Source organism: Vitis vinifera, chromosome 19 (assembly GCF_030704535.1).
Source record: "Vitis vinifera cultivar Pinot Noir 40024 chromosome 19, ASM3070453v1".
NCBI lineage: Eukaryota > Viridiplantae > Streptophyta > Magnoliopsida > Vitales > Vitaceae > Vitis > Vitis vinifera.
The window spans coordinates 5972739-6091775 of NC_081823.1; the positions used below are offsets into that span (position 1 = coordinate 5972739).

At 34.2% G+C, this 119037-nt stretch overlaps 11 protein-coding genes and 1 non-coding gene across 14 annotated transcripts; 9 read left to right on the forward strand and 3 right to left on the reverse strand.

Annotated features, from left to right (window-relative positions):
• Nucleotides 1-874: 874 nt before the first annotated feature.
• THI1-1 (thiamine thiazole synthase 1, chloroplastic-like) lies at nucleotides 875-2771 on the forward strand. Its single transcript, NM_001397821.1, has 2 exons — nucleotides 875-1970; nucleotides 2317-2771. The coding sequence occupies exons 1-2, from the start codon at nucleotides 1074-1076 to the stop codon at nucleotides 2479-2481; spliced, it is 1062 nt and encodes a 353-aa protein (NP_001384750.1). The 5' UTR covers nucleotides 875-1073; the 3' UTR covers nucleotides 2482-2771.
• Nucleotides 2772-4727: 1956 nt separating this feature from the next.
• On the forward strand, nucleotides 4728-9576 carry LOC100255424 (DDRGK domain-containing protein 1). 3 transcript variants are annotated; one of them, XM_059735418.1, is made up of 10 exons: nucleotides 4728-4983; nucleotides 5064-5104; nucleotides 5651-5800; nucleotides 6013-6118; nucleotides 7025-7128; nucleotides 7392-7493; nucleotides 7578-7739; nucleotides 8107-8163; nucleotides 8424-8460; nucleotides 9158-9576. In XM_059735418.1, the coding sequence occupies exons 3-10, from the start codon at nucleotides 5681-5683 to the stop codon at nucleotides 9361-9363; spliced, it is 894 nt and encodes a 297-aa protein (XP_059591401.1). In that variant the 5' UTR covers nucleotides 4728-4983; nucleotides 5064-5104; nucleotides 5651-5680; the 3' UTR covers nucleotides 9364-9576. The 3 variants fall into 3 exon arrangements, with proteins under 3 accessions (XP_059591401.1, XP_003634707.1, XP_010644409.1); XM_003634659.4 differs by lacking the exon at nucleotides 5064-5104 and having other exon boundaries at nucleotides 4828-4983; XM_010646107.3 differs by lacking the exon at nucleotides 4728-4983 and having other exon boundaries at nucleotides 5003-5104.
• Nucleotides 9577-9872: 296 nt separating this feature from the next.
• Nucleotides 9873-12714, forward strand: LOC100243454 (COBRA-like protein 10). Its single transcript, XM_002279014.3, has 2 exons — nucleotides 9873-10926; nucleotides 11139-12714. Exons 1-2 carry the CDS (start codon nucleotides 10347-10349, stop codon nucleotides 12542-12544), a joined length of 1986 nt encoding a protein of 661 aa, XP_002279050.2. The 5' UTR covers nucleotides 9873-10346; the 3' UTR covers nucleotides 12545-12714.
• Nucleotides 12715-13441: 727 nt separating this feature from the next.
• LOC100250247 (rab GTPase-activating protein 22) lies at nucleotides 13442-28998 on the reverse strand. The gene is made up of 11 exons (XM_002281667.5): nucleotides 28474-28998; nucleotides 26252-26347; nucleotides 24075-24178; nucleotides 21826-22112; nucleotides 19557-19679; nucleotides 19221-19309; nucleotides 17906-18011; nucleotides 17160-17257; nucleotides 15567-15827; nucleotides 14871-14954; nucleotides 13442-13825 (listed from the first exon to the last, which is right to left on the reverse strand). The coding sequence occupies exons 1-11, from the start codon at nucleotides 28561-28563 to the stop codon at nucleotides 13811-13813; spliced, it is 1353 nt and encodes a 450-aa protein (XP_002281703.1). The 5' UTR covers nucleotides 28564-28998; the 3' UTR covers nucleotides 13442-13810.
• Nucleotides 28999-50102: 21104 nt separating this feature from the next.
• LOC100253691 (early nodulin-like protein 9) lies at nucleotides 50103-51308 on the forward strand. The gene is made up of 2 exons (XM_002278984.4): nucleotides 50103-50463; nucleotides 50570-51308. The coding sequence occupies exons 1-2, from the start codon at nucleotides 50259-50261 to the stop codon at nucleotides 51034-51036; spliced, it is 672 nt and encodes a 223-aa protein (XP_002279020.1). The 5' UTR covers nucleotides 50103-50258; the 3' UTR covers nucleotides 51037-51308.
• Nucleotides 51309-52917: 1609 nt separating this feature from the next.
• Nucleotides 52918-67804, reverse strand: LOC100265937 (protein disulfide isomerase-like 5-4). The gene is made up of 15 exons (XM_002281613.4): nucleotides 67464-67804; nucleotides 65837-65927; nucleotides 65357-65451; nucleotides 60486-60543; nucleotides 59351-59535; nucleotides 59156-59213; nucleotides 57913-57953; nucleotides 57696-57770; nucleotides 56405-56461; nucleotides 55562-55628; nucleotides 55264-55410; nucleotides 54660-54884; nucleotides 53448-53600; nucleotides 53276-53353; nucleotides 52918-53193 (listed from the first exon to the last, which is right to left on the reverse strand). The coding sequence occupies exons 1-15, from the start codon at nucleotides 67502-67504 to the stop codon at nucleotides 53116-53118; spliced, it is 1449 nt and encodes a 482-aa protein (XP_002281649.1). The 5' UTR covers nucleotides 67505-67804; the 3' UTR covers nucleotides 52918-53115.
• A 3832-nt stretch (nucleotides 67805-71636) lies between these two features.
• Nucleotides 71637-77681, forward strand: LOC100243622 (electron transfer flavoprotein subunit alpha, mitochondrial). Its single transcript, XM_002281601.4, has 8 exons — nucleotides 71637-71883; nucleotides 72776-72958; nucleotides 73492-73703; nucleotides 75008-75171; nucleotides 75566-75724; nucleotides 75970-76022; nucleotides 76607-76747; nucleotides 77404-77681. The coding sequence occupies exons 1-8, from the start codon at nucleotides 71788-71790 to the stop codon at nucleotides 77479-77481; spliced, it is 1086 nt and encodes a 361-aa protein (XP_002281637.1). The 5' UTR covers nucleotides 71637-71787; the 3' UTR covers nucleotides 77482-77681.
• Nucleotides 77682-78128: 447 nt separating this feature from the next.
• Nucleotides 78129-78199, forward strand: TRNAG-CCC (transfer RNA glycine (anticodon CCC)). The gene has a single exon. It is a non-coding gene; the product is annotated as a tRNA-Gly (tRNA).
• Nucleotides 78200-79127: 928 nt separating this feature from the next.
• Nucleotides 79128-80289, reverse strand: LOC100258838 (vascular-related unknown protein 4). Its single transcript, XM_002278967.5, has 3 exons — nucleotides 79641-80289; nucleotides 79450-79509; nucleotides 79128-79333 (listed from the first exon to the last, which is right to left on the reverse strand). Exons 1-3 carry the CDS (start codon nucleotides 80160-80162, stop codon nucleotides 79193-79195), a joined length of 723 nt encoding a protein of 240 aa, XP_002279003.2. The 5' UTR covers nucleotides 80163-80289; the 3' UTR covers nucleotides 79128-79192.
• Nucleotides 80290-91792: 11503 nt separating this feature from the next.
• LOC104877581 (homeobox-leucine zipper protein HDG2) lies at nucleotides 91793-102984 on the forward strand. The gene is made up of 11 exons (XM_002278935.5): nucleotides 91793-92058; nucleotides 92264-92472; nucleotides 92599-92665; nucleotides 93075-93596; nucleotides 93692-93793; nucleotides 94318-94518; nucleotides 94602-94770; nucleotides 94887-95155; nucleotides 101930-102025; nucleotides 102122-102518; nucleotides 102802-102984. Exons 2-10 carry the CDS (start codon nucleotides 92270-92272, stop codon nucleotides 102470-102472), a joined length of 1980 nt encoding a protein of 659 aa, XP_002278971.2. The 5' UTR covers nucleotides 91793-92058; nucleotides 92264-92269; the 3' UTR covers nucleotides 102473-102518; nucleotides 102802-102984.
• A 3509-nt stretch (nucleotides 102985-106493) lies between these two features.
• Nucleotides 106494-108757, forward strand: LOC132253476 (homeobox-leucine zipper protein ROC2-like). Its single transcript, XM_059735640.1, has 4 exons — nucleotides 106494-107033; nucleotides 107148-107223; nucleotides 107614-108147; nucleotides 108241-108757. Exons 1-4 carry the CDS (start codon nucleotides 106867-106869, stop codon nucleotides 108394-108396), a joined length of 933 nt encoding a protein of 310 aa, XP_059591623.1. The 5' UTR covers nucleotides 106494-106866; the 3' UTR covers nucleotides 108397-108757.
• A 103-nt stretch (nucleotides 108758-108860) lies between these two features.
• LOC132252569 (homeobox-leucine zipper protein HDG2-like) lies at nucleotides 108861-112054 on the forward strand. Its single transcript, XM_059735641.1, has 6 exons — nucleotides 108861-109076; nucleotides 109187-109355; nucleotides 109489-109757; nucleotides 110602-110697; nucleotides 110823-111204; nucleotides 111787-112054. The coding sequence occupies exons 1-5, from the start codon at nucleotides 108876-108878 to the stop codon at nucleotides 111171-111173; spliced, it is 1086 nt and encodes a 361-aa protein (XP_059591624.1). The 5' UTR covers nucleotides 108861-108875; the 3' UTR covers nucleotides 111174-111204; nucleotides 111787-112054.
• Nucleotides 112055-119037: the final 6983 nt, after the last annotated feature.

Below are 119037 nucleotides of genomic sequence, written 5' to 3' on the forward strand. Positions count from 1 at the left end.
TCTTTAAAAACAGAAATATTATAAGAAATTTGAAAAAAAAAAATCAAAATTTAGAGGTTAAAAGTGAAATTGTTAATTAAATGATATATGAATTATAAATATTTTATAATAAAAGTATTAATAGGGTGATTTAAAAAAAAAAAAATTTTATAGCGTTATTGTATATTAATAGTAAAGGGTATATTCCGAGAATACCAATTTGGCATATTCTTCAAAGATATAAAGGTTATAAAAAATTTGAAGAAAAAAAATTCAAACGTAAAACTAATATGAGAATCATAAAAAACACTGAACAATAACTCCTCAAATAAAATTTCATTGAAATTGCGAAAATTAATTTACAAAAGCTTCCAAATCCTCTTAAAAAACACAAAAGGTACAAGAAATTTGAAAAGTTTTTAGAGATTAAAGATGATATATTAATCATAAATATTTTATAATATTAATTAATATTAATAGGATAATTTTAAAAATAATAAAATATATAATATTAATAGGTTTTGTAACTTAATAATAAACAAATTATAAAATGGTATATTGAAATTAAAAAGTTAACATGTGGAATATTTTTTATATGAAAAAATTCTTATGCCTCCGAAATCCTACAAATGACCTCAAAACACAATATTGCTATTTATTAAATTATATTTCCACAAATATTTTCTATATATGCCCATACAACTTTAAAACAATATTTGTCAGAAAACATAACAAAATGGGAATGAAAATTAATTTTTTTTTAAAAAAAAATTAGAACAATTCATAAATTTAATAAAAAGATATTTTGAATATTTGGTATCATCATCAATAACTAGGAGCCACAAAGAAAAATACAAATTACATGACAGGAGATCACATGAAAAAGCCAGACGGACGAAGGGAAGATCAGTCCAACGATGACACGTGTCCATCTCAACTATTCTACACCCTTCATATCCTATCTTCTTCGCACGTGTACTCCCTCACTTTTTCTGATATTTTCTTTCATTTCTTCTTAAATATTCACTCCACGACTCACTTCTATCTCTCACAGAAAATCCTAGAAGAAAACGGCGTCGTTTCAGTTTCCGGCTATGGCAACCCTCACCTCCTCCATCTGCTCCAAGCCTAAAGCCTCCGTTTTCGATCCACACAAGTCCTCTTTCCATGGCGTCCCTATCGCCACCCAGGCCCGCCTGAGCCCGGTGAAATCCACGCCGGTGAATCTCGCCGTTACAGCCGCAGCGATGCCCTACGACCTCCGGTCGTTCAAGTTCGAACCCATCAAGGAGTCGATCGTCTCTCGCGAGATGACCCGCCGGTACATGATGGACATGATCACCTACGCGGACACTGACGTCGTTGTCGTCGGCGCCGGCTCTGCTGGGCTGTCCTGCGCCTACGAGCTCAGCAAGAACCCCTCCGTACAGGTGGCGATCATTGAGCAATCCGTCAGCCCCGGCGGCGGCGCGTGGCTCGGGGGCCAGCTCTTCTCCTCCATGGTGGTCCGCAAGCCAGCACACCGCTTTCTCGATGAGCTTGGCCTAGAGTACGACGAGCAAGACAACTACGTGGTGATAAAGCACGCGGCTCTCTTCACATCCACCATCATGAGCAAGCTCTTGGCGAGGCCCAACGTGAAGCTCTTCAACGCGGTGGCAGCCGAGGATCTGATTATAAAGGAAGGGAAAGTCGGCGGGGTGGTGACCAACTGGGCTCTGGTGTCGATGAACCACGACACACAGTCGTGTATGGACCCGAACGTGATGGAGGCGAAGGTGGTGGTGAGCTCATGTGGACACGACGGGCCGTTCGGAGCCACTGGAGTGAAGAGGCTGAGGAGCGTTGGAATGATAGACAGCGTTCCGGGAATGAAGGCGCTAGACATGAACACGGCAGAGGATGAGATCGTGAGGCTCACCAGGGAGGTGGTGCCGGGAATGATCGTCACCGGAATGGAAGTTGCAGAGATTGATGGCTCCCCAAGGATGGTAATTTTCTTCTTTCTCACTACTTGTTTTTAGTACTTTTTGTTTCTTGAAAAAAATTGTTTGGACAAAAGATCATTAGATATATTTGAAAATTTAAAATTTTACTTTTGAAAAAAAATTTAGTTTTTTTTTGATGATTTAATAGTTTGTTTTAAATTCAAGATCTTTAAGAAAAATGGAAAACTTTTCCATTTAAACAAATGATGGGCTTTTTGATCCGAATTTAAGGCCCTGTTTGGAGTTTGTTTATTGATAAAAAGAAGTTTTAATTTTGGTATGAGATGTAAAACATTAAACCCATAAAAGCGAATAACATTTTCTCCATATATGGCGATTGGTAATGCAGGGACCGACATTCGGAGCGATGATGATATCAGGGCAGAAGGCAGCTCACTTGGCCTTGAAGTCTCTGGGGCTGCCCAACGCTCTGGACGGCACATACATCGGAAACCTCCATCCCGAGCTGGTCTTGGCCGCTGCCGCCGATGCTGCTGAGATTGCTGAGGCTTAATGGAAGCAGCAAACCAAAACAAAAAAACCCTGAAAATAATAGTCCTTTCAATGGGGAAGAATTCCATGGGGATTTTGTGATTAGGTAGGTGTTTGTTTTTTAATAACTTTCTCCTTAGGGTGTGTATTTCTCCCTTTTTCTTGCTTGAGGATTTGGTCGGAGCTTGGAACTTAGAACTTGGAAATTGGAGTGAAAATGGTAGTGGCATTTGGCTGTTGTGACTAGTGATTTTTTTCTACTTTGAGATATCCTACTTTAATTATCGTGCTTTTGCTGTGCTGTCACGGGTACCTTTCAGATATGGCCTAGTAGTTAATATATATATATATATATATATATATATATAGATAGATACACTTTCTACTACCCTCTCTGTGCTGTCACGGGTACCTTTCATATATGGCCTAGTAGTTAATATATATATATATATATATATATATATATATATATAGAAACACTTTCTACACCCTCTCTTAAATAGGTAAATGATTGTTTTATTTACTTATCAATAGAAATTTTGAAAAAACAATGAAGATTATTAAAATCGGTTAAAAATATATTAAAATTATGATGAAATTTTAAAAATTGTGAAATATATATATATATATATATATATATATGAAATTGTAAAAGTAAAAAAATTATAACAAAATGAATCTTTTTTGTTATTAAAAAAGAATTGCTTCATTTCTTTTTTAATTTTATTTTTTACAAATTTAATAAATTAAAATTAAAATTAAAATGATTTTTTTTCATTTTTCTTGAGCCCATTAGTTTAATTTTAACTCTCAGGACTCCAATATCTAGAAATAATTATTAATGCTTAATTCAATGACATCAACTCCCTGGATGTTATGATATTTAATGTTAAACATATTTTGTCGTAATAGAAAAACTTAATCCTTTGATCAATGAATGAATCATGTATGGTCTCAATATGGCAATATAATCCTCCATAGAAAGCCAAAATATTCCACAAACCCTTTGTTTAAACCTTCATTAACCTCCATATATTCTGCATTTGTTGTGGATAAGTTACAACTTCTCATACAAATTGAGTTGGTAACTTGGGTTTGTAGTGGGCTTGAACTTACCAAAATTATGAAACATTAAACTTGTTCAACCAAACTTGAACTCTAATTCTAATTACTCAGGACAAGTCCAACTAATCTTACTTTTTCCAAACTTGAATCGGTTATATTAGATTTGGAGGGTGTTTGTTTTTTTTAGCTTTTTATTGAAAGTAATTTATTTTCAAATTTTAGGTTGTTTATTTGTTTTTGTTTTATGATTTATTATAAACTTTTTATTGAAAAAAAAAATCAAAATATTTGGTTTTTTTCTAAATGAAAAAAGTAATATATTGATTTTTTTTTAACTTTTTAATACTTAATAGAAATAAAATATTACAAAAACAAATAATCTAATACTTAATACTATTAAACATTAAAGTTCTATTTAGAGTTAAGTAAAAAAAAACAAACACCATCTTAGATTGATCAAATTGTATGGGCTAAAATTGGGTTAGGTAACCCGACCACAATTTTTTTAAAAAAAAAACTTTTTTTTATATGTATTTATGTGAAAATTTAAATAGTAAATGAAATTATATTTTAAGATAATATTAAAAATGTAAAGAAATAATAATAAATTTATCTACCTTAAAAATGAAAAGCATTTGTATAATTATAATTGCATTTTTCTTAAAAGTAACAAAAAAAAATCATTAGAAAAGATAATAAAATGAATATTACCATACAAGAAAATAAAATTATAAATTTTATGGAAATTTTAAGTCAAGTTTTGGTTAATTTTTGATTGCCTAAACCTTTGTTTGAGCTTAATTTGAATTATGATCAAATTGAAAACCCTCAACCTAACTTCAATCTAATTATTAAAATAATTATTCAAGCCCACCTAACTATCCGATGAGGTTTGGTTTCAATCAATTTGCTCAAACTTAATCCTTAGTAATGCGACTATATTTTATAACACTGATATCCAACTAATGACTCTACCAATAAAAATACTAATGACTCTATCAAATAACCTTAATATATGTTCATTCTATATCAAACAAAATTTCTCAATCACGAGTAATTATAAGATATTTAAGAATTTATTTTATAACATTTAATATTGTTATCAAGAGTCATCATATACTTGTCCATGATATTTATGACGCGAAAGTAAAACATTTTTTCAATTTATAAATTACACAACAATTGACATATCATCGATATATAAATAAATGGAATAATAATTTTACAATTATATAATTATGAAACATAATTCAAATTTGAGTATTGTATATTAGCTTCTTTAAAGCAACAAAATCTTTACCTAATTTTCTCGTAGTATTGGGGACAAATAATATGACAAAATGACAAACTAGACAAACCAATGCCAACGACGTCGTTTTACGAGGGTAAGCCATGAGTTTATGTTCGTCCTGTGTCCGAAGATTTTGCCATTTTCCTCGTTGACATCACCCGCGCAAAGGTACGCTTCCAAACCCACCTGCAACGCAACACAAAAATTCTGCATAAAATCACAAAACCCTAATTTCCGTTTGTTTCCAGAGAATCTGCAGGAAAAGAGAAGAGAAGGAAAAAAAAAAATTGTAATGTTGCACCAATTGCCACTCCAACGCTCAATCCTTTTTAGATTCCAAATTGTTATTTATTTTTTATTTTTTATTTTTTTCCATCTTTTCTTGGCACTCAAACAGAATTTATTGGTGCAGTCCAACCCTCTACGGAGGCAGATTGAATAGGACATCTGAATCCCTGGCTTCACTTTTGAGATTTTGTCATAAACCCTAACCCTAGTGCCGTGCATGTGCTGTTTTTGTTTTGAAATTTGATTTATTGATTGGACAACTGCTTAATTTAGGAGAGATGAACATAATAGTTACACTAAACTGGTATAAGGGTTATTGATTCAATCAAAATTTGGTTTTGATATGAAATTTGACTTTATTGTTTGTTTGGTGTGTTAGAATTCAATCAGAAATATATTTGCTATTCAATGAGAAAATGGGTGTGATTTGTTAGGAATGATTCTGTCACTTGATTGAACTGGCGATCAAGTTGGATTTAAATTCTAAAAACAATCTCTATGCTCCCTTGTGTCTTTCTGCATATAATGAATTTTGTATTCATTGTAGGATTGTGGGCGGTGGCCTAAGATTGAAACAATGGAAGATCTTTTTGTGTTTATACTTTCTATGCTTCTTGTCATTGCATTAATTCCGCTATACTTATGGAAGAGGCGTCAGGATTCTCGATCATCTGATGAACATGAGGAAGAACATCAGGTGTGATTCTCTGTTTTCTTTTCTTTATTTCCCTTTTTAATAGAATTATTTTAAGTATTAGGTTCCTCATTCTTGCTGAAGATTTATTTTTTTTTACACGTGTTTCAATTTTTCGGATTTCTCTATTGGATTTTAAGATTTTGATTATTGAATAATTTAGAAGGTAGGATCTTTGTATTTCTCATTTATCCTCTTGTTGGAATTAATTTTAGGTTCAACAAAGGGAAACTGTTGTACGGGCAACTGGTGCTCGTCGGATGCGTCGACGACCAGCCTCTGGTGCAAGCACATCATCGGCCCCGACAGCAACTGTAGAAGGTTAGTGGTGTGTAACTTGCTTTCTTTCTTTATTTTCGCCCTCATATTTATCCTATGTAGTAATTTGCTCTTTTATTTTGGTCTTGATACCTGTTTATGTGAAACCTTTGTTCCTCCTAAGTTTCCATTGGTCTCAACGGTAGGTTAATAGTTCTTGAAAATTTATCTAGATAGGTATCTTATGGGTGAAGCTTGGGGAAAATATATGATATCTCTTCGGTTAAGTCAGGAAAAGTTATCTTGTTGCACCTTTGGAGTGCATCGGAGATATACTATTGTCATGCTGGATTGCTCGAAGAATAGGGTTTTGTGGGAGTTATTGTTTACTCTTTTTGGGGTGACTTGGGTTCTTTCATTCTCGGTTAGAGAGACTCTACTTGGTTGACATGGGTCCTTCATGGGGAAGAAGCATAAAAAGGCTCGGATGCTAGCTCCTATATCTTTTTTGGGCAGTGTGGAAGAAAAGAAATAGGATAGCTTTCGACGATGAAGAGCTTTCAATTCATAGGTGAAGAATTCTTTTGTGTGTAGTTTTTGGTCTTGGACTAAGTTGTATATGGATGATGAACCTTTACTTTTAATCAACTTTTTTGATTGGTTGGGTTCTAGGTGAGGCAATATGTATTTTTGTTGTTATATGGAATTTAACCTGGAGCCTTCCCATCCCTGCCCCAACCTCTCCTCCACAATCCCTTGTCACTAGCCTTAAGGGCATCTACATTCTCTTACAGTAGTAAAAGAATGTGAATTGGCTGTATATTAGACCCCACTATTGCTCCATCCTCCTTATCTGTGCACAATTTGGGTGCATTAAGGTTAGACGGTTTTACTGTTTTTACCAGTTCAAAGATATATCTTTCTGTCTACTGCCATAGCAAGTGAAGTGACTATCTGAAAGTGTGACAGAAATTGTTGATGAAAGTGATGAGGATGTTGCTGTTGATGAGTATGAAGCTAAACATTCAAAGAAAAGAGAGAGGAAACGCCAAGAGCGGGAAGCACAGCGACAGGTTTCTTCTTTTTGTTTTTCCTTTCATTTTCAATTAGTTTCAATTATGCTTTCACCATATTTCTAAGTGTAATGAGGTTCTGAATGTCAGCAACTGCATGTCTGTGAAACAATTTTTTTAACCAAACCCCAGTTCTCTTGCAATACATGCTTCTAAAACCTCTAGTTTTCCTACATGATCCTTGTGATTTTTGTTCTTATTCTTTTCCTTGTTTTGAAGCTTTAGTAATTTGCAACTCTAAGTTCTGATTTGTAATCTTGAAGGCCGACGAAGCTGCACGTGAGTCAAGGCTAACAAAACAAGACAGATATGCAGAAACGAGGAGGAGGAAGGATGAGGAGCGCGAAGCAAAGGAGCGCCAGCTTGTGAGTTTGTCTTCTTTGCTTTTCTGGTTCAGGAATATACTTTCTTGTGTTCCCTTCCTAAGAATTTCAACATGGTTTATTCAGGAAGAAGAAGCTAAAGCTCAAAAGGCCAAGGAGGATGAAGCAGCTGCATTGGAGTTTGAGAAGTGGAAAGGAGAATTTTCTGTTGATGCAGAAGGTACAACAGAAAATGAAATGCAAGATGGAAATCAGGGGTTGCTTGTGGATTTTGTGGAATACATAAAGGTGGTATTTTTGTCCCTGTGCTACTTAGATTCTTTTTGTAGGGTTCTTTCTTATATTTCATAACATTGGAAAATTGGATGCACATTGAAACCAATTACAGGAGTCGTCTTTAGTCATTCAATATATTTTTTTTAACAGTAAAGTTTAATCTTCTAGTCTGAGTGATTGGACATTAATTTCGAAGTTTGAGGAATTGAACATGAATTTTGAAGCTTGAGTAATTCAAAATTTTTGTCTAAATTTTTTTTTTGAGTGCATCTGCTAGCTTATGCAAAAAATTATACGGACACTGGCCAATGGGTATGTCTCTAGAGGATAATTAGAGTAAAGGCTGTAATGGTGCTGATATTTTTATGCGATCATGCAGAAACAGAAATGCGTGCCCTTGGAAGATCTTGCTGCAGAATTTAAGTTGCGAACTCAGGTATTCCCTGCACCTACTCTTTGTAACACATACACATACTCTCACATATACATACACATGGTGGTGCAGTAATAGGTGAGGTGATTGACAATAAATATATAAAATAAACATGTTATGCTCAATCATCTGAGCCTAGTTTAACTGTAATCTAGGAGATGGGGATTGGTTATGTCGGTTTAGGATAGTATCACATTATTTGGTTTTATGTATGACATATTTATGTTGCTTCTTAATCAATGTCTACCCCTGCTTTTATGCAGGACTGTATTAATCGGATAACCTCCCTGGAAAATATGGGTATGTACCATCTTTTGACATTCTTTGTATAGAATAGAACCTATTCTTTCAATCACTCAACATTGCATTCTTCCAAATTTTCTGGGTTGACATCCCAACATACACCACAATTTCTGCTTGCTAAGCAATTTATCAGTAAAAAAAATTCAACTTTAAATTCTTCAATGTCCTCATTAGTTATATCTGTCCCTTCTGTCCCTTCTGCCACATTCCACTTGCATGGCTCTTTGCCCATGCCCATTATTGATTGTTTCCTCTGAACACAACCTAGCTGTGTAAACCAATGCTTTATTGTCTTATTATTTGCTTCTGATAAATCCTGGTTTTTAGTGGGGTGGTCCTGGTTCTAATCTTTTATCTTTTGTAGTGTTGCCATTCATCTTGTTAAGTTTCTTTTCTAGTATTGCATCACATATAGTGGTCGTATGTCACTCTGAAAATGCAGCTCTAGTTCCAACATCCAGTTTGAATCCCATTGGAAATGTGATCATTGCTTTACCTTGATCAATGTAAAGTTAGTGTATTCTGCTATTCTTCTCTGGTTTTCCTTGATTTACAGTTCTTAGAAGCTCTGTGGTTTGTCCTTCCAACACTTAACATGAATTTGAATTATGCATCTAATCTAGTCAAGAATTTAACATCTAGATATGCAATGCTTAGTCTTGGGAAGTAACTATGGATTTGTTCTCTGCATTAGGTCGACTCTCTGGTGTCATGGATGATAGAGGAAAATTCATATACATCTCACAAGAAGAAATGCATGCTGTTGCTGACTATATCAAGCGTCAGGGGCGGGTTAGCATCTCACACCTAGCTAGTAAGTCCAACCAGTTCATTGATTTGGAGCCAAAAGCACAGGTTGTTGATGATATCAGTGGTGTAGAGGAGATGGCTGTCACTTGACTCGGTATAGAACCCTAGTTTTATGTTGTAATACATACAGAAACAATATGCCAAGTGCATGATGTTGAATAGGAGCAGAATTTGAATCAATTTTGTATAGATGGATTCACATGATAAGCTTTAGAAAAAGGTGTGAAGCTGTCACACATTTGCAGGCAATGGAATTTTGTAGGTTGGGCATTTAAGCATATACGAGGAAATGTTTTTCTACCAGACTTTAATTTGGATTGGACAAGTTCTTCTTCATTGCATATCCACCAAATGGATTAGTTGACACTTCTGTCAAGGAAATCCAACTGCAGATCTTTAGGCGTTGGGAAAAGAAATGGTTCCAGGCTCCTAGTTTTATTGTGCACTTTATTTTTGAAATTTAATTAAATAACAACGGTATAAGACATGATTATTTTAATTTGTTTTTCATAATTTAACATTCTTTTATTATTATTATTATTATTATTATCTATTTATTTATTTTTTAAAAATTTTAATTTAAAATTTTTGAAATTTAATTAAATCACAACTATATAAGACATATACTGAAAATTTCTTCTATACTTATTCCTATTCTCATTGTGTCCCCATTCTTCTGTCCTTTTATCAAATGCAAACCCTAACGTTGAACATTTGGCTCGTCTTAGATAATTTTAGTTCCCATTTTGCCACGAAGAAAGGGCAACAACAGCCAGCTATCCAAACCCAGTAAAGAGTGGTCTTATAAAATTCCAAACAACATCGTTTTAAAACCCTACCAACTTTCATAACAGCACGTAACGCCCTTCTAAATATCAACTAGTCTCTTGACTCTCCACTGTCCCTCCGAAGCCGCCGCTAAAACCAGAGGTAGAGGATCCTCATAAACCAGCATGCATTGTCTCTTATAACCCAGTCTATATGTCAGCTCAATTGGGATTTTCCTAATACCACTCCACTTTTCTCCTCCCACTTCTCATCTCTCCCAAGGTTTAGACAGAAAAATCTGGAGTATGAAAACAAAAACATGCATGAAGATACCATGGAATATTGTACTATTCTCTTGTGTATTACTCTTCTATATTTCTCCTAAGGTTCAAGTCTGTCGAGGACAAGACGAAGATATCGACGCGCCACCACCTCTGCCACTGGAAGAAGAAGAATGCAACGGAATATTCCTGTCCTACACTTTCATATCGCGACAGAAGGCATTCCCACGACTGAAGAATGCATCAGCGCAGGCTTGGGCTTTTAAGTCCACCGCCACGGTGATGAATACAGGGTTAGATGAGTTGAAGGCATGGAAGATATTTATAGGGTTTCAGCATGAGGAGATATTGGTGAGTGCAGATGGGGCTGTTATAGCAGATGGGGATGATTTTCCGGCGGCGGTCGGGAACGGGACCTACTTGTCGGGGTATCCGCAGGCGGATTTAAAGACCTCTGTTGAGACTGCAAGTGATTTGAATCAGATGCAGGTGCAGATTCCGATGACTGGGACGCAGTTCGGGTTGAAGCCTCCGGCAGTTCCTATGCCAAGGACTATAAGGCTTGAAAATGATGGATATAAATGCCCTAATCCTACTCGTCGTGGTAAGTTTTGCTTGTTTTTCTTGCAGTGATTATCTAGCTAACACCATTGCTGCCAAAGTTGTCCTAACATGGTGGTCATATGAAGTTCAATTCTTATAGCCAACAATTAATGGAAAAAAGGAAAAACTATGGAGGATTTTTTGAGCTTTCATGCATGATTTGGTAAGCTAAATTGGCTTACTGAACTTGGTTTCATCTATTTTCTCTGACAGGGAGCTCAATGCATGTATGCTGTGCAAAGGATCCAAAATACAAGGCCAGAGAGGAAAAATCAACGAAGTTCTCGCCTCGACGGAACGGTGATCTCTCCTTCTCTTACGATGTCCTCCAAGCCTCGGACAGCAACTATCTTGCCCAAGTAACCATTGATAACAAAAACCCTATTGGCCGTCTGGACCATTGGAACTTAACTTGGGAGTGGATGAGAGGAGAGTTCATATACAACATGAGAGGAGCCTTCACTCGTAAAAAGGACAGCTCAGAATGCATATACGGGGAAGCCGGACAGTACTACAAAACCTTTGATTTCTCTGCTGTCATGAACTGCGAGAAAAGACCAGTCATTGTAGACCTGCCTGCTGATAGAGCAAAGGATGAGAAAGTTGGGAACTTACCATATTGCTGTAGAAATGGCAGTCTTCTACCGAGCACCATGGACGTGAGCAGATCAAGATCCGTTTTCCAATTACAAGTTTACAAGCTTCCACCTGACCTGAATCGAACCGCTCTTTTCCCACCCCAGAACTGGGAAGTTGACGGCGTTCTTAATCCACATTACAAGTGTGGCCCTCCTATTAGAGTAGACCCAACAGAATTTCCAGAACCGAGCGGCCTTCAGTCTACCGTTATAGCCGTGGCAAGTTGGCAAGTGGTCTGCAACATCACTCGCCCTCGAGCCAAGCATTCCAGATGTTGCGTTTCCTTTTCCGCCTTCTACAATGATTCCGTTGTGCCCTGCAACACCTGCGCTTGCGGCTGTGAGGAATCAGACACTTGCAGTGCCGACGCCAACCCTTTGCTCCTCCCTTCGGAGGCTCTGCTTGTGCCCTTTGACAATAGAACAGCCAGAGCAAAAGCTTGGGCTAAAGTTAAACACTATCCTGTTCCAGATCCATTGCCTTGTCCGGACAATTGTAGGGTTAGCATTAATTGGCACATCTATACTGATTACAGGACTGGATGGACCGCCCGGATTTCAATCTTCAATTGGGATGATGTGATTTTTGAGGACTGGTTTGGAGCAATTGTGATGGAGAAAACTTATCCTGGTTATGAAAATGTGTACTCATTCAATGGGACCAAGCTGCCACAGCTCAACAATACCATCTTCTTTGAAGGCTTACCAGGTCTGAACTACTTAATGGGAGAGACAAATGGGACTAACCCGAAACGTGATCCAAGAGTACCTGGAAAGCAGCAGTCAATAATTTCATTTACCAAGAAACAGACGCCGGGGATCAATTTAGCTAGAGGGGATGGATTTCCTTCACGGGTGTTCTTCAATGGGGAAGAATGCTCTCTTCCTGCACAGCTTCCCTTGAGAGGAGGGCAAAGTCGAACTCATGTCAGCTTCTTGCCAGTGGTTTTCCTCACAGTGGTAATTTGGGGTCTCCATTGAGAATCATTTGGGGCCTCCCATTGATTCTGTAAAGCCTGGGTTTAGTATTAGTAAATTTTGAAATGCAGAAAAAGGAAATTGTAACATATTCAAACAGATGTTATATTTATGTATAATTTCTAAGTATGCTGTAATATCTTATTCAGATTGAATCGATTTTCTAATTAAAATTGAATGATTCTCCATTGATCTTTCTATTTCCTAGTAGGCTTTGGCCTTGCTTAGGATGTCTCAGTTTGCAGCTTTTGCGCATCTTCTGTGGTTTGTCAGTTTGTAAGTATGCCTACTTAGAAAAAAGATGGTTTCAACTTGTGACATTCAAGTAATGAATCCTATGCTGAAGACTATTTCAAGTGAAAGGGCCTCTATCATTTCTCATACCGGAGTGATTTCTCTAATGATTCAGCAATTAACATCTTAGCCTTTTCATGTATCCATATCATGCTGCCCAGCTGGTTTAATGCTTTTCTGATCCTTTTCTGACCAAACCCCAATTTTAGGATTGCTCAAATGGTTGCTAAACTTTATCCCTCGTTACTCGCACATTGCAGGTCATGTCAAGAAAATATTATGGAAGGATAGCAAGGGTTTGATGGAAACCATTACAATTATATCAGCAGCATGCTTGCCGTTTGGTGGCCAAGGAAACTGAGGAAGGAAAGTATCCAATCAACAGCTGATTGATATGCAGTTTGGTGACCGAGAAAACTGGGGAAAGGAGAGTACCCAATCAACTGCAGCATCATTTGTTGTTTGGTGGCCCAGAAAGCTGGGGAAAGGAGAATAGCCAATCAACAGCAGTATGCATTGTATTGTATGATAGATCCCACCATTCACAGCTATGTTTCCACAAAAAATAAAAAATAAAATAGAGGAAAGGAAATGCAGAGACAGTACTTCCACAAAAATTTATGAAGATTTTTATTGATATTAAACCATGAAAAAGATAATCCTTCTTTGTATTTCATGTTTAACTGTTACAATCCACAAAAATTGGTAGTACAACATATGAAAGTCTTACAAAGAATGTTTTGGATATACAAATAATGAACTCATACAACAATTGCTTCCTCTGGAACATTTTCTGGTTGGAGCAGGAGCAAAATAATTCCTGTCTTTGAACTCCAAGTCAAGATTTAAGCGGAAGTATATTATCATCTTGCTAATCAAGTCACAGCATGCAAACCTAACAACCTCTGATTATTTTGTGACGATCCAAAAAATCATTTATTTTCATCTGAAGCTCATGTATAAATTCCAATCTTTCTATACCTTCTTGGCCTGCAGTTACATCATATGAGCAGTGAGTTGTGGGCAAAGACAAGTTCTCTTCAGAAGTGAAAATGAAACATGGGGAAAGTGAAAAAGAAAGAAGCATTATCAAATAGTACACTCTTGTCAAGTTAGTGGCAGAGATGTCCATACAACCTCATCCATGAAATGATCATGTAGCTAATTGATTGATTGGCCACTTCAAAGGCGAGAAAAGTTTATGCATGAGGGTATCAAAACTACTGTTGATTTAATTTTATTTTTCTTTTCTTGCTAAAATATGAAACTTGTGTTACGTGAACGCATAATGTATGTGAAGTACTTGTGCAAGGCATGATATAGAAAGGGTATAGATATGGATATGTGCAACATGTTTATTGGTGGCATATTTAACCCAACAGGTGACCAGTTCCTAGTTCATTTTCAATAAACTTATATATATTTTAGCTATATACTTCAATTTATTCACTGGGATTGAAAGAGAAAGAATGCAAATCAGGATATATAACTGTGTGTCCTCATGGCCTAAGATCTATCAACTAAACAAATCTGGCATTTAAACAAACACCAACATCCAACATTTGTACCTGAATCCATGTGACATGAATATGAAACATACTAGATTGAAAAATGTCTAGATAATTTGTTTCAAAACGAGGATCTATATGCAAATTAATCATGATGAGCCAATGAGCCAATTGACATATAGGCCTGTTGTCTGGACAAATATCTAGCCACCTCTGCAAAAGGATTTTCCTGATACTTAGAATTTCCATTGTCCTGTGAAACTTGTCCAAGAGCATTTGTACACACAATAATAGGATTAACAGCAGAGAGTCAAGTAAACTAGGGAGCATTGAATGCTTGAACAAATTTTGATGTTGTTTTTAGTTTCTCCTGAATTTGTAACTCATTAAGCCTTCATTAATATGTCAACTAAGTTTAATATGCCAGCTTTTTCATATTTTGCTGTCCATTTTTTTTCTAACATCTAGGAGATTCAAAATGTAACGTTCAGTATAATCCACCACAACAATCGAAGGAAATTAAGTACCTTTTTTAGATATTTCCTGTGAAGTTTCATTGCCCCGGTGCAAGCCTTTTTGGCATCCAGATTCCCAGTTATGTCATTCAATATCTGAAAAGGATTTTCAAGAAGGGAAGGAAACTGAATGAGGTGAGTACCAAAGTAAAGTTGCAGAACTGAAGCTTAAAATTTTCTGAGTTGAAGCAAAGCTACTAGGAAGATTGGATTGTTTTACCAAAATAAAATGAACAAAAAATGCTTTATAATTATCCAACTAATTGGAACTTTGTGCTCTAATATTTTTCTCCAGGATTGAAATTTTTTATTGGGAATACATTAGTAATATTAAAAAAATAAAAAATAAAAGCCTCAAACCATGTGATGATGAAAATAATAACTTCAAATCCAAAGTTTCTAATGAAAATAGGGACAAGTAGAATAACTTGGCAACACATTTTCTGAAGCAATAACCGCAATAAAGGAACACACCAAACCAAGTTTTAACCGAAAAAGGGGAAAACTTTGTAACAAATACGCAAAAAAAAAAAAAAAAAAAAATAAACACAAAAAGACAAAAAAAAAAAGAAAAAACAAAAACAAAAATGAATACATAAATAAATAAATAAAAATATCTAAGGTTAGTAACTGATTTTTACCATCAGCCTAAAAAATGATTTACAAACTGAAGATTTCTAAAGCTTTGCAAGTAATTATCAAGCTGACCTTAACAACATCATCCAATCCCCGAGCTTCTGTAAGTAGCTTTGAGCTCTTCTCTTTCAAGACACTGGCAACGAGGAAAACAGAAATGGGGAGGGGAGCTTCTCCATTTTTTATTTTATTTTTCATATTTTCCCTCTCAAACTTTCCATACTGGTGCATCGACTTTGGTTTTCCTTTAGATCCCTCAGCTTTTTCATTAGCTGAGTCAGTCTCTTCATACATGGAGAAGAAATCTGGATCATACTCCAAAGCCCACATCATCTGTTAAAAGCTCAACATTCATACATACAAAAGGATCAGAGGAAAGAAGAAATTTCATGTTCAACAATCAGAGTTCTGGAAAATTGGACCAATTGGGTCAGTCATCTATGGTCAGGATTGCTTTTTTTCCCATTCCTTTAGGCCATACTTATCAACCTTACAAACAGACACAACCCTAGTAAAAACCAATACTCTAATTGAAACTCCTTTCAAATAAAGGAACCAAAATATAAAAACAATATTTTTAAAAATGCTCCAGTAGAATTTGACCAACACAAGATTTTAGGAATTTTCAAGATGAATTTCACATATTTGATCAGGTGTTAATTAGGCACAGCACTGCAGTGTTAGTCCACCACTGGATCTTAACTTAAAGTGTATACCTGTTGGTACTATACGAGATAGAAATGGTAACTCCAGCAATTTCTTTGTCATCAATACCTCCTAATTTCCCCAAATTGGTTGTTTCAATACTTTTCAATGGTTATATAGGTATCCAAAGTATGAAATGATTCAAAAATATTTAGTTAAGATGTGACTGAATTTTATGGTTACACGGAATCATAGAATTCTCTGATATTTCAGCTAATTTCAAGTATTTTATTTCTATTAGAAATTTTAATATCTTGTTTACGTGTATCTTTTGTAGATATAGCTAACTGTATATTTATATTGTTTTTATAGGCAAATAAGAATATACATAGATATGATATAACTATATATCTATGTTATACTCTAGGTGTTGTTCTCCTGTGCTTAATTTGCAAAAAAATTGTTGTCTAATTGGATTTAAAAAATTTCTCTCACCCTATTAAAATGTAGGATGTTTCTTCTATAAAAGAATAACCTCGAAAATTTTAAAAAGTAGCAAGAGAAATATGGCTCCTGGATTCACAGGTAAAAGTAGATGCTGACCAAGGACAATGCAAAAGAAAGAAAAAGAAAGTTTTGTTGTCTAGTAGTATACATGTGCATGGACTTCCATTGAAATCCTCTTTATTCTTAATAAATGGTCATATCCCTGGTTGACTAAATTTGCATTAAGTAATAGTAAATATACTAAGTATGAAAAAATTGTGCCTTAATTGCTTGAACAAAATTTATCCTGCATGTAAACCGACACTTCTCAATTTTCAGATTTGACAAGACCAAGTCCTTCCATCAGAAATATATATGTATATATATATATATATATATATATAAATGGAAAAAAAATTGAGATTATCAGAGTCTGGTGTTTCAAGGAATAAAATCAAGCAATCCAGAACAAGGCTCTCCTTTCAATAAGCTAATTTTGAATATTGGAAAGGTCAAACAGAGGCTAAATCCTACCTCCCAAAGATACAATGAGTCACCAAAAGAAAATTCTCTGCGAAACAAAACCATAAGCATTCGGAAAGCAAATAGATAGTCACCTCCACCTAGTGTCTCTGTACAATAAGATCAAAATATGAACTTTTTATATGATGAGTATAGAATTATATCAAAAGGTAAATGAGAAAAAATAAAAAATAAAGAACTCATAACAACTTACATAGAATAAATTTAACGATATAGGATAAAGAAATGGGAAATAAAAATATTCTTAAACAGTTAAAACTGAAGTTGGCTATACCTAGGATGCATCCCAGTGATCTAAACTTATTTATGCTAATTCTGGGGAAGAAATCATTCTGGGCTAATCCTAATCATAGGTGTAGGAATAAGAAGGGCATGGATTAGCAACTAAACTAACCAAATAAAGTGCTAAGATTTTCTAGGACTGGAAGGCATAAGAAGGTTTCCATTAATCAGTCCATCTAGTAAACTTGTTCTTGAATTTTCTTTTTGGAATGTTAAGAGGCCAGATGTGCGTATGGGTGGGTGTGAGAGTTCTTCCTCAATTGAGTCATATACAAATTCCAAGTGACATGCTTGTAACATAAATTTCAAGGGACCATCATATGATGGAGCAAGCAGAAACAAAAGTCAGACTGATGCCCAAGTCACAGGCCTAAAATGACATGAACATTTCAGGATAAAACATAGATAATAAACTAAAATATAAGGAGTAAAAAGGCATGAATTAAAGACAATACCTAAGTGCTGATGAAGTTTTGGATCAATAACTTGAGTAATTAAAGCTAAATTACTAAGCTGTGTCTCCACTCCAACAGAGCTGTCGGTGCATCTGAAATTCCCTCGCTTCAAAATTTCAAATAACAACACAGATCATGAGCAACTTGGAATTAAATTAAAAAGGAAAAAAAGATTTGATGAAATCACAAACTAATATAATTCATTGAGTACAATGTTTAACATATCATATAGTCAGAAACATAGCAAGACTACTTCTCAATGAAGCAGGAAGATTTTACAGATAACATGGAGAGGAAGATTTCACAAGCCTCAGTATCATGTGGATGGACAAATTGTGCATAGCCAGACAACTTAACACTGAAAACCAATAAAATAGGATAGGTTTCCTACCCATCAGCTGGTATCATCCAAGGTTAAGACAGGCCCCTCTTCTACCCCCAGTGCCTCCAACGAATTTGGCAATAGTTCATAAAAAGTTAATTTCAGGTTTGGGACTGGTAGTAAAATAATCTCAAACCTTGATGAATCGTGCTCCAATCAAGGTTGATGGATCATACTTCAACAAAGTAATTTGGAAAAAGGAATATTGACATAACTAAGGCATATGTTCCTTGGGAGAGTTTGAAATATTGCCATGTTGCGATAACTCAATTTCAAATTCTAATAGGCTGAAGGAGGAATCTGGAGGAGAAAATTTAAGATGAATTAAAGCCATCTAACATCACCAGGCCTTTGAGGTAGTGATCTGATTCTATCTTACAAAGAGCAAGGACAAGACTTCCATGACAATGTCAAAGCCAATGTGTTCACCGTGCAATAGGCAAACAAGAGCAGAACAGGGACAAAAGTGTTGCTTTCCCAAAAATAGGTCAAACTAATAAATCCATGAAAAAATTCATTGGAAAAAAGAAAAGAAAAGAAACCCTCAAGGAAGAGATGAGACAACATCCTGCAATCCATGCAGAAGAGGAAAGGAGACTGAAGGCATAAGAGGCCAAGAGGACACAACTAGTAGCTGTAGATAACAGTGTGCACATTGTTCTACATCAATTCTGAAGAAACACATTCAGAGACTGGAGAAGAGAGAAACAAATTTAACAGAATAGATCTAACAATCTCCTCAACTTTGCAGTTCACTGAAAAAAATCTAATAAAAATCAGAATATTACTGTAGCCTTTCACACAATAGGTCCTCAAAGCATATCCCACAACTAAAGCAGAAATCAAGTATGCTCGACAATTTGTGCTTACTTATCAAAAAAAAAAAAAAAGTATGCTCGACAATTGAAATATTATTCAATTAAAAAGAAGTACCAATCTGCGCATCAAATGTTCAAAGCACCAAAATGCATCTGCTTCGTCTTCAAGAAGCATTATCATTGGGGAGCAGAGATCACTCATGCCTGCCAAGCATTTTAATAAAGTTCAGACTTCAGAACAAGCAATTTGTTGCAAAAATTAGATACAACACTTATATCAAACCCTGTTAGTTGCAAAAATTAGGTAGCCTCTTTACCATCTGTTGCCTATCCAGTTTGAAAACCACTTAAAATTTTGTGGGAGAGAGGGATGAACTATATACTAGAAACTAATATTTTTCATCATTTTAGTGAGTCACAATTATAAAATAAAGTTCATTTGATAGCCCACCTTGACAGTAGCCAATATCTGTGTCTATCCATGCATAAACAGCTAGAATATCCCAAAGTTTTGCCAGATTTTCTTGCTTCTCATAAAAAACTAATGTCCTGTCAGTGCGAACCACATCGAGACCTAACATAATATGAATCCAATCATAAAGAATTACAAAAATCCAAAACATAAATGTTGGAAATACAAAAAAGATGCCACAAGTTAATGTAAAAGTTATTGGAACCAGCATGATATGCATAACTACAATGAATTCTTACCAGGAAAACAATTGATGATTTAAACCTCAAACAAGAACCAAAACATTAAAGGGGTGTAGTTTGAAACCAAAAAGGGAAAAAGAAAGAGACAAACTTAGTGGATTATATACCTTTTTTCTTTCTGTGATAAGCAATGAAATATGTATATAAATGTAAAGGAAAGATGTACACCAGAGCAATGAGTTATACACTTTTTTTGAAATCCATTAATTTTTTCTCAAATAATTGGGGGTAGTTCCACCAACCAAAAAAAGGGTCACTTACATTTCCATTAATCATGTATATAAAGAATGCAAAAAAACGTAGAACTATTTACATCAACTATAATAAAATAGTTACAACAAAGTCAATCGAAACAAATGAAATTGTGGACAGGAATCAGAAAAGGAAATTCTGGGGGCAGTTGATGAAAGAAGGCAACATCTGGGTTTCCTATTGAGCGGGTTTCCCAAAATAAATAAATAAATAAAAAGGTAACAAGATCAAATAATCAGGGTTCTCTTATAAATGAGAGGTAGATGTCCTCAAAATAAGGGGAAAACTAGAGCAAAAAGAATAGAGCAGAGAAAGAGAGCAAGAAATAGAGGGGATAACTGAAAGAGACATTGCAAGCTTCTCAAGCACATCATTCTGCAAATCCAAGTTCAAGTAGTTTCACCTGAGGTGATGTGCTGGCATAACCTTCTTGGTCATCCTACCCTTTAGTTTTTTGTCGTAACTTTCTTGAATTGTTTTCTTGATTGAGCATGAAACATGTGACACGATAGAAATGCTGCTCCTAGAATTCCGATCAAATATATGGGGCCACATAGATTACTTCTTTTGGCTTGAAGTGCTTCCTTACATTTGCAGGTGACTGCTCCCATATTATTTTGATTTTCCTTCTTAAACAAGAAAGTCATGTCTTCTCTCTCCTAAGATTAGGGATGCAAATTAATGGGAAAATTAAAATTTTCATCCAGATAATCAGGGAGTTCATCTATGGTGACCTAGGATCTTATCAAAAGAAGGGTCAACATGAAAACATCTTGACAAAACACCAAAACCAAATGGAGTTGCTGAATAAAAAAGCCAATACCCTTTGGAAGTTAACAGGCTCTCTTGTTTGTTATGAATATTACTAAAGTGCATTGATCTAATGCCATCTGAAGTCGCCTATCCTACATAATTGAACCACCACTGAAGTTTTTAATGTTACAATTGACATCAACTGGAAGTTCTTTTTACTGGAAATCTTTATTTCAGTCTGTAGATATGTTTGCATTATCCATTTTTCCAGTAAGTTCCACAGTAAATTTGAACCTTAAGCTTTAAAACATATTTGTTTCAAGTACTTGCATCCAGCTAACTGCAAGCATTCTTTCCCCTGGATGTCACCTTTTTTGAATCTGTCACTTTTTTTCTGACTTGAAAGACACCAATTGAGAGGTAAAACAAGAGAAAATTATCTCTGCTAGTTGCACTTCTTGCTATTCCTATTCCACCTCCTAATACTTATAGAAATGATAGTGACCTCCAAAAGAATTGAGGTATTGATTTATTATGACAAAGGCAAAGAAATAACCCATCAACCTTATTGAACTCTGATTTTCTTAAGACATGCCGCACCACAAACATTTTTTTTTTAGAAGAGTACCTAAAGACAAAATAGGACAGTTCAAGCTGGGTATTCCTGGGCCACAAAATGAAAAAGGCAAATAAAAACCTCAGAGTGCTGGGTATTGGGCCACAAAAAATTAAGCTATTAGGAATTTTAAGGTAATAAAATAGGACAGTTCAAGCTTAGACCACAATCCCAAGACTGAAAAATATGCTTTCAGGAGACAATTTAGAATCATCATATTTTACCTGTGCATGAAGGTGGAGAAATGATTGATGGATTGTCCATGCCAAATTAGTACAAGATGTGGGAGTACAGTGGTAATACCAAGCATTGTTTGATAAGCAGGAGTGGAACATAGAAAATACTAAAGAGAAATATGCATGTAATAACAATGGATACCACCAACCTATTTGATGTAGTGTAAGCTTCCACTGGATTTCCTTCTTGTCAATTGGAGGATGATTAATTGGTTTCTTTGTTTCTGAGCTGTTGGAAGTTGAAAGCTCCGAGTCTTGAGCATCACCATTATCATGAGGTAAAGCCGAACCCTTCTGTGGATTTGCTTCAAGAAGTACCAAAGGATCTTGAATGGGCTGACCATCGTCAGTAATAATAGGTGCTGTGATATATCTGCCACTCCCAATAACAGGAAACATTTGGCAGCACTGTTCCTTCCATTTAGCATATTGTTCCCTGAAGATGTAGAAATAAGAATGGCACTTTACCAAACAATATCCTAGGAAGTCAGAATAAAAACAGAGACCAAAAAAAGAGCGTTTGTGTTTCATCAATTTCAACTCCAAAGACAATATATATTTTCAGGGATAAGAAAGCATGAGGTATTTCAATAATTTTAACTAAAAATGATAATGCATGCACAAGCATGAGAATATTTCAACAATTTCAACAGAAAAGATAATACCTATCTGATGAAAGGTAAAGTACTTTTTTCTTTTCCTACTAGCATGTTAAGAGAAACAATAACCAAAGTACATAATTTTTAACTCCATGATGTGGGAAGAATATAGGACCCTGAATTGATGATAGTGTTTTGAAAGAGTAGCACAAAATGGGGCACTTTAATTATTTCAGTGCAGTAAAGTCGTTTCCATGGCTTGCTTCAAGAGGATGAAGCTAGCTTTCCAACAATGCAGGTTTGGGCCTCACCTAGAACACCTGAGTTGGAAAAAATTGTGAGCATTAACCATCTGATGTGAAGAGAGAATTCTGACAAACTGATATTTTATGTGCAACTGCAAGGAGGAGTCTTCCAGTCATCTCCTCCTTCATTATTTGGTAGATAGGAGCTGTTCTCTAATTTTCTTCCTTTCTTGGAATTAATTGGGTCTGTCCATGATTGCTTAAAAGAAGACTTATGAGTTTAAAAGTGAAGTAAGATAGTACGGAAGGTTGCTCCCCTTTGAGTAGTTTGGTATATTTGGAATGTGGAGCAGAAGGGAAGGATATTTTGGAGGTTGAATGCTCTTCATTTAAGCTGAAGAATATTACTTTTAGATCTTTTAATGTTTGGAATGGAAGGATATTACTTTGAGATCTTTTAATGTTTGAGATCTTTGAGATCTCCTCATTCTTCGATTAGTTTGGGTGATTCTAGACATAAGAGTAATTGAATTGGTTCTTCCTCTGTTTTTATGTTTCTTTGTCTTCTCTTCTCTCTTTTCTTTCTCCATGGTGTAATTGGATATATCTCTAGTGAGCTTGGGTTTAATGTATTATTATTTTACTATAAGAAAATATACATAATATACTGGAAAAATAAAATAGCCCACATAGGAAGATAATAAAGCAAAAGTTTGCAGCAAGAAGTGTTCTAAATGTAAAGCAAAGTAGTCTAGATTTTTGTAAAGCTTTTTATTATCACATAGATGTATTAAAAAACCAAACTCCAAAAGCTTCATTCAAGAAATTCTATTCTACAAAGTTCCAAGCATGCAAGCACAACTCATTAAACAATTTGGCATACCTGACGCACATGTACACATGGTAAGGCATAAAGCTACAAAGATATACTGCATCTACTTGACTATAATGAAAGATAAATAAGAATCGAGTTTGATAGTTAACATGAATGGCTTCTGGGTGAAAAAAACCAATAACTCTTTGTTTTTCAACAACTTTATCAACTTCCATTAGTGTACGGTTTCCCCTTTCTTTTAGTCAAACATAAGGTTTTTGAACAGATAAAAATATTTTAAACTGACCAATTTTGTTCCAAAAATAACCTTCCCATGTTATCATCGTCTTCAATCCCTCTTTTCTCTTTAAAAATACTTTAAATGGACATTAAAATCTGGAATGTTGTTACGGGAGTTTGAACCAAGTAAATGAAAAAACAAGAAATATCGGTGGGATAAGTATGGAAACGGCATCAGTCATTGAACAAGTCCAGTGTCCTGATAGTGATGATCAGAAACCAGCTCAGTTTCCCTCGAAATCATTATTGTGTTAAATACTATACTTATTAAATAAATTATTCTTCCAATCCCCCACTCCAAGTGGAAGTATGACCCTAAGATAATACACTACCTGCTGCTTCTCCATTATCCCTTCTTTATGTGCCACTAGAAAACTTAATACTTGATACAAAGATTCAAGGGTCATAATCACTCAAATCGAGCTCAGGAAGCATTCTACCTTCGACGTTGCCGTATTTGCTCTCTTTCCTCATATGTGCTCTTTGGATCATAACAACCAAGCAGAAATTCCCAAACTTCTCCTCTAATTGTTGGATGGATTCCCTAATTTGAAAAGAAAAAGACAATCTCCAGCGTGAACCCTTGCAAATTGTAACTTTCTTTTATGAATAGCTAAAAATAAATGAAAGAAACATGTCAACAGTGCATAGGAGATTTTATATGTGCATCAGCATACATCATCTCACAAACAGAGTAAGAATTCAAAATAAAAATAAAAATAAATAAAAAGAAAAAAGAAGAAGATGAAGACACACACAGCCTAAGCAATATAAAAAGCTTTCATTTAATAAGACAGGTTCCTAAACTGTGTTCTAACCCTTCCAGAAATGACGATGCTACATTTTAAGCACAGCATGCAGGACAAGTTTTTGTTCTAAATTTCCAGCCAAACTTTTACTATTAATTTGAAGAGGATATCAATGTTTTCTCCAACAATGTTGTCCATAATTTATCAGTAAAGCAGGGTAGTAATATAAAGGCATCTGGATAGGAACATAATCATTACAAAACCAAGAATTGAGAATCTGGTACGGAACTAAGGCCACTTTTGACAGAGGGATATGCCAAAGCTCAATAACATTAGGGTAATGAGAGTTCAACTTATTTAGGATATACTAGAGAAACAAATAAAACTAAGGTGGTATTTGTTTTATTTACTTTTTGCTTAAAGCAACTTAGTCTCAGATTTCAGATTATTATGATTATTGTTTTTTTTCTAAATGGCAAAAGTAACCTGTTGAACCTAACCAACATAACTAAAGGGTTCTGTTGATTTTTTTCTTTTACTTTTAATATTTAATAGAATAAAATATTTAAAAACCAAACAACTTAATACTTAACACTATTAAACACCATCTAACTCTCTCCCTTTTGGAAACTTCATTTACAAGTAGTTTCATTCACAGAAAGTTTTATATGTTGCGGACTTATCAAAAGTGTACATTTGCTGAATGATTAGTAACAACAATACAATAAATACCATCAACAACATATCGTATTGGCAATTTACTCCAGGAGACTAACTACACAACCAACAAAAAAAAATGAAATTTTGGAGGGTTATATTTTTTTCATAATGAGCAGATGCATTAAGAACTGGAAAGGGCAAACCCTGTGTGCACAGAGTGTATAAAATGTAGCATTGTCTCTCTTGCACATGCAACACCAATTAGGGATTTCTTTCCTTTACTAATCAAATGAAGAATAGTAGGAATCTTATCCCATACTGCCATCAAGACAAAGGAAACCACCTTATAAGGTCCCACTACACGCCAAACTCCCTTCACCAGGAAATCATCTTTGCAACCACTCATTAGAGCCTCAAAGAAGGCTTTGACAGTGAAAAAATATACTCTTAAATCCTTTTTCAAATCACAGGTCTAAACAACCCCAGCCATCAAAAAATCTTCCCAAGAAAGCCTCCACCAGATCTGGCTTCCAATTGTTCACCTCCCTGTTGAGAGTAAATTTAAATACAATCCAGGAAAACCAAAAAAGTAACCATGAAGAAGGATCAGAGATGGTGCAAGTTGAAGGTCCATTAAGGGAAACAGGAACGAAACATAAGGATTGACTTATCAAATCCTGATGATAATGGTTTAACGGCATGAAAGGCTTCCTATATACTGGAACAAAAGAGTAGGGTGGATGTTGTAGATGATGATGATGAAGAAAATGGCAATGGCAATGGCAATGGCAATGACAATGATATGCTTACTATTGAAAATGAATATTCATTAAAATCTGAGTTCATACATTCAACATGTTCTAAGTCCTATAAGCTCATTTGGCCAATTTCATACACATAAAGAGACATGAAATGCGGTTTAACCAAATTGAATAATGAGACTCTAAGCAGAAATGGTCACATTTGCAAGTAGGAAGCAAAATTAAGTTCTGATTGATTTTTAGGAGAAAAAGTGAGCTATTGAGTTAAATCTCAAGATAACTTCAAAACTCAAGTTTTCAGGACTTCAGAAGAGCTGAAATAGAGAAGACAGATAACACGGATCAAGTTTCCCAAGAAGCTACTGATATCCACTAACTTTCCCATACTTCTGTGCAGAATTACCCAACTACATACAAGGCATCTTACAACCATAAAGATGAACTTACCCCTCTTTGGATTCTACTAAGCATCCTGCTCATTTCAAGATGACCTTCTGGACTAAATGCAGCCTTCCATCTTCTTTCACTTAGAGTTTTTCCAGCCTGCATAAGCAAATTAAAACAGGAGCTTCAATGATTGCCACAGGATAGGAGTGTTCTGGGAGTGTGTGCATATAATTCTAATGTTTCATGCATAAATTTGAAAGTATCAAGAAACATAATCCATCCTTTAATAACAGAATGAAACTTCAATAGTGAGGAAAATCAAATATCCCCAACACTTGATTCATTCCATGGCCATAATCCTATTCATCACAGACTAACAAAATACTTCACTGAAAATCCCAGAAAAAACATGCATTTGAATGTATGAAGAAACATAATCCAACTTTTAATAACAGAACGTAACTTCAGTAGTGAGGAAAATCAAAGATCTGCAGAGTTGATTCATTCCCCATAATCCTATTCAACACAAGCAAACAAAATTCTTCGTTGAAACTCCCAGAACACATCCATTTATAAAGATACAATAAGATTACAAGTTTTTCCTTTGTTTAGATATAGAAAAATAATACAGAGTACCTAAGCTATCTTGCTAGGATAATATAGTTTGTAAATGCTGATAAATAGCATAAAAAGGTGCAAAAATTGGCTACACCTACCTTGATATCCCCCATTCCATTCTGCCACTACAGTTGGCATGTAATAAGCCAACTCTCTGGTATAAAAATGACAAAACTGTCATGCACTTTGAGTTGATCTTTGCATTTGCAACCTTTCAAAAGACTGAGTGTATATTTTCCTGGTGAAGTAAAGTGTGACTACATAGAGAGCAGAATTAGTGATCCATGAATCCCTCATGAACATAGCAGGCATGGTTATGTATCTCTTGATGAGCATAATCCGATGTTCATGAGTATCTAGGCAAATGTATTCAAGAGCCTTCTGAGCAGTAAGATACTCTTGCAACCTAATCTTCTCCATACATGGTGGAAGCTTTTCAATTTTCTTCACTGATGCATCTACTTTAGGGATGAACCACTTTAGTACTAGTGTTGTAAGTATCACCTTTATTCTACATGCATTCTTTTATATCTTCCCATAAAATTATCATGAGGCCTAAGGTCCCATTGTCTTACAGTGCTTGTCAATTTCAAAAGTCAGTGCAAAATTGCATCATATAAGGAATGTAACCCATACTTTGTAATTTGTTTATTTTACATAATTGGCTTCACAACTGTGGTAAAAAAGAATCTAGTCCCTGATTGAAAAATGGTAAGGACCATAGCCAGTCCAAAATCATCAGCTCAAACCTATATACTGCAGCATAGTAGATGTTCAGAGGCAGGGATGTATTTATGTTGTTTTATTTGGACATAGAACAATTGGAAATTCCATTATCCTCAACAGGCTAAAGGCACAGACATAGACATGGAAATGGCTTATGGTCAAGAGCATGTTCTCTATGATCATAGTTAACATTTATGATTACAAAGAAATACGGGCATTCCTCAATCAAACTCCACCATGGCTCTGTCCTTCTTATCTTCTATGCAGCTAATGCCCCAGCCAAGAAAGAGGAGGCTACATTAGGTACATGGCCAACATAATATCATCATCAAAACCTTCATGAAATGAATCAAGTTATTTCACCTTTCCCTATAAGGCGTATGATTAAAAAGAAGATATGAACAGAGAGTGAAAAAGGATTCATAGAGCCGAGCCCAAATAATCGGTATTTAAATCTTTATATCATAAAGTTGACTGGTTGGGTAATCTTCATTCAAATCCATTTCAAGTCAACCTCCCTAAACCCAAATTTCATGGTTTCACCTAAAAATCATAATTCTTTCCTCCAATCCTAAAGAAATCCAGCGTCATAAATCTAAATTCCACCCAAATATAATGATTCTTTTCTTCTACTACTAATCAAAGAGAATTTCACCCAAAAAAAAAAAAAAAAATTGTTTCCTTACTAATCCTTTGTGGGTGGGGGAGAGCCAACATTATAACCTGAATTTCACCTAAGGATCACTTTTTCTCTAATACAATCAAAGAAACAAACAATAAATTGCAATTATTTTAATCAAACAGAAAAAGAAACACCCAATTCCCAAACTCAATAGAAAACACAAAGAAAACGTAGAAGACAATAATCCAATCGTTCATAAAACACTGGTCAAAATTAAGATAAAGGGCATTGAAATGGGATCAAAGAAACCACAAACCTTGATTTTGAATCGGGTTTTTGGCACATCCGAGCACTCGGCCCTAACCTCGTAGAAGGAATCGGTGGGAGCTCCAGTATCAAACCACATTCCGAAACACCAAAAACACTTTCAGAAAAACAAAATAAAAATACAGCACCAACCCACGAGCTGAATCCCCTTAAAAAGGCAAAGAATGGATCAGAGAGGAAGAGAGAAAGCTTCAAAGGGGACCCAGATCAGGTGCTGGCGAAACCGAGCTGGAAACGAGGACAAGTTCAAAGCGCAAGCATAAACGAATCACATAAAAAAAAAACAAAAAACAAAAAACAAAAAACAAAAAACAGCCGAAAAAAAACTGTTTTTTTTTTTTTTTTTTACGCTTTCGATTTCTGCTTTCCCTTTCTTCTTTTTGGGTTAGTTAAGGCGGTGGTTGTGGTTGTGGGTGGCGGAGGTGGTGGTGACACAATCCCACGACACCAAAACAAGAAGGGAAGCTCAATGGGTTGATTTAATGTATACTTTTGTACGTTTCTTTTTCTATTTTTTTTTCCGGCTTGGACAAGTCAAAATGTGTGTTTTTTTTCTCCTATTTGACTACTTTTGATTGGTGGATGAGGATGTTAGAGTGAGCGACAGTGGCGTGCGGTCGTTCGAATGTGTTCGTACTCGCCTTTTTCCGCGGGAAAGGGGTGGCGCGTGAGGGAAGGGCGTGTGTTAAAGTGGCTTCAAACCAATACTTATGGTAAAAATAAAACTTCTAATTATTAATAAATATAAAGATGAAATATGTTAAAGCGTTATATTAATATTACCATAAGTTAAAATACCCATAATCTACCAACCTAAACAATTGATTAAAAATGATGAAAACATCTCTTATTTGTAAATCTTGATAAAATATCTTTGTGCAATGGGTCATTTGACCAAGTCTTTAATAATATTAAATTGTTTTATGTTGAGTCTTATATCTGTTATGTTGTCTTGGTCTATAGGAAATTGTTTATTGAGTCTCTTTATTATCTCCTGATTTTTGGTGATGGTGGTAGTAGGTTTATTGAAACATGGTTTCATGGTCCTATTTTTATGCCTTTGTTGTTATGGTTTTGTCAAGCCAGTTGATTGTATTGCCTATTTATTGGTTGTCTCAATAAAATAAATATAGGAATTGCTTCTCTGTTTTGGTTTTACTTTTTGCTCAGTTTTCTTTATTAGTGGTATTAGAGCCCGATTAACGTTAGAAAAGTGGGTTAAAACCAAAAAGTGAGAATTGAGAGTGCCAAAACAGAGAGAGGGAGTTTGTGAGACAAAGAGTCATATAGCAGCAACTTTGTTTATTTTCTTTCAGCAGCAGAAAAAAACAATGGCCTCTGAAAATTTTGTGCAACCTGCAATTCCATGTTTTGATGGTCACTATGACTATTGGAGCATGTTGATGGAAAATTTCTTACGATTTAAAGAATACTGGCAAGTAGTCTCTGGAGGGATAGCAGAACCAGCAACGAACTCACCAATGACGGATGCGCAGAAAATAGAGATTGAAGGACAGAGATTAAAAGATCTAAAGACAAAGAATTATTTGTTCCAAGCTATTGATCGCTCAATCTTGGAAACTATTCTGTGTAAGGACACCTCCCAGTAGATTTGGGACTCCATGAAGAAGAAGTACCAGGGATCAACAAGGACCAAGAGGCAGCAGCTTCAAGCACTTCGATCTGAGTTCGAAACGCTTCGAATGAAGCCGGGAGAGTCAGTTTCTGATTACTTCTCAAGAACAATGGCAATCATCAACAAAATGGGAATTCATGGCGAGAAGATGGAGGACGTGACTGTTATTGAGAAAATTCTTCGGTCAATGACGCCAAAATTTAACTATGTTGTTTGTTCTATTGAGGAATCGAAAGACCTTGATGAACTATCAATTGACGAGTTGCAAGGATCTTTGTTAGTTCATGAGCAGAAAATCATCCAGGAGGACAAGGAGAAGCAAGCTTTAAAGGCTTCAACTAACAACAATGCTTTGACAACGAATAGATCAGCAGATCGAGGTAGAGGCAAAGGAAGAGGAGTTCGAGGAGTTAGAGATGGAAGTAGAGGAAGAGGTGGACGAGGCAATTTTAGAGTTGATAAAGATCAACCAGATTTCCAAAATAGAGGTAGAGGCCAAATCAACAATTTGACAAATCCAAGGTAGAGTGTTTTAGATGTCATAAATTTGGCCATTACCGTTCTGAATGTTATACTAAATTACCTAACGACAAAGAAAAAGGAGAGAAATCTAATTATGCAGAAAAGAAAGAAGTTGAAACCTTGTTGATGGCTGCTCAAGTCAATGAACAACCTCAAGCAGAAGTGTGGCATGTGGACACAGGCTGCAGCAACCACATGTGTGGTAGTAAGTCTTCTTTTTGTTTTCTAAATGAAGGTTTTCGTTCTACAGTGAGCTTTGGTGATTGTTCTACTGTGAATGTAATGGGAAAGGGTGATATTAATATTAGAACCAAGAATGGTTTTGTAGAAACAATTTCCAATGTTTTTTATGTTCTAGACTTGAAAAGTAATTTGTTAAGTGCTGGTCAATTGCAAGAAAAGGGTTACATAATAACAATTCAGAAGGGTGCTTGTGAGATATATGATACTTCGAGAGGTGTTATTGTTGTTGTTCAAATGGCTTCAAACAAGTTGTTTCCATTGAAGATTGATAGTGTCCAGTCTTTCTTAATGGCTGAAGTGAAAGATCTTTCATGGCTTTGGCATTTACGCTATGGCCATTTGAATTTTAGTGGATTAAAAACTCTCCAACATAAACATATGGTGACAGGTCTTCCTCAAATTTCCATTCCTTCTCAAGTTTGTGAAGAATGTGTTGTTGGCAAACAACATCGTTCTCAATTCCCTCAAGGAAAGTCGCGAAGAGCAAAGAATGTCTTGGAACTGGTTCACTCTGACATTTGCGGTCCAATTAATCCAACTTCTAATGGGGGTAAAAAATATCTAATTATCTTTATTGATGATTATAGTCGAAAAACGTGGGTTTCTTTTTTGCAGGAAAAATAAGATGCTTTTAGTGCATTTAAAAGCTTCAAGGCACACGTTGAAAAAGAAACAGGGAGATCCATCAAAATTATCTGTACTGATCGTGGTGGAGAATATTGTTCAAATGAATTTGAACATTTTTGTGATGATCAAGGCATACGAAGAGAACTCACAGCTGCTTATACATCGCAACAGAATGGTGTATCGGAGAGAAAAAATAGAACCATCCTCAACATGGTGAGGAGTTTGCCTGCAAGGGGCAAAATTCCAAAGAGTTTTTGGCCGGAGGCAGTGAATTGGAGTATCCATGTGTTGAACAGAAGTCCTACATTTTCTGTTCAAAACATGACACCGGAGGAGGCTTGGAGTGGACGGAAACCAGTTGTAGATCACTTCAAAATTTTCTGTTGCATCGCCTATGCACATGTCCCAGACGAGAAAAGGAAGAAACCTGATGATAAGGGTGAAAAATGTGTTTTTCTTGGCGTAAGTGAAGCATCCAAAGCATATAAATTGTTCAATCCACTCACGAAGAAGATTATGACCAATAGAGATGTTATTTTTTATAAGGAAAGCACTTGGAATTGGAATGGGCAGCAGCCTACTCAAGTCATTTTTGACAATGATGCTGAAGAAGAAAAGCAGCAGCTTCTACAACAACAAATTCCTACGGTTTCTATACCTGAAAGTCCACCAAATGATGCTCCAACAACCGTTGAAACTTCATCAACAACAGCAGAGAGTAATGTAGTTGCTGAATCACAACTTCGCCGTGTTCCAAAAAGCCCCGCATGGATGCAAGATTTTGAGGTAACTAGAGTTCAATCTGATAACTATGATACAATTGCCCATTATGCTTTGTTATCGGATTGTGATCCCATTACATTCCAAAAAGCTATCAAGGATTTAAAGTGGCATAAGGCTATGAATGAGGAGATCGGGTCTATAGAGAAAAATAATAGTTGGGAGCTAGTTGAACTTCCAAAAGGGCAGAAATCCATTGGGGTTAAATGGGTTTATAAAACGAAGTTGAACAAAGATGGTGGAGTTGATAAGTACAAAGCTCGGCTTGTTGCAAAGGGGTACAAGCAAGAATTCGGAGTGGATTACAAAGAGGTTGAAGAATTTGAAGAAAAATAGGAAGAATTTGAAGACAAACTATGGAGGAACACCTCAATTCATTCTGTGATACCTTCCTTTACAATGAATGAAAGCATAAATAAATAGCCTACAGATATGAGACAATTCCGGAATGGAATTTCCCTTACATGGAAAGTGAATAAACTCTTACATGGGAAGTGAATAAACTACTCTTACATGGAAAGTGAATAAACTACCTTGCTAGAATTACTCCTAAGAATAAACTCTTACATGGGAAGTGAATAAACTACCTTGCTAGAATTACTCCTAAATCAATTATAATAAAGGCTGTACATTACACTAATTAGGGAAGTAAACAGAGGATGCTGGCTTGATTTCCAACAGAGGTGTTTGCTCTAGTAGCAAAGCTTGACACTATTGGCTTGGTGTTATCCATGGCTGCCCAAAACTCATGGTTTATCCATCAGTTAGATGTGAAGTCGGCATTTTTGCATGGAGAGTTGGAAGAAGAAGTCTATATTGATCAACCCCCTGGGTATGTGAAGCAAGGTTATGAGAATCAGGTATATAAGTTAAAGAAAGCACTGTACGGACTGAAACAAGCACCAAGAGCTTGGTATAGTCGTATAGATGCTTATTTTACTGAGGAAGGTTTTATTAAATGTCCATATGAGCACACTCTTTACACTAAATATGGTGTTGATAAGAATATTTTAATTGTGTGTTTATATGTTGATGATCTCATTTATACTAGTAATAATAAAACCATGCTTATTGATTTTAAGAAGTTTATGATAAAAGAATTTGATATGACTGATATGGGATTAATGCACTATTTTCTTGGCATTGAGGTAGTGCAATCATTTGCTGGTGTTTTCATTTCTCAAAAGAAATATGCTCTAGAGATTTTGGACAAGTTTATGTTGAAGGATTGTAATTCAGTCATCACCCCAAGTGAAGTTGGCTTGAAACTCTCAAAGAGTGGAGCAGGAAAGAGGATGGATAGTACTCTTTACAAGCAGATCGTTGGAAGTCTTATGTATCTGACATCTACAAGACCAGACATTATGCACGCAATCAATTTAATCAGTAGATACATGGAGAATCCAACTAAAGTTCATCTTTTGGCTGCAAAAAGAATTTTTCGCTATTTGAAAGGTACTGTAGACTTTGGGATTCTATACAAAATGGGTGAAAAATCAAGTTTGATTGGTTTTTCATATAGTGATTATGCTGGAGATCTTGATGATAGAAAGAGCACTTTTGGAGCAGTGTTTATGTTGAATTCTGGAGCTATTACTTGGTCATCAAAGAAGCAACAGATTGTGACTTTGTCAACTATGGAAGCTAAGTTCGTTGCTGCAGCATCAAGCTCATGTCAAGCTATTTGGCTGAGAAGGTTACTTGAAGTTTTGTACAACCAACAGCAAGGTCCAACAGTGATTTACTGTGATAACCTCTCTGCAATAAAACTCTCAAAGAATCTAGTCTTACATGGGAGAAGCAAACACATTGATGTGAGGTACCACTTCTTGCATGATTTATGTAAAGATGGTGTTATTGATTTGGTGTTTTGCAAAAGTGAAGATCAAATTGCAAATATCTTGACTAAGCCCCTCAAGCCTGCTGTTTTTATGAAACTTCGAAGTATGCTTAGAGTTTGTTCTTCAAAGGAGGTTGTGGCTGCTTCAGGAAAGGCTTTGCAAATTGATTCCTAAACTGATTTCTGCAAATATCAATTTAAGGGAGGGTGATAAAATATCTTCGTGCAATGGGTCATTTGACCAAGTCTTTAATAATATTAAATTGTTTTATGTTGAGTCTTATATCTGTTATGTTGTCCTGGTCTATAGGAAATTGTTTATTGAGTCTCTTTATTATCTCTTGATTTTTGGTGATGGTGGCAGCAGGTTTATTGAAACATGGTTTCATGGTCTTATTTTTATGCCTTTGTTGTTATGGTTTTGTCAAGCCAGTTGATTGTATTGCCTATTTATTGGTTGTCTCAATAAAATCAATATAGGAATTGCTTCTCTGTTTTGGTTTTACTTTTTGCTCAGTTTTCTTTATCAAATCTAACATTTTTTTTTTATCTTAAAAAGTAATTTTTTTTTTACATAAACATCCTTCAACGTGTTGATTATTACATACATGTTTTAAAAGAAAATATTGCTTTTATAATATATATATATATATATGAACATTTTTATCCAAAATAAGTATTTTTTTTAGAGTTAAAAAGGTAAGAATATGTTTAGTTCTTGACAAATACTAAGGAAAAAAAAAGTTAAGAAAACTGGTTTTCTCATATTTGGTTTCATCATACATTTTTTAAAGAAAATTAAATATAATTAAAATTAGTTAAAAATTTATATATTTTAAAATTATTTAATTTTTATATAATAGAAAAACCTAAGTAAAATGAGTTTGAATCTATTTTATTTTTTTTTCTTTCATTATACTTTTTTTTTCCCTCACATTTTCTTTCAATATTTTGGGGAACCAAACATAGCCTTCAAACAATACAATTAGATTATGGTTCTAATTCACCATTTTATACTTTTGACTCAAAGTACCTTTTATAATTCTCAAGAGATATCCCACCCTTGAACATCCCCTCAAGTGATACCTATACTTGAAAATCCATAAGTGATAACACACATTTAGACTTTTCTTCTCAAAGATTTACAAATAAAGATAAGAAATATTATTACAAAATCCTAGTACAAAACTTTAAGCTTAAATGTATAAGAAAAATTAGGATTGAAAGGTGCACTAATGATATGTAAGCTTTAGAACAATAGTACACTAAAACACATTCTCTCAAGGCTCAAATATATTCAAGAAATGTTTAAGAAGGTTAAACTCTTGAAACAATGAAAATTGAAACCTTTTTATAAAAGAAAACGACTAAACTAGCCATTGGGGGTTCGACTGGTTGACTAACCATTAACATTTAATATTTGACAGGTGATTGTTGGACCTCAATTGGTTGAATAAGCGTTCTAGGAGGGAGAAAATGTTTTTGCACATTTCGACCAATTTAGCTTAATAAGTCAACTAGTTCCTCATCCGATTCGACCGTTTCCTCATTCGATTCAACCGGTTGAGCCGTTTTTGGCTCAACAACCATCATTTTCAATTTAAAACTTTTTAAACAAGTATGATAAACATTTGACACAAGATTTTAGTTGAAAACATGAAATCATCCGATTTTAAAGGATTTTAAAACAAAATTACTTTTGAATGATTTTAATGCATAAATTAATAATGTAATGCATGAAAGACCTAGTGCATTAATAACCTTATAAAGAAATCCTATAAAGTTTAGGTTTTGAAAAGCATTTCTTTTTAAGGTCTTCTTCTTATTAATTTCTCTTTATCTTGATTTTGTTTTTGTAATTGTCACTTTGGAAATCTTCTTACCTAATCACATTTGAAATATAATTATTAGTTTCAAACCTTGTTTTGTTATCATTAAAACTGAGATTAACCAAACTTGATTTCACACAATTTTTATTGTATAATTTTAAATAATTTGGATTTGAAATGGGGACAATTTTTTCTTGATTTTACTTAGATCCTCAAGTAAATTAGTTTTAAAATTTCATCTAGTGAGAAAATTTTGAAAAACATTCAGTAATTTGACATACTTTTGTGGAATGCAATATATGATCTTAAATTTATTATATATATATATATTATTAGCATGATATTATCAACTATTTAAAGTTATAACTTCATGAATTTAAAAAAAATAAATATTCTATAGATTTCATGAGCCATAAATGTTTTAAAATTTTATACTTATTATATAATAATTATTTTTATATAAAAAAAATTATTTTTACACACTGATATAAAAATAATTACAAAATAAAAACTTTTTAAAAATTATTTAAGTTTCATACAATCAAATGAAGTACCAACAATCAAATATGATATTTATATCATTAAAAAATAGTACATATACAGTTAAAAGTAGTATTTTTGATAATATATATATAATACTAATTATTTTTAAATAATAGTTTAAAATTTATATTTTATAAATTTGAATTCTTATTTTATACATTTTTTTTTTCATATGAAAACATACTTTTTCCTACTTGGTATCACATCTCTCGTTGCAAAAAATTATTATTATTATTTTAAAGTTAGGAGAATTATAATTGTGAGTGGAGCCCATCAATTTCAGATGGTGACGGGGCAAATTTTTAGAGGAGAGGACCCGAAGCAAACCGTGAAATTGGGTGTGAATTAAGTGGACCTCGATGTAAAGGCCTTTTATTTTATTTTATTATTAATTTTTGTATTTTTTTTTTCCCAACTAACGACCAACTTGCATGATTGTATATGACCCCCCAAGGCCCATTTGCCTAATTATGGCACCTTGTGGAGGACCCACATGTTTAGGTAGCAAAGGTTGAGTGATCCTAGACCAACTCCATGTCCCAATTTGAATGGGTCAACACCATTTTTTATTTTTTATTTTTTATTTTAGGTTGGTTATTGTTTTTGATGATTAGAATTTGACATGAAAACTTCCACTAATCCATTTTGTTTCTTAGAATAGTAAGGTCAAAGTGTACACAAGATCAATGAAGTAAACAAAGAATTTAATATACCACATCGATGGAGTAGCTTCTCTCTAGGACTTTTATAAAGATACAAGGACCTTTTGATATTACCAAAGAAGAATAGAAGATTTCTTATCCATTTGGACCATATCTAATCATTTGTGTTTTTCATTTTTGAAAACACAAAAGATAATATATAACATTATGCAAGGAAAAAGGAATTTTTTTTCCTTTTTTATTTCCCAACCAAATTGTTCCCTCAAAACAACCTTAATTATAGACCCTCCTATCATGCATGGATTGTTTAATTTTTAATACAATAAAAGATATCGATGTTAGTATCTTGCGTTTGCTTTTAATTTAAGATTTTTCATAGTGTATTTTGATGATTACAAAATAAACGATTGTTATTTAATCATGTGTTTAAGTGTTTATATCAAGTTCAAAATTGACGTATCATTAAAAAAAATAATCTAAGCAAAGAATTGACAAAAGGTCATACACCTAGGTCGACTCGTCAAGGTTAAAGTTTATTTTTGAGATCTTAAAATTATAAGATTAAGATGCACTGAGTTAGGAATGGATAAAAAAGTATACGACATATTTTTTTTTTTATTGAAAACCCTTTCTATTAAAACTTTGACTATCATATATATATATATATATATTGTTTAAGAATTGCACCAAGTCTTTTCGAAATGAAAACCTATATATGTTTTTTGTTTGAAACTTAAAAGCCTAAATTGATCAAATGTAATTTATGCTTAAATTTCAAAATGCATAGTTGATTCCCAATTTTGGGATGAACTGGTCAACCACATATAAAAAATTTTAAATTTGGGGTAAACGAGTCAACCACCTCTCAATTGATTGCCTAGTCGACCAATTGAGGGTGGATTTCAACTCTTTGTTGGCAATGGCTAGCAAATGAGGAACAATTGAGGTGGAGTCTCGAATGGTCTGACTAGACCTCAACTAGTTGAGCCTCTTGGCTTCCAAAGGTCGCTAAAAAGTGCTCAACAAGAAGTTTTTAGTCAATTGGTTAAGTTAAAATTGTGTCTAATTCAATTAATTTCACTTCAAACATCCTATTTAAAGTTCTTTTATTTCATTTATGAGTTCACCAACTCCTCGAAATCACTATTACATCATATGAAAGAACTTTCTCTTCTTGAGTGCATCATTTAATCCTTATTTAGTACATCTCTAATCTTAGTTTCTTCTTGAATCTTGATCTACATTTGTAAACTAAGAGACAACAAATCAAGGGATATTGGAACCTTAAATCCAATTGTACAAGACTTAAAGGCTAGCTCTAGGTTTGAAGAAGCCTTGAAATAGTGAAATGAACCTCAAACTTGGGTTGAAGCAAGAGGGAGTGGACATCAACAATTTTTGAATCATTGTAAAATCGTTGTTTGCATCTTTTCACCCTTCTCTTTAGTTATTTTACTTGGCATTGCATTAACACTTGTCATTTGTTTAAATTGATTAAAACTACAAAAAAAATATGAAAAATCAATGCCCGATTCACCCCATTGCAATTGTTAACCTAGGATTGATTTAGTTTGCCTTCACATTTGTATCATTGATCAAATGTATATAGGCAGGGATGTATTTGTTTATAGTATTTTAGCTATATATACAATAGTCATTCATATTATTGGCACAATCCTTAATCAAATCCTAAAGTCAAATAACTTCCTTATGTTCCTCTTCTTGTATTTTGCTTTAATAATCAACAAAGAAATTGCATAATATGATTTTGCTTTCCAAGTGATAACATTGCTAATACCTTATCAAGTGTTTCTTATCTTATTTATTATCTCTAGCATATTTAAAATTAGCATGCCAATAACTCCATAAGACATTTCAATGCTTTGTTATTGTTATTGTAATACACTAAACTAGTACCTTTTGTGCCACTAAATTAGTACATTTTGTGCCCCTCAAGCATCAAAACATCCATTTCATATCCCACTAGGCTGTCCAAGAGAATTTATCATTTAATGATACATTTTTTGGATCATTTAGTAAGTTTTTTCCCTAAGTATGTGTTTGTGTTCCATTATCACTTGCATATGATGATTATAGAGGCCTGATCTATCATGAAAAGATTTATTCATTGTAACTTATATTCATCTCGTAGATTTGGTCGTTAGATTCGATCATAATACATCAAACCAAGTTGATTAGTGATCAAAATATTCCCAAGTATCCCTAGTACCTCGGAAAGTATGTAATGTATCTAATCTATATCAAACTATGTAAATAATTTATTCTAAGTAATTAAGCATAGAAAAATATAAGCTATGTTACCATGATATTGCATCTCCTCATATAGATCTTCTATTTTCATGTTACTTTTTAGAAACAAGCTTCTTAGCCACTCGTGATTGAGGTTAAATACCCTCAATTCATAATAACATTAAGAATTCCAAAATGAATGAAAAGAAAACCAAAAACTTTTATTAAAATTAAAATTAAAACTTTCATGTTCTACTCTTCATCTAGATAAATAAGCAAGTCCTTAAATGTGGGTTTGGCACATACTTAAGCTAAGAAGAATGAATTAACAGTACTCAAAATACTTTTTAAAATCGGACTTATAGTATGAAAATTTCTCACTTTTGAGTGTTAATCACTAACTATGCTAATCTGACGACAAAAACTTGAGCAATATGTAGGAACATACCAGGCAAAGGGTAATGGGCAGCTAATGGTCGGCCATCAGTGTCCCAACCACCTCATGCCTAACAAACACAGTCAAGATGGGTCATTTCATCGTGTTCCACGTGAACATAGGTGGTGGATTTGTGTTCCCTGTGGACACGAGTGGTAGATTTTTTTTCACAGAGAACACATAGGTAGATGGTGGATTAGCCACTCCTTGCATCAGCTATGGTTACACTGTAAACCCCAAGTCAATTCCTTAGGGGCATTTGTGCATCACCATAAAAATAGTATGTAACCAAAAGGCTAGAAGAGATTCGACAGGGAAAAAAAAAGAGGCAAGACATAAGAGAGATCATTTTTTTCCAAATTCAAAAGTATTGACTTGATTGTCTAAGGCAATGACTCCTAGGAGACACAAGAATCTCATTTTTTTACAAGAACTAGAGGAGGGTAGCTGCATGGAGTACCACTACATATCTAAGTGGTATTTCCATGGACTGGTCATATCAAGAATTTACAAATAGCCTTGAATTTGAGCTTCAATCATCTCCGTGGACCATTAGCCATGTGAATAAAGGAATCTCGACAAGTTGGTTTCTTTGGACCTGTCTAACAATCAGTTCGCCGGGAATATTCCATTTGCACTAAAGGGTATGTTGAGTTTGATAGAGGTTCATTTCTCATAATCACCAATTCATTGGCCCAGTTCTACCATTGTTTCCAAAAAAGCACAAATTCAAGTATTTTGGAGAATAAAGGGCTTTGTGTAGAGCTAGACATTGGGTTGCTCCTATGATGTTGTGGTTAAGGCAACTATAAAGGATTCGAATAAGCTCTATAGTGGGACTTTTAGCATTGTTTAAAAGGTAGTATGCCTTTTGGGCTAATTCTAACAGTGGAGTCTGGGATCAATGGACCAAAGAATTAACACCAAAACAAGATGATTTGAAAGCTTGAAAGGCTTGACTGAAGTCTATCAAGACAATCTAATGAGACCTATTGGATTTGTAATCTATGAATACGTTGTTCTTTTGTTACATAATAACTTACCCAATGACAGAGTAGCTCAGTTTCTTCATGATCCAAAAAAGGAAATTAGAATATGAGCATGATCCACTTTCAGTTGAACCACTTTTTCTCAGCTAGACCACTAGTTTTGAATAATATCAGAAAGTTTATCACTAACATCATGGGAAAAAGAAAAGACAATCCCCTTCAATGAGAGTTGGCAACGAAATTAAATCTGTGGCATCTACTGAGATATCATAACTTAAATCATATTTGTATAGGAACTACAAGAAGCTAATGGTTGCAACAAATTAAGAGCATGCAGTAGATATAAATACCCACCAAAATAGAAGAATAATTTATGAGGAAAATTCTAGAATAGAATATTTCTATCTTACTGCATTACCACCCAAAAGATATGCTAAGTATGTGAGCAATCTTGTTCAAATCTTCTCCTATTCCTTGTTTGCATCTTTTGAGCAATATGGGACAATCTTGAATCTTCAACTCTCTCAAGGCAGTGAGGCTTTCAATCCCCTCTGGCAGAGCTGATAATTGAGTGCAATCTTCGATCTCAAGAATATGGAGTGATTTGAGATTTTTCAGCCTCTCCTCAGGCAATGCTCTAAAGTTGCCACAATGTCTAATGGTTATACTGTGTAGAGTAATAGAAGCAGGCCCATGCAGAAGCCACCTTGGCAACATCTCCAGCTTTGGTAATTTCTTAATTAACAAAATCTATAGGCTCCTAAAGTCTTGAATGTAATCTTCTTCATTCATCAACTTAAGGTGGTCACAATCAGATATCACCGGAGTATTCAATGAAGTCAAGTGTTTCAGCAAAAACACCAGTCTTGGACTACTCATAATCCACAGTGTTTCAAGGGCTGTCAAACTTTGCCTTCCTTCAAACAGAAATTCTATATGGAAGAACCCTTTATTTTTGTGGTTATCTCCAAATGCTTTAGACCCATAAACTTCCACACACCAATAGGCAATTCTTCAAGGGCCTCTCATATCCACGAAGCAACAATATTTGCAAATGACACAACTTGGAAATGGAATTTGGGAGTTTCTTCATCCTTTCACTGCTCGTTAGGCTCAAATACCTTGGGTGATTGAGCTCACAGTTGGAACTTGGCAATACCTCAAAACTTGAATCACTTAAATCTTGCACTCGTATGTATTCGTATCATAAGACAGATTTAGGAACGAATGAGTCATTAGGTAAGCTCAGAGTCTTAATTAGGAATAAAATGGTATGAATATGGCTCAAATTTCCTAAAACTCTTCCAATCTCTGGCTCCTTTTCTAGCCAGTGACTACCCAAAAATGAAACGCAATGAATCTTCGTAAAAATGCTCTTAGTCTGAAAATTTAGAGTGAGATACTTAGATTCCACCACCAATGATGCAAAACCATGTACAAGATTGTACATTTTTGAATCTATATAAGACTCCTAGTATTATTTGAAAAACATCTTTAAAAAAAGATCGCAATACTAATTCATTGATATATTGATTGTCAATATCCTTCCTTTCTATCAAGCCATGTGCCATCCAGAGTTGAACCAAAATCTTTCGGGAAAAGTGAACATAGTGCAAAGCATTGTTTTAAGTAAGATGGCAATGCATTGTCAGACAAATACAACGCAGATAAACTACAATTTTCCTGCTGTAAGTTGATCCCAATTCATTTCTCAGGAGGACCCAACTAGGTTCATCTCTTTTTTAATAAAGCAAGCCCCTTAAAGCCATTTTTGCCAAAGGAACGCCTCATTGGCCCAGTTCTACCATTGTTTCCGAAAAAGCATAAATTCAAGTATTTTGGAGAATAAAGGGCTTTGTGTAGAGCTAGCCATTGGGTTGTTCCTATGATGTTGTGGTTAAGGCAACTATAAAGGATTCGAATAAGCTCTATTGTGGGACTTTTAGCATTGTTTAAAAGGTAGTATGCCTTTTGGGCTAATTCTATCAGTGGAGTCTGAGATCAATGGACCAAAGAATTATCACCAAAACAAGATGATTTGAAAGCTTGAAAGGCTTGACTGAAGTCTATCAAGACAATCTAATGAGACCTATTGGATTTGTAATCTACGAATACGTTGTTCTTTTGTTACATAATAACTTACCCAATGGCAGAGTAGCTCAGTTTCTTCTTGATCCAAAAAAAGAAATTAGAATATGAGCATGATCCACTTTCAGTTGAACCACTTTTTCTCAGATAGACCACTAGTTTTTAATAATATCAGAAAGTTTATCACTAACATCATGGGAAAAAGAAAAGACAATCCCCTTCAATAAGAGTTGGCAACGAATTTAAATCTGTGGCATCTACTGAGATATCATAACTTAAATCATATTTGTATAGGAACTACAAGAAGCTAATGGGTGCAACAAATTAAAAGCATGCAGTAGATATATATACCCATCAAAATAGAAGAATAATTTATGAGGAAAATTCTAGAATAGAATATTTCTATCTTACTGTATTACCACCCAAAATATATGCTAAGTATGTGAGCAATCTTGTTCAAATCTTCTCCTATTCCTTGTTTGCATCTTTTGAGCAATATGGGACAACCTTGAATCTTCAACTCTCTCAAGGCAGTGAGGCTATCCATCCCCTCTGGCAGAGCTGATAATTGAGTGCAATCTTCGATCTCAAGAATATGGAGTGATTTGAGATTTTGCAGCCTCTCCTCAGGCAATGCTCTAAAGTTGCCACAATGTCTAATGGTTATACTGTGTAGAGCAATAGAAGCAGGCCCATGCAGAAGCCACCTTGGCAACATCTCCAGATTTGGTAATTTCTTAATTAACAAAATCTATAGGCTTCTAAAGTCTTGAATGTAATCTTCTTCATTCATCGAATTAAGGTGGTCACAATCGGATGTCGCCAGGGTATTCAATGAAGTTGAGTGTTTCAGCAAAAACACCAGTCTTGGACTATTCATAATCCACAGTGTTTCAAGGGCTGTCAAACTTTGCCTCCCTTCAAACAGAAATTCTATATGGAAGAACCCTTTATTTTGTGGTTATCTCCAAATGCTTTAGACCCATAAACTTCCACATACCTATAGGCAATTCTTCAAGGGCCTCTCATATCCACGAAGCAACAATATTTGCAAATGATACAACTTGGAAATGGAATTTGGGAGTTTCTTCATCCTTTTACTGCTCGTTAGGCTCAAATACCTTGGGTGCTTGAGCTTACAGTTGGAACTTGGCAATACCTCAAAACTTGAATCACTTAAATCTTGCACTCGTATGTATTCGTATCATAAGACAGATTTAGGAACGAATGAGTCATTAGGTAAGCCCAGAGTCTTCCAATCTTTGGTTCCTTTTCTAGCCAATGACTACCCAAAAATGAAACGCAATGAATCTTCAAAAAAATGCTCTTAGTCTGAAAATTTAGAGTGAGATACTTAGATTCCACCACCAATGATGCAAAACCATGTACAAGATTGTACATTTTTGACTCTATATAAGACTCCTAGTATTATTTGAAAAACATCTTTAAAGAAAGATCACAATACTAGCTAATTCATTGATATATTGATTGTCAATGTCCGTCCTTTCTATCAAGCCATGTGCCATCCAGAGTTGAACCAAAATCTTTCGGGAAAAGTTAACATAGTGCAAAGCATTGTTTTAAGTAAGATGGCAATGCATTGTCAGACAAATACAATGCAGATAAACTACAATTTTCCCAATGTAAGTTGATCCCAATTCATTTCTCAGGAGGACCCAACTAGGTTCATCCTTTTTTTTAATAAAGCAAACCCCGTAAAGCCATTTTTGCCAAAGGAATGCCTCCACATTTCTTAACAATTTGGTACCCTATGCTTGCAAGGTTTGGATTCTCACTCTCTTCTCCATCCCTCACTGCACATTTCACGAACAAAGAACAACTACTACTACTCGCACAATTACACAAATCAAATACACTATCCTCATTTGTTGAAAAACTTTATCCATGTCAATTAAGCTTCCTTCATCAACCTAGTAATACATAAGATAATAATATAAGGATTAACTAGGGTTATTTATACATGTTTAAACATTGGGTGACACTTAACTTAATTGCTTCCCCACATCAACATGTATCATCGTTCTTAATTTCCTTCTCTCCATCTCCTTCTATTTTCACCTCATTAATTTTCTCCATTCCACCATCTTCCTAGTTTTTTATAGCTTATATTTCACCTATTTATGAACATCATTGAAAACCATTAAAAACAAAATAAAATTTTCAAACATATTAGTAAGATAGCTTATATTCGGATTTACATAACTACCAAGCTTTTTAAATCTTCGTTTCATCTCCAATAGCTCATTATCTCCCCCAAGCACCAATACTAGAATTTGAGATAGATTCTAGAAGGGTTACAATCTAAGCTGAAATACAAAACAAAAACTCAACTTCATTCATCCATCTCAATCAATAACTATATAATACTTTAACACATAAATTAAATTTTACCTAGAAGGGGGGTGAATGAATGTATTTAAAAAGATTATAATATAAGCTTTGAATATTATAACCAAATTTTAACTTATGAGATATCAGGGATAAACAAAAAAAATATATCCAAACTCAAACAAATATGAAAGGAACACAAGAATTTTTTATGTAAAAAACCTTTACACTAATTGTAGAGATAAAAACCACAAGGTCTAAAACCCCAAATCTAAATTCACTTTATGATATCAAGTTACACAGAATTACTTGGCTGCTTTACTTAAAGGCTTACTCTTCGAAACCTACAACTTGATTATCGTTCGAGATGCAATAATCTCTAATTGCTCCAATGAATCTTCGTCATCCTCGTTGAAGGGATGCAGGTCTTCTAACAACCAAAGATTAAACACTTTGAATCCTTCTTGAGAGATTGGGAATAGTAGGGCAAGTGAGGTTGAGTTTCTCTCGATGTGTTCCCCCTTAAAAAAACATATTTAAGTAAGGTATATATAAGAAAAAACCTAGTGGAATTGGAATCAATTTAGAAATCATATTTGACTAAAAGGAATTCAGAAACTTAAGAGTTTTAAAAGGATTGGAAAAGATTTCATATTTTAAATTAAAAAAGATTTGAAAAAAAAAATTCTTTTAAAAATTCTTAATTTTAAATCCTTAATTTAAAATTCCTTTCCAAATTATTTTTATTATTTAGAAACTTTTTTTTTAATTCTCAATTTAAAATTCATTCCAAATTAATTAAAACTTTTTAACTCAATTAAAACTTCCAATTCAACCCTACTTTATTAGAAAAACTATTTTGCTTTTACTCAACCCTTTTTAGACTTATGACTATTCGGTTGAACGAATAACAACCTTGAATCTTCAATAAAGAACTAGTATTTATCTAAAAAGTTTCTTAAGCTAGAAAATAATTGAAATAAAAATGTCAATTATGATGTCCCACATTGACATGAGGGGTGTTTGTGATGTCTCACATCAAAATAGGGAAGAAAATTTTTTACGTTATATAAGTATGAACTCCTCTTAATCATGTAGGCGTATTTTAAAATCGTGAGAACCTTTTTGGGTCTTAATCATCGGAAAAAGTAATAATTTTAAAAAATAGTAATTTAATACATTGCAAAATATGCCAAAAATACCATAGTTTCCTTGACTTTGGGCCTTTCATGTGCAACTCAGGTGGAGGGCGAAGAAGGTCTCTTTCCAAGAGTGTTCAAGCCATAAGTGAGATACCACTCTAGAATATATAAAAATCTAAACTTGTGTCAAGACCTCTAGGCCAAGGGATAATCTCAAGTAGACAATTTTTATGGAGCACAGGCCTCCCAAGAGGTAACAAAGGCATGCAAATGTTTCCTAAGGTCATATGGAAATTGGCTCTCAAGTGCAAAGGCAGAAAGGAGTTTGACTACAAGACCAACTTGTCACTCAAGGATGAAGTCGACCTTGGTGATCTAATGGTGCTGAGTGGAAGGGTCATTGCTCAATGGATAAAAGTTACTCTAGGGATAACAAGTGTGATCTTCCCCAAGAGATCACTTTGACTAAAAGGTTTGACACCTCAATGTCTACTCTATACCATCTAGGGTTGTAGTATATTCAAGGGTTAGGTTGTATACCCCTTAAAGCGGTATGTGAGTCAAGTTCAAAACGTTGCGAGACAATTTAGTCCATATCCAATGTGGGTATTAGAGCATTGAGAAGACCTTTCCTTAATACGAGAGGATCGGGAAGGACATCTTTCTAGTGTATTAGTTATCATCATCTAATTAATTTGGAAATTAGTAATTTGATAGTCCTTGGGGTTCTAATTATATTTAGTTGTTAAGAAAATGGTAAAAATTTAATAAGTTGCGCTCTATTGATTACTCATAGGTAGTTCATTAAAAATGCATTTCTTGTTTTTAAGATTAATCCATCAATTTTTAAAATTTTAATTTAGGAAAAAGTATCAAATCCTAATTTTTATTTTTAAAATTAATTGAAATTATTGATTTTGTAGATGTTTAGATGAACATATATTATGTTATGAAGTTGGAATTGAAAATTTTCTTTGAAAGTGATGATAGTTAGTTTATTTTGGTTTTGTTGTATGATAAAAGGTTAAAAAATTTGGAAATTTGTAGTAAGTTCATTTTTTATCTAAATTTTATGATTTTTTTATGTTCAATTTTTGAATGAATATTCTATATTAAATTTATCTTTTCTCATAAAATTGGATGAGTTATTATGAGGAAAAAATAGTGGTTGCATGTAGTATAATTTTTATTTTAGTTTTGTAGATTTTTGTTTTAAATTGATTTCTTATTCAGTTTGGCGTCTTTGTGTACATTACAAGAAGTTAAACTCAATAACCAAAATGATCACTTCCTATTACCATTTTAACTCTTAGTGGGTATTCGGTGAAACTCAATATTATGTCTTAATGATTAAATTGACTTTAAGTTAAATAGTTTATAAGTCAATGACTTAAATTTTATTACTTATTTTCTTACTTTAAGTATTAAAGTTAGTTGACAAATTTAACTTATAATTTTAGTCTAAATCATCAAATTGACGTATTTAGCATTATTAATTTTAATTAATATTTATATTTTTACTAATCTTATGCAATAAATTTATTTGTTACATATTCATACTTAAAATAAAGAATTGTAGATACATAGGATGACTACAAAAATATTTACTCTAAAAGATAAGTTGTGAATGTAGAATCATAGTTATAAAATATACTTTCAATAAATAGGAGTAAATAAAAAAAAATTGAAATTAAGAATAAGTTAACTATTTTAATTTAATACTAAAAATTATTTTTTATTTTACATTGTAATATTAAGTTATTTTATCAAACATACTTAATTTATTTAATGACTTAAATTAAATTATTAAGTTAATTTACTAAATACCCTCTTTAAAAAAATGGTTATGTTATTATTGCTCTTTGGATGAGCACTTGGGTTACTTCCAAATAGTCACAACATTGGTAAATCACAAAAAAGACCATTTTTGTATGACCAATTGATACTTACACCTACAAGAGGATGTCTTTCAACTTGTGTAATTAATGTTACCATCCCATTTCAAATGTGCATGTTAAATATCTTTAGTGGTATGGTTGAAAGGACGATAGAGGTTTTCATAGATCGAAGATCTTACAACCTATGGGAAGATTTTTTATGATTGTTTTGTTCAATTTGAAGAATGTCCTAAAAATATGTATTGAGAATGACCTAATGCTTAATTGGAAGAAGTGTCACTTCAAGACAACTTCACGAGACGTACTTGATCTCATCTTCATGTTTTAGATGTGCATGTTAAATATTAAGAATGATAATAGAGGTTTTCATAAATGATCTTAATGTTAGAAAGACTCGTGATGATTGTTTGTTCAATTTGAAGGAAGTCCTCAAGAGACATGTGGTGAATGAATCCTCAATTGGAAGAAGTGTCACTTCATGGCAACTTGAGGAATTGTATTCGTCGTATGATCTCCAAATAGGAATCTAACAAAAATTGAATATTGCAAGGGGAGTTCACTTAGCTCATCCTTTCGAACTTGCAGAGCCCTTCAGACCCTTGGGCCTTACATGGGGCCCTAGGGCCTTACACGGTGGCCCTCAACTAAGAAATTCCTCCATTACGCTCAACCCCTTTAAGAGGTTAAGCTACATTCTAGCATCACTTTTCCCGTATAATGTAACACAAAAGGTTAAGAGGGATGACCAGCAAAGAGAAAAATGATGAAGAGTTAAAGAAGGAACCCTCCTACCTAAAAGGAATTCTCCTCTCCATTATTCCAATTTGTTCTTGTGTTTGAATGAGAAAAAATTCTATCTTTTCTAAAAGCTGTCAACCCCACATTAATTTTAGTTCATCATGGGCAGGGACACTATTGCTAACATAGATTATAACATTATAACCTCTATATAAAATGCCAATATAGATCGAAAAGCAACGGTTTAAATAACATCTACTAATATCATTGAAAACATTGTTAAAATACTTTTACAAATGTGAGCTAACATCAGGAAAGCAACAAAAAAATTTTGGTTTCAACAACATAGAAGGAATAGGAAAGGAGCATATAGAACTACTTCAAATTTAAGTCGATCTTTTGGAATTATCATCTCTGTGTTGTTTCTAAAGTGAAGTTACTACCTCGCTTTGGTACTGTAAATAACCACAGTTTTCTATGTAAGCAGACCCAATTGCATGTGACCTTTTCTCATGTTCATTCTGTGTTTCTTTAATTGTCCACAGCCTCTCAGGAGCTAAAACAAGGAGAACGATCGCAATTTGCTTAATTAAATTCAGTGATTACAAAGAGTGGATTTCAAAATAGTGAAGGACTTGCTCTTGATCACTTTTTGCCATGGTCAAAAGCGCTAAAGCAGAAAAGTTATCAATGTGCTAAGGGGGAAATATTGCAAAATTTCTGGGAATTGAGTGTTATATATGAAATTCTGGGAGAAGAAGATTTGAGCTAATCCGCAGATCAGATCACTAACAAGAACTGCCATGGAAGATTTGTTTCTTCAAGCAAATTTGAATTCAAACTTCCAGGATTAGATGTCATCAAAGTTACCCGAAGCACAAGATATGAATATGCTTGATGATGATCAAGTAAAGCATAACCCCACGAAATACGTTAAGAAAAAGATTCAACAGAATAACATGGTTCTGATTAGAAAAGTGTCCATATGCTTTGCACTATAAGCCAAGAAATCAAAAGAAAGGAGAATAACAAAAAGAAGCAAAAGCTTCACTGCCACAGCTTGCAGAGTTCTTGCTACCTGCCCCTACAAAACCAGGACAAACGATGCCATTCATGTCATCCGTTTAGCTTCATCCAAATCTGACACTACTGCTTTCAGCTCAAAAATCCTCCATTCTGACTGCCCATTTGTTCTCTTTCCAATGGCTGATTCCATTCTCACATCAGATCACCTGAAAAAGGCATTACATGTGTTGGGGCTCCTGAGTCTCTTGCTGCTGATGCAGAAAGTTGGTGCGACTGAGTTCAAAGTTGGAGGCCCAAATGGTTGGTCTGTTCCTGCTGATGCTGCACTCAGCTATAACCAATGGGCGGAAAGGAATCGGTTTCAAAGGGGCGATTCTCTGCGTAAGTCCTTTCATCATAGTTTGATCAATGATCTAGGCTTTCTGGGAAGTTCATTGTTCACCATACAATGCTCAGATTAATTCCATTTTCTGTTTGATTACTGCAGTGTTTGTTTACCCGGCTGGCAACGACTCGGTGCTCTATGTAAACAAGGATGATCATAACAATTGCAACACGGCAACACCCCTGGAACTGCACAAGGATGGGCACACTACTTTCAAGTTGAATCAGTCTGGTGCTCACTACTTCATAAGTGGGGTAGTAGATAACTGTCTCAAGAATGAAAAACTAGTGGTGGTTGTTCTTGCAGAGAGGAGCAAGGAATCTTTAACCCCTGCTTCCCCACCATCTGGATCAACAGATATAGTCCCACCATCTGGATCAACAGATATAGTCCCATCTCCGGCACCTGCAGGCGAGGAATCTCCTTCTCCACCTGAGGGGTTGGTGCAGATAGCCCCCTCCCCACCTCCTGGAGGTGAGGAGCCTTCTCCAAGTGGAGCTTCATCGGTATTTATCAGTTTTATCGGTTCCATCGGAGCTCTTGTTGGTTCATCTCTTCTTCTAGCTTGAAGGTTTGCAGCAAGAGTTGGATTTCCATCTTTGTGTATTGGTTTTTTTTTTTTTTTTTTTTTTCTTTTTTTGGGGTTTTCGTCTATGATTCTTCCCCAACCTTGCTCCCAGTGGATTGAAATGGGAATTCAAGAATGGTTTGGTGTTTGGGATATATTTGTTACAATAGAGAAATAAGCTGACGGTGACCATCTACATTGGCTTGATGATTATATTCACTATGTAAGTACAATGTAAATAAGGAAATAAAATGGGTTTACACTCTGAAAGCACGAATTTTCTTGTTTCTGTCCAAAGGATTTGTGGGCTTGTTTGATTCTGTTATTGGAAGTGTTTTGCAGGCTGGATCTCGTAAGAACGTAAACTCAAAACATCAATTTAACGCACCATGAGTTCTTTTAAAAAGTAAAAAATTCTCCAAAACAAGTAACCAGCCTCGATTTGGATACACTTCTTGTTTATGTTTTTAAAACCAAATAATAAGGTCTGTTTGGAAGCTGGTTTTGAGGACAATTTTTTGTTCTCCACAACAAAAAAAACAAAAAAAATGTATTTGATAACTAAAAACTATTTTCTAAGACTGTTTTAAGAAATAATTATATAAACATGTGGAATAATTAAAAATAAAACACTAAATATAAAAATTATTAAAAACATTTTAAGTTTTCAATCACATGATCGTTTTCAAAAACCGTTTTTCAAAATTGTTTTCGAAAATAATTACCTAACAGACCTTAAACTTTTATATAGACATAAGAATTTCAAGAGATTTAGAGTGCGTCTGACAATGACTCTAAAAAACGTTTCTAATTTTTCTAATACTTAAGGATAAAAAAAATTTAAGTGTTAAAAATATTAGAAGTGTTTCCTAAAATCACTTCCAAACGAGTTCTTAGAGCTCATTTGATAGTGATTTGAAGTGCTTTTAATATTTCTAATACTTAAAATTTTTATCATTTAAGTGTTAAAAATACTAAAAACGTTTTCTAGAATCACTTCCAAATGCACTCTTAGAACGTGTTTGATATTTATTTAAAAAAATATTTCTACCATTTTTAATACTTAAAAAATAAAAAATTTCAAGTGTTTAAAAAAATAGAAACACTTCTTAAAATCACTACACTCTTAAAATGTGTTTAATAATATTTGCTAGCCATTTTTAGTTAAAGTATTTTTTCTTAAATTGTTTTTAGAAAACTCACCTATAAAGTATTTCCATTAAAATTATTACAAGTGATTTTTTAACACAACAATTTATTTTTCAGATCAATTTTAAAAGTGTTTTTCAAACTTTACCAAACTCCCTTTTTTTTTTGTTTTTCTTTTTTTAAAAAAAATACTTTCTAAACTAAAAACACTTTTTAAAATCATTATCAAACAGAGTAAATGATAATGGTTTTAAAAACTATTTAAAAAAAAAATTTAAGGTATCAAAAAATTTTATTACCTCAAATTTTAAATTTTCCAAAAATGAGTTTTTAAAAGAATAAAGTAAATCTAAATATTTTTATATGATTTTCCACTTTTATATAAAAGAATTTTTATTTTAAAAAATATAAATAAATAAATAAAGAGACCCCAGTCCTTCAATTATCCACTCTGATATTTCTTCTTAGCAAAATGGAACTTGCATAACAGAATCAGAAATGTTTATTGACTGGTAATGAGAAGGAAATTGGCTTTGCAAATATTAGGGAAACTTGTAGGGAGCCACAATTCAGACTACATCTTTGATTGCTGAGTAAACTGAGAAAAAAGAAGGAAAAGCAATTGTGATCACAATTTCCTGTTTTCAAGGACCAAGACAATGAAAAGTTTGAAGGTTCACTCATATTATCTGCTTTCTCAGGAATCGAACATAGCCCAGAAGAGAAAAGAAGGTGATAAAAATAAATCCTTGCATGCATTACCCAAAATCTTTCTTTAATCATTTCCTGTATGAGCAACTAGAGTGGCTAATATGTTTATGTTTTCTCATGCATATTCGAGAGGGGCATACACATTGGCACTTCTTTTTACATAGACCATGTCACACAGACAAATGGGGTGTGAGAAATATGCCAATAATTCATCTTCCCATCAAAAATTTTTCCCTAGTTCAATCTTTTTCATCAGTCTCATTGTGTTGTGCAGAACTGAGTCCAATATCCCAGCAACCTGAAACAACCCACAAGGAAGAATAATTCAAAAGCTGAATTTGATGGATTATAAAAGGAAAATTTACTAAAGGAAAACCAACCGTGAAAACACCTCCAATGATGGCACAGACATTTGTAATAAAGTGCCAGAAGGACTTCCTATTTTCTGTCACTAAGACCTGATCAAAGGAAGAGAGAAAGTTAAGAGAATAGAAAAATGAAATGCAGGTAGAATCCTATTGCACATGAAGAACTGTATGGTTTGCTACAGACCTGCATAGGAGATAGCTCGAAATGGAATTTTGCAACAGGGATATATAAACTCTGCACCAAACTACTGTGGGCTGTGTACTCATACTCCTCGACCAACTTATGATCACGAGTTGTTATCACCTCTGTTTTCACTACTTGAAGATAATGCTCTATCTGCAAATTTGTAATTAGGAAACCACAGTTATGCAGGGGGAAAGACTGGCATATTCTTCATTTTGAAATATGGTACCATTTATCTAATACCTTATTTGCTTGTAGAGCTATTCAGCACATGCAACATTCACGGTCATGGACAACAATGAGTCTCCTGAAGGCTAGTTTTCTTTTTTCTTTTTTTTGACAGAGAGTAACCTAGGTATCTAATTAGATTTTATTGACTGTGCCAGGAAGGAAATGACAACTCATGTACAGAGTCTATGGGCAAAGACTAGTGTTAAGATCTGCCTTGTATCACATGTTCCCTCACAATAATGGTTAATAAAGCCTCACAAATTTTCTGACTCAATGGCACAAGCCAGCATTCCTGGAAAAATAAAACAAGATGACACCAAAAGAATTATAGAGCAAGGCCAGGGCACTTGAGAAGGGAGAAGCAGTTGTGAATTCATTCAATCAACTATTCCCATTTATGCACCTTCCAAGTAATCGGCCAGCATTATCACTTTCACTCTTCAACAAATGTCAAGACTCCTTAAAGCAAGAAACAGTGAACAAATCACTAGGCAATTCAATTAGTTGGGCCTTTTGTCCCAGCAAAAGCTCCTAGCATGCAACAGAAAAAATTGTAAACCTAAAAATACTGCCTATGATCCATTATTCATTCAACCAGTATGAAGGGAGCTAAATCTTCTATAGCTGTAGGCCCCTTAACTTTGTTTAACTTTGTGGAATGGTTGGGTTCTTGTTAAGGGCCGGTGAGTGCTTGTGTTTTTGTTGTTTTTTTAGGTGACACTTGTATACTCCCTGTATGCTCTGGGTCGCCTTTCAAGCACCCTTTTTCTAATGTATCTTTGTGCTTACCTATAAAAAAAAAAAAGGATATTTAGGGAACCTCTATATCCCATATCCTTCTCCTTGAAAATCCTCCAAGTTTATGCATCTTACTCACGCATGTGGTAGGTAAAAAACAGCAGAATTCTTTTTTGACATTTTAGAGAGAAGAATAGTGAAACAAATAAGGAATTAGAAGATCATCGAGGAACAGAAGCTTACAGTAACATTTGCATTTGAATCACTAGGATGACTAATATATGACCGGCCATTCAATCTATCATGGCTTCCACCAATATATGGTAGCACTCGTTTCATATCACTCATCACCCTTGGTGCAATCTTTCTGCCAAATGAAAGGTGGGAAATAACATGTGACATGTTCATTTGAGAGGGATCAAAGGAATGGGATCCCGAGCGAGCTGAAATGACAAGGTTGCCTGGAACCTGCACCAGTATGAGGATAACTCGCTTAAATATCAAGCATTTTCTAAAACAAAATTAGAAGTCAAGTAAAAAATTTAGATTTGGTTCCAATATAACTACTAGTATGGGAAAAAATATGCCAAAACAAAAAGGAAATTTGTTAATATATCTCACATGTCAATACCACTTGTTATGCAATATGACTGCGGGGAAATGATGGATAACTAGCGGTACAGAAATTGGTTGAGATCAAGCTATTTATCTAATATAAGCTTCTTTTGATCTTTGTTTAAATATGAATCTAAAATATGATCCTATAAATTCTATACATCTTGTTGAGATTAAAACATATCTAAAATATGCTCCTATAATTCTATTATCTTTGTTTAAATAACTATACCTTCTTAACACGCACAAAACCTTCAATTCTGCATCCACCTGTTCTGGGTGCAGGACGTTTTATATGGTCTGCCGTACTATCAGATTTATTCTCCAAAGCTAGCCTCTGAGACTCCAGTGGAATTGGAGCAACCAAAGTTTCCATCGTCTACAAGGGATGAGAATGCTAAATCAAGACATGTACCACTCTATACCTAATAGGCAATAGAATTATAAAGTCCACCAGTCAACTACATCCGTAAGTATTGACCATGTAACAGATAAAAGTAATGCCAATTCTACTTTGAATTTGTTCTTACAGTAACCAGGGTATCTGTATCTCGATCTCCATAATAGGATTCGTGATCATGGTGTCCGTGATCGTCCCTGTGGAGAAAACTAGTCAGATAACAATGTTGCATAATAAAGCTAAGAAGAAAAGCCCATGTAACTAGCAGAACTTTGTGAAGTAGAATATTATAACAGGAGTCATAAGAAATAAATAATGAATCCATAACTAAAATGCTAGCTGAATCATTTTTAATAATAAACCAGAAAATGTTCATATAAAAAAACTATTAAATTGGAAACTGAAATTTAGTGCCATCTGAATCGTTCTCCTGTATAACCTATTAGGGACTGTACCAGAAAAACACCAATCACAAATGAGCAGGACTTGGTGCCTCCTTATAAAATTTCCTGCATAAACTGTATGCGGTGAGTTGGCACATCTTGACCTCATAACTTATAAACTAAGGTTCAATTGGAACAATAGTTTATTCCATTAGGTGCAATATGACTGGTCATGTAGCTGTTAATTGGTTTGAGACCTATGTCCACAAGGACATTCGAAGAAATGTTTGAACAAGATAAGAACTAAACAAAGTTTTCTAGTGATATTAGAGGAAAAATAATAAGGGATGACAATAAGAAAAAAAAACATTTCATAACTAAAACAGCAATTAATCTTTATTCGAAAATGTTTAAATTTTGAAAATTAGGACTAGACATTTTACGATCAGCATTCTAACTTTGACGCTTATTGAAGATTATGGCAACAATGATCTTTAAATTAAGCATATACTTAAAATGAAAAAAAAAAAAAAATCATTTACATCTGATGAAAAGAACAATAAAGATACATAAGGATACATCTTATTTACCTCACATCACTTCCTTTACGGAAAATACGAATAGACGGATAACCCTGTATGTGATGCCTGAAGATTCATTGTGTAATACATGTTAACAGCAAAAAAGAAACAAGAAACAAATACAAATACAAAAACAAATAATAATAATAATAATAATGATAGTAATAATAATAACTACAATTACAACTACATGTTGTAAATAATTGTTAACAATTAACCAAAATGGAATGGCAATATAACAAAGAAAGAGAGAAAAAGATTATTTGTACTTCATGATAATGCTCCAAAAGAAAAATGCAATCATTTAAAATAGGTAATAATATTCTAAAATTAATATATATATATATATATATATATATATATAGGCAGAAGATCTTTAACTTGGAAACTCAACATAAAGAAAACTTTAATAGACTGCTGAATTTAGCATGAAATACTAAAGATTACAAATGAAGAAACTAATTATGAGGCTGAGAATGACTTTCAATTTCAGAAAATTCACCAAATAGCAGTGACATGTTACAAGCTTACTTATAAATAAATAATGGATTAAAAATGAGGGCTCAACTGACATGCATTAACATTCTACAAGTTCAGTTGCAAAACAGGAATTCTGCTATAAGTTTTGGTAATGACTAATAAACAAGTAAATCTTAGGATGAGATAGAATCATAGAAGTAGAGCAGAGAGTGGCTGGGTTCAGCTTAGGACCAAAACTGCTAAAACATCCCAGCAGAAAATGGTGCATTTCTGGCAGTTCACATACTAGCTGAAACTACCGTTTCTGGTCAGTATCAGAAACACTGTTCATCCATCAATAGACCTAATCCAAATTATAGGACTACGCCAGGACCAAACCTAAACTAACCAGTGTTGAATTGAATCTTACCAGTCAGTACTGGGGATTATTACAAATTGTTGAACTTGCTGCTTACCAACACACAATTATATGCAGCAACATGAGTCATGGACAGGCTTCTTTGCCTGCTTTAGTTCCCCATCTAAACAACTAGACAGTAAGTGATTTTTAGTGCCTCATGGACTCTTCCTTACCATCTCTGGGAAAAAGTCACCAACTAACAGCACTAAATCAATTCACTAGGCATTTCTGATGATTCAAGATGGGATATAAAAATTCTGTGATTCTTTAAATTTTTTCAAGTAAGAGAGAGAAGGAGAAATGGAAATAAAAACAATGAAAATCTATCTTATTCTCGATGAATAGAACATATTATCCAAATCACCCACCACTAAAAATACAAAAAAAAAAAGAAACATATAATATTAAACTAGAAAATACCTCCTACACAATTCACCTTCTTCAGTGCAGTCAACCTTTGCCATAACAATTCGCCCATCCAATTCTGGGTCATATCTAAAAGCAAGTATGAATGTGAGACTTTAGATAGCATATTGTCAAAATAATGCTGTTGAATATGTTTAACAAAGGAGATGATAAGGTACACCATTGACAAAGTTCATTTGCAAGAAAAAAAAAAAAAACCTATTAGAAGTACCTTTCTCTTATTATTTTGGCCGCCTTCTCCCATGAAGGTTTCTGAGGAAATAAATTGGAGTGAGGCAAAAAGAATAATAAAAATACTAGCAACGCTTGTAATGGCATCACTAAATGAAAGAGTTTCTAAATGAACAATTTAATCAAGTCCAGAATATGTATTACTTGACTAATGAAAAACACAAGCGATGAATTCAAAAGGAGCAAATGGTAGCCATTAGCCATAAATTCCTTTTCTAAGGATGTTGACCACTTGGAGGTAATGATCACTAAAGGAATTAAAATAAAAGAAAAATATTTAGAAGTGTATATCAAGGTTGTCGACAAGAATGAGACAAACTCCTAGGAGCACATTCCATATGAAGATGTTCTAAGATATAATGGAATCGTATAAAGTTACTCTAACAAGTGTACAAGGATGTCCCATTGAATCCAACAATGATGTATGGACATCCACAATTTAAGCTAGGAGTTTGCTAGCCCTTGAAGCCTACCTCAAGTAGCAAGGGGGATGTGGGAGGTTCCAGGTTCAATTGCCAACTAGGGGAAAAAGAGTTGCCTCTCCAAAAAATAAAATATAATAATATAATAAAATTAAATTAAAACACGGAGTTTGCTAAATCTCATACTCAGAAAGGATGAACGAGAATGCTAATTCAAGCAGCATCGAGGAACAACTAGACAATTTTCTTAAAAGCTTGAATATCATATCCAAATAATGCGCTTCCCTTACCACCATTAGTATATTGTAGAGACACACAATCACATTTTGTAGGTGCTTAAAATCACACATGTTGCATATTCATTTAAGGGTGGGAATTCATGGTCTTTTTAGTCTCATTCGGCCAATCCACTACATAAACAATAACCCAAATGAATGATTTATTTAGTATTTTAATTCTTTGAACAGTGAAAAGTTTATAAAACTAATTTGAAAAACCATGTTGGAAATCAGATGGCTAGACCTCTCTTATTTGGTTGGTTTTGTACACTTAAATTTGGGCTCCCATCAAATGGTGAGCCTTGATATATAAAATAAACGTGCCATGTACTGTACTGGATTTGCGCTCATGTGACTGCATGCTCCCTCATAGTAGCATGTGGAATTAAAAAAAAATGGATTTTTCTCAATAAAATAATTCATTCCACAGGGTTTTTTGGATGGATAAAGTATCTTTATGGTTCATAGGGCTTAAGAATTTTTATGGTTGTATTGGAATTTTTTTCCCTTCAAAAAAAGTTACCAGGCGAGTACTCCAATAGCACCAAGGAGCAAAGAAATTGACAACCAAAATAGCATGCCTGCAAAAGAAATATTAGCAATAAATCAAACAGAAATATCACTAAATTCACTGTGGCTGTATGGCAAGGAAATTCTTCACCATGAAATTGTGGAAACTTGAAAAATCACAGGTTTAAAACTCAGATTCATGACTTACTGATGTGAATATTTATAAAAATTCTGAGCTGTTAGTGAAGCAGAACCTTCACTATATTCTTCATCAGTTTCATCTCCATGCTTGATGACTTTCCCAACTGGTCCTGAATGAAACTCAGCGCCAGTAGGTCTTAAATCTGGATCTATTGAATACTTACGAATAGTTTTTGTTATGTTCAGCCTGTTCTGCAAATGAGAGAACATAAGTTTAGGCCAGTTCTTACTGCACTCAGATAAATAATAAGTCACAAAATAGTTCAAAATCGGGGAGTAACAAATCACATACATATGAATAGACACACACATATAATACAATCAGGGGCAAGCCAGGCTGAATATGTTTTCCAAGGAAATAAAAAGCTAAACACAGAACAAACTGTGATCTTAGATTGACTTAAGTGATGAACAAACTTAGCCAAAATAGATTTGAAATATACAATATAATACACAGTACAACTGTATGAGCACACATGCATTTCTATTTGTGGCATACATGCATGGGCCATGTGGTGAATGTGAGTTTAAAAAGAAAAATGCGTATATACATATCACATGGAAATAGAAAATAGTATGTATTAATAAAATCTTCCTTATAAAAGAAAAGCACCAATCAAAACAAAAAGGATTTTTTTTCAACATTAAAATCCATTGAGGTTTTCAAAGACCTAATGTTTTACTCTTAAACCAATAAAACCTTCAACAATTACATGAATTTTTTAAATTCAAAACATTCAAATGTGTTCCTATGTTGATTAATCTCTTAAAATTTTCTAAAATACATGCATAAGAGACTCCCAAGTCCCAACATTCTCCACTAATAATAAAAATATAGCATGTTTCTACCAAGGTAGCATACCCTGCAACATTATTTTTTAAGCAAATAATATTTAAGCAGTAATACTGTGTGGTCATTGTTTCTCAGCATTATCAATGCAAGAGAAAATTTTGTAAGATTACGCAGTACTCCCTCAGATGCTGATAAAAAGGAAACTCTTCTACAGTCAAATACAAAATAAAAATTATAAAAAATAAAAAAAGAAGCTTGGGATAATCCATTGAGCACTGATCATTAAAAAATTCTACTACCTTTTTTCAAAAACTAATTAAACGAGTTATGTTGAGTGATAGAAACTTACTGTTCCCAGCACATCACTCACATCAACTGATGCAAATTCACATGAGAGAGCAGGAAAACTACACAGAAAATTTTAAGGAAAATGTTAGACAACCCAATCAATAGAATACATAATTTATATTATTAATTAATACCAAATAGATTAATATTGAAAAAGGAGGAGCCAAGCAGTTGACTGAGAAGGCGCACAAAAGATAATAGCATTAATAGAAATATGATATACAGAACTAAACAGAATAACTTAAATTTTTTAAGGACATTCACATAAATATGCATGAGAATTTAAGTAAAAAAAACTGCACATCTTGTTTGATCAATCATCCAAAAGGCACTAGGTTCAATCTAAATTCTTTGGGCTTTATTTATTGGCTTAAATCTAACAGAAGCTCAGAGAATGACTAAAAGCTATGGTTCTGTGAAGAGTAGAGCTGATTCTTGGTTATCTATTTTGGGAAATTTGGAAGGAAAATAACCATAGGGAATGGAATATTCAATAATCAGGGCTCACTTTGAATATTATTACAAGGAGGTAGCATCTCATACCATAACAAGGCCCCATGTGGCCAAGTAATTTTTTGGGTTCCATATAGAGATGACCAAAAACCCCATCAGGTCAGTTCGGTTCCCATGGGGATCTGCACCTAATGAGGTCGGAATGGGGCATAATAATTGGAGTTGGGGTCAAGAATGGGGAAAATTAAACAAAACTGAGCCAAAGACAGCCTGATTATATGTGTATGCATGTGTGTGTGAATATATTAAGAAAGTAACAAAATAACAATACTAAATATATTCATTCATAATAATATATATTATGAAATAGGGTTTATTACACTTTACCCCTCAACCTATAGTGTGTTTTGCATATTGCCCCCTCAAGTTCAAAATCGAGCAATGTACCATTCATCCTTTATAATTGCATGCAATGTGCCTCTTTTTAGAGACGACGTTATTTTTTTGGACGGAAAGGCACGTGTTTTCCGTGTGACCGAAGGCAAAATGATCATTTTCTTAATAAGTGAGGGCAAAAGGGTCATTCCATTTTAACCTTAATCTACAACTGTCCTCTCCCCCATCGATAGTTTCTTCCCTTGTTGCCTGGTGAAGCCCCAAGCCGAAGCCTTCCTCCCCCCAAGGAAGCTAATGCAAGGTTGACAACGAAGAAAAGACGTGGAGTTCAACGGTAATTTTTTTACTTCCAATTCTTTAATGGGTAGAAGCATGTCGAGAAAGAGGGTTAGGGTTTTGTTTTGATCTTTTAGAAGATTTGGGGAAATTTTGGGAGAATAAAACTCGGTCAAATTGAGGGTGAAGGTTTCATTTGATGTTTCAGAAGAGTGAGGGAAATTTTGGAGGAAATTTGGGGATTTTAGGGTAAGAGAAATTATTTGGCGATTTTGCAAATTTCCACTCCACGGACAAGGAGGAACAATGGACAAGGAGAAATTATGTGGGGCTTTTGGCAGCAACTTTGTGGGATTGGGATTTTAGGGTTTCAAAGGGAAGAAAAAACGGGGAAGGAGAGCTTCAACTTGGGGATAGGGGAAGAAACAGTCGGTCGACCAAAAAGAGGAAGGCTACAGATTGAGAAAAAAATTACCATTTTGCCCTTGATCGAGAACACATGCCTTTCCATCCAAAAACATAACATCATCTTTAAAAAAATGCACATTGCATGCAATTATAAAAGATGGGGGGTAGTACATTGCTCAATTTTGAACTTGATGGGGCAATGTGCAAAACACACTATAGATTGGAAGGGTAAAGTGTAATAAACCCAATGAAATATATTCATTCATAAATAGTTTTATATTTATAAAATTTAAAAACATTCTATATGCTATTAAATATATTTATTTATTTATTTATTTATTTATTTATTTATAATTTGATTTATTTTGACAAAATAATAAAATATGAATCTTGTCACACCAAAAACTCTTTAAACAAAGTCCTCATTTGACTAAAGATTCATTAATTTTTTTCATTATTGTTATTATATTTTCTCTTTTTTAAAGGTAGTTTTAACAGAAATGGTAGTCTGTCCAATTGTGATCTTGTTATTATTTAATAAGAATGAACTTATTAAAAAAGAATGATTTACTAATTTAAATCAAATAGTGACTAGGCTCAAAGAATCACCCTTTTTCGTTATTATTCTTATATTTTCTTATTTTTAATGGATAAAGTCACGTTTTTAATTATTTATACATTGTAATAAGAAGTATCATCAATAAAAAATACAAACTTTATTAATTTTTAAAGATGGTGTCATCATTCAAATACAAATGAATCAAATGATACTTATCTTAAGTATTTTGTTTTTTCTTTATTTTAAAAAATAAACAACAAAGAAATTAATATAATCTTATATATTCTCTTGATCTTGAATATCTTTTTAATTATTATAATATTTAAAAAAATTATTAATATAATTAAAATATTAATTAAAAAATAAATATGTTTCATTTGTCATTTAAATTAATTATTCTCTTGATCTTGAAGATCTTTCTTAAATATCTTGATTTTTGAAATATTAAAAAGTCATACAATTATTAACTATCAATCTAACTAAAATATTAAATAAATAAAAATTAAATATTTTTCACATGCATGTATTATAGAGTTGTCTTTTCATAAATAAGTTCTTATCCATTGAAAAATTATAATTTAATAAAAATAAAAACTCAATCAATAATTTGCATTAATAAACCAAAAAATGTGGATTGGGTCATGCATGTTTATTTCTTTTTCTACAATAATACATACATATATACATAAATACACACACACACACACACGTGTGTGTATATATATACATTTATAATTAAAAAAAATGTTTTTAAAAACTTATTGTTTTAGAGAGCATGATATAAATTATGGGTCCAAATTATACGGTTTAAACTTTTAGGAAATTAGTTGTTCAACATGGTATTAAAGCCTTGTTTGGTAGGAGGTTGAGTGATCGAACTTCACCACAACATTTTTATTACCCCAATTTATAAAGTCCACATGTAAGACTGAAAAATGAAGGCTACATGTGAGGATGGTATTAGAGAGCATGATATGTGGGTCAAAATCCTACAAGTTTGAACTTTTAGTAAAATTGGTTGTTCAATGTTGATTAAAATAACATGGGAGGGATAAGGGTGAGGATTGGGACGAGGAGCTTATCCCTCTAGCTTAGGGTGCAACATGGGCAGGTTGGGAATGTTTGATAGTCAACCCAAGAATAAATGACATCTTCTGAAAGCTCAACCCAACCCAATTTGTAACCCAAGTTGCCCGACCCAAGCTCAACCCAAACATTTTCTCCCAAGCTCGGGGTTAAAATCGTGCTAGGCACCTATATGCATTATACATAAGAATCAAAAAATATGAAATCTTAGGTAAGAAAAAAAAATGTATGGGTTAGGCTCAGATTGATTAGTTTATGTAGACTAATCAGGTCAAAACTCGGGCTGGGTCAGGTTGCACCAAGGAAAAGTAAAAAAAAAAAAAAAAAAAGTGTATGATATAATAGCACACCAAAGAAAGCTTGTCCATGAAGGCTTACATTTCACTATAGATGGAAATAAACCATATTTATTAATCTTACCAATATCAAATCCATCAATCTAATGCAACAATTTAGTATAAGATAAACTATTTAATTTTAATAGATAAAAAGTTAATCTATCAATTTCTATGTAAGATAAAACTATTTGAGTATTAATTAAATTATTAAAATCAATTAAAGTTCAAATATCACTAGTTAAATAATATAGCATAAAATTGAATTATTTATAATACATATATATATATATATATAAGAAAATATAATTATCTAATTAAAATTATTAAATCCTCAATTGGGGTTCGGGTTACCGAATGCCCCAACCCAATCCAAGCCCAATTCAAGATGGCTTTTTCTACCTAAGGCCAACCTAAATTGCAAGAGGGGCTACCCCAGCCAACCCAAAATCAAATTGAGTTGTTGAATCCATCCAAGTTGCACCCCTACCTAGCAAGGAATCCCCGTCCCAACTTGCTTATGGGGTAAGAATGGGGATTAGGGAAGCAGACCCAACCCTACCCCACTCCATTTCCATCCCTAGTTCCATATGCTATTTCAACTCATGATTGATCACCTATAGATAGCTTTGATTTTCACATGCTATCTCCATTCGTAATTGACCTTGAACACAATTTTGTATTTTCTTTTAGAACATGTACATATTTTACATCTTTTCTATACTAATATGTATTTACTTTGTTAAAAGAATTATAAAAATTTAATATTATAGTAAGCAAAAAGATAAAAAATAAAAAAATAATAATAAAAAAAATTAAAAAAAATTATTTCATCATAGAGAGAGAGAGTGTGTGTGTTTGTGTGTGTAATAAGAATGGAGCATTCAATGGACGAAGATGGACCATATATGGCTGTCAAGCAGGATATCCATGCATCAGAAAAAAGGGCAACATTAAGTGAGCATGAAACAGGACAAGAAGCATTTTTAATATGCTCCACAACAACATTGTCAAAGCAACACAATAATACCAGACCACCATTATACCAAACACACCTCTAAAACAGGCTCCAAATCATCAAGCATGGCCATAGCTGAAGATTTCAAACTAGGATCTTAGCGATAAATAGTCAAGTAAAATATGTTTGTGAAAGATCAAACTTAAATGCTACAAGAGGAAAAAAAAAAAGGAAAAAGAGAAAAGCAAAGATAGAATATGGCTGACATGAAGAATACACAATAATAAAGCAACCACATATATAAGTACAAACACAAGTACAAAAGTTCAAAGAAACTTCATAACCCAGCAAAAAACATGTTATCGAATTAATGCCATGGAATTAATGCCAGAGAATAACACCTGATATTGAATTCAATTCGTAAGAAATCCCCATCAGAACTCTGGTCAACAATAACAGATGTAGAGGTGCTCACTGACAAATAATTACTCAGTTCCTGCAAGATGAAAATCATGGCTTACTTCTGGATACAAATTAAAGCCATTAGTAGCATAAAAAAGTTCTCAAAATAGCCTGTAAAATAATAAGACATACATAGATGTAATGCCTCAATATAGGAAGTTGAAATAGTTTCAAAGAAAGAGAAATTAGAGAAAGTGAAAAACATGTGAAAAGAACAAAATTAGAGAGAAATTTATCAGGAACATCAATACAAAACTTTTTAGCAAGAACAATGTGATATGCATGTGATAAATTACTATAGAATTTTTTTTGATAGGTAATACATTACTATAGAATTAGGTCTAGCAATAATCAAGAGCCATGATGAATACTCATATCAAATCCAGTTTCTGCCAACAAAGGAGGTATGAATTTCCTACCATTCCAAATAGAAACATCATGGATAAGGCTGCTATTACGGATAACCCTGCACCCGATAATGATGCCTCCGTCAAATCCCTAGGAATTTTTCTGCAGCAAAACAGAATAAGTAAATGAATATATTCCATGAAGTATCATCAAGACTCATGCTAAAGATTCGAGAATACCCAATAAAGATGTAGATAACATACCAAATACTTTTGTTGTCAACACCTGACCAAATGAAAGAGGGAAAAAAACAAAGAGAAACAACAACTAGAGCACATCATCTCCTCAACCTTATTCACTTCTTCTAACCCATTATTGCTATTATTGTTATTTTTTAAAAAAAGAGTAAACAATTCCACCTTTCTTTTATATCAGTAATGTACACTCCATTTTAGTTGCTTAATGAGGCACTTGAACACCATGTAGAAATGAAATAACTGCACTTTGTTATCACAGCATATTAAAGCCAGAATCCAAGCTTTAGAAAAAACTTATTACCAAATAAACTGGACTCATTATAACTATATGAAATGGATGATAAAAAAATGACAGAATATATGCTCCAAAATAAACTTGTTTCAAATTTAACCATGAAATACAATAGACTTATTTCAAATGGATAATCAAAAAATGGAACAGAGTATGTGCATGAAACAAACTTGATTCAACAATGGCAAAATAAAATAGATTCATTCCATATGTTTGCAAAACAGATGGAAAAGCATGATTTTTCTATGGGGACATCCAAGAGCCCCCTGACTGATTAGCATCCACCAAAAGAAACAATATGAGAAATTGGAACCTAAAGGTCAACAACACGTAGCAAATTCTTAGAGCACTCTGTGTCACCAAAGGACTCACCAAACGTATGGCATGTGGTTATGGCTTGTAACAGCAATCCACCAAAAAGGTAGTTGGATTCTAAGCCAAATTGTGGGTAAACATGGTTGAGAAGTTTTGGTTCTTTTCTGCCCTTCCTAGATGAGTTTTGTTGCTTGAGTTTTACTCTTACCTGCTTTCTAGTTCACCTCTTCTCTTTGTACACCAACTAATTCTGAAGGATCCTTGGTTTTTATCTCTTTTTTCTCCTCTCTCTTTCCTAATAAATTCTTCTTCTTAGAGAAGAAAACCCTCAAGGCACAAATCCCCACCAGAAAACCAAACACAAGTAACCATTTCCCATACCCATCTCGTCCCTTTCAATTTTCCGGGCTCAAATAATCCCTACTCATCACATTGTTTCTCATTTTCAGATTAACCATCTCCATTTTTATGCCCAACTCAAATCAAAATGAGCTAAATAGTCCCTAGTGAAAGTTTTTCACACATTACCCAAAACACATCCACTAAGCTATCAGCCAAATGCGACCAAACCCTCATTCCGCCAATGAACGAAAATCCGAACACATTAAACCCGACCAGAAGCATTTCGAAATCAATATTCTCCAGTCCAAATCAAACCCAAAATGCCAACCCAATTACATCCACAACCAAACACTTCCAAAACCAATAATATCACGCAAAAACATCAAACAAAAAAACAAACAAGATTTCAAAGAATAATAACAACAATAATCATAAATTGGATCACATGACCGCATTTCGAGATTCGTATATTGAAAAAGAGACGGATCTAACCTGTAAAAATCCACAGATTTGATCTTGCTGGTGGAAACCATGGTTGCGGAGAAAGGTTCTAGCGAGACAGCCCAGGCAAACAACAGATCTGTGCAGAGAAAAAGAGAGTGAAATTGGAATTGCCTGGCTTTGAGATAAAACGACACCGTATTCTGCGTTCCGTACGGAACTTGTCCTCCCTGTATGTTGCCTGAGTGAAGTTTAATTTGGACGGACCGTAGGGCGGATCCAGGAGCAGCGGCTGAGTCCAATTAATGAGAATGCCTTTAATAACGGGGTGTGTCAGGGTCAGGGTCATGGTCATGGCCCCATGGTCAATGGCTTATAGGCCTCAATTTTTTGTGGTTACGTAAAATTCAGGTTGTGGGTGTTTAATATTTGATCACGTGAGCTTATCAAAGATTTTGCCATGATGTGGCCTTTCTCACATTCTATTTTAATGTCTATGGACCATTTTTTCCTTTTTTTTGTAAATGTCACTTTCAAATTGACATGTTTATGTTTCCTAATTTGGGTATTTTTTAATGTGATATAATTATTACATAGAATTCATTTCTTATATTTTGATAATAATTTTATTCCTTTTCTTCATCCTATTTGTTTATATTAAGATATTTCTTTAAAAATAATTTTTTTTTTCAAGATATACCATATAATACACAATATACATACGTGTGAGCACACATGCACTTGTATATGTAGCATACATGCATGTATTATATCGTTTTTTTACCTTAGTCATATTTTTCATAATTTGATTATATTTTTTGTATTTTAGTCATAATTTTTTTTTTTTTTTACCTTTGTTGCATTTCATACTCTTGTCACATTATTTATGATCATATTTTTCGTACTCAAATCACATTTTCATTATTTTGCTGCATTTTTCATATATTTGTTACATTTTTCCATGCATTAATCACATTTTTTATATTTTTCATATCTCAATCGCATTTTTCGTACTTCGACCGTAATTTTGTACTTGTACCCTAGTCATGTTACATTTTTTATATCCCAATCAAATTATTTATATCTTGTCAACATTATTCATATCTTAGTCCTTATCATATTTATGATTGTAGAATTCTCATTGATAGATTTGAAACAACCTAGTTGAAGGGTAGGTCCTAGATTATGACCTAGAAGTAACATTTGACAATGATATAAAAACTTCTTATATTTTAATCCAATCATATTAATATACTTTGATTTTAATATAAGAAATATTATAACTATATTGCATTATAGTAAAGTAAGCAAGAATAGTAACAATGTCGTCATTTTATGATGTCATCCCCTCTACGTGATATAAGAGCAATAATATTATTTGATGCCTTATGCTAAAAACAACCTAATTAAATCTATATGATTTTTATAATTATATTCAAATATATTATTTTTATATGAAATATAATTTATAGATTATGGTTGTTTGGCAAAATAAGATATGATAGCACAAATATATCTTAAAATATTATATTTCATCGAGTAGGATATGCATATGATAAGATATTATTTTCTTTATGAGCCAACATTGACACTATCTATGGGAAGTGAATATAAAAGCCTAAAACAGAACACGATGGCTAATACGCCTGCTACAATTCAATCAACCAATAAGAACAAGCAGTTCCAAACTTGGCAAGATAGAATGGAAAGGAAGCAAGAATACTATGAGTGGCGAATGCAATCTCTGCTTCAACAGACAAAACAACTAAAGTAAGAAATCTAAGGGCTATGGGCTCAGATGGCCATGGGGCACCATTTGAAAAGTCGTCGCAGCCCCAACTAACAAACAACTTTGAGACGAGATTGAAGCCAAATAGAGAGAACTTCTCACCAATATGCTAAGTCGTCCCTACAAATGGATGTAGGACTATTTACTAATAGTTTCCCAACATTACCAAAATCGGTGCATTCACCAATCAATTGGACTCAAGTGGAAGATGCAACAAGCTTTATTAGAGAAAAATGGAAAAAAAAATGGTAAGAATGGGGTTTACGTCTCTCATACGCCATGAAAGCTCGTCTAGGACCTCAAGAGAAAAAGGCACTAGCATCGCCACGCATCTTAGAGGCCCTAAAGGCACGATTGGGCCAATTGAATGATGAGGCATCACCCAGCCGTCTGCCTCAATGTTCAGTACTAGAACTGCCACCAATAAATAACCCGACGACAAAGGCCCCATTTGGCTCCATAAGTCGACAGTTGGATGATATGCTCTTCACGTCGTTTGGTCCCCACATCATCAATTACGAGCTACCTAGGGGGTTTCAAGTGCCTAAGTTCACGATGTATGACAGGATAATTGACCATTTTGACTATTTGATCCACTTTCTTGACGTGCCATTATGCAAAGTCTTTATGGTCAACCTCCATGGTCTAACTCTCTCTTGGTTCCATTAACTCCTGCAAAATTCTATTAATTCTTTTCGAGACGTCTCAAAGGCCTTTGTAGGCTATTCTTTATGTTTTGCTCAATAAAAACAGAATATAAGCACTCCGCAGAATATTAAGATGCAGGAGAATGAATTGCTGAAGGACTTCATGAAGTGGTTTGAACAAGTAGTGCTCCAGGTGGAGTCCTATAGCATGAATGTCATCTTATAGATCTTCAATTAGTCACATGCATCAATGGACAACTTGTTTAAAAAGGCAAACAAATATGTCATGCTCGAAGATGACGTTTAGACAGCCTCCCAACACATCCTAGTTACGAATCAAGTAACTAAAAATACTAAGGTTAGGAGCTCGAAGCCCTCAAATGGCCAATCCAGACAGGGCAACTAGAGACAAGAGGGATTGCAATAATGACAACTACCCAAACTTATTCCATTGATCGTCTCCTATGAGAGGATCCTCCCACTGATCCAAGAATTGTCTGAGTTCAAGTGGTTAGAGCCCATCAAAATTGATTCATCCAGGCGTGATTGAAGAGGATGATGCTCTTGTCAAAAGGAGCACAAGCACACCATAGAAGAGTACAAGAATTTGTACTACTTGGTGGAGAAGCTTATCAAAGCTAGATATCTCAAGTAGTATGTCCGCATCTTTAGAGGCCATGAAGACAACACAAGAAGCACCGAAGCAAACTCTTACCTCCCCCATAGCACCCAAAGTAATGATTAATTATATTCACAATGGACCAAAGGATGACAAATATCATTCTAGGTGATAAAGGAGGAGAATGCTCCACGCGACCATAATGAGGGTACAAACGATGAACAAGAAATGCGAAAAGAGTGAAAAGGAAAATCCAAAAAGTAATCCACTATCTAAGGCATACGCGCAAACATCGGGGCATCTAAAAAGACACGTCACCTAACGAGTCGCCCAAATTGATGTGACTCCTCGAGACGTGTGTGACGGACACGTGTCCCATGGCACAAAAAATTTCAAACACTTAAGTAACTGAATTCTTCCACCTTGCTGTTTGGTTTCCAACCGGCCACAGTTGCAAGGATTAGGGAGCATTGTGGGACACTCACAACAGTCTCCTAAAGCTGTTTGGATCATAGCATAATAGCAAAAGGCTAAGTGACCTTGTCTGTTTGGACTCTAGGAATTAGACAGACACAAAACTAACCGAGCATTGAATATGTTGCCTACTAAGCATGAATTGCAGTAAATATTAAGTGTCTTGATTGACACAATTATTATGAGACTAAAATATCAATCTTTAAGACTTATCAAGGCGTAACAACCATTATGAACCAACAATCATTGACATTAAAAACAATAATGTACGATCAAAGACATTATTAAGGCACATGAGATGTTACATTTAAGCATAGTTAAATAGGTGCAACATTTCTTGCTCAAGTCTTCACTCTCTTTGACTTAAGCTACAAAAGGGCGTACTCGGAGAACTCATTTAAATATTCCCTTGTGCAAGTCGAATTATCTAAGGTTAGCTAGACAAGCCACTTAGCCTTTTGCTATTATGCTATGATCCAGACGACTCTAAGAGACAGGTCTTTTGCTATTATGCTATGATCCAGATGACTTTAAGAGACAGGTTGCAAGCGTCCCACAACCTGGTTTATTTTTTATTTTTTATTTTTTTATTTTTTATGTCAAGTTTAAAATGGATGGTCAAGATTTCATCTTGGAGAACCATTCGTCCCACGGAATTCTTTGATAGGTATACATCAGAATTCTCCTCAATCATTTGATGCATAGATCCAACTGTCGAATGGAAAACCTTTGTCGCTCTCAAACGACGTCGTTTTCCCACTTCTCACCCTTCCGAAACGAAACTCTTCTCATCCGTCCTCGTCATCATCGTTATCGTCTCACAGGAGTTGAGGATCCAGAGAAGCAATGGCCGCTCGACTACTGAGGAGGAAGGCTCTCACGAATCTCTCTGCTCCTTCGTCCTCTCCCTTCTCTAAATCATCCTTCTCAGTTCAGAGACTCGTAAGTTCTCTCACTATCTCCCCAACGCTTCAAAATCAAGGATTCCTTCAATCAACTAATCCAACTGAAATTTGTTAGGGTTTCACCGATCAGAATCTCTGTTATTTATATACTTTTAAAAATTGAAATCTCCATGAGAAATTTTTTCGTCTTCTTCCTGTTATTGTTGTTGTTGCTGCTGCTTATTGTGCTTCACATGCCTAATGCTGAGTTGAAACGCTTACATGTATGAGCGACGTCCATTATGCGAGTCTGTTTCAGTAATCTGAATCTCTGTAAATGTTTTTGGTCTTCAAAACTAATATTTTTTTTTTAATTCTCCATGAAAAATCCACGTTTTTAATCAGAAAACGTGTAATTTTTTTTTTTCCTATTTGGTTCTGTCAAAGTTTTTTCCTGAAAAAAATATGTACATATGTGTTCTACTGTTATAAGTTATCGTTGGCATTCCATTGAATGCTCTTCTTCCAGTTTGGAAGCCAAATTGAAGAAAAGATGAGGAGTTCTGTTTCCTGGAAAAAAGGAACTGAAGAGCAATTGCTTGATAATAGACACACTAGTTATTGCTTCTGAAAGCACAAATTGCTTTTGTTTTTCCTCTGCCACTATATCGTATTTTTGGAAATCAAACATACTTTTCTATGTGGTCGAAAATGTAAAGCAAAATGGGTGCTGCTTTTCTGGCTTTTTTTAAATTCTGTTGCAAAATCATGTTTTCATGCTGCTGCAGTACCTATTGTTTGAGAAAGCTGAGCCTTTAATACTACAAATGTGGGATGTTTTTATGTAATTAAACTAGGATCTATAAATTTGTTTTTTTTCCAATTTTTGTCTACTTGCATGTATTTATCTATTTTTCTTTTCATTTCTACCTTCTTTTCCTCCTGAATAGATTAGCACGTTGGTTTTGGGTGAGCATGAAGGGGGCTCCATCAAGGCCCAATCTTTGAGTGCAGTAGTTGCTGCAAAGTTTTTGGGTGAGGACAATTCTATTTCTATGCTGCTGGCTGGGTCTGGTCCTTCAGTTCAAGAAGCTGCTATACATGCTGCCTCATGTTATTCTTCAATTTCTCAGGTAGCTCTCTTCCTCCGAATAAGTTTGTTATTCTAATAGTTGCATCTGGAGTTTTCAGATACTATTTTTGTTCACTTTTTCATATATTTCATATGGCTTATTGCTAAAAATTTGGATCAGTTGCTCAGGTAATGGATTGTGGATTTTGAACTGGTTTTTGGGTAGTGCAGCATAGTGAGTATGCTATATTACTTTGAGCTGAGTGCAAAATGGGGTATCATAAATGTTGTTTTGGTCTGATTTTGAAGGGCATGTTTCTTAAAAAATTTTGGTTTAAGAAACCAAAAAAGTTCCTATTTTTCCAAGAGAAAAGTTATCTGAGAAGCATGAGCTTCTTTCTGGTTAAAGCCCAGGGGAATGTCAATGTGCAAGATATCTGTTTCTTAATTTTCTCATAATCAACAGGAAGAAATCAAATTATTATACAACTTTTGATAGTAATACATTTTCTTTCATGATGTGTTATGGAAAAAGACATTAATACATGGCCAGATAACACGAAATGTTTGATTCTAATATTTGTTTTGATGTAGGTAATTGTAGCTGATTCAGATAAATTTACATATCCTGTAGCAGAACCTTGGGCAAAACTAGTCCAGTTGATTCAGCAGAAAGGTGGCTACTCACACATAATGGCTACTTCAGGTTCATTTGGAAAAAACATACTACCACGGGCAGCTGCCCTTTTAGATGTTTCTCCAATTACCGATGTCATTGAAATTTCAGGACCTCAGCTATTTGTGAGGTACATTCTTTCCTTTCCCCCATTTATGAAAGACCCTTCAGTGCATAACTGAGATGCTCTTGCTTCTAATTTAGGTTGTTGTTATTGTGAGGATTTATATTGTTTTTCTTATTCAATGAAGTGCTTGAAATACCTGAATTGCAACCTCTGTCAACTATCTAATGGATCTAAAGCTCTTAGTTGTCTTTATGTTGGTGCTACATCATTAGTTGCTCACAGACGGACAATGCATTCATTAGTTCTTGAATGGGGTTTCAATTCATAACCATCTCAAAGTTCCAACTGTAGCCCATTTGTCTTGTCAAGAGCTTGAGCTTGGATCAAGTAGTAGCCTTTAGATCTTGAGATTCACCTTTCAAGTAGTGTGCTCATCAAGAAGCTATGTATCTGTGCCTATGGGGAAAGTAGCATTGGCTTGTATGTGTAAGAGGGTTTACTTGAAGGGTGTTGCCAATTTGTGAAAGTAAGTCAGATCTCCAACTGAACAACAACCAACTCAACTCAACTCAAGAAAGCATTATTCCTGATATCTTGGTGAGCTGCATGATTTGTATAGTCCATGTCTTAAACTGCTCTAGGAGAAAAAATCATTACAAAGTAGGCATATCCCTTGATGTAATTGGATTTTCTTTTTTAAATAATGATTTCTATTATTGGTTGTATCTCATTTTTCCATTTTGACACCAAGTTATATCTTTTTTTTTTTTTTTTTTGATAAGGACACCAAGTTATATCTACTTTGTCAGAAATCGTTATATTCATTTTAACAAAAACATTTTGACTCTGCATAGCTACTGATCAGAACCTCCCTGCTGCATTTTAGGTTTATTTCTAGCCCTGCTCTTTTGTTTTACACATTTTGAACATGTAAGACACGTTTCTTTACAAAACCTGTACTATTTTACCGTGGACTGTCCTTACTACTACTTAACATATATATTGCTCATTTCTTCCCTTGAGCTTAAGAGGCTCTGACTCCATGTCTAAATACTTGTGGCGCGGCGCATATTAGGTGTGCACTATTTTTTAAAGAAACATGCAAAATTTGTTGGGTTGTGTGAGTGTTTGTGTAACAAAAGGATACTGAACAAGGGGAAAAAAAAATAGAATTCCAAGCCTTTTACCGAAAATTTATGGCAATTTCAAATGTTGCGATTCATGAACTTCCCTAGCACAGGCACAGAGACAAGCAAATCAGTTCCTGCTCCTTGTGCTTAGGCACAACCTGGCTCACTCTTGATAAATGTTTAATTAGTGGTGGTTTCTTGGTCTCATTGGAAGTAAGGCCTTCTCTTTGTATGCAGGCCAATTTATGCTGGAAATGCTCTTTGCACTGTTCGATACACTGGTTCTGCGCCTTGTATGTTGACCGTTAGGTCAACATCTTTTCCAGTGCCACTGACATCAGCTAATTCAAAATCTGATGTGGCTCCAATTTCCCAGGTTGACCCCTCAACCTTTGGTGAAGGTCTGTTTATCTATTTTTCTAAAAAATTTATGTACCGACATTTTCTTGGGGCTATTCATGGTCTTGTAACTTGTAAGCGAGTAAAGCAAACAAGAAAAGAAAGAATCTGGTCCTTCCTTTACACTTGATTTATAGTTCTTGCTGGGTGGTAAAGGTGCATTATGATTGACAATGTTTTGTATAATCCTCAACTGAGGAAACAAAGGAAGAAAAGAAAACATCTGGTCCTTTCTTTTACAAAATGCTGAATAATTCTCATGTATCAGTGCATTTGATTGGTAACTTGGTTACCGGATCTCCTATGAATGATTTAGATACCAAATGTCTAATTTAGAACCTATATCATGTCACAACATATTTTCTAATGACATGATTTTTGTCTTATGATTTGCAGATATGGTGTGCAAATCAAAATATTTAAGCCATACCTCTCAGGATTCAGAACGTCCAGATCTCGGTAATGCTCGTATTGTGGTCACTGGGGGCCGAGCGTTGAAAAGTGCTGAAAACTTCAAAATGATTGAGAAGCTTGCAGAAAAACTTGGTGCTGCAGGTTGCATTGGTTTCCTCAAGTTCCATAATTTTATTTTTAAAATTAGTTCTTTTTTTCTTCAATGATTTTCCTAAATTGCTGATGGAGATTAAGATTTTTCTAATACCTTTAGATCCCTTAAGATGGAATGATTCTACACCTTCCATCTTGAAACCCAGAGGCATGTGCCTTTGTTGTCAATATTTCTCTTATTCTTTACAGTGTAACATTTTTGTCATGCGACTTAATTCTTCTCTCTTGTTTAGTTGGTGCTACTCGTGCTGCTGTTGATGCGGGATTTGTTCCTAATGAACTCCAGGTAATGCCAGTGGTGTTTCTTTCTTAACTCCAAACCCTTCTTTCTTTTTCTTTTTCCTTCTTTTTTGTTTTGTTTTGTTTTGGGGGGGTGTTTTCCCTACTCTTAGAAGCATATGATATAACTTCTGTAACATTGCATGGCATGATCAAATGAGTCTTTTCATTCCATAATCCTTTACTCTTTCATGTTCTTGCTCCTCATATTCTATATGGTTTTTAAAAATTTTCAGTTTGAGTAGTTTAGTATGTCGGAGCTTCTGTGACAGCACATGTAGATGATTAAATTCTTTACTGTTTATATTACCTGCACACACAAGAGTACTGTTGTAATTTGTAACTTGTGCACTTCCGTGCACATGTTTTAGGAAAAAACAAGTCAGTCGTAAATTAGAAGGTTAGGTGGAGTCCCTAGTGTTGGCATGAAAGTTTACCTTGAATTTGTATGAGGATTTGAAATGCCTCTGGATGACATTAAAAGGATTCCACTGAGTCACTTAAATTGTTGTAGTTAGTCTGTTGTGTTGATGCTGGGTCTTATAGATTATCTTTTTCCTGGTCTTAAATTGTGTCTGGTTCGCTTGTCAGGTTGGTCAAACTGGAAAGATCGTGGCCCCAGAATTGTATTTGGCTTTTGGTGTTTCAGGAGCCATTCAACATTTAGCAGGCATGAGAGATTCCAAGGTTATTGTTGCTGTGAACAAGGATGCAGATGCACCCATATTTCAGGTGATGACTGAATGCTTTGATCTCTCTCTCTCTCTCTCTCTCTCTCTCTCTCTCTCTCTTCTGAGATGTGGTTTATTTCAAATGCTAAATTTAGTCATCCTATTTTTTCCTCTAAATTTTAAAGTAATGGGTAAAAGGTTTATGAAATTAGCGTAAGATAAATTATGAATAGATTTTTGCCGGAAAATGAAACGGACCAACCTTGGTGTGCATAGAGCCGAGATAGACATAGTTGATCATCCTGTTTTTATTGGAAAAAAAAAATCCTACTTGCTTTTGAAGCTAGTGAGTAAAGTCCAACTAGGTCTCAATGAGCATACCATGTGCCTGAGTACCGCAGCTATAATACTTTCCAGGTCATGTCGGAAATAACAAACTACTGCAATGTTGTCTTTTTCCCTCATACATATCTATCAACATCCAGAAAATTGCAAAACCAAACTTGATGAGTACTTGAGAGATGAACATAGCCCTTGAAAACACAACAGGACAGGGGAAGGCATCCTTGTCTGACAACTTCCCGCCTAAAAACTTGGTTCCAAACTTGCTTTGCTTTCTGCATTTTTCAAACCCGACCTCATGTAGGCAGAGAGATTCTTTGAGTTTTTCTTGGAAATTATTTTTTTGCCTGTTTTAATAGACCTCTTGAATTACAGGTAGCTGATTATGGACTCGTGGGTGACCTGTTTGAAGTGATACCAGAGTTGTTAGAGAAGCTTCCTGAGAAAAAATAGACCTGTGTACAAATGGAGTAAATAAGAGGCCAAGCATATCCTTGAGGAAATCATCATCTTGAATGGGACTTTAGTGTGGCAAAATAACATTTATCATAAAAGAATTGACTGGGGGGTCATTTGAAATGTAACACTGCTCTGATTTGTCATTCAGATATGATTAAAGATCATATGCTAATTGGCTAGATTTGATTTATTAATTTTTTTGTGTAGTATTCCTTTACCAAAACTCTTTTATGGAGCCTGCAATCTTGGGCCTTTTTCATGGGCTCTGCTTCCATGGTGATGCTGGACGTGGAATCATTGAAAAATGAAATTGAAGAAGAAACAGGGGGTTGGATGGACGGCCTTTTGAGTTATACAGTGAAGGCAATGTCTGATCGCACCTCTTTGAGACCCTCTTTTTTGGCGCATGGAAAGGGACCATAAAAATGAAAAATTTGTGGAATTTATATAAATTCAGGATCATCATGGTTAATCCATTAATCTGGCTGTGGCCCACAAGTTCCAAGTCCCACTGGTGCTGAATATTTGTGGTCTTGATCGGTGAGGCAAGACCCCAACCCAGAGTCTCATCCAGCGGCTTTAAACTTTTGGAGGCGCTTGTTTATCAACAAATATTCTTTACAAAGACACAGCCTCATCCAGCGCATCTAGTGTAGTGGTATCATAGTACCCTCCCACGGTACTGACCGGGGTTCGATTCCCCGGATGCGCACAATTTTACCTCTAAACTGCCTCTTGATTCCCTTTTGTAGGAATCAAATTTTTATATATACAACTTCCTTCAAACCTCTTGAGAGTCTTCAAGAGCCATGTCCTCATCAGTTGAGCTGGCTTTGATTGCAATGAATTATATATATGGTGGACAACAACTTGACCATTCGTTATTTCATGATCCATCACAGTGTGGAGTAGAACTTAACCTTACCCTTCTTAATACATGTCTAAAGCCTGGGGGTGTGTCTCACCTATAATACATAATCTACTCGTTATTGTAAATATCATTGCCCAACACCCTCTAATCTATATGGTTAATTACTAGGCTTAATTCACTGAGTTGGGTAGATCAAGCCTCCACAAGGTGGTTGGGTGCCAGACCCTGTAGCAGGGGCACCCAGCAGAGGATGATGCCAGTCATGTGATAGGTTTTATAGTTCCAGGAGTCTTGACTTCTGGTTAAAAGAAACAAAATCTATCAGGATGATGCAAAAGGCTACAGTTTCTATGTATGGAGCTGAGTCATCTATGGCGTCACCATGTTCATGAACCTTGTGAGCTTTCGGCCTACTGGTGGAAAGCTTGAATGATCAAGGGCTGCGTGATATATTATATTTATTCTATGTTCTAACCCTCCACCTCAACTTGGGGAATATCCTAGAAGTATACCTAAATTATTAACAAACTGTACAATATTTTGGTTTTTTGTAGGGTAGTTAACTATACAGACACAGAATGTCAACCTCTTCTCCCAGAAGCCTTTGCCCAGCTAGCTAGTCTGAATATTCTTCACCCAATTAATGAAATTAAAATGGTGTTACTAATTTAAAAGAGCATATTTATTCATTTGTGAAAGAAGATGGTTGTTCATGAGATATGTACTTGCTTGATCAGTTGCTGCAGAAGGATGGGTGCAATTCTGCAAGTGAGAAAGGAGATTTGGAGATGCATTCATGACAAAAATGAAGGAAAAAAAGGAAGAAAAATGAACTTAACCAAGATAGTCCACTATCATGGACAAAGGAACTAAGCAAAGGCCCCTTTTCTTCAGTTCTGTACAGTCACTATCCCTCCCAATAAAACCCACTTCATCACCTCTCTCATTTGTTTGCCTATATGAACTCCCTTTCTCCTACACAAAGCAGATTCCAAAACCATTCACCACCGACTCCAACATCATGTTAAAACAATAAAGAATTCAAACCCATCAAAAGAAAAAGGGGAAAAGAATAGAAAATGACCCTTTACCTTAGAAATGTCTATAGCTTTCTCTTTTGGGTTCATATCCAACTGCCTCAAATCAAAAACCTATTGCAAAATTTATTTTAAGAAAGAAAGAAAAAAAAAAATCACATAGAATCAATTACCCACTAAGGTACTAGAGATTGATAAAAATGGAAAAAAAAGGGAAGAAAATCAAGGAAAACTCATCTAACCACCTTGGGACTGGTAACAGGAGAACTGGCAGTGTCCTCCAAAGCATCATCAACCACAGCTCCTTTGGTTTTTCTCTTCTTAAAACTCAATTTCTTGCACCTTTTCTCCAAGGACAGCACTGCAACATGGTCATTATCTACGAGCTTCTTCCCGGCTGAAGAAGCAGCATCAGAGACCAAAGAAGAGCTTCCATAACCATAACTAGCACGACCATAATTACCAGCTGAAGGGGAAGAGCTATGCTCCTTGTTTGCTAAGAAATCTTCAAAGTACATAGTCCAGCCGCTCTCCTCCGGAGACTCATTTGTTCTAGCTTGAGAAGAGAGAGCTTTGCTCATTGAATCCATATGCTCCTCCATGTCCAAAGCAAGAAAAAGAAGAAGAGGAGGGAGAAGAAGAATATTGAGTTTGTTGGCCAGTTTTTGGAAGCGGCCTGGTCTGGAGACATATATAGTAGATAAAGGAAGCTTTAGAGGGAAATAATGAGAAAAATGATACTGATGATGAGGTAATGACTTCGGCATCGAGGTGTAGCCTTGTAGGCCATAGGGAGTTGGGGAAGTTAAAGTAGCTCAGAAAGAAAGAAAGAGAGGAGAGAGAGAGAGAGAGGAGAGAGAATTTGACCTTTGCGTGGTTCAAGATTAGATTCCCACCAACAGAGATTTGCCAAAATTTCTTCTTTCGTTTTCCTAGGGGCGGACTTAACCTTTTCCACTTTTTCCACTTTTTCCACTTTTCCACTATGGAGATGTTGAATGAGTCCCTTAGTCACCCACGAGATTTGGACCAGTTGTTTACTGTTTTTGTCATCTCATGAGAATTTCTTCTCCCTAGTTCAGGCTTACAAACTTTTGATAAAAGTAATTTTTTTAAAGAATTTATTTTAAAAATAAGTTATTTTTTACAATAAATTTTAGATGTTTTTTCATTATTTCTAGTGAAACCATCAAAGTAATTATTGAAAATAGGAATGACACTAAATTTTTTTTCTATTATACCTAACCCTATATTACTTTTAGGAAAAATAAATAGAAAAACGGATTTTTCATATTTGAATTCTGAATTTAATTCCTAAGTATGAAAACTTTTTAACAATTATTCTTAAAAACCATTTTAAAAAATATTCCAAACAAATCTTTAAGACTTGTTTGGTAATTGTTTTGGAAAATAATTCTAAAAAGTAATTTTTGAGAATAGTTTTTAAAATTTATTTTCTTATTTTTATAGGGTAAAAGTCTGTTAAAAAACCTAAAATATTTTTTAAAAATAATTTTTATATTTAGTATTTTATTTTTAATTATTTTACATATTTATATAATTATTTCTTAAAACAATTCTAAACAAAAGTGAAAATAAAATAAAACAACTAAAAGATATTATTCTAAAACATCCTATTTTTTATTTTTGAAAATAAAAGATAAAAAATAGTTTTTCATTATCGAACTTGTTTTCTATATTTTTTTTGTTTTTTTTTTAAGGAACATAAAACTCTTTTAAAAAATAATTCCCATTAAGAGTGCGTTTAGCAATGATTTTATGAAGTGTTTTTAAATTTTATAATACTTGAAAATTTTCATTATTCAAGTATTATAAAACCTAAAAACATTTTATATAATCATTGTCAAACACACTTTAAATCACTTAGAACTTGTTTGGTTGTTGTTTTTGAAAATAGTTTTGAAAAACAGTTTTTGAGAATGGTTTTTTGTGTTTTCAGAAAAAAAAAATTGCATTTAGGAATTGCATTTAGGAACTGAATTCTGGAAAACAGTTTTTGTTCTAAAAAAAAAACATATTTGGTTGAGTTAATAAAAAAGATTTTTAGAATAAGTAAAACAAAAAACACATTTGAAAGTTATTTTTTTAATTAATAAAATGTTTTCTTCCATTTACTTGATATTATAAATATATAAATAATTTTTATATGTACAATTCATTTAAATTAAAAAAAATTATTCAATTTTGAAATTTTTACATCAGTTATAAATTTATAATTTTCTTAAAAAAATGATGATTTTATCACCATATGTAAGTATATTAATTTTAATAATTTAAGAAAGAAGAAAGGATTTGCCGGTGGGGGTGTGGTAGTTGGGTGGAACTCACCTTTGTGAAAACATAAAAAATAGCTAAGAAAATACAAAAAAAAAAAAGAGAAAACACGAAAAACAATCTATTCTTTGAACAGTGAAAAACAATAAAAACATCTTTTTATTATTATAAAAAAAATGGTTTTTGAGGACACAAAAAATATAAAAAATGAAAACACACCTCCTTCCCCAAACAAACTTTTTGTTTCCAATAACAAAAACAATTCTTGAAAACAGTAACCAAACGCAATAATCAAAACCCTGGCTTTAGGTTGCTAACATTATCAATTTATCATCTCGCCAATAGATTGCGATAAACAGAGAAACACTTTCGGTTAGCAAATTAAGATATATGAATGATAGGCTTCGTTTCATGGTCATCCATTGAAAACAAAACAAAGACATACCCACAACTTCCCATCATTGGATGGAAATAGGGAATGATGCACTGACTTCTCTCACAAACAAACATAAAATACAAGTTGAGGGGAAAAAACAATTGCTTTTAAAATTCCCAAACACAACCCAACCTATGACTTTATGTGTTGCAATTCATTTTTTTTTTTTCCTATTTTTAAAAAATCAATTTGTTTGGTATTGTGTGACGTCTGGTTTGTTATTTTATTTGTTTTAGAGGCAGCAACATTCTCCCCATAGGAGATCAACATGGCTGGTCTTTTATTAACTTTACACCTCATTGGATGTTAACGAACCCCACTTGAATCAATGAAAAATAAAGTCATTTTGATGAGAAAAAAGATTTGGGTTTGATTAATGCAAACCCAATTATTGATTTTTGTACATTTTAATTCAAAGTTGATTTTTTTTTAATATTTTGAAAATTGATTGATCACCGGTACATAGTATTTAGGTGACGGTTGATTTTTTTAATATGAGATTATATTTGTACTGTATTTGAGATGAACCTCGTCGATCAGTCATACGACGATAAATTCGTTCTTGGCCCTTGTACATACCGTCGATTCAAATGGATTTATGGGTTTAAATTTCTTGGAATTTCAATAAAAATCATTAGAAAAATTTAAAATATCATTTAAACCTTTAATATAAAATAAAAGTTAAAATTTTGAATTTTAAAATATGATTTAATTTTTTTTAAAATAAAGGGCATATTAAGATCAAAAAAACAAAAATGACATTATTGTATCTAGATCTCATAATGAATTATTGATTTGTGTCCATTTGAAATCAAGTGTTGCAATTTTTATTTTTATTTTGTAAGTTTTTTCATATGTCTAATATGCTTTAGGAACTTTAGGAGGTTGAGATGGGAAATTTTGTATGTATTTATATTTTTTGTGGTTCATATAATGCTAAGTGTCACAGTTGAACCCAATCCACTAGGCTGCCACTAAAAAAATAAACACCATCATATGCATCTGCCCTCATTGTTGATAACATTATATTCTAAAATGTATACATGGACTCCAAATTTGTCTCTTGCATTTGAATGAAAATTCTAAGAACTTTGTGAAAAAGGGTAATGACATTGATCCCATTCCAACCTCACAATTCTTTCCCTGGTTTTGTTTTCCAAGGAAACAGACCATGAAAAAACAAAATCCACAAGGCCAGTAATGATAGTTAGGCAATTCTAATGACCCATGATTTGAACCAAGCCCTAATATTTTACATGCATGGCACATCCCCACCAAGGGCAAGAAACACCAAGAAAAGGGTTTTAAGTATTCCACAAAAATATTGTCTCCATCAGTAATTGTCTCCATTGTAGGAGTCCTTTTGGTGTTGGGCACTCAGTGAAGGGTCATGTCCATCCACCACCGGCCTGATCACCTTTGCCCTGTTCTGTGCAAACATCTTAACTGTCAATTTTTGTAATCTTCCAATTCAGAAACCCATGTTCCTTAGCCATTTTCATTCAAGCTCTCACAAACCCTAAACACCCTTTTGAAATCACAGTCCAAAATTGAAAAAAAAAAATGGGACTTGTTTATCATTATTGACTTTGCATCCTCTTCATGACATTCCCATATGGAAGGTTATTTAAAATAAGATCTAAACCTACTCCCTTTCTCTCATTTTCTTTGTTGGGTGTTTGATCAAGTCACCAAATGTTGGTGGCCTAATCTTTATTAGGTCACTAGAAAATTCCCAACTTCAGATATTAAGATATTAATATACATGTTCAAAAAAACTAAAAGGTGGGTGGCTTATATAGGTCCCCTAAGGGTGAGGCATTAAGTTTCCCTGTTTGTTTAATGGGAAATTGAAGAAGGAAAATTTAGGGTGGTGATGGGTCTCATTTTTAATATTAACATGGATGAATTGAGGCCACTACTTGGTAGTGGGGTCCCAAACTAACATGATTCTTCATGAACTTGTCCCAAACTTAGGCCAGCTTCACTCTATTTTCCTTTTCAAAGATGTGTTTTCCAATTTGGATTGTGGACATGGTTAGAGGAATGTAGCTTTCAAACTTGAACCATCATCTATCAAAATTTAGAGCTGAGAATGAAATCTCATGGTATTGGTGCACGTGTGCTTGATTCATCTACCGCACATGCCAGCACATGTAAAGTTGAACAACTTGACAAATGTGTCATGTCTTATCATTAATTCGAAAAAGAAAAAAAAATCATTAACTTTAGTACATGGAGAAAAAATATAAAAGAAAATATAAAATAAATTTAAATCGTCATCTAATGCTTATTTAATTTATTTTATATAAAAATTAAATAATTTGAAAATATATAAATTTTAAAATAATTTTGTTTACATTTTTTTCTTAATCACATACCTTTTAAAAACAAAACATACCCTACTTCTTACGCTTTCAATCTCAATCAACTAGACAAAACCGGAGAATGAAATAAAATAAATTATTTATTTGGCATTGGACTCATTGGTCATGGATTTAAGAATTTGACCAAGAAAATATTGAGAATTCAAGAGTGAAGCAAGCCTTGAATGGTGGAAAAAAAAGGGTGGAGTTGTGAGTTGTTGAGGCTCAAATGTGCTGATGAAGATGAGAGTTTGTGTATCTATTTTCTTTTCATGCTAAAAAGTTTCTCAAGAAACAAACAAAGCCCTAAATGCAGGGCAAGATAGGTCACTTTCTGTGTAAGAAAAATATGGACTCACACAAGAAGCATGGAAATTTTCATTTTTATGGAAAGCAAATGAAACCAACCATTTGGCTACCATGTTAAAATGACAATACATAGAAAATGTAAGCATACATACCTTGAGACTTTGGATGATTGTCATGACCTTCATCACATGTACACTACATTTGCAGGTGCCAAAACAGATCTGCCCTTGTATGCAAGTCCAAAGAAGGTATGACAGAGTAATTTCTCGATAACAGCAGCGACACGTCGCTATTGTACAAACATAATGCACATGCATGCTCACAAACTTATGGCAGTGAAGGGTTTATCAGATGGATCCCAGTTCATAATAATGCTACCTGTCATATTTTACAAAAATCAGTGGCAGAATGACATCTGAATGTAAAACAAAATATAGTCTGCATTATGAAAGTATCGACATAATGAATCAAGGGCTGCATTATTTGGTACTTGTGAGCATCATATAGGAAGAGTGTAAACATTTCGCTTTCAGAGTGCTCCCAAGGCGAGATCTGGTTGTTGAATCTTGGAGATAGACCACTAGTACCGTAGTGCACCGAATTCATTTTCAAGGAGAGTAGATCTATTTCAAGGACAGTGCTTGTCATGCCTTAATCGATAAGTTTTTCATTTTATTCATTCTGTTCTTTGTTTGTGTTTTTTGAATTAGTTTTTTGTTTTCATACCCTTAAATTCCAACACATCCAAGAGATGAAATGTGGGAAAAGTTAATTAATTATGTGGCAACATGAAGAAAATGGGATGGACAAGACAATCTGCTAAATCAAAAACATCCCAGATGAACGCTAGGAAAGAAATGTATCAACAAATGTTTTAACATTTTCTGTTGTGTGAATGTTTCAACAACCAAAATTTTCGCTGCCTTTCATGTAGTGAAAGAAATGTCCAACGAGGGATTCATCGTCAAGACCTTTGATCTTCATGACCTCTTCATACAACTTGTCTACGCTCGGATTGTCACATCTCTCGGCCACAGCCTTGGCTATCTTACCAGCGTTTGCCACCATAGAACTAATCGTCTCAGCGATTCTATTGATGGGACAGGGCTTGTTTACGTACAATTTGGAGTGTGCTGATGAAGCTGACTGCTTGGATGAAGCATCCATGCCTTTGGTTATGTTATCAAGTTTGGTATCTTCATCCATAGCCATAATCAGCTCATCAGTCTCCAAAACCTCAGCATGCTCAAAATACCATAAAACCAGGCTTAAAATTTCTGCTGCAGAAGCAGCAAGAACAGCTATGATCTCGTTTCTTTCTGGAATAATTCCTTGATTATTCATCTAGAATGCATAAACAAAGCAGCAAAGAAAATGATTAACAAAAAGTTAAGTGTATATTTATGCAATGATAGAAGTAAAATGTGTCCTCAGCCTATATAGTCCATTGGTGCCAGCTGTGGTATTTGACTGCCCTTCCTCCCTCACTCTTCACAGTATTAAGAGCTAAATTTTCTTCAACAAGTGACGGAGAAAACTTGACTCTACAAACCTCTATTCAAATCGTGGAAAACTACATGAATGCTCTTCCCCCACTCAACACTACATTAAGCCATACCCACTGTTAAGTCCTTGGCCATCATTTTCATACATGGTCACCAACTCATGAACATATGTATTGCATATCACTATGAGATTTTAGTTTTCTCCTAGAGCACAATGCAACTTTATCAACAACATTAAATAAGGAGTGGACATTAACCATGATACCTGGAAAAGCCGAGTGCGTGGCCACAAGTGAAAGGGCAACCAAAGCAGAAATCAACAGTGGAGACTCCATGCAAAACTAATATTAATACTATCAGGGCAAGATTTCCAACAAGTTCAAATATTGGAAACAACGGGGTGAGGATTTGTTGGTTCACATGATAAAGTCAACTGGAAATAGAACAAGACAAGTTTAATCTGTATTCAATCAACCGCAATTTATGCTGATAAAAATGCCAAGGTGGCACAGTCAACAACAACTAAATAAAAGAACCCCACTTCAAGTCAAAATCAGCCAAACCCACCAGCGATGGGAAGAAGGACACCAAGATGCATCCCTGCTATCCTATTCAAATAAGCAAGTGAAGAATAATTTCATTGTGGATGGTGGGAGCAGGGTAGGAGTAGATTTTTTTTATGGCTGGTGCCCACCAAGTACAAAATATTCTAACTAGAAAATTATTTGGTTGGTGATTTAAGGCACAATATCTACTGTATTGCACCGTCAAATAAATAGTCCGGAATGTTTTGATATACAGCCCACTCTTTTGGTTGGAACGATAGCAACTTTCCCCCAAAAGTTTATTATATATCAAAGAGGGCTAGAACTCATTATGTGAGCCTTGGCAGACACCCTTCATTAAGATGATTACTTATTCATGGCAAATCTGATGGTCATAAAGATAAGCAAGGGCTTGATTCACCAATAAAACTCCAAAAAACAAGGAGACCTCCCTCTTTCCCTTGGAAAGGAATACATAATCACCTTTGCACTTGTAGCAAAAGAGGCATAATATAATCACCGTACAAAGTTAAGAGATGAGATTGTTAACGAGCATGATATGGATATTGAATCAAAATACTACAAGCTTAAGTTTTTAAGAAAATTGATAATTCAATATGATATCAGAACTTGATTTGACGAATGTTATGCGTTTGAGTCGCCTTTCCTCAATTTACATGTTTATTTCCCTATTTCCATGTTTGGCAGTTCAAAAAGGACTATTTGCACTTGTTTGTAGGGATGACAATGTGACGGGTTTTTTCGGGTACCCGCCTCGCCCCTAATGGGACGGGGTTTAAATTTAATAAACAGGTTTGGGACGGGTATGCGATTTTTTTTTTAAACCCGGGGCGGGTTCGAGTATTGCCCCATCCCACCCCGCTCCGTTTACATATAAAATTAATTTTAAAATTAAATTTAATTTAAAATTTAAAATTAATTTAATTTAAAATTTTATTTTACTATTTTTAATATATGGATAATAATAAAATTTTTTAATAAAATAATTTATAAAAAATATAATAATTTATTATTTATAAAATATATTTATTTTAATGTAATTAAAAAATTTAAAAGTAATTTAAAAAAGAAAAAATAAAAAATAAAAAAGCTAAACGGGGCGGGGCAAGGCGGGTATGAGAAATTCCCATACTTGTCCCATCTAGGGATGGCAACGGGGCGGGTTCGGGGCGGGGCGCCCCCCTCCCAACCCCGCCCCGTTTATTTAAACTAATTCCCATCCCCGTCCCATTTAAAAAATTAAACGGGGCGGGGCGGGCGGGTATGCTACATTCCCATACCCGCCCCGTTTAACTTTTTATTTAATTTTAATTTTAATTTTTTTAAAAAATTACTTTTAAATTTTTTTAATTATATTAAAATAAATATATTTTATAAATAATTAAATAATTATATTTTTTATAACTTATTTTATTAAAAATAATTTATTATTATCTATATATTAAAAATAATAAAATAAAAATTAAATTAAATTAATTTTAAATTTTAAATTAAATTTAATTTTAATTTTAATTTTATATATAATCGGGGCGGGGCGGGACAGGGTGGGGCAATACCCGAACCCGCCCCGGGTTTAAAAAAAAATCCCAAACCCGTCCCATACCAGTTTAGAAAAATAATATCCCACCCCATTAGGGGCGGGTACCCGAAATGACCCGCCCCATTGCCATCCCTAGTCCCATCCCGCCCCGCCCCATTTAATTTTTTAAACGGGACGGAGATGAGAATTGTTTTTAATAAATGGGGCGGGATTGGGATGGGGGCGATCCATCTTGAACCCGCCCTGTCGCCATTCCTACTTGTTTGTGCACGTGTGGTATAAGATTGCATGTGAGAGAGGGAGTTAAGGAGCTACACGTGTGAGAAAGAGGGTGCTAAAAAGTATGATATGCATATGTATTGAATTCAAACCCCGTGAACTTAAAGTTTTAGAAAAAATGGTATTCAAATTGGTAGTTGAGTAGAGATAAAGGTTAATGGAAAAAACTATGAAAACCATAATGAATGCTATGGGGAAAAATATGCAGAGAGAGAATTTTCTCCCTGACACCAAAATCATATCTTGACTTATGACACCTACTAAACGTGATAAGTGATCCAAAGTAGAGAAATAAATTCTGATGCTTCTACAAGACATCCAAAGTATCCTTTCATTATTCAAAGTGCATGACCTCAACCATACAAGGTTTCTTAGTTAAATAATCAATCTTTTATATATATATATATATATTCTAAGAGCTTCTAACCTTCAAACTTCCTTGGAAGCTAATAAGTTCCTTATCAGGATTTCCCCAGACAGAACTATATCAAGATCCATGATGTTTGAATGAGTTCCAGGTTATCTATCAATCAAATGCAACCTTACCCATTAACCAAACTTCGTGAGAGTCCACAATCTAACTCTAATGGACGGGCATCCCAAAGGGTAGAAATGCACACTAACACAGCAAGCTTTGACGGCATTGAGCAATATCAAGAAATTAGTCCGTGGGTGTTTGATAAATTAACTTAATAACTTAAAGTGATTTAATAGCTTAATTTAAATCATTAAAAAATTAAATATATTTGGTAAAATTACTTAATAGTGTGACTTAAAGTAAGAAACAACTTTAAGTAATAAGTAAAGATAATTAACTTATTATCAAGTTTATATTTTCATTTTACTTTTTTATATTACTTCCATTTGTCTTAATTATCTCTACAATTTCCTTTCCTATTTTATGACCTCGACTATTAATTGATTTGCTTTACCCTAGTTAAACTTATGAGGATAAAAATGTCAATTTGATGATTTAAAATAAATTTTAAATTAATTTTATTAAACAATCTTAATATTCAAAATAAAAATTAAGTAATAAATACTAAGTTTTATTATTAGATAACTTTATACTATGCATTTTTTAAATCATTTTTTTATCATAGTTTCTTCATTTAAAGAAATTAAAATTCTAAAAAAAAAACCTTTTTTAGTTGATATCTAAATGAAACTCTATTATTAATTGATTCATATTAAAATTGAACTTCTTTTAAAATATCTTTTTTTATTTTTGTTTATTTATTATAATAAAATTAGAATTTCAAATAAATTCTACTTAATTTACTTATAAGAACTATTTTGTTTTTTTACTAAAATGTTAATAAAAAACTGAAAATCATAATTACATTATAAAAAATAAAAATGATAATGACATTAATTAAGTATTAAATTGTTTTTATTTACTAGAAACTATTTATGATATATAATATTTTTTTTTCAATTTTATTATAATTTTTACTCTATAATTTATTTTTATTGGTTTTATTATTATGTATTACTTTAAAAAAGAAAAACTACATTTAGTTGTCAAAAAATTTTAAAAAAATTAGAAAGAAAAAGAAAAGAAAATGATGAATAAATTATTTTTAGTTCCTTATCCATAAAATTTTTGAGAAAAATATATTTAAATTATTAACAAATAGACTTTCTCAAAATTTTCTTATTTTTTTTAAAGGAAAATATTATAAAATTTTTAATAGCATTTTTTTTTTTGTTTTGTTTAGATTTTTTTTTAATTTAGTTTTTTTTTTTTAATTTCTCTATCTCATTTTCCTTGAGAAGAATGATTTTCCTTAAAATTTTATTTTATTTTAAACTTTTCCATAATATATTTTTATTTTCATGAGATATTGTCTACAATATTTAAAATTTTAAAGATGTCATATAATAACTATAAAGTTAAATTAAAAAAATTAATCATTTTGAGATGTCAGATATTTTCATTGTCAAACGATTGATTATATTCAATATTTAAATTTAAGATAATATCAAACACTTTTCACTTTTATTAATTCAATAATTCTAATTTCAGTACTTCTAATTTAGCACCAACTTTAGCAATTAATTTTCAATTTTGTTAAACTTCATCTTTGTCTCTTTATTTGAAATAAAATATGTTTTAATCTTTTTGAATTGAAAAATGAGAAGATAATTATTAAATTTTAAATAATTTTATCATAGATTTAATAACTTTAAAACATTAATGAAAACAACTTAACATTTAATACCATTTAAATATTAATAAAAAATAAATAGTGTATACACTTGATTGATTCACCACCTTCTAAGTCCATCTAACTTAAACTAGATTGATTCACTAGAGTTTAATGCTCAAAATCAAACCAACACTACACAACCAATTTTCTTTTTAGATTTGATTAGTTTTGTTCTCAATGCGTCTAATTCAACTAAATTGATTTGATTATATTTTAGTGCTCAAAATCAAACCGATCGTTCAAATCATGCACACCCTTAATTAGCTATAAGCTAAAAACCCTTTTATTTTAAATGGGCCCTAATTTAATTTAATTCAACTAAACCAAGTTATGATTGTTAGCCTATAAACTACGGTAATTTAATTTGTGCTAGCTTGTGGTGTGTTAAGAAGTCCCATTACAATGTAGTTAGGGTACTCTAATGGATGAGTTTATTCTATTATGTTCAAAATTCAACGAACAAACCCTTATCGATAATCCAATTGGATTCAAAATTGGAACAACCTCTTAATGGAAAAGGATCCATGACATGATTAAAAATTCATAGTTGAGTGTGATTTAAAATATAAAACTAATAAATTTATCCATTTAGATATATATTCATATATTTAAATTCAAACTAAATTGATAATGGAATATCCAGATGCAATCAAATAATTAAACCATAAAAATCCATTTAGATATTCTGAATTCAATCAAATAATTTCTCATCCACCACAGCAATTCACCGGCTCATTGCTTGTGGCTCAAATTCACTCCATTTTTTTCACAAAAATTCATGCCCCCTTGTTATATATTATCATCCTTATACGACAGCAGCCCCCATTCTTAACGTAAGAACCAGTGAGTGATTCTCTCTGAACTAGTAACACTGTGATATTTTGTATGGATATTAACGTAGCAGAAGCCAACCACAGTGAGACAATTAGGAGTGTCAGATTGCTACGTAGGCTTCGAGAACACCGTTCACCTGGCAGCTGCTTCTCTCTTCCACCTGCCCGTTATATATGTAGTGTCACTGCACTCACGTTTTCCATTTCCCATTTCCCAAACACGATCCTTCTCGATAAAACCGAAGCCGCAAGGGCAAGAGAAGAAAGAGTGTGATTTTCCCTATAATTTGTTCTACTAATTGATCACTAGTTATCATACATGTAAGTGCAGATTTCAACGTTTATATATGTTCTCATTTCTTTGATTGATCTTGTGTATTTCCCATTTGCCGTTCCATTTTTCTTTTAATTTTTTTTGGGTTTTGATCAAACCAACAATTTGTGTTTTCTCCAAGCTGGTTCTCTGCAATTGGAGTATGGATTTGAAGGACATTGTGATCTAACATGAGTTAATGATGTAATGCAGTTCAAAATGGAAGGTGGGCTTGAGGCAAGTGGAAGCAATGGCGAGGAGAACAATAGAGATGATGACTTGAACATGACAATAAGGGAGATCTTGGAAACGAAGGAGAAGGGTAGTGATGATGACTTGAACATGACCATAAGGGAGATCTTGGAAATGAACTCAAGTCTTCGGTATGAAGAGATTGATCGTGAACTCAAGGAGATGAAAAAGTAGGGTTTTTGAATCTAATAATGGACATGCATTTTGTTTATTTATTTAGTTAATTAATTTTTTTGGGGTGTTTTGATCATACATTTTGATTCTAAAGGTGTTAGGGCTTTTATTTGTTTTGTCAGTTTTGTTGAAGATGTTCCCACTAAGAGGGTGGAGCCTGAAGGAGATTTAGGGTTTCAGGCAAGAGAGGTAAATAGGGTTACTGATGTAAACAGCATTATATATGGGTTGTTTGTAAAATTGTGACAAATAAGCATTTGGATGGGTATCTCATACAAGATCCATGTCCAATGGAAGAATAGTGGAACTTGATAGAAAAATCCTAGAAACCTGCCAGCCAATTTGAAGAAGTACAAAGAAATTTGATAAAACTCAGCTCATTTCTTATCAAGGTTTTCATAAAGCTCTAGTTAACCACATTCATTATTAACCAAGTGTACATCTTTTATGCTTTCTCTTAATGATTTTGCATTCTTGAAAATTATTTTCTTTTAGTACTTTTTGATTAAGATGGGGATGGAATTTTCTTTTGAGAAGTAATGTTGATTTTTTGATTTTGGTTATAATTGTGATTTTATTTTTATCTTCCCAAGTGCAGATTGACAGTTTCTCAGGAAGTGGTAGAGATGAAGAAGACCCTATGTCCTCTTCTCCTCCACTTCCTCCCCAAATAGTCCAACATTCAATATTAGATACTGAGATTGAGGATTTTGGGTCGCTTTCAGGAGCTAGAATGGAGTTAGACCGAGCGAGTGATCTCCTTGTGTCGGTTTCTGTTGGAACTGAGGAAAACAAGCAAAAAATTGTAGACCTCAGTTCTGCAGCATTGAAAGAACTACTAAAAATGGCCAAGGAGAAACAGCCTCTATGGCGAGACTGTATAGATGGGGAAGTTCTAAATCATATAGAATACACAAAGCAATTTGGGGAGATTGATAAAACTGCGGAGAAAATAATGAGAAAGACCGAAGAAACTCTATTGTCTCCAAACTTGGGCAGCCCAAGACACATTTCAGCATTGCCTGAAGAATCAAGGATAACTCTTTATACTGAAGCTTCAAGACATACTCAGTTTCTCCCTGTGGATCCAGTCCACATAGTTGAACTGCTCATGGATATGGTCAGTTTTTCTCTCTCAATTAATAATCGAAGATTTTATTGTTATGCTGTCTGGCATTGAGGAATAATGTTTGCTTTCCTTGTTTTCAATATCAGAATCAGTACTCAACTGTATTTTCTAGTATTGTCTCAAGAGCCACAATACTGGGCAACCTGTCAACAGATACCCCAGGGAACTATGATGGAGCTCTGCAAGTGGTAATCGAAATTAAATCTAAACTTCCTCTCATTTTATATTTGTTTTGAGTGTATATATTGAAGTGTTAGTTTAATCACAACCAACCCAGGCATGACTAAAAATTGGGGCTTGTGTTTAAATCATGTTCATTAGTAATTATTTTTGGTCTATCAATTTGTATGTCTCATATTCCTTAACTTGGCATGATTTTGATTGGCACTAACTGAAGCATGAGAAGCTTGTAAATATTACTATAACACTACTGATTATTGACCTTTTCTTCATCATCATATGACACAGTTCATTAGTTTTCAGATGCATAACTCTTATATGAATTCTTAAAGTTTCTCTATTGCATTGTGTTTATGAACAGTATCATACAGCTGATTACTTCAAATCAGCTGTATGCCCTGGAATCCCTTTTTCTTTCTTTAACTTTCTTGATCATTCATGCATTGAATTTTGATTCCCTTGTTCATATCAATGCAATCACTGTTACAAGGATTGGTTCCTAAAAATATTCTCATCTTAAATGATTTTCTAGATGGCGGTAGAATTTAACGCCCCTTCACCACTCCTTCCAACGAGAGAGTGTCATCTTGCAAGACACAGTAAGCAGCTGGCCACTGGGATATGGGGGGTGGTAGATGTTTCCTTGGAAAGTTTATTTCCTAATCCGCTAATAAGGTATCGACGAAGGTCATCAGGCTGCCTCGCTCAACAATTGCCAAATGGAGTCACCAAGGTCAGTGGATATGTGACAAATTAAACATGAACGCCCTTTCAGTTCACCTCAATCATATGTTTCTGAGTCTTCTGTATCCTCAGATCATCTGGGTTGAGCACTCGGAAGCAGATGATAGTTCAGTTCCCGAAATGTTTCAGGCCCTGGTTACCTCCGGCCATGCATATGGTGCAAAGCATTGGCTTGGAAATTTAGTTAGACAGTGTGAACGCCTTGGACATATAATGGCTAGGAGTGATCCAAAACCTGGTGGTAGGCTTATCATATCATAAATCTGAAACCTAAATATCCTGCATTGATATATAGTCTTACTTTCAAATTGATTAACTACTGTGTTGGTTACGTATTCGACCTTTATTTCTTCACAGAAATGGTTTCTCCTGGAAGAGAGAATGTGTTGTGCCTTGCTGAGCGAATGATGAGAAAATTTTGGGCTAATCTCAGTGATTCATCAGAAAACACATGGAGGCCAGTACCACTAAAGGGAGCTGAAAATGTTCGGGCCATGATCAGAAGTGGTGAAGATGAAGAAGGACGACCTCCTGGTACAGCGATAGTTATTGCAACATCTGTGTGGGTTCCTGCATCACCAAGGAGGGTTTTTGATTTCCTCCATGATGTGCATACACGAAATAGGGTAAGTTTTGATGTGATAGCGTTTTCCGTTATTGATTCATGGGATCCTAGCTAGCCTCCATATTTCTTTTATTGTCAATATTAGGGACAGGAAGGTGCTAAACCAGGTAAGCACTATATAGATCAATACACACTGGCTGTGATAACTAGAGTTCCAAGTGTGGAATGATGTATTTACATACAAGTATTGATAATGAAAGGATTAATTGCCAGCATAGAGAAGGAAACAATATTGATTACCATTCTATTGTTAGTATTAGGAATATCTCTTAAGCACTGTTAGTAATCTTGTAAATAACATGCATACATTTTCAGCAAGGATAATTTTCCTTTGATGCTAAAGAGGTAAATGAATGAATGATCAAAAGTATTGTTGTTGGTATACATTACAACCATTAAATATACACACAACTTTCCAAAAGATAAACTGTACAAGGTATGCGCATATTACTCCTAAACTTAAGAATTGACCATCGAGTGCTCTTGATTTGTAGTTGAGATTGGCTCTCTCCTAATATGCCCCTGCAAATGGTGCTTCCATTAGAGGCATCAATCTTGGGCCGAATTAAAGAATGTAAAATGAGACCTAGGAAGGGGTTTGGTGAGTATATTAGCAAATTGATTGTGGGTTGACACATGAGCAACTTGAAGGGAGCCTGTAGCTACCTTTTCCTGCATAGAATGGTATTTAAGAACAATATGCTTCATTTTTGAATGGAGGACAGTATTTGCACATAGAGATGTAGCACCAATGTTGTTGCAAAGTAAATGGGGTGGCTTGGGAATGAGAATTCATAACTCAAGAAGAAGATTAGTGACGCAATCTATTTCAACCATTGCCGAGGTTATAGAGCGATATTTAACTTTAGTAAATGAGCGGGAAACTATAATTTGTTGCTTTTTAGAGCACTAAGAGATTGGGTTTTCTCCTAGAAAGAGTACATACACTGAGATGAAAGTGTAGTCATCCCGATTGCCTGCCCAATCGACATCCTAGTAGGCAATTAATTGTAATGAATTTGAGTGACGGAGTAGGAGACCATAGTCTAAGGTATGTTTGAGGTACCGCAAGAGACATTTGGAGGCAATACAGTGAGTTTGAGTTGGTACATGCATGTATTGAGCCAATTTATTTATAGCATAATGTCACGAGCCTAGAGTTCCAACATAGTAGCACGACCCGTGCAACGATCCCATGGGCAAATATCAAAGGGGCTCAACTTGCATGTCATGCATTTCAATGCCATTATGCTGATTGGTTTCATCCTGCTATGGACTCATCAAGGGAACGAATCTAGCTCCCGACCAGTTTGTGTAGAGGATGGCCAAGCTCCTCTTCATTGTCAAGTCCTTGACTAGCGACAAGCTCCCCAAACTTAACTAGGTCGGCCTGCTTGAAATATGAAGAAACATTCCAACATCACATACACGCCTTTTCCCTGGAGCAATTCTCATTACATTAAGCTCAAACCAATCAACTTACTATTCTTGATCAACACTTTCGCTACGGTCACAAACATCAAACAAATAGTTTGTGACATTCTCCCCCACCTAATCTCTTGCACGCCTCATGCAAGGCTTCATGTCTTACCCAAATTGATGCCCTCGAATGCTGCCGCCCTCCACAAGCCATTAATCACCAAAGGTCCACTATTGAAACCCACTGGGCCAAAGGGGACGTCCACACCTTGGACCCGACATCACTTGTCGTGTTTACCCGGTAACACCTTGGAAGTGTGCACCTAGACACCAATTTTCACCTTTAGTAGGCGACACCCACGCGTATTACTAGACAGTTAGGGACACCTCACGATTTGGAGGCACCCATACTCCCTTACGAGTCCTCATAAGTGCAACTTTAATTCACGCCACAGTACCCACCCTCGCACCGTTGTAACGTTAGGCTTCATAGACTACTAGTATTGCCATCAGGATAGATAACTCATCGGCCACATATTGTTAGAAGGGAACACCACCATGCTCAACCTCCTGCCTTGCTCTGACACCACTTTTCACGGGCTTAGAGTTCCAATGTAGCGACATAGCTCGTGCGGCAACCCCATGGGCAAAAATCAAAGGGGCTCAACCTGCATGCCATGCATTTCAATGCCACTTTGGTGATTGGTTTCGTCCTACCATGGACTCATTAGGGAAATGACTCCACCTCTTGACTAGTTTGTGTAGGAGATGACCAAGCTCCTTTTCATTGTCAAGTCCTTGACTAGCGACAAGCTCCCCAAACTTAACCAAGTCGGCCTGCTTGAACTCTGAAGAAGTATTCCAATATCACACACACACCTTTTTCCTGGAGCAATTCCCATTACATTCAACTCACACTAGTCAACATAATACCATTCTTGATTAGCACCTTCACTACGGTCACGGACACCAAACAAACAATTTGTGACAATAAGCCATATTAGGTTTGGATATGGAAAGGTATTGCATATTACCAATGAGATTGTGATATTGGGAGACATCAACTGGTGGAGATCCATCATTTTAAATAAGTCGAGTAATACAACTGAGTAGTGTGATAATACCCTCCATATGAAATCTTGCAAAGAGCTTGTGAACATGTTTTTATTGAGAGAAGAAAAATCCATTTGGTGATGGAATAACCTCCTTACTCAGGAAAAAATGAAAAAAAAATCCAAGGCCTTCAATGGAGAATCGATTAGAGAGAGCTGTAATGACATGGCGAATGAATGATAGAGAGTTCTTTATAATTAGCAAGTCATTCACATAGACTAAAAAATAAATAAGGATAAAGTTGTGAGAATGAATAAACAGAGAAGAATTAGAGCGAGAGGCTTGAAAGCTTGAAAGCCTAAAGATAGAATAAAAGTCTTAAGCTCAGTGAACCAAGCTCGGCTTGCTTCAAGCTGTAGATAGATTTGTGCAAATGACAGACATGATGGGGTTAAGATTGATCAATGAATCCTAGTGGCTGGGACATAAAAACTTCTTCATGGAGATGCTTGTGGAGGAATGCATTGTTGACATCTAATTGATGCATTTTCCATTCATAAGAGAGAGAGTAAGAGAGAACAGTTTGAATAGTTGTTTGTTTGAACACAAAACTCAATATCTCATGATAGTCGAGGTTGCATAACTAGTGAAATCCCTTAGCTATGAGGTGAGCCTTGTATTGAGCTATGCTGCTATTAGGATTATGCTTGATCCAGAAGACCTACTTGTAGCCAACTAATTTTGTTGAGGTTCGCAAGGAACCAACTCCCACGTAGCACTTGAGGCAAGCACTTGAAGTTCTTCATTCATAGAATCTCTCCATTCTTTTTGTGTTAAGGCTTGGATTATGATAGTGGGTTCAAAACCTAAAGGCATGGGATACTTGGTGGTGCTAAGGGGTTTTTTTTTTTTTTTTTTTTTTTTTGTGGTTTGAGGATGTTATTTTTGGATCAAGTTTGCATGGGATGGTAGGGAATGGGGTTGGTGATGGAGTTTGGGAGTGCTTCATTGGTATTCGATGTGAAAGAGAGGTCAACCACAAAAAAGAGACATGAGGAACATGATGTGTGATAAAGAGAGGAGGATTGGTGGAGTTTCCTTATTGAAGATGGAGCTTGGTAATGTGCTATGAGTGGGCAGTTTCAAAGAGAGTTCAACCACAAGGGGAATAACTTGCTGTATGGAGGCACAAAGGACTTGAGACGTGAATGGAAGGTGGAGCGAGGAGTGCAAGGTTTGCGGTGAGGATTGGAGAGTTTCATGGAATAAAAATATGGGGTGGATAGGTTGATGTGGTAAAGTAAGGATGGGGTAGATTGATGGACAAAATGGAAAGGGTGGTAGTTCGATAATGATCATGTGAAGTATGGGAGGCAAACACGACTCAAGGGGTAGGACAACTCATGGAAGGGGCTGTTTGTTGAGATAAATTAGGAATGGAGGTTGTAGTCTCCTTGATGCGAGGAATAAGGGAGATAGACACAATTGGAGGGGTGGGACAACTAATTGAAGAGGCTGGTTGTTGAGATAAATTAGGAATCGAGGTTGTAGTTTCCATAGTAGGCAACAAAGACCAAAGGGATAAGAGCAAGGATGCTCGATAGAAGAAAGTGAGTCCAGTTTCAACAATATGTATGTGACAACGTTCAATAGAGGTGATATGTTGAGATGTGTGTAGGGGGAAGATAAGATGTTGAATCTCATGATTTGAGAACACAGATGTTAAGCCTTTCTTTACCACCATAAGAGTAAAGGGTACTAATAGAAGATTTAAAAAAAATTTCAACAATTTTCTTGAACTTTGGAAATAGTGAAAAATTTTCAAATTTATGCAATAAGGGGAAGAACCATGAATATTTGGTGACATGATGAACAAAAAGGACATAATAAGAAAATCCATCAATAGAGTGAATAGGGGAAGGTCCTCATACATCTATGAAGATCAAATGAAAAATGACTCTACAAATTAGATTCGTCAAAGGGTAATTTATGACTTTTATTATAGTAACAAGAATCATGAGATGACTGAGACAAAATGGAGGAAATTGAAAGATTATTTTGAGAGACAATTTGGTGTAAAATTTTAGAAGATGGGTGACCAAGTCTATCATGCCAGTTGTTAAGAAAGGCTTTAACACCCATGCAAGCTCGTTTTATTCCAATAGTGGAAGCATCTCTAGTTGACCACTCATAAACATTATTCTTGCTCCATCCTCGAGCAATGAGTGCCCTTGTGACTAGATCCTTCACACAAAAGACGAGGGGTTAAACTCAATGGAAGCATTATTTGATTGGCAAAATTGTGAGATAGAAATTAGGTTTTGTTTCATGGTTGGGACACACAAAACAATGGAGAAAGAATGAGTAAGATGGATTTGAGAGAGTTATCTTTCTAATATGAGTGATATTCAAACCTCTATCATCACTAATGACGATGCCATCCAGGCCTTTGAATGGTTGTCCAGTATCCAAGAGCCAATTAGTTGAGGAATTGTTGGTGGTGATAGCTGGATTGGTAATAGGCGTGAATGAAAGAAACAATTTCTTAGCAGTGTAACACTAGCAAACAGTATGACCTTTTCTCTCACAAATTTGGCATATCACAGTGGTGTTCTTGCTAAGGTGTTGATTCCTGAAATGAGAAGGGCGTTGGCCTTGTTGTCCTTCCTATTGGGGAAATATTTTTTGCTAGGGTTTTTTTTCACTATTAGAAGATGAAAATTGAGCATTGTTAACAGTAATGATACCAAGATTTCCAGTGGAACAGAGCTCTTCCCGCTTGAGGAAGGCTTCATATTCCACTAATTTGTCATGCAACTCATCAAAGGTAATCATAGTATCCCATGCTTGTACAACAACGACGATTTCTTTGAATTCAGGATCAACACCATTGAGTGTGTGAGTGATGAGGTATTGGTTTGGAATGGGTACCCCAAGAAGATTTGGTTCATCAACAATGTCACGGATTGTGGCAAGATAATCGATTACTGGTTGAGAGCCACGGTTGAGAAGAGTGAGTTGCTTTGCTAAGCCTATGGTTCTGGATGATGAGGGATTGGCATAGAGCTTTGCAAGACGATGCCATGCTTTAACGGAGGTTTTGCATGAGTGAACCACAGGGACAACTTTGTGGCTAAGGGAACCGATGATTCTTAGAAGAAGAAGTTTGTCTTGTCTTGTCCAAAAAATATAGTCCAAATTTGAGATTTGTTTGCCATTGATTATGATTTTTGAGGATGGACATGGCTTGGTTCCGTCAATGTAGCCAAGTAAGTCATATCCAAAGAGCAGTGCGTCAAACTAGGTTTTCCATGAATAATAGTTAGTGGGAGTAAGCTTGAGTGGAGGTTGGCTAACTGCGTTGATGGCAATGAGAGTGTTGGTAGATAGGGGGAGGTGGGATGGTATGGTTGAGCTTGCATCAACCATGGTGAAACGTAGGATGAAAGAGAAGAAAAAAAGAAACTTGTGGGAGCTAGAATGGTTCTGATACCATAAAGAGGTAAATGAATGAATGGTCAAAAGTATCATTGTTGGTATACATTAATTACAACCTTCAAATATACACATGACTTTCCAAAAGATACATGAACTATACAAGGTATACTTATATTATTCTTAAACTTAAGAATTGACCATTGAGTGCTCTTGATTTCTGGTTGACATTGGCCGGCTCTCTCCTAATAAATCCTTTAACATGTTGCTGGTAAATATTTATTCATGAGAGAGAACTGATTGGTTACTTTCATCTGGCTGACACATTCGTCATTTTTCCTACTTCTTACTCATTCTGACTTATGCATGCATCTTAGTTAATACGTTATTATGAATGATAGTATGCAATCTGGGAAGTCATTCTAATTAAGAGCATGACATCCTTATTTTTCAGTTCTGTTTACTTTAATCAATCCTTTTTTTTTTCTTTTCTTTTTGAGAATTTCAATTTCACCAACATCTATATATATATTTTTAGAACTCAGTTTCACTTGCATATAGTGTTGTAGCTTAGCATGTGATTCAAAGGGCAGGGACTAAACTTTGCTTCCCTTTGGTTTTTTATTTTACTAGTTGACTTACATTCTTATCTAAAAGAATGTCCCGAACTTTAACAAGATTTGTAGAGTTCATTCACATTCTTACAAATGTAGAACTGATAGCTTTGAGCGGCTTGAACTTGTACTTTAGACTTGTTTTAATTACCATAGCATATATAGCGGCTTTTCTCTTATATATGAATTGAATGTATATAGCATGTTTTCAAAGAGATCTTGTCACTGATCATAGCAAGTATATTGATCTACAGTGGGATATTCTTACTTGTGGACATGTTGTTAAAGAAACTGGACACATTGATAATGGTTGTGATCATGGAAACCGAGTTTCTATATTGGAAGTGAAGGTGAGTTGCAGTGCCTTCTCTTCATTCATTTTGAAATCTGATGTCTATCCCCATCTGTCTAATAGCTAGCTTAATAACTGCCTGATCCATTTCCAGTCTCCAGAGGACCAGATCGTTGTAATACTTCTTCAAGAGAGCTATACTACTTTTACAAGCTCTTATGTAACTTTTGCACCTGTTGAAGCTTGTACCCTGGATATGATCCTAAATGGAGGCAGCCCGGATCATGTGCCCATCTTGCCCTCGGGGTTTTCTATTCTTCCTGATGGGCCAACGAGGGATGGAGGGAGCGGAAGTCTTGTGACAATGGCATTTCAGATCTTGGATAATTCCTCGTCTGCTACATATATCCCTCCTGAATCAGTAGCGACTATTTTTAAACTCGTAACAGAGACTGCTGAGTGCATCAAGGCCGCAATGTTTAGTCCATCAAACTTGGGAACATGATATGAGGAGATCAATTTTAGAAGTCGCTGTTGTATGACTAACTTTGGTAAGTTCTATTCAAATGTTTCTCCCTTATGGGTTATAAGTCGTGAAATGTATAGAAAATTTCTGGTTTTGTTTAAGGTTTCCAGGTTAAGGTTTGATGCAACATGGACTGCAAGTCTTAGTTTCTGGTTTTTTTTTTCTTTCCAAACCACAGTCCTGAATCAGAGAATAAGATAGCGGAAAACATTAGTTATTTTCTAACCGTATTAACATGCATTAAAGTTGAAAATCATCAAATCTTCCATGACAACTGACTGAAGAATCGTTCTGATTTTTTCTTTTAGATGTAGCAGTAAGAAGGAAAAGGCGATAGGAAAGAATATCAGTGGAGAAAATTTGTGGAAACACCTCAATTCTAGTACCTTTGTATTAATATCCTTTGTCATGCTTTATTTGTATCTTCTTGTTGTAGAACTATTTGATGCTAATTTTAAATAAAATTCTATACATTAAGTTAGCATAAAAAACTTACCTCCAGCCATGGTTAGGACCAGAGACAAATAGAGGGCATACTTCAACAACTCAATTTTCAAAAGGAAGTTTCTTCTTGCCTTTACAAGTTTACAACATATATAACCAATGAAAAACTTGCCTCACATTCACAAAACAATATTCCCCTATGTAAAAATGGTTTAGACTCTATATGAACTAACTTTTGAGAAACAGGAAACCCTTCTTTAAGCTCAATAAAACCATAATTTGTCTGATAATTGTCTTAAAAATCTTTTGACCTAAAAAGAACTTAGATAGAAGTCTAGAAAATATTATACTTCTCATATAAACCATTATTTTATGCTTATAATGTCAATATTATCCCTTCAAAATGATGATTTTTTACTTTAGTTAACTTCTACTTCTAACCGAAGCTAAAAGCAAAACACTATCAAAAATAGACTCTTCAAATTGGTTTCCAATATCCGCTTCCATTATTCAAAAGGTTATTTTGAAATAGCCTTAGATATAACCTTAATTATGTCATACATTATTATTTTCAAGGCTTTATTTCCTAAATATAAAGAAAGACTAGAAGTATTAATCATGTTTCTCACCATGCTTATTAGACTTTGATACCTTTTTTGACAACATTATTTTGTTTTAGAGTGTCAAATGTTGTACATGTTTAACCATACTTCTTGTTCAAGGACTTTGCAAATGGAATTGGTATGTATCATTTTTTGTGTTCCTTCTGTAGCCTGTTCACCTTTGTTTTATCTTACGATCTCCATTTTTTTGCCGTTTCATTTCTCTACATCCAATTATATAAGACTTGAAACTATTTGATGTTCAGCCTTATCAAATGTGGAGACGTTTAAACCTTGTATGATTATCAATAAATGAGATAAAAATGTGTTTGATTATTTAGGCAAGGAGTACAAGTTCTTGGCGCCTTTAGGGACTTGTTGGTTTGCTTAATTACCATTGATATGATCTATAAACATCCTACTACTACTAAAACTAAGTTTTTAAACTTTACCATTTACTAACCTTTTGATTCTCTCTATGGAGATATGTCTTAGTCCTTTATGTCATAATAAAGAGTTCTCACTGATGAGAGCTCCTATGACAATATAACCATGCCTAATGTACAAGGAAAAAAAAAAAATTCCAATGAAACTTTTGATTTGGTGGCAAAAAAATAAAATAAAAAACTTGTTGACAAATAGTTTTGGTCACTATTTTTTCTGTCATAGATATGTTTTCTTGGCTAATATAATTTAATGTCTAAAAAAAATATAAGGGGACACAATTATAGATCAGACAATTATAAGATGAAAGTTTTTGCTAGGAAAGTCTTCTTTTGCCACAAAAACATTATTTTTGGATCTGTCCCTAATAATATACTTTGTTTTAAAGTAGTCATTAAAAACTCAATATTCAACAAAATTGTATAAAACAAAAGCTTAACAATAGCTACAATAAAATAGAATCAAGATCAATGAGTTTAGCACATCACAAAATTACTAAAATGAACATAACATTAGAAAACCTCCCAAGCTAGTAGCCCTAAGGCTCTCCTCTAAGAAGCCTTTTCATCATTTGCATAATGGCTTTATATTGGTGCTCCTATGTTACCTTAAATGGTATACCAACAAGGCCGGAGATCCGATGATCAAGAGCTTGGAAAAAAAAATGGTGAGCTTGTTCTATTTGGAGTTCCAACGTACATGAAATGACAACAAGGGGGGAGGGGGTGAGGGGGTGAGAAATGACATTAAGGAATAAGGTGGTGCCCTCATAGCTCCATTTTTAGCTATGTCTAGCTCATCTTCAACCTAGAATGGCAATACGACATGGGAAAATCATTTTTGGAAGAATGCTACATTGGCTCTTTCAACACTTTTTTTTTTTTTTTTTTCATCAATCTTTCCCAAACTTTTCGGCTAAGCAAAAAATGTCCAAATCTTTTGAAAATTAGTAAGATTGATCTTTAATGAATGTAGAATTTAAAAAAAAAAAAAATTGTTTGAGCTCACTTGGAAATCTTTAAACCCTAAAATCAACCTTAAACTCCGAATCAGTCAGAATATACAAGCCTATGCCACTAGCTTTCGCGCAACTTTGCTTCTTTAGTTCCTTTCATATTTCATTCTTACCTCTAAGGAATATGTCACAATGGGTTCCCAAGACATTCTTATTATTCACCAAAATGGTTATAAACTTCAAGGACTAAAGTGAAATGTGAGAAAACCAAACATAACTAAGGCGACTTTCAATTAACTAGTTAGGAAAACCATTGCATACCTTACACCTTCCTAACTTTCAAGATGTAATAAGTGTATAGGAGAAACTTTAATTATTCCAGATTACAAAACTATACTTCTCATATCACATTCTAATGAGAAAACAATTTACTATACTTCAACTAAAACTTCTTTTGTAATGTTTTTATGTGCTATGTTTTCTTTCACTCATTCAGAAATATCAATCTTGGCTCTAATACCATTTGTTGTATAAAGTGAAGCTTTTGTGCCAATGTGCTAATATAATTAAGAACATAAATATAAAATAATCCATACACAAAAGTACACAATATTTTAAATGTGATTTGATCAACCATACATAAATCCATGGATGAAAAAAATCATTCTATATACTAAAGAAAATATTATAGAGGGGATAAAAACATGATATAAATATTGAGTCCTAAAATAACTTTGTTTTCTCATTTATTCTATCTACACCCCAAATTACGAGTTCTCACTCCATTGAGTGTTTATTGTTCTCCCGCCCTCAGATCTTTATCTATCATATATAGTCTTCAAAAGCATATATCTATTTCATAACATTTTTTTTATGATCTAAAATATTTATAAAGATGTTTCTAATAACTTTCTTTATTTTGTAAGAAAATTTAATATTACAATACACATCAATATAGAAAATATTATATTAAATATTCTTAATTTAAAATATATATATATATATATATATATATATATATATATATATATATGTATCAATTAAGAATTTGAGTTTTTTTAATGGTTTTGAATAAGAAAAATAGAAATTTTCAATAATTGTAGACAAACTAATTATGGATGGTGTCTTTTAAGACAATAAACCATAATAATTAAATTCCATTTCATTATTTTAAAATTTAGACAAATAAATAATTCAACATTTAGTCAACACACTAGGTGGTGAATTATCATAAAAGATTAAATTATAGAAGTCCATTTAGATAGTTTCAATTCCACCAAATAATTTCTCATCAAATAGCACATTTTTACCCATTCTCATAAGAACAATTCAACAATTCTTCATCACTTGTGGCTCGGATTCGCTTCAATTTCACAAAAATTCCATTCCACCTTGGCTAATATTATCACCCTTATACTACAGCCCCTCTCTGAAGGTAAGAACCAGTGAGTCATGAGCAGGTCTCCTTCAAGTAATAACACAGTGATATCGCAGAGATATGTCGAGGTAACAGAGGCCAATCATGGTGAGACAAGTGGAACAGTCAGGTTGCTACGTAGGCCCCAAGTCTACTCTTCACCTGGCAACTATACTTATCAACTTTTCCACCTGCCCATTACATAAAATGCCACTGCACTCATTTCCCATCTTGCGAATACAATCCCTGTCGATACAAGCAAAGCTGCAAAGAGAGAAGAAAGGAAGAGAGTGATCAGAGAGATAGGATTTGTTCTACTCATTGTTAGCCATCATACATGTCTGTTCAGATTTCGACATTTACATTTCTTTGATCCATCTTTGTGTATTTCCCATTTTGTATTCCGTTTTTCGATTTTCGGTTTTAATCATATCATTAATTTTCATTTCTCCAAGTTCATTTCTATAATTTTAGTGCAGAAGTGAAAACAATTGTGATCTAACATGAGTTGATGGGGGTGCAGTTCAAAATGGTAGGTGGGCTTGAACCTAGTGGAAGTAATGCTAAGGAGAAAGACGGTAATGATGAGTATCGGGACATGACCATAATTGAAATCATAGAAAACTCCAGAAATGATCGGCATGAAGAGATTCAACGTGAACTCGAAGAGATGAAAAAGTGGGGTTTTTAGTCTGATCAGGGACACGGATTTTATTTTTAAAATTTTTTTAGTTGTTTTTGATAGTATATTTTGTTTCTAAATGTTTTAGGGTTTTTCGTTTGTTTTTTCAGTTTCATTGAAGAATTTCCCACTCGCAGGGAGGAGTTTGGGGGAGGTTTAGGAGTTCAGCCAGATGTGCAAAGAGAGGTAAAAAGGGCTACTGGGTAGATAGTAGCATAATAGATGGGTTGCTTGTTAACTAAGCATTGCTTGATTCTTAAGCAAAAATCCCTCTTCAATGTAAGGATCCATGAGACTGAGGTCTGATCATGACACTCAGGATATATAAACCCTAGAACCAGCAAACTCATTTGAAGATGTATAAAAGAAATCTTGTAAAACTCACTCAAACAGTACAAAAATTTTGCTCATTTTCTTGTTAGGGTTTCCAAGAGACTTTACAAACATGTATGTTTTGAAATTGTTGATTGGGATGAGATGGAGTTTTCTTACTCCTTTTGAGAAGTTGTGAATGCCAATTGATTCTTTCATTTTGATTACAATTATAACTTTATTTATATATCTTCCCTACTGCAGATTGACAATCCCTCGGATAGTGGTAGGGATGAAGGAAACCCTATGGCCTCTTCCTCTTCACTTACTGATCTCCAAACTTCTCAACCTCCACAAGAAACTGAGATTAAACATTTTTGGTCTCGGACGGGAGTGGGAATGGACTCTGAGAGGGAAAGAAACCTCCTTATCTCAGTTTCAGTTGGTATTGAGGCATACAAGCTCAAAATCTTGGGCCTTGCCATTGAAGCAATGAAGGAATTAACAAAAATGGCGACCGAGAAACAGCCCTTATGGCAGGCCAGCATAGATGGTAAAGTTCTAAGCCATATGGAGTACACAAAACAATTTGGACAGGTTGATGCAACACTTGAGATGGTAATAAGAAAGATTGGGATGCAACAACCTGTACAGCCACCAAACTTGAGCTGCCCTACACATATTCCAGCTTTACCTAATGTTGAAATACATACACAGCCCCTTCAGACCGAAGCTTCCCGAGAAACTAGGTTTCTTCTTGCAGATCCAGTCCACATTGTTGAATTGCTGATGAATAATGTAGGCTTTCCCCTCTCAATCAACAATAGAAGATTTCATCATTTGCTTATATTGAGGTTAACAAAGTCTTGTTTTCCTTGTTTTATATATCAGGATCAATACTCTCCTGTGTTCTCCAACATTGTCTCAAAATCCAAGGTACTTGGAGTTCTATCAACACAAGCACAGGGGGACTACAATGGAGCTTTGCAAGTGGTAATACAAATGTCATCTGAACTTCATCCCATTTTATATGAAGTACTTGATTAGTGTGTATATCAAAATGGTAGTTTAACCAAAACCCACCCAGGCAGTGTTGCATACTTTCTACTAGGCGAGGGATGCATTCATGTCTCGCATTCCCAAACTTCAGTATAGTTTTTATTAGCATTGATTGAAACATAAGTTCTTATTGACATAAGAAGTTTGTGAGGATTGGATTTAGTAATACTCATTAAGCTCGACCGCATCTACCTTTGTTTATCATATTATGAGACAATTCATGAGTTTTCACATGCATAATTGTTATCATGATTTTGTAGAGTTTTTATAAGGCATCATATGCATGTGGTTATATAGATTGTATCATGTTTATGACGAATACTAAATATAATCTTTTGGAATGACTCTTGAACCGCATTGGTGAACATTGATCTTTCTCAGTCACTCATGCATTGAATTTTGATTGCTTTGTATGTTCCATTTGACATCTGTTATAATAAGAATTTCTCAATTTAATAACTTTCCAGATGGCAGTAGAATTTCATGCTCCTTCACCTCTTGTTCCAAATAGAGAATGCTATTTGGCAAGATACAGTAGATGCTTAAGCAATAACGTATGGGGAGTAGTCGATGTTTCCTTAGAAAGTTTGTTTCCTAATCCACTAATCAGATATCAAAGAAGGCCATCAGGCTGCCTGATCGAACAATTTCAAAGTCGACTCTGCAAGGTGAATAGATATGTGACCTAAATTAAACATGAAATCTTAACTATCTGTGCTTTTTGCTTCATCACAATAACATAGGCTGTAATATATATAATTGTTATCTGTATCCTTAGGTGATATGGGTCGAGCATTCAGAAGTGGACAATAGTTCAGTTCCAGAAGTTTGCCAACACTTTGTGACATCAGGACACGCATACGGTGCTAAACAATGGCTTAGCACTTTAGTTAGGCAACATGAACGCCTAACATATATAATGGTTAGGAATGATCGTAGGCCGCAACGTAAGCACATTACATATTTTTGGTTGCAGTACTAAATTTGTAAATCTGAAACCTAATCTCCTGCATCAAATATTAATCCTCTAATTTTCAATTGATCGATTGTTAATTAACTGTTCAAGCTGTTTCTTCACAGAATTAGTCCCTACTGGGGAAGAGAACCTGTTGACCCTTGCTGACAGAATGATGAGAAGCTTTTGGAGAAATCTGAGTGCCTCAAGAAAGAACCAATGGATGACAGTACCATTGAGTGGTGCTGAAAACATTGAGGCCATAATAAGGTTTGTAAAAGACAAAGAAGGAAGGCGTCCTGGTCCGGCATTAGTCATGGCTACAACCATCCGGATTCCTGCCTCATCAAGGAGGATTTTTGATTTCCTTCAGGATGAGAATAGTAGAAACAAGGTATGTAAGGTTTGATGGACAAGCTTTCAAAGTTCCTTTTATCAATATTGAGAACAAGGAAGGTGTTATAGCTGGTAGACTCTATATAGATCAGTGTCATGGATGTGAAAACTCAAGTTCCTAGTATGGAATGACTTATTGACATTTCGGTAAGAATGAACCGATCAATCACATCTAATGTACAGAAGAAAATGTATGGAACTTTTTGCGAGGATATTTATGTTTTAATGCTTTAACATGTTTATAGCAAAAACATTCACCCAATAGAACCGATCGATAACCTTTTAAGCTTGGAATTAAATAGTGGTTTGCTCTCAAGACAACACAACACATATTTTCATTTTGTTTGCAGAAACTGACTAGTTTTAGGCTTTTAGCTTTTGTTAATTTTGATATATGCACCTTGGTCTATATCCATATCTCAACTCTTCATGAATGATGATATGCTAATGTAGGATGCTATCCTTGATATTTACGATTTTATAACTTTCACCTTTCTTTACAAAATCAATTTCACTGCTTATAGAGTTGGCTGGTTTGGCATGTGATACCAAAAGGCAGGAAGACAATTATTTCCTTGTGGTTTTCTAGTTTAAGAGTTGATTACATTCTCATCTGAAAAGAAAAAACAAAAAACCAACTTAAACAAGATGTGTAGATGTGATTGAATGTCTACCATATATATATACACACAGACACTGTTGGATTTGAGTGGCTTGAATACTTTAAATTTGTTTTAATTACCACAGCATATATTGATGTTTTTTCCTTTACATATGTTTGAAAAATGGCACGTTTTCCATGAGATATTGTTACTTATCATAACCAGCTTCTTGATTTACAGTGGGACATTCTTACACATGGGCATATTGTCCAACAAACGAGATCCATCTCAAATGGTTGTGTTCCAGGAAATCGTGTGTCTGTCCTGGAAGTGAAGGTGAGTTGCAGATATATATGCTTTTGCTTACTCATTTTAAAATCTGGAGTTTCTTTCCTTTCTCTCTTTCTTTTCCATTGTCTCACAGTTTAACAAAATTCATGGCTTGATGGATAAATATGCAGTCTGCAGAAGATCCAGATAGGACTATTAAGACCCTTCTTCAAGAGAGCTTCACAACTTCTGATAGCTCTTATGTAACATTTACCCCTGTTGAAGCTTCTTCCTTCAGTATGACCTTAAATGGAGGAGACCCGGACAATGTGCCTGTCATGCCCTCAGGGTTTTCTATCTCGCCTGATGGGCCAACTGGAGATGAAGGAAGTCTGGTGACGATAGTGTTTCAAATCTTGGATGGTACAGCATCGCCTATGCATTTCCCTTCACATTCAGTGGGTACCATGTATAAGCTCATCACAGAGACTGCCAAATCTATCACAGCTGGGACTGTTGATCCAGATAACATGGGCAGATGATATGGGAGATTGAGTTTAGAAAGTTAAATTTGTAAGTCCTCACTAAACTTCTTTTAACATTTATAAGTAATATGGCTTGCAATATATGGGGATCATCTAAAGTTCTTTAGGGCTTTTAGGTTAGGGCTGCTAGGGTTTTGTTGAAAATATTTTGCTTTAGTTTCTCAAATTTCCAACCTATTCAGTTTGTTTGTAGAGAATGCACATAGATCTTGGGCACTTCAAGCATAGAATGTCAGAAAATTTTCAGTACAAACTAGGGTTCTAGTTGAACAGAAAAATATTGTTGAGTTTGTTAAATGTTTAATCAAGTATTTGAAATGACTCAGTTTTATTATGGGAAATTAAGAGCTCGTTTGGTAGTGATTTTAGAAAGCGTTTTTAATATTTTTAATACTTAAAAATTTTTTATCATTCAAATGTTAGAAATGTTAAAAACGCTTTCTAAAATCACTCCCAAACATACTCTAAGTTCTGTTGCTATTCTCGACTTCTTCATGTTCTTAAGGGCCAAGTGATTTTCTATCTTCTACTTATAGTATAGAGATACACTACACAATAGTATAGATGTTTTCTTAACTATAGTTCAATATCATCAATTTTCCACTTGCAGATGTTGTAGCATTAGTGAGGAGGAAATCAAATGAGAAAGGGAAAAGGGAAGAACATGAAGGAACTTATGGAAAACTGTAAAGCTATGTTGTTACTTGAAGTCATTTTCTCCTGGTTGTATGTATCTTCTTTGCATGTATATATAGTTTTTTCAAGTGCAATATTGTGTATTTTGTACATGGAACCTAGCTACCTGGAGTTTCCAATGAAATATTATAAAGAATTGGGGCTTCTTCTCTGCGGGTTTTTCTTAATTACAGGCGATCTTCTTCTTCTTTTTCAGCTGCTTTCATGCTATTTCCAAGCTGTTGCATACCTGGGAACATTCCTAAGATTTTTGTGTGACTTCTATAGAGATAGAAAGAAAGATGCATGAATGACAAGTCATAGTACTTTGATGAGGATGTCAATGATCTAATTATACATGGAAACATGAGCAACTTGAAGTGAACTATTGGTAACTTTTTCTTGAACAAAATGATAGCCAAAAACAATTAATGTGCGTCATCCAAGAATGAAAGATCGGGTTGGCACATAGACATGTGGCACCAGAATTATCACAAAGGAGGCAAGGAGGTTGACTAAGAGAAATATGCAACTCAAGAAGAAGTTAAATTAAACCACACAAGAGAGCTCTCCAACCATAGAAAAGCAACCATTCTTTACTTCTTAGAACAGACTAAAATAAAAAATTCCACCAAGGAAAAGAACGTAGGTTGAGATGTAGGTGAAATCGTCACAATTGCCCATCTAGTCAACATCGGAGTAAGTATAAGACAAAGTGGTTGAGAGCACCGTAGGAAAAGACCATGAATCATGGTATGATTGAGATAACAAAGCAAGCACTTGGCACTTGTCTAATGATTTTGAGTGGGTGAATGCATGAATTGAGCTAGTTTTTTTAATAGCATAAGCAACATCCAGCTAAGTGAGTGACAAATACGTACTGGAGACCACCAAGAAGATTATAGATTGAGAGGCATCTATGAGTGAGGAACCAACTTTGAGGAAAAGCCATGTGGTAGTGCTTAGGGTTGTTGATAAAAAATCTTTGTTGTAATTAAAATATTAAAGTCTAATACATGATAATCTTCACAAAAATAATTAGAGATAAAGTTTTTGCAACTTTATAGTATTTCAGGTTGTTGTCCTTTAGGATCAACTCTAATGTATTTGTTTGTTTTTAGATTAAAATGACTAATTATTTGGTAAAGTTAATGAAACCTAAATTTGAAATAAATAAAAGTAAAATATGGATGGTAAAATGTTTGACAAAATTAAACAAAATGAAAATAAAATAAAAGAAACCATCTACAAAGATCACAAGTTTGATTTTGAATCCATTGAGAGAACGTGATATTTTTGCTACTTTAGGGATCAAAGAGTCTATCGAAGATTAAATTGTATCTTAAGATTAAACTAAATCTTAAGATCAATTTAAGTTTAGAATTCTAACTTGTAAAATTTAATTTGGATCTCAAAAATATTTTGAATCATCCCTAATCTTTATTTCTCGTTTTGACATTCAAGCCCTACATTAATCATTAAGTTTTATCTCAATCTCATGTATGATCAATCAAAACGAGTTAACCAATGATCAAGAGGCGATTAAGCATCGTTAGAACCAAGTTAAGCATTGATCATCCCTTAATAGAGAGGAACTATGCAGATAATACCTTCAATCATAATGAAAAAGAAAAATTAGAGTTTAGATTTAGAATTTGGTGTCCCTCCACACATTCCTCATATGGTTTCTCCATCTCCCTTGTTTCTTTCTTTGGATCACATAAAACTAGCTAAACATAGTGGTCCTCACAACCCATGTATGATTGCCAAGAAAATAGAATGGAAAATAATAGAAAATAAAGGAAAACCTAAAACTTTATTGAAGAATTTTTAGAGGAGAGATCAATCTCTCTTCCTTCATTCCATCTCTTCAAAACTTGGGACTAAGAAAGTTTATATAGTAAATTCAATAACTTAACATGTGGCACACTTCCATTGGCCACTTATTCCAAAGAAAAGTCATAAACAACCTACAAGACTCAAAATATTAATTAATGAGTATCATACTTTTTGAATTAGATGGAGGCACTTAGAGCTCATTTCAATGTGTTTTGGAGCTCAAAACTCAATCATTAGTAGTTGAGTTCAAAATTAGAGTGAGTTTGAAATCAATTTCGAACTTATAAGTACCAAAACTAAATCAGCTCAAAATTGAATGGGTGAATTCAAAATTCCAACCCATTTCAAACTCACCCATTGCCTATGCTGATTTTCCATGTATTCGAGTTTGGAAATAGGTGTTTCAACTTTCTTGTTCAAATAGGTACAAAAATTCAAAGTAAGCCTCTACCAAAAATATCCTTGCATTCCTTTCAGTTTTAAACAACTAAAAACCATCAAACTTAGTTGTTCAATTTTAAACTCACCATCCCTTTATGCTAATTTTGGTTTCAAATGACAAATTTTTCTTCTTTTAGCTTTGATTTGCAAACCATTTGAACTGTTGGATTTTTTACTTCTTGAGCTGCAAAATCATGTGTACCATGCCTTAAAATAATGTTGGGAAGTGCTTCAAGATTTATTGCAAATTTAGGGTATGTTTTATTGCCAGGTTTTGAGTTCCAAAATTTCAGGTGAACTTAACTGCATTTTGCTTCAAACCTCATCCGTTCTGGTTGGTTGACCTCTATCACAATCCATTGCTAAGAACTCCAAATTGCTTCATTCCTTGGTTGTGAATCATGTAAGGTGCATGCATCTATTCTTAGGGCTCTTTAGTTCTAATGCTATGGAAAAACATGGTGTCAAAAACTAATTAATATGATTAGATTTAGAGAATATTGAAATCATACTTGCGATATGGATGTTCTTAGATCAGTCCACTCCGATGAAGTCCTCAAAAATGTTGTAGAGTTAGTCTACCTAGTGTCATTCCACTTAATCTCTCCTCACACAGATCCAGACACGAGAAAAGTGTGGGCTTTTCTTTTCTTCCTTGAGGAAGGTTACGATTTCTTTTTGGTGGCTCTTTGAAAAATGATAAGCAAAAGTCTGAAACTATAACCCCTAAAGGGGTATTTATAGGGCTCTTTGTGAGTTTAAATGACTTAAGTCCAAATTAAACTTGGGTCACCTAATCAAACCCACCTAGGTTCTAATTAATCATTTTACCCTATTAGGTTTCAATTAAATAATTAGCTTAGTCCACAAAGATAATTCGATCTAGTGCAACCCTGTGCTTTTGCCAAAATGGCCTTATGCACACTTATGAACCTAAAGCCTAAATCCCTTAAATAAAATGTGTCTCCATGAATTAGGAGCTTAAGTAGGGACATTGAGACCTGTAGGAAAATATTGGTTACCTTAGAGTCTAATTCTGAAGTTGGTTCAACACTCCACTAAAGAGAATGAACTCCACTTCAATATCTTATGAAATTACAACAAGACGAAACTCGGGTCCGTGACCTACTATCCATTACACCTCATGAATTGGTATTCATAATCTAACAAGATTGTGCTATCAACCTATCAAGATTACCTATTCAATTCTTGAATTACATATTCTCCTATTATGTGAACTCTACCACCAAGGAGCATATGTCAAATTCCATTAAATGAATTGTTATGACTATAGTTCTTCTAATCACGTGTCCTTTGGATCACCTAAGGGGATACACTGTTTCTATCTCATGAAATATCATGGTGCTTCTATTGAGAATACATATTGTCACTAGCCTCAATCATTAGTAACCTAATTTGTAGGGATATATAACCATATTTTAAACTTCCTGGGGGATTGTTGAAAGAAAATTTAAAATTTTAATTATTTTTAAATGGAATAAAAATATTTTATACAAATTTGTTTGTTAAGGCAACATTTCTTTATTTGTAATTGATAACCTTAAATATTTTCAACCATTATGTTTAAAGTATGAGCTTTAATGGGAATTATCTATTATATTTATAACATTGTCTTCTCATGTCTACCTTTAAATGGGAAGTCTACCTTACACCTATTGTAGTGACTAGGAAAAATTTTGTTAACTCACTCAAACTTAAGATTTTTTTTTCTAATTGTTTTATTATTTTCTTAATGAGATATGAACGGTTTAATCATCTTCCTATAAAGTGCTCATATGGAAGACATTGCTAAGAGCTATTGGGGTCGCATTTTGGAGCAACTATCAACCGTTGATATCTAATCATTGGAAGACGATAGTAGCTTTAAGACAATGTGTCTATACATACCTCTCCAAATCAGGCCAACTTTTTCTTATATTTTTTTAATTTGTTTATTTTAGTATTGATCAATTTTAAATTTATGTGAATTTATCTATTTTCTATATTTTCATTGTGAGTATAAAGTATTTATAACATTTTGGACCAATCCCATTAATAAGTGTGAATAATGAGATTTTCAGTTTTTTTTTTTTTTATAGGAATGCCAATAAGGGCAAGTTCATTTACTAGTCCCCCAATTTTGGCGAGATAAACACTAGTTGATTGAGAACTATGAGTCACAAGAGTGAGTTGCTTAGTCAAGCACATCATTCTTGAGGAGACATTAACATAGAGCTAGCTTTGAGACTCATTACCATGCTTCAACCAGTATGATGGAGGAAAAGACTAGTAGGATTACTTGAAGTATAAGAGATGAGATGATACCATTTAATAAAAGCTTGTCTTGTCACTTCCAAAAGAGATGTTTTGGATTTGGAACAAATTTCCCCATTAACCACATTATACTCTAATGGGCAACAGTTATATCCATCCATAAACCTTAAGCAAATCATACACAAAGAAAAGAACATCAAAATGGGTAATTGGAAGGAAATAGTTTCACAAAAAGTTAAACATAGTTAATAGCAATGAGATTATTTTGTGTTGGAGTATTTGTGACAAAGGTTTGATTATAAGAGAAAGTAACAATTTTGTCAACCTTGGCGGTAAAGACCCGCTCTCAACTATGTAGATATTGTCTGCTTTAAGCTTAAATGACCCTCATGGCTTTAAAACACGTTTACAAATTTAAGAGGAGTTCATACATATATAGCTTAAAAAACTTTTTCTTTTATTCAATGTGAGATATCACAATCAACTCCTATGTAAACACAACATTCTTATTGTGTCCCATTGGATTATAAAGTTAAACCATGGTTTTAAAAACCGGATCGGACCTGCCAGTCCGACTGCTGGTCCGATTACTGGTCGATCATGAATCCGGTCTAGTCCAATCAATTGGCTCAGAAATAGGTTGAATCGGAATCAGACCGGTTGAACAGATAGTCCGACCAACGAATAGGATGAATCGATCGATTCCATCTAAACCGGATGGTTCAATTAATTTTTTTTAAAAAAATTTATAGTATCAAAATGATGTCATTTTGATGCTTCTAACATCAAAACGATGTTGTTTTGGAGGATATAAAAACTCCAAACCCCTCCTCCTCCATTTGAACTTCGGTGAAGAAGCTGCCACCCCCTCAACACATCCTGACACCCACGCCAACTCCCACCGGCGGTCTCCTCGGCCAATACACCGCCTACCCGCTCGATCAGCCGCCTCGGCGCAGAACCCACTACAACCATCCCCTCCTTTCTTCTTCCATCGCGTTGTTTCCGTTTCAACCATCCCCCAATTCTTCTTCCCTTGTAGATCCCCCTATTGCAAAGCCCCCTCCCGGTGGTCAAAGCGTCCCCTCATCCCTCCCCTTTCTTCTTCCCTCATAGATCCCCCCGCTGCAAAGCCCCCTCCCAACTGTTAAGGTTTATAATTTGAGTGTATTTGCCTAGACATAAAATTGCAGGACCTACCACCAAAACGGGTTTTTGCTAACTTTGTTCTTTGCAATTTGATGCTACATTTGGTGATCATGAACTTCCTAGGTTAAATTTTAGGAGGAATACCTGCTCCAATCTTGACAATGAGTGTTATATGAATAGTTATGTGACTATTTTTCTTAGGGCATGTAATATGGAGATCACCATTTTACAATTGTTGACCTGTTGGAATTTTTGAGGTTTTTTTTTTTTACTCGGATTTAGTAGTCATACTTATCTATTATATTAAACAAATGAATTGGAGTATCATTGCTCAAAAATAAATATTAAAATTTTAAATTTTAAATTAAAATTATGATTTTAATTTAAATTTCTAATTTGAAACTAATTTTCTAATTTTTAAATAAAAATTTAATTTTTAAATAATATATCAATTATTATTTTTATTTTTATAATTATTTTATATTTTAATAATTTATAAATTGTATATTTATGACATCATCGGTTTGACCGTTGGTGTCCGGTTCTAAAAACATTGGGTTAAACAGACAGACACTCCTTATGGGGCCAAATAAACCCTCACAGTGAAGTCAATGATCAGTTCTAATACTATTTGTAACAACCTGGTTCCAACCATATAGATATTATTCACTTTTAGACTCTTAGGACTTTAAAACGCGTTTATAAGGTTAAGAAGAGTTCATATATATATAACACTAAGAACATTTTCTCTTATTCGATGTGGGATATCATATTGGTAATAATTTGAAAGAAAAAGGCATCACTGGAGTTTGAATAAAAAAACTTATGAAAGCATAATTTTGGTCTAATACCATATGGAGATAGAAGAATGATGAATTAAAAGATATATTCTATTACTCCTTATTTAAAACTTTATACAAGAACATATTGTGAGTTATATAAGGAAAAGAAGATATTCATGTTAAGAAATTATAATAACAAATATTTATATGGAAAAATCATCCTACAATTAGGTATTGACATTTTATTGCCCTTAAAGGGTGGAATCATTAATTAGAGGGATTTCTATCCATTAACTTCATTAGCAGTGACTATAAAAATTAATAAATATGCAAATTGGTATTGATGGAGTGGTTCGATTTGGGTTTTTTTTTAAATCACATAAATTGACCAAAGAAAATGAAGATTTTGGATAAAACATTAGTAAATGATAAAACAATCAATAATACATATGGGAAATGTTAAATGTCACTACTGTTGTACAATTTGTTCATGCATAAAAAGTTAGCAGTGCTCCCAACTATTTTGTGGTTTAGGTTATGCAACAAACACCTTCTGCTTGGCCGAGGAAAACCTACAAAACAAAGGATGCCCGAGGAGGGTCTCGGGGATCTCTCTCCAATGGCTCAGTCAGTATTCGTTTCATAGAAGAAAAAGATCAGGGAGAGAAGAAGCCCCTCACCTGTCTAGGGTTGTTTTCTTT

Bases quoted from the DNA above. Each gene is read 5' to 3' on its own strand.
- THI1-1 (NM_001397821.1), top strand. From the start codon at position 1,074: ATGGCAACCCTCACCTCCTCCATCTGCTCCAAGCCTAAAGCCTCCGTT. The intron at 1,971-2,316 runs GTAATTTTCTTC...TTGGTAATGCAG, and splicing joins TTGATGGCTCCCCAAGGATG to GGACCGACATTCGGAGCGAT.
- LOC100255424 (XM_059735418.1), top strand. From the start codon at position 5,681: ATGGAAGATCTTTTTGTGTTTATACTTTCTATGCTTCTTGTCATTGCA. The intron at 7,129-7,391 runs GTTTCTTCTTTT...GTAATCTTGAAG, and splicing joins AGCGGGAAGCACAGCGACAG to GCCGACGAAGCTGCACGTGA. The intron at 7,494-7,577 runs GTGAGTTTGTCT...TGGTTTATTCAG, and splicing joins AAGCAAAGGAGCGCCAGCTT to GAAGAAGAAGCTAAAGCTCA.
- LOC100243454 (XM_002279014.3), top strand. From the start codon at position 10,347: ATGAAAACAAAAACATGCATGAAGATACCATGGAATATTGTACTATTC. The intron at 10,927-11,138 runs GTAAGTTTTGCT...TTTCTCTGACAG, and splicing joins CCCTAATCCTACTCGTCGTG to GGAGCTCAATGCATGTATGC.
- LOC100250247 (XM_002281667.5), bottom strand. From the start codon at position 28,563: ATGTGGTTTGATACTGGAGCTCCCACCGATTCCTTCTACGAGGTTAGG. The intron at 26,348-28,473 runs GTTTGTGGTTTC...TTGCTTATGCAG, and splicing joins AAACCCGATTCAAAATCAAG to GCTGGAAAAACTCTAAGTGA. The intron at 24,179-26,251 runs GTAAGTTCATCT...TTTTCAAATTAG, and splicing joins TTAGTAGAATCCAAAGAGGG to GGAATCCATCCAACAATTAG.
- LOC100253691 (XM_002278984.4), top strand. From the start codon at position 50,259: ATGGCTGATTCCATTCTCACATCAGATCACCTGAAAAAGGCATTACAT. The intron at 50,464-50,569 runs GTAAGTCCTTTC...TGATTACTGCAG, and splicing joins TCAAAGGGGCGATTCTCTGC to TGTTTGTTTACCCGGCTGGC.
- LOC100265937 (XM_002281613.4), bottom strand. From the start codon at position 67,504: ATGGTTTCCACCAGCAAGATCAAATCTGTGGATTTTTACAG. The intron at 59,214-59,350 runs GTAAGTCATGAA...TTTCTTTTGCAG, and splicing joins TTTTATAAATATTCACATCA to GCATGCTATTTTGGTTGTCA. The intron at 54,885-55,263 runs GTATAGTTATTT...ATACTGGTGCAG, and splicing joins GTTTTGTGCGTGTTAAGAAG to GTTCCAGGCAACCTTGTCAT.
- LOC100243622 (XM_002281601.4), top strand. From the start codon at position 71,788: ATGGCCGCTCGACTACTGAGGAGGAAGGCTCTCACGAATCTCTCTGCT. The intron at 75,172-75,565 runs GTCTGTTTATCT...TATGATTTGCAG, and splicing joins CCCCTCAACCTTTGGTGAAG to ATATGGTGTGCAAATCAAAA. The intron at 76,748-77,403 runs GTGATGACTGAA...CTTGAATTACAG, and splicing joins CAGATGCACCCATATTTCAG to GTAGCTGATTATGGACTCGT.
- LOC100258838 (XM_002278967.5), bottom strand. From the start codon at position 80,162: ATGCCGAAGTCATTACCTCATCATCAGTATCATTTTTCTCATTATTTC. The intron at 79,510-79,640 runs GTGGTTAGATGA...ATTTTGCAATAG, and splicing joins CTCCTGTTACCAGTCCCAAG to GTTTTTGATTTGAGGCAGTT. The intron at 79,334-79,449 runs GTAAAGGGTCAT...TGCTTTGTGTAG, and splicing joins AAGCTATAGACATTTCTAAG to GAGAAAGGGAGTTCATATAG.
- LOC104877581 (XM_002278935.5), top strand. From the start codon at position 92,270: ATGGAAGGTGGGCTTGAGGCAAGTGGAAGCAATGGCGAGGAGAACAAT. The intron at 92,666-93,074 runs GTAAATAGGGTT...TCCCAAGTGCAG, and splicing joins TAGGGTTTCAGGCAAGAGAG to ATTGACAGTTTCTCAGGAAG. The intron at 95,156-101,929 runs GTAAGTTTTGAT...ATTGATCTACAG, and splicing joins ATGTGCATACACGAAATAGG to TGGGATATTCTTACTTGTGG.
- LOC132253476 (XM_059735640.1), top strand. From the start codon at position 106,867: ATGGGGGTGCAGTTCAAAATGGTAGGTGGGCTTGAACCTAGTGGAAGT. The intron at 107,034-107,147 runs GTGGGGTTTTTA...TTGTTTTTTCAG, and splicing joins GAACTCGAAGAGATGAAAAA to TTTCATTGAAGAATTTCCCA. The intron at 107,224-107,613 runs GTAAAAAGGGCT...TCCCTACTGCAG, and splicing joins AGCCAGATGTGCAAAGAGAG to ATTGACAATCCCTCGGATAG.
- LOC132252569 (XM_059735641.1), top strand. From the start codon at position 108,876: ATGGCAGTAGAATTTCATGCTCCTTCACCTCTTGTTCCAAATAGAGAA. The intron at 109,077-109,186 runs GTGAATAGATAT...CTGTATCCTTAG, and splicing joins TTCAAAGTCGACTCTGCAAG to GTGATATGGGTCGAGCATTC. The intron at 109,356-109,488 runs GTAAGCACATTA...GTTTCTTCACAG, and splicing joins GAATGATCGTAGGCCGCAAC to AATTAGTCCCTACTGGGGAA.